At 35.0% G+C, this 122165-nt stretch overlaps 4 protein-coding genes across 10 annotated transcripts; 1 reads left to right on the plus strand and 3 right to left on the minus strand.

Moving 5' to 3' along the window:
• The first annotated feature begins 15843 nt into the window (after positions 1-15843).
• On the plus strand, positions 15844-30775 carry LOC106077502 (uncharacterized). Of its 5 annotated transcripts, none has more exons than XM_056035564.1 (13): positions 15844-15883; positions 18768-20095; positions 20721-21948; positions 23217-23292; positions 24142-24305; positions 24749-24821; positions 25330-25532; positions 25803-26338; positions 28044-28685; positions 28863-28961; positions 29493-29603; positions 30360-30509; positions 30629-30775. In XM_056035564.1, the coding sequence occupies exons 2-12, from the start codon at positions 18818-18820 to the stop codon at positions 30390-30392; spliced, it is 4443 nt and encodes a 1480-aa protein (XP_055891539.1). In that variant the 5' UTR covers positions 15844-15883; positions 18768-18817; the 3' UTR covers positions 30393-30509; positions 30629-30775. The 5 variants fall into 5 exon arrangements, with proteins under 5 accessions (XP_055891539.1, XP_055891537.1, XP_055891541.1 ...); XM_056035562.1 differs by lacking the exon at positions 15844-15883 and adding an exon at positions 15890-16065; XM_056035566.1 differs by lacking the exon at positions 15844-15883 and adding an exon at positions 15890-16065 and having other exon boundaries at positions 25803-26329.
• A 3940-nt stretch (positions 30776-34715) lies between these two features.
• LOC106077501 (targeting protein for Xklp2-like) lies at positions 34716-47320 on the minus strand. Of its 3 annotated transcripts, none has more exons than XM_056036178.1 (15): positions 47105-47320; positions 44862-44921; positions 44618-44678; positions 44193-44258; positions 43557-44103; positions 43216-43401; positions 42869-43037; positions 42119-42305; positions 40184-40412; positions 39494-39592; positions 39060-39236; positions 37862-38008; positions 37637-37748; positions 36464-36656; positions 34716-35592 (listed from the first exon to the last, which is right to left on the minus strand). In XM_056036178.1, the coding sequence occupies exons 1-15, from the start codon at positions 47199-47201 to the stop codon at positions 35478-35480; spliced, it is 2445 nt and encodes an 814-aa protein (XP_055892153.1). In that variant the 5' UTR covers positions 47202-47320; the 3' UTR covers positions 34716-35477. The 3 variants fall into 3 exon arrangements, with proteins under 3 accessions (XP_055892153.1, XP_055892152.1, XP_055892154.1); XM_056036177.1 differs by having other exon boundaries at positions 37637-37751; XM_056036179.1 differs by having other exon boundaries at positions 37637-37751; positions 47263-47281.
• A 5692-nt stretch (positions 47321-53012) lies between these two features.
• On the minus strand, positions 53013-85520 carry LOC106067804 (uncharacterized). Its single transcript, XM_056036901.1, has 29 exons — positions 85349-85520; positions 82575-82774; positions 79672-79794; positions 78641-78878; positions 77543-77584; positions 76254-76452; positions 74619-74767; positions 74375-74500; positions 73501-73584; positions 72901-72936; positions 72603-72743; positions 72311-72448; positions 72071-72097; positions 71528-71645; positions 69831-69973; positions 67685-67799; positions 66625-66770; positions 65420-65711; positions 63705-63955; positions 62143-62260; positions 61487-61616; positions 60594-60795; positions 59469-59583; positions 58997-59100; positions 58828-58854; positions 58331-58454; positions 55391-55482; positions 53910-54033; positions 53013-53291 (listed from the first exon to the last, which is right to left on the minus strand). Exons 1-29 carry the CDS (start codon positions 85410-85412, stop codon positions 53138-53140), a joined length of 3822 nt encoding a protein of 1273 aa, XP_055892876.1. The 5' UTR covers positions 85413-85520; the 3' UTR covers positions 53013-53137.
• A 6894-nt stretch (positions 85521-92414) lies between these two features.
• Positions 92415-121681, minus strand: LOC106062934 (uncharacterized). The gene is made up of 29 exons (XM_056036900.1): positions 121547-121681; positions 118170-118372; positions 117196-117318; positions 116313-116550; positions 115899-115937; positions 115533-115731; positions 114502-114650; positions 113613-113738; positions 113097-113180; positions 112878-112913; positions 112101-112241; positions 111138-111275; positions 110901-110927; positions 109844-109961; positions 108453-108595; positions 107866-107980; positions 106012-106157; positions 105233-105524; positions 103681-103928; positions 103478-103595; positions 102234-102363; positions 100109-100322; positions 98640-98760; positions 97124-97227; positions 96524-96550; positions 95863-95986; positions 94643-94734; positions 93602-93725; positions 92415-92802 (listed from the first exon to the last, which is right to left on the minus strand). Exons 1-29 carry the CDS (start codon positions 121656-121658, stop codon positions 92649-92651), a joined length of 3885 nt encoding a protein of 1294 aa, XP_055892875.1. The 5' UTR covers positions 121659-121681; the 3' UTR covers positions 92415-92648.
• Between the last annotated feature and the right edge of the window lie 484 nt (positions 121682-122165).

Consider the following 122165-nt stretch of genomic DNA (forward strand, 5'->3'; position numbering starts at 1 on the left):
ATATCGAGTATTCTAGTCTAGATTACTATCTTCTAATATTACCATGTCTGGATCTGTATCACCAAACTAAAATTGTATATTATACAGTGGCGTAGCTACCAATGTGCGGGTGGTGCGGGCCGCACAGGGCACCAAGTGTAGAGGGGCACCAAAATTCCCCCAGTGTGTATTAATTTCCTATTTCCCTGAGCGTTTCAGTAAAAGCGACTAATTGTATGGACACGAACAAACTTAAACTACTGTATTTAAACATGAACTAACGATTTATAAACTAGTCATGTTGCTATTTTGTTTGAACTCCTAGACTATTTCTTCCATACAATGTAAGCTATAGAACAGTTTGAATCTAATTTACTAGATTTATTTCGGACACACAGTACATGTTGTTACTGCACTGATCAATGCACAGTAATATAAAGAAGAAGATAGGCCAACCTTTTTTTACTTCATTGTTTAGTTCATTGGTTTAATCTATATATTGAGTTTACAAATATATTTCTAAACTCTAGCTCTAAACAATTGTAATAGTTTATTCATTTCTTTATGACTCTTTATAGTTTAATTTTGGAAATAATTATATTGTAATGTCAATATTTTTAAATAAGATAATCTATGTTTTCTACGAGTTTTATTTTAACTAAACTAGTTAATTGTAATACTGTAACGTAAAAAAATTATGAACAGTGCTCAATGCAGACTAGTCTAGCTGGCGCCTCGCAACTCTTTTAAGCTCAGCCAGAGAAATCGGCATCTCTGGTTCTGTCCGGTCTGGGTAGACTATAAGGGCCCCATACCCAGATCTATCGGGGTCCGTAATTACCGTTCCATCGGTATAGCAGAAAATGGCATCTGTTGGGTAGGACTTTAGTGTAGCTGATGCCAAGTTTTGGAGTATGGCAGGCGTTAATCGCCTCTTGGTGGCTCCCTCTTGCCCTATAAGGGACATGTTTATTTGTGGGGCCGACAATCTCCTCCACTGAGGGCAAGTACTAATTCTTCTAATAGGAATTCTATCAGTGGAGAGCCCAGCTGATTTAGACAAATTGGCCGCTATGTGGAGAAACGATCGCATTTTAATGCGATTCCTTTCTCTCCACTGTTGCACTAATATTGTAGTGAGTAGAATAGAGTCCCCCTTTTTGTAGCGCTCGTAGGCCGTAAGTACCGTCCTCTTCCTCCTTAGATTTAAAGGGGCCACGTTTGTTAAGATTTCAGCAGCGTTTGATTAGCTTGTCCGAAAGGTGCGACAAATGAACCTTAGTGCCTGTGATTGTACTCGGTCGAGTGATTCGAGAGCAGTTTTACTAGCATATACTTGAACTGTATAGCTGTACTCAATTTGTGATCTGACTGCCCCTAAGTACAATGTGCGTAGCATGTAAGCTTTGGCACCTCACTTTGTGCTGGCCAGCTTTCTTAGTAACGCTAACTTCTCCGAGGCTTTTCTTTCAACTTCCTGGACGTGATGGAACATTGACTACTTTCTATCCAGGGTCACCCCTAGATATTTTGGCGTGTTTTCACGTTGGAGTCGCAGCCCACCGAGTTGAACTCGAATGGAGCCTTAAGAATGTCGATCCCTAGGCTGAACAGGGACCAGGTCGTTTTGGCAACGTTTATCTGAATCTGTCATTTGTCGCAATACAAGGAGATGGTTTGGAGGTCTGCTTGTAATGCCGCCTGTATTTGGTCGGCTTTCTTCCCGGTTGACCAGAGTACAATGTCATCCGCATAAAGCAGTTTCTTTGACCACACTGAGGTGCGTTTCTTAAATTTCTTAAGTCTAAAGAAGCATAGAGACAATTTCAAGTCACATCATTGCCAGAGTCCACCGACTATAGGCAAGCTGTTATTGGGTATGAATTAACTGAACAATTAAAAGCAACAAAGCAAGATGAGACGGTTATCATTGAATCCGGAAAGAAATGATGAGGCCGACATCCTGAATGGTGAAAAAGAAGAAAATATTTCAATACCGCAGGTTCTAGAGACTAAAGGACAGCACACAAGCATGTCTTTAGCACACTCCTCAAAAATTCATACTGAAGAAGCTGAACCATCAGACAGTGTAAACAATTCAAAAAAATTGGAGATTGGCCAGATGTGATCACAGATAATATTCGCATACACCTTGTCACTGAAGGATCTGAAACAGTTCAGCGTATGGACAGTCAATTCAGAGAGACGTATAGAAATCAAGAATCAGCAAAAGGAAAGGCTAGAAAGCTTTCAAAGACTTGGTTTTTCCGGCAAATGTCAAACGGCGAGAAAGTTCTTAGAAAGTGGATGTGTTATTCGCCGAAAAAAAAAAGAATCCTTATTTTGCTGCCCCTGTATACTCTTCTTAACAAGATCAAGTACCAAATCTTCATTTAAATCCAAAGATAGATTCAATGAGTGGTGGAGGTTATCCCCGAAAATAGAAAAACATGAGACCAGCAGAGCTCACATTCAGTCATCGCTTGCTTGGAGGGAACTTGAAGCTCGCCTGAGAATAGGGAACAATATTGACAACAAGGCCCAAGATTTGATTATACAAGAGACGAAAACCTGGAGAGTTAGTAAAATTACTATCAAAGTACGATCCACTCTTGAGGGAGCATGTGCTTCGAACTAAGCTTTGTTCCAGACCGAATACATACATGTCTCCACAAATACAAAATGAATTTATTACAATATTGGGGGATCACGTTAAAAAACAAATCATACAGCAAGTAAAACAAGCCAAATATTCCTCTATTATTTTTGACAGTACTCCTGACATCTCAAAGCTGGATCAAACTTCCCAAAATTTACGGTACGTTGTCATGGGTAATGACGGGGTGCATGTTCGTGAGTCTTTTGTTGACTTCATCGACACAAAGGACAAGCATGCTGCTGGAATCGCTGAGATGATTCTAGAGAAACTGCGTTCGGATGGCTTAGACATAATGGACTGCAGGGGTCAAGGCTATGATAATGCTGCGGTCATGAAAGGTCAAAACTACGGTGTCCAAAAACGTATTCTAGAAGTCACTATTCATTGCCTGCTCAAACAATTCTCTTAATTTAGCAGAAATTCGAGCTGCTGAAGCTGAAGTCAATTCGGTAACATTTTTTGGTATACTGGACCGTTCACATTCGTTTTTCTCAACTCCAATACACCGCTGGGATATCCTCATGAAAATAACCGGAACGAGCCTTAAACGTTTAGTTTAGACCCGCTGGAGCGCCAGAGGAGAAGCCATCAAGTTGGTTAGGGATAAATTTTCTAAAATTATAGAAACTCTGGAGACATTAACAAGCAGAGATGAAAATTCATCGACTAGATCTGAAGCAGATGGATTATTAGTTGCTATTCAGTCTTTTAATTTTCTCACATATCTTGGATTTTGAGCTCCTGTATTAACTGAAATTAATGATGCGCAATTCTACCGTCAAAAACAAGGATTGTCTATACGAGACCGCTCACTCAAACTAAAAACATTAGAGACATTATAAAGTAGTAATCGAGAGGACATCGCTGAAGCCAACATTACCTTTGCCGAAGGCGTGTGTATAGATCTGAGAATCAGTACAGAACCTCAAAAAAATTGGCCATAAGAAAAAGATGCCTGGTGAGAAAAGTGACGACTCTGTACTTACACACAAAGAAGAGGTACGAAGGGAAATTTTTTCTACCTTGGACAGGATTGTTCAAGAAATAATCACCCGATTCGAGCAACTTCCCTTCATGATGTAGCAGATAGATATGAATTTTTGTCGCCTTCCCAGCTATTAAATCCTCGGGTCGAAATCAATCTCCATAGTGCTCCTAGTGACATTGATAAAAACGAATTTCTGCTGGAGCGAAAGAGGCTTCAACGGTTTGTCACAGTTTCATCAGAAGCCTCCGCACTTCCAAAACAAAGACCTGTTGAGCTCTTGAATTTCAAAAAAAAAAAAATATCAGCTAGATGATTCAGTCCCGAATATCGTCATCATGATTCGACTATTTTTTACTATTGCGGTAAGCGTCGCTACATGCGAGAGAAGTTTTTTCCAAACTTAAACTGATCAAGAATTACTTGCGATCAACGATGACAAATTTACGACTCACAAATTGGGCCATTTTGTCCATTGAAAAAGAGCCAATTGAAAAAAATTGATTTCGATAAAATTATTGATACTTTTGCCAGCAAGAAAGCGCGTAACTAAAATTCATTTGTAGTATGTTTATGTAAAAGTAATTTTTTTTATTGACAATATTTGATTAATGAATACATATTATTTTGAACAAAAAAGTAATGTTTTGCAATGTTATTGATAATTAGTTTTTTTTTTTTTTTTGGGGGGGGGGGCATCAAGATAAGGTAAAATAGTTTTTTTTATATATTACTTGTTAAAATACATAGCAATGAATACTTCTGAATGCCGTGCACTAGATACAACAGTAAAAGATACAAAGAACGTGTATATGTATCTACCATATTTCACATTGTGATGTCCTAACAGCAAACAGAAAACTTATAAGTCTCTATGTTTGTCTTATATAGACACAGAAATGTCTAGCAATCAATAGAGACCAATAATGAAGTTAACTCACGTATTGGTAGATTAGTCTCTCGTTCTATCTCTCTCACACACACAAGCCCTCTCCCTCTCTCTCTCTCTCTCTCTCCCACTCTCAAATTCTTTTTTTTTCTCTTTATGTCTCCATCTTTTTCTCTCTCCTATAATCCTTTAAGAGTCTCCTTCAGTTATCTTATATTGCTCTCTTTTCTCGTGGAGTTTAAATCTATCTCTATATATATATATCTCATTCTCATATTGTCTCTTTTTTTCCCCCTATTCTTTCTCTCCAATCATCACTTTCTCCTTTTCACATCACCCCTCTCTCTCTCACTTGTGTCCTCTCAGACTTTCTCTCTCTTTCTCTTTCTCACACTCTCTCTCTCTCTCTCTCTCTCTCATTGTGTCCTATCAGGCTCTCTTCTCTCTCACTTGTGTCCTATCAGGCTCTCTCTCTCTCTCACTTGTGTCCTATAAGGCTCTCTCTCTATCACTTGTGTCCTATCAGGCTCTCACTCTCTCTCACTTGTGTCCTATCAGGCTTTCTCTCTCTCTCTCACTTGTGTCCTATCAGGCTCTCTCTCTCTCACTTGTGTCCTATTAGGCTCTCTCTCTATCACTTGTGTCCTATCAGGCTCTCTCTCTCTCTCTCACTTGTGTCCTATCAGGCTCTCTCTCTCTCACCTGTGTCCTATTAGGCTCTCTCTCTATCACTTGTGTCCTATCAGGCTCTCTCTCTCTCTCTTACTTGTGTCCTATCAGGCTCTCTCTCTCTCTCACTTGTGTCCTATCAGTCTCTCTCTCTCTCATTGTGTCCTATCAGGCTCTCTTCTCTCTTACTTGTGTCCTATCAGGCTCTCTCTCTCTCTCACTTGTGTCCTATCAGGCTCTCTCTCTCTCATTGTGTCCTATCAAGCTCTCTCTTTCTCACTTGTGTCCTATCAATCTCTCTATCACTTGTGTCCTATCAGGCTTTCTCTCTCTCTCTCACTTGTGTCCTATCGGGCTCTCTCTCTCTTACTTGTGTCCTATTAGGCTCTCTCTCTATCACTTGTGTCCTATCAGGCTCTCTCTCTCTCTCACTTGTGTCCTATCAGGCTCTCTCTCTCTCTCACCTGTGTCCTATTAGGCTCTCTCTCTCTATCACGTGTGTCCTATCAGGCTCTCTCTCTCTCTCTCTCTTACTTGTGTCCTATCAGGCTCTCTCTCTCTCTCTCACTTGTGTCCTATCAGTCTCTCTCTCTCTCTATCACTTGTGTCCTATCAGGCTCTCCTCTCTCTCTCACTTGTGTCCTATTACGCTTTCTCTCTCTCTCTCTCTCACACACACTTGTGTCCTATCAGGCTCTCTCTCTCACTTGTGTCCTATCAGTCTCTCTCTCTCTCTTGTGTCCTATCAGGCTCTCTCTCTCTCTCTCTTACTTGTGTCCTACCAGGCTCACTCTCTCTCTCCCTTGTGTAATATCAGTCTCTCTCTCTCTCTCACTTGTGTCCTATCAGGCTCTCTCTCTCTCTCACTTGTGTCCTATCAGGCTCTCTCTCTCTCACTTGTGTCCTATCAGGCTCTCTCTCTCTCTTACTTGTGTCCTATCAGGCTCTCTCTCTCTCTCTCACTTGTGTCATATCAGGCTCTCTCTTTCTCTCACTTATGTTCTTGTAGGCTCTCTATCTCTCTTTCTCTCTCTCTCTCTCTCTTGTGTCCTCTCAGTCTCTCTCCAGTCTCTTAAGTCTTACATTATTTGAGACTAGTAAAAGTTGTTATTATTAAGACTTTTTTTTCTTTAACTCCTCTCTTCTCTCTTCTCCATATCCCATAATTTCTGTGTTGAAGTTGTTGTTTTTTGTGTGTTTTTGTTGTTATTATTGTTTTTTCTAAAAAATATTTTCCGCCAACTTGGAGCTACATTCTTTCTTCAATTTCTTTCCCCTCAAAGCACTCAGCCCAACCTCTCTCTCTCTCTCTCTCTCTCTCTCTCTCTCTCTCTCTCTCAGTTTAACTTAATGTTTCGTTTCGTTTCTTTTATTCCGTTTTTTTAAATATATATTTTTAAAGGTCGATATTATCAGTGAAAGAAACCGACCCGACAGCCACTACGAGGACAGATCCAGGCGACAAGTCAGAAGCGATTTGTTAAGTCTGTCCCCGGGGACCCGGCTGCATTTCACAGCCCAGAGGCAAGCGCTGACAAAATTGTTATTATTTTTTTCCCCCGCAATGCGAAAGTTAGTTAAGTTTGAAGCGATGGATTTTCATCTTCAATACTTCTTCTTTTTTAGGAAACACAAAAGCAGAGGGCATCGCACTTTTTGAAGACAGCTTCTATCATTTTGTTGATGTGTCAGAGGGCGGGGGTAGGGCCGAGGGTTTGAAGATATTGATTTTTTTACGAGAAGAATTTGATAAAATGAGAAAAACATAGTGAAGTTGATTTATTTAATTTCTAACTCTCTCCCTTCACCCCCTTCAAAGGGCGGGCACTCTAAGTGTACAGTCTTTTATTGATGAAACAAATTCTGTAATTTAATCTTTTTTTCTTCTTCTTCCTTAGAAATCACATTCAAACCTAATCAATTTAGATATTAGCTCCGTGACGAAGAATATCATTAGGGTGGAGGGCGGACAGGGCGCCTAGAAGGAGGGAGCTAGTGGCTGGGGTGGGGGTGGGGGGCTAAAGAAGAATGACATAAATATTGCGAGGAGGAGAGGGGGAAAACTGGAGAAGAAATGAGAGGGTGAGTGACAAATTCATTCGACTTGACTTATTGTGTTCATGCGTGAGCATTATGGGTAAAATAACTCAACGCCTGGGGGGATGAAGACGTGTAATTATGAACGTGTTGGGGAGATTTACGTCCCTTTCAAATCTTTCTTTTTTTTTTTTAGTTGATTCCCTTGCCACTTATGTGAAGGTAGAGAAGCACTATGAATTGATATAGTTTATGCAGGTGTAAAACAGTTTTATTTCACAACTTACCTTATAGAGCCGTCAAATGAGACGTATGTTGGTTTTTTTTTTTAGAAGTTGTATTTAAATAATGGCTACTAGAGATTGTTGTAGAGTGTTGTATATTGGTATATGCGTTGTATATTGGTATATGGCAGTATATGCGTTGTGTATTTCTACATGTGTTTCTACAGAAAGATTCTAAGTATCACATTAAAGACCGCATCACGAACGATGAGATAAGAAACAGGATTAATACAGCGACTTGGACCCCACAACGACCTGCTAACTACTCTTTAAAAAAAAAAAAAAGAAAACCAAAAAATTATGACCATATTAAAAGGTCCTCAGGGCTTGCAAAGACTTTCCTTCAGGGAACAGTATCAGGAAAAAAGAAGAAGATGCAGACTTAGAAAGCGATAGGAAGACAACATCACAAAGGACATTCTATCCAAGGCAAAAGATATAGAGGAATGGAGAAAGACGGTCAATAGATCTTGTTTGGTGGCCCAACGGTTCAAACGGTTCAACAGACTAAGAGATAGGTGAAGGTGAAAGATATACGTTGTCTATTGGTTAATGACAGTATATGCGTTGTTTATAGCTATATACGTTGTATATTGGTGTATGCCAGAATATGCGTTGTATATTGGTATATGCATTGAATATTGGTATATAGCAGTATGTGTCGTATATTGGTATATGCATTGTATATTGGTACATAGCAATTATATGTGCTTTATATTGGTATATATCATCATTATGCTGTATATAAATATAGGCATTGTATATTGGTATATAGCAGTACATGTGTTGTATATTGGTATAGCCTGTACATGTCTAAGAAAAATACTGAATGTCGAATGGCAAGACAAAATACCAGATACTGAAGTCCTTCGAAGAGCGGGTCTGCAAAGCATCCACGCAATCCTGATGCAGTCCCAACTGCGATAGGCAGGACACGTCTGCAGAATGGAAGACCACCGCATCCCTAAACGACTCTTGTATGGCCAACTAAGCGAAGGAAAGCGCTCGCAGGGTGGTCAAAGACCCTCAAGGCGTTCAGCATAGACCCAGCCACCTGGGAGACAAGAGGAAAATGACAGAGCATCATGGCGTCGCGCTGTGAAAACTAGCGCACAGGTTGCTGAGGAAAAGAGAACAACGCTGGCAGAAGAAAAACGCCAGAGAAGAGCTGGAATAACCTGCCCAGTGTGCAGCCGAACATTCCGGGCTCACATAGGTCTCACCAGCCACATGAGGAGGCAAAAAAAACCCACTGCAAAGCCCTCAGCCCCCTGGATGACAAAGTGGTCATCATCGAACCACGATGGACGAACTATATTGGTATCGCCTATAGAATATTTTCCATGTTTCGCATGTTCCTGGGGATGGGAGCGGAACCCGGCACCAGCGATAAGTCCGAACGACAGTCCAACGCGCAAACCGCACGACCAGGCAGCCGTTCTATATTGGTGGTTGTGTTTTATATTGTTACGTATTTCTGAATCTTCTGGCTAGAAGTATTAGTTGGCACACAAATAAAAACACAGCAAAGAACTTGACGACTAAACTTTCAGTTTCATATAACTTTAATGACTATTAACTCTAACAATTCGTCACTGTAACATGTAGTGTAGAAGAATGTACAATATCTGTCAGTTTACAGTTAGCTATACTTCGTTGCAATTCATCTCTTCACTTCGTTGCAATTCATCTCTTCTCAACTTGCACCGAGTCGTATTCCACAGAACAGACCAACGACACACTTCCCAGTGTCGCTCCAGGTCTCCAAAACTGAACCAAGTCGTAACAGACCAACGACACACTTCCCAGTGTCGCTCCAGGTCTCCCAAAGCTGAACCAAGTCGTATTCCAGTCTACCACATCAGAGCCGCACACGTCTTACATCGACTGTATCGACTGTAACGGCTGAAGTCCACTGTAGTTCGCTGTATAGACTTTAACGACAGTAGTCCACTCCAGTTAACTCTACCCTAGTTAACTTGCATCGAGTCGTACACATTTCTCTTCCACAGAGCCGCACACGTCTTACATAGTCTGTATCGACTGTAACGGCTCACTCACGACTCCATACGACTGACTTTCACATTAACTCTCTGGCTTATATAGAGTCCCTAATCGCTTGTCCAAAGTTGCACAAACACGGCTAGTATTCTCTGAAATAACACGTGAGGAAACGTCACATCCTGTCTCTATTTATACACGTAGATTCCAGAAAACACTCGATGCAGTGTCATCAAGTCGGGGTCACACGTAGTGACCTTTATCTGTCACTGTTCATTAGTAACTGTCCCTCTACTTAGATCTATTCGTCCCCTGGAACAACACGTGAGGACACGTCACATCCTGTCTTTGTTTGTACATGTAGATTCCAGGGAACACTAGCTGCTGTGTCATCTCGCCGGGGTCATACGTTGACCTCTACCTATCACTGTTCATTTGTAACAATATTGTTATTTGAGTTGTATATGTGTTGTGTGTTGGTGAATGTGTTGTATGTTGCAATACAAATTTTTAAAAATGCCTGATTCTGATTGGTGGTCAAAGGGTGGGTGGACGCGATTCTTGAAGACCGCTCTTACGATTTCCCTAGAAATTTGACAATTTATGTATATCGTTGGGAAAAGAATTACGAACTCGTTGGCTACAGTACAGTGTTGATTTTTTAAAAGTATAAATAGAAATTTGGGCTAGAGAACTAGAAAATATTTGATCTCGAAACAAACTTTACGTCATCGGGTATTTCCGAATGTAAGCCGTATTCATTGAAGCGTTTAATAAATTAATGATCAGGAACATGTTGAGCACCGTCTTCAAAGTCTAGGGTCTAGATCTAAAGGCCAATTATTGGACTATTAATTATTATTATTATATATATATATTATTATTAAGTCTAGTTGATTTTTACATTCGCCTAACCAGGACTTTTTCTCGGGGAAGGGGTAATGGGACGAGGTAAAATAATGTTCCTATTTAAATTTAAGCAGTAATTGTGCTTTATAAGGTATATAAAGGATGTATTGTCTTTAAAAAAAAGTTGTTGTTTTTTTTTTTTGTTTTTTTTAAGTCGCAGTTAATTCGTGTTTCTCTGACAGCTTCTCATTCTCTTAGCCTTGCAAGCTTCTCTTATATTTGTGTTTACTAGTGTAGCCTACACTGGAGTCTACCCTTTGTATATTAACTCTTCTTACTCACACTCACTGATAGAAAAAAAAATCGAATACTAGGTCAAAATTTGATGTTGTTGATGGTTTGATGTTGATCTTTGGACTGCGGACTTTCAGAGTTCTTCAAGCTCATTTGTTGGCGAAAAGTTTAGCATTTTTCTTCTGATGCTATTGGTCCTAGTATTTCACTTTTTGGGAAAGATTAGCCAAACGTAGAAATAAAGAAGATCAATAATCTTGATGTATAAGGGTACTTCAGAGAATCTTCTTCTTTGTAATTGCGTAAGAGTTGAGTCGAAGACTTTTGAAACTCTAGATCCATGGAACACAATGCCTACTTTAGGCCTTGGAAATCTAGGTCCATGGAACACAATGCCTACTTTAGGCCTTGGAAATCTAGGTCCATGGAACACAATGCCTACTTTAGGCCTTGGAAATCTAGGTCCATGGAACACAATGCCTACTTTAGGCCTTGGAAATCTAGGTCCATGGAACACAATGCCTACTTTAGGCCTTGGAAATCTAGATCCATGGAACACAATGCCTACTTTAGGCCTTGGAAATCTAGATCCATGGAACACAATGCCTACTTTAGGCCTTGGAAATCTAGGTCCATGGAACACAATGCCTACTTTAGGCCTTGGAAATCTACGTCCATGGAACACAATGCCTACTTTGGGCCTTGGAAATCTAGGTCCATGGAACACAATGCCTACTTTAGGCCTTGGAAATCTACGTCCATGGAACGCAATGCCTACTTTAGGCCTTGGAAATCTACGTCCATGGAACGCAATGCCTACTTTAGGCCTTGGAAATCTACGTCCATGGAACACAATGCCTACTTTAGGCCTTGGAAATCTACGTCCATGGAACACAATGCCTACTTTAGGCCTTGGAAATCTACGTCCATGGAACACAATGCCTACTTTGGGCCTTGGAAATCTACGTCCATGGAACACAATGCCTACTTTGGGCCTTGGAAATCTAGGTCCATGGAACACAATGCCTACTTTGGGCCTTGGAAATCTAGGTCCATGGAACACAATGCCTACTTTAGGCCTTGGAAATCTAGGTCCATGGAACACAATGCCTACTTTAGGCCTTGGAAATCTAGGTCCATGGAACACAATGCCTACTTTAGGCCTTGGAAATCTACGTCCATGGAACACAATGCCTACTTTGGGCCTTGGAAATCTACGTCCATGGAACACAATGCCTACTTTAGGCCTTGGAAATCTACGTCCATGGAACACAATGCCTACTTTGGGCCTTGGAAATCTAGGTCCATGGAACACAATGCCTACTTTAGGCCTTGGAAATCTACGTCCATGGAACACAATGCCTACTTTAGGCGTTGGAAATCTAGGTCCATGGAACTCGACAGTCTCGAAGTAAGTGGACATCTAGTTCAATGGAACTTTAGGCCTTGGAAATCTAGATAATAACAATTTAGAATATATCAGTTTAGATAATGGAGGCTCGGTGGCTGAAAGGTAAGGCGCTTGGCTTTCGAACCCGGGTCCCAGGTTAGAATCCTGGTAAAGACTGAGATTTTTAATTTGGGATCTTTGGGCGCCTCTGAGTCCACCCAGCTCTAATGGGTACCTGACATTAGTTAGGGAAAAGTAAAGGCGGTTGGTCTTTGTGCTGGCCATATGAAACCTTCTTTAACCGTGGGCTAAAGAAACAGATGACCTTTACATCATCTGCACTATAGATTGCAAGGTCTGAAAGGGAAACTTTATAAATTAGATAATATCAATTTAGCTGATATCAATTTAGCAAATATCAATTTACATAATATCAATTTACATAATATCAATTTACATAATATCAATTTACCAAATATCAATTTAGCTAATATCAATTTAGACAATATAAATTTAGCAAATATCAGTTTAGCTAATATCAATTTAGAGCTGCATCGGTTTAACTTCATGGGCGTGGTGGTCGAGTGACAGGGAGCTTGGCTTATGAACCGAGAGATTTAGAATTCGAATCCCAATGAAGGCTATTGTGATTGTCGGTTTCGGTGCAGGCAATAGAAATGAGTTCTACATCATGCGCCATATGAATCACACCATGAATGTTGAAATCCAAACATTGGGGACCTCGATCTATATCTATTATTAGATGTTTATATCTATAGTCTTCATTGGTCATATGAACTTTTATTTCTGCATTATATTGCGAAATACCGTTAAGCAAATTTTCTATCGTCTTCATATATAGATATGTAAATCGATTATTGTTATAGGTTTTATAAAATAATTCATTCATTCATATCCTGTTGTTGAGTTCGGGTATTGGTGTAAGGGAAATAACAACACAAATTCTCATAAGTTCATGCAGTTAGAGCCCAGAATTCAGTAAAGATAGCTTTGTAAAGGATATAGTTTTAATGAAGGAGTTCTACCCCTTACGATAAGCTTTGTTGTTTGTTTGTTTGTTTTTTAAAGGATTTTTTACATTTTGCTTGTTTTATCATGCGTCTTTTTTTTTCACTTCCAATGTATCGTCACCACATCTCTCCACATCGCTTTGTCAAAGTTGCTTTAAAAGTTGTTGTTTTTTGCTTTAAAGTTAGAAGCAAGCAATGCATAATTATAAAAATTATAAAACATTCTATATTCATAAGCGATTCGCTGATATAGTGGTCAATGGGTTGGCTTACGGGGGGGGGGGGGGAGAGGGGGGGGGTATGAGACGCTTTAGCCCTTGCTCGAATTCATGTCGTTCACCTTTTCTTTATATGCATTTAAAAAGTGATCACCCAGATACCAGATATCTCTCTCCAAATGGTCCAGATACGTGAAAGGACCATGGCGCATTAAGAAATATTTCCAATCACACATATTTCTTTATGTTTGTTTGTTTTTTAAAGAAATATTCCCTTACAGAGAATTGAATTCTGTACCTTTGGCTTGGAAAGCCGTTTCTAAAAAAGTGCCACGCGACACATACAGTCAATAAAATTTGAGGTTTTTTATGCATCAATTAAACTTCCTACTGAACGATAAATCTACATGTGTGTAATTCAGTTTTTTTTTCAAATATTTCTTAAATGAGGTGAATCAAGTTGGTTATCACAACGACATGGGAAGTGAGTTCCAAACCTTTAATGTATATAGGCTACACTGAAAAAGCCGTCAAAGTGAGTCTAATGAGAGAGAAGCGTGGCACAACTAAAGTCATTGAATCCATGGAGCGCTGGGCTTTCTGATGGACAGATCGAGTGATCCATTGACTAAGGGACAAGAACATTTATTTGTTGTAGATGCAGTGATGATAAAGTGTATCCACCTTGTACTGGGTTCTGGTATCTACGGGGAGCCAATGGAGCTTCTGAGATTGAATGCTAACTTTGCAAAGCTTATCATTATATATCAGGAGAGAGGGTTAGGCTAGTATATATCAGGAGAGAGAACAAACTTTTAGCTGGTTGGATCAAATTTTTAAACTTGTCTCGCTTTCAAAATCTTCTTTAATAAAGTACAAAAGAAATAAACTAAAAAGAAAAGCTAGATGTTTGACATCGAAAAATTGACTGATCGTTGTCTAGATGTCTGCTAAGGATTATTTATGTTTTTTGTTGTTGTTGTTGTTGTTTCTTGCAAATAATGCTTCAAAATGTTGACCTTTATATGAATACAAACTTTCTATAGGTTTTAAAACATTATTATTAGTAAAAGGAAAGAGTAGGCCTACGTTTTATACCGCGACTACATCTAGCGTTTAAAAATCTAAATCTAGTCAAACTTACACAACATTAAAATAGATGACATATTTTTTAACAGTTATCTACCTTTGAAGTGATGACCTTTCCGTTTTGTATTTTCGTAAAACATTGACAGAGAGAACTTTATATTATGGGTGTTTTAATAAGAAATTTTGCATTTTATTTCAGTATAAATCTTTTCTTTACAGTGAATAGTCCAAATTGCATAAAATACTAAATTGTTTTTTATACTCATCATTATAAAAATTTAAAAACAAGAAAATATAATTTTGTTTATTTCAATAAAATTTTAAATTTTTGAATGTATTACATTTTTGTTTTAAATCAAAATTACTTTTAATAGTTTTTTTTTTTAATATAAACAGAAAACTTGGAAGCCACTTTAATACACGGATATCATAGGTTTAAAAAAAAAAGACTCTGCCATATATTTGCAATGGGAATAAGATGTCATAACGTTCAAATAGATTAGGCTACGTCGCAGTTGTCTGTTTCCATCGCTCCTTAATTCTGTCTACTTCTTCTTCTTCGTTGTGATATGGCCATAGAGTTTTAGTATGCATTTTATGAAAGTATTTATTAGATCATCATTGGGTCCAATCGCTGTACTAATCATGTCTCTATATATATAATATCTTATTTTGTGATACTTAATATCTTTCTGTAGCATCTCAATTCAATTGCTAAGATTCTCCTCTCTAGTTCTGCCACATTCCTTGTTAAGACAAATTTGTAGGCCTACAAATTCTCCTTCTTCCCTAGTGCTATTAGAGCTGGAATGGGTTGCCTGAGTCAGACTTGACAGAATTTAAGTAATTGATTGACATGGATGACTAGATTGATCTAGGGACACGTGTAGGGCGTCATCATCATCTTTTTTTTTTTTTTTTTTTTTGAAATAACGTCTGTAAGGTAAGATAAGAAGTCAGATGTAAACACTGCATTTAAAATGGCAAACATTTTTGTTTTTTATCTTTTTTAGATAGGCCCAAATGAATTGAAACAAGTTGGTTAGGGTTAGCGAAATGGGAAAAGAGTTCCAAACATTTGATTTATATACACTGAAAAAGCCAGAAAATCGTATCTTGTGTGAGAGAAAATTGGATCATCATGGAGTCGTGGAGCGCAAAACAAAAAGGCTTCCTGATAAAAATAGTCCCATTTTTAGTTTAGCTTAGTTGTCTACATTTATTCATTTATTAAATAACATATTTTAAAATAAAAAAGTTTCTGTAAAAAATAATTCCGTACAGAGAAACGAACTCTGTTCCTTTGGTTTTGAACGCAAGTGTTCGTAAAAATATTAACTGTAGAAAATAGAATATATCTAGATCTAGATGTAATTGTTGTTTTGGTTTCTTGATGTAAATTTGTTTAGGTCTGTGATCTAAAATAATAGGCAGAAATATATAGGTCTGTGTTTAATAATTAATGTAATAAAAATATGGGAACGGAACAAGTTTTCTTTCTCGTTTGTGGTATGTTTCCGACGCCGATTCGAAGTGTTAAAATAAAAATTAAATCTGTCTAGTAGAGATAATCTATAGATCTATACTCTATGTAGATCTAGATATACATAATATAGATATATCAATTCTATCTAGAAATAGATTCCAGAACAAAAAAGTAATCCAGTGTGAGTGTCGCAGTGATGCAGCAGGTGAGGAACAGGTCTCTCACTGAGTCACTGAGTCACTCTGACTGTGACTGTGGTCTGTCACTGAAGCCGTGAAAAGGGTGGGGGACACATTTTAGTAAAGAAATTTGTATGTATTTAACTATTTATTAGCTATTTTAATATGTATATAATAATATACAAATTCTTTATATTTCAACCAATTTTTAGATTATTTTGCCCCCCCCCCCAGTCTTGTACTTGTATGTTCATAATGTTGGCCGATTTGGTGGGGTATGCACCGTATGGAGGTGGAAATAGGCTTTAATCACGGCTAATGGACCTAATCATATGGCATCTTTTTTTAACCGATCTTATAAGTTATATTTATATATTATGATTATGTTGTTCCCCTGCTAGTTGATTGGGGGGGGGGGGGAGGGGCGAATACATCTACTGTCCTTCCCATCTAAACCCTTTGAGGTTGAATTACTATATCATTTTTATATTATGTCGCTACCCTTCTGGTATCTTGGCCAATTCTGTGAGGTGGGGGGGGGGGGTGATTGCTTATACTGCCCTCCCCACTCTAGCCCTCTGAATAGGAGGGGCCGTCCTATTTTTATGAAGAAATCATAGTTTGTGAACAAAATTAGTTGAACATCTATATAATATAAGCTAGGTATTGATATTTGAACCCTTTTCTATATTATGTCGCAAACATACACTAATCTCAAATTTTATCATTAGTAAATTTAAATGAAAAAGGGTTGTACCAGGTGAGAGGGGCAATACATGCAATTGCCCTCCGTCATCGGACAAAGCAATACTTTTTACTTTTTCTATTTTAGTTAAGAAATTACAAAATAAAAAAAAAACTGTCACTTATATAATTAATATATATGCTATAAATTAAATTCTTATATCAAGTCGCCTCACCCCTATTCTTTAAGGCCAAATGCAATCATTAGCAGAAATTAGAAAAAAGGAGCGAGGATTAATCATTTTCACTTTACTGCCCCTCCCCTTTCCAGGTGAAAACATGATGTTTTAAAACAGAATAATTTTAATAGGCAAATATGGCAATGTAGTTTATGTAATTGCACATGATTTACATAATTATTTTAAGAAATATTTTATTTTGGAAAATTTAGAATTCATACGAAATTTTTAGTATAAGAGTAATAATTGTGATGAGTTCTGAACCCAAATTTGTAATTTTTCTTGTCACCTTTTTCCAATTTTTACTCATACTGATATTTTCTATTGTATAAATAAATTTGGGACTATAACTCACTATATATGCTTGAATCCTAAAAATGCAAAAAAAAATATGGCCCACTTAATTTCTCCTCCCACTTCTGAAATTTTTTGTTTCTAATTTAGAGCTGTGAATTATAGTTCTGTAACAAAAGAATTCTACAAACATGCCTATTGAACAAAATGTATCACTTACAAATGAGCTTTTTTAAAAATAAAAAATTTTTTGGCGGCAATCCCTAATGCCTTAATCTAAATATGTGGGGTATGTTATCTTTTCAAGGAACAAATCGGTTGTATTTAATAAGGGCCTGTAAATTCATATTAGAATATTTTTCAAGTAAAACATTATTCAAAAGGTTTTTTTTAAATAGGATGAAGAATGAGCTGTAGACATCAGGAGAATGCTTTACTGCAGTGAAGAATGCAAGAAAATGCTTTTGGCGTCTGGGCTTCACCCCAAACCCCACTGCAGAAGCTTACGGCGTTCCCCCAGACCCCCTAGCTATTAAGAGAAAGGCCTCAACTTGGCTTTTTTTTTTTTTCTCCAAAGGTTGAGAAACACTTTTTTTTTAATTCTCATATATATCATATATACATGTGTATTCTGTAAGCGCATTTATGCATAGGGTTAGGGTTTACTGGGTGTTAGGGTTGGGGTTTGGAAAAAAGTCGCCTTCCTACACACACACACACACACTCCAAAGTTCTGGATCCGCTAGTGGTTACTACTGTACTGTCAGTGAGTGTCACTCAAGTCAGTCACTGTCATTCTTATGATATGATGATTCTGTTTTAAATAAAATGTATCTTTCACTTTATGCCTATGGGCATGGGCTATGCCTATGGACATCAATATCAAGTACTTTAAGTAGATCTTGATCTAGCCTAGGTCTAGATTACTCTAGATCTATGATCAACTAGACATGTCTAAGACTAAGTCTAAGCCAGTCTTGAGTCTAAGCAGCTCTTCATTTAGGGGAAGCTTAGCTTTTACATTCTCCACTTCAGCATTAAAAATGTTTTAACACCATCAATGCATCATAGAAAAGGTTTAATTTTTCACCTCTGAGTGAGTACAAAGATTTTACAAGTTTGTGTAGTTTGCAGCAAGTGAATTTTCGGTTCCTCATTTTGAAAATCTGTGTTAAAATCATCTGATTCATCAAATGGTTGCAGTGCATCAATTTTAAAAAGGCAAATTAATTTATTAGTAAGAGAAGAAATGTTTTATTCTTAGTTTTGAAGCCCGTTCATTTAATGCAGAGGTAGTGGCAAATTTTTCATTTTTGAAAAAAAGCTCTTGAGAAGAGGCTCCCAACTCTGGCATTTTTGTATGCTTACAGCTTGTGCACTTGTTTCAATATTTTATTCTGTTTTACTTCATGCAAAATTTGCTTGAAATTTTGACTTAAGCCAAAGAAATATTTTCATATTTCCAATATGATTCCAGCATATTTATGAATTTATAACTTTTTTTTTTTCAGAACTATTGTGAGAGTATAAAGTTAACTATGAACTGTATTTAAAGTGACCAATGGCGGCTGTTCAAGATATTCACATCTGTGGAGGCTGTAGGTTGGAGTTTTCTGACATTTTAAAATTCATTGCCCACAAAGGGCAATGTCCTTCATCAAGTAGAACACCACGATTCAATGCCCAAAACTTGTTGAAGGGAACATCTCAGCATTTTTTAACACAGTTTTTGCAACAACATTCTACTCCAGTCGAAGTTTCTCAGGAATGTGAAGTGGGTAACAAACTTCAGCAGCAAACAGAGTGTGCAACTCCACAGTTCAATTACAACTCAACAATATCAGATGGTTTATTGTCCACCATGGTGGGCCCCGTGTTGCCACATTTATCAGTTCCATTCAGTTCGGTTGACCACAACCTCGTGAGCAACTCAAACCACAAAAACTTGATCACCTGGCAGGTGAAAGAAAGGACGAAAGAGGATATTCTCACCTTGCATTCTTCTGTAACAAGAAGTGAAAATCTCCAAGAATGTTCCGGAGAGAATAATGCCAGAATGAGTCCTAGACGAAGCGCTGAGAGTATTTCTTTTGAGGACATTGCCGTATATGTTGTAAGTCCCAAATCATTTAATGCCTCTGGCAAGGAGCGTTGCGATTTGGACTTTAAGAGCAATGCCCAAGAGAAAATAGGTAGTGGTATAACATTTACCATAGATCCTACTTTAGACCAAGCCACCAGTTTTAACTCCTTAGTCAGCTCAGATCAGAATTGTACAATGAGTCAGGTTATGGTTAAATCAGTGAATCACCCTTATGTAAACCAAACAGTCCAACAGGAAATATCTTGCGCTACTGACCCTATGGGTCTAACAGCCTTACCTATGTCTGCAATCAATTCAAAGTATTTTTTGGAGACAGACTTAACTACAGTCTCTGAGAGCTCTACACCTTGCCCAGAGGATTTAGAAGTAGGTCAGATCTCAGCAGCCATGCTTGTTGGTGGAAGCAGGCATGGCTCTCAGCGGGTAATATCTGATTCTAGCCAAATAAAAAATGTTTCAACAGATTCATCTTATATAGTAAGTGGTTCTGGTGGATCAGGCGATTCTGTGACCGTTATCAAGACTTCTCCGGGACTCGGCTTAACTGCACAAGAATACATTCGGGATAAAACAGCAAGTGCACCAATAATTAAAGATGTTTGTAAAACACGAAGGATATCCCTAGAGAAGAGGGAACGACTCCAAGGTGTCTCCGATGACCTCATGTCATGCTCTCCATACCTGAACACTGAAACGAGCAAAGCTAATAGTCACAACAAAATCATTTTTAACCAGGTAATTTGTTTCATTAAAAAGAAAAATGGTTGTGTTAACATTTTAAAGTTACATTTTTATCTTTGTACGCATATATTTGTAATGTAAGTAAAGCCGTTGGTTGTTATGCTGGTTTCATGACACCCTTTTAAACCAGCGACCATAGAAACAGATGACCTTTACATCATCTGCCCTTTAGATCTGAAAGGGGGTATTTTTTCTTTTACTTACCATGTATTTGTTTAAGCCCTACAATAATGTTTACGTCACCGTTAGACAAAAGCTAGTTAAATATTTTGTAGAAGTATATTTATGAATAGCATTTCCTAATAACTTAACTAGCTTGAACTAATACTCTGTTGATTTTTTTTTTTGCTTCTAGAATAGACCCAGGTTACAATATACTACTTCCTCTTAGAAGTCAATATCCAACTGTAAAAAGTATTCTGACAATTAGAATTGTTTAGAATTTTAAAGGCCAAAGCTAAATTGTGTTATCTATAAAAAAAAAAAATCACTTAAAGTGTTCTCTATAATTATAGAATCAATAGAAATATCTTCAGTCATTTTCTTCTGTATTCATGTCTCCATCTGATTCTCTGTTTCAATACTTTACTTTTAACTGTAATTATTTTTCATTGTTCAGGTAACATCAGATAAGACATCTACAAAGATAGAATTGAAGCAAACATCTTCCACACCAGTTAGCTGTGTGCCACAAATGACCAGTTATAAGGCTGTTTTCACCAGTCCATCATGTGCTGGCCACAGGTTGAACCCAGATATCTCTGGCCACATTCATCTGGCTAACAATGTTAAGCCTCTTGAAGCATCGGAGAGTGAGCCTAAAAAGTTGTCATCATCAGTAGTGTACACCAATATTTCTGCCAGCACTGGGCTGACCATCAGAGATGGGATTATGAAACCACATGGTGGAGTCTGCAAATCAGATTTAAAGAAAGTGGACAGAAAAATTACATTTGACATTAAAGATGAGCCTGCTGTCAGTAATATAAGCACTGATGGCCAGCAAGAGGAAAAGAAATCTGGACTAGAAAACTGCACATCGTACAGACTAGCCTCAACATCAGCTATTGGTGATGAGTTAGTCACATTCCATAGCAATGTTGCAGCTCCTGGCAATAACATTTCTGTTGGCAATCAAAGGGAGTATGATATGCCTGAACTTCATTTGGTCACAGACAGCAAACTGTTGGAAACATTTCATGAAACCAACTCCAAAATGTTTAAAAACTCTTGCAGTGATGATCCTAGTGTCATGTTTAGTCAAGAATTAATTGATTTACTGCCTGCTAGTTCGTTGCCTGCTGGGGATGATAGTCCAGTGGTTATGCTTTGTAGATCTGATGACGGCAGCTACATCTTGGTGCCAAAAGAAAACTTTAGCAGCTCTGCAGAGATGGTCAGCTTTCAGACATTCCCTGCTAACAACCTTTCGGATTCTACAGTTGCTCTGGGGCAACATGGCTTCCAACAGCAGGGTATGAATGATGTCTACATCAATGTTATTCCCAGTGGAAGCTCTGATTGTTCAGTCCCTCAGATGCTGGTCAAGAACTTGTGCTTTTCTGACACTGATCAGTCACAGTGGATCGCCATCTCTACTGGGAATTCGGAAGGTAGTTCCAGATCATATAGCATCAACCCGGATACTCAAATACCCATCAACATGGACACCCCAACACTTAAGCAGGCAACAGTAAAACAAGATGTTGCACACATCTCTACAGTTGAGAAAGAGAAATGTATAAGGAAGCCAAAGAAGCCCAAAAGTAACCAACAACAACCCATACCTAATTCAGCATTCATCAAAAAGAATATTGCTGCTAAGAAAGCAAAAACTACTCTAGAAGGTACGCCATTAAAAACACTAAAATTGCTGTAGCAAGACTTGTCAGTATATTTTTGTCTGGTTATGTAGTATGTGCTGTGGATTGTTTTTTCGATGGTCCTGGGTTCAAATCGTGTCTGCCATCTTGTGGGAGGTTTGGGCCAGAATGTAATACATCTAAAACACAAAATAAACAAAAATGTCTACACAGAGATTAGAGTTAGGAACATTTGTATTTCAAAATCTAATTCATCTAGATACAAGTATTTAATTAAGTAGAATATTTTTAAGTAGGGTAGTTATAGTAAGGTGTTTGATTCCTAAGATTAAGGAGGAGTGCAGTATTTCATGCGACCATGCCAGCCAATTTTGCCACATCAGATGCAGATAAAGCCATTGTCCATCTGGAGTCTAAGTTTTCTTTTCATCCACTGTGCCTGTCTTTGTGAGAGCTTTTCTTAGGATTTCAAATGTGATACCCATAATCCTTGTGAGAGCTCTCCAACTGTCTCTTTCAGCAGCTATTTTTCTTCACACCAGTAAGGGTAAAATAGTGCCTGCGTTTATCTTTTATTGTAGTGCTTATTAGGGGCACCTTTGTTACCTCATCCTCATTTAAGTTCATATAAAAAGATTGTGTTTGGCATGCTGTCATTCCCCATCTATAGGGAAAGGGCATCCGTCAAATAGGGCTTCTACACTTTTCACACTGGCCTCCAATAGAACATCATTATTGATAAAGTAGTTTATGCAATTATGGGGCAAAGGCAGCTTTTGAGCAAAGCATTAGCATTCCTCGTTACGATAGTACTATTCATATTGTTAATTTGTATTTCACTATCCACTTATGATTAAACTTCAATAACTTTTTATTTGTTATCAGAAAATGATATATTTGGTATCAAATTATAGGAGAATGCATGTTCTTTTTTTACACAACACGTTTATAAGACCAAAAATCCATTTAGTTTAATGGGTTTAAATCTACATTGACATCATTAATTAGGAGAGATAGAGTTAATAAAGTCTCTATGTTTGTTATCATTACATTGACTAGTTATAAAACCTGAAAACAAGGGATTCAATTTGCTTTCATTGAGGACATCAGAAGAATGCTGTGTGGGACCATCTGAATACCTGAAAAAGATACTACTAATAATAGACACAGTTCTTAATAATATTGACTGTTGGAAGAGGTTTTCAAGCTATCTCTAAACATTCTAATTTAGAATGTTGAACACTTGTTCTATAAAAATACATTTTTATAATTGTCTCTTTGCATTTCCATAGATCAAGAAGACATTGGCAATGATGGACCTGACAGTAGAAAAAGTAAATCATTTATATGCAAGTTTGATAATTGCAGGTATTATTTCTTTTTTGAATTTTAAGTCATTGAACAGGTGGTTAGGTGCTGAAAAAGTTAAAATTAAAAATATCTTATATATAACTGATAAAATGTGCAATGTAACGTTTTGTTTATGTCCAGTTGTTCCACTCTGATTATAAACCTAGATTGATGCCAAAAATGAAACACCAACTATAAACCAAATCCACAATTCTAGTGAATCAAACCAACTCAACAAAGATGTTTGGTACAATGAAGCCATTAAAAATGGGTCAACTGGCCTTCTCCTTGTGTAAACACTGGGTGTAAGTGTTCAAGAATGTTTGATGCAATGAAGCCATTTATTGTGGGGAATTCTCCTTGTGTAAAAAAAGAAAACTAGAAAAATCCATTGCCAGCTGCTGAACACAAAGGAAATCATTAAAACAGCCACCACATATTAAATCACAAGCAATAGACATTTTTAATTCTTTTTTTTTTTTTTTAATTAAATTTTAAGATAAAAAAATAATAATTCCAGTTCATTATTTCTGTGGTGCCTGCTTATTGGTCACATTATGACTCATATGTATATATATGTTTCAAACATTTTTATGTACCTACCACCTACAGGTGCAAATGGCAGCTTTCTGTCTAGAGGACTACTGGTTGCCTACATGTCTTTACAAGTTAGGATTTCATTTGATCAGAGATGGGTTTAATGAGTGCTTAACATTTACTAGATATTCTGTCCTCATCGGTGTCCATTGCACTGTGGACTAGAGCACATTATGTTGTGAATGTTATATTTGAAAAGGGTGTTCACGTTGTTTAAAGTCTTCATGGTAGATAGACTACTTGAATGTATTTGTATTGGTTTCTTTATAGATACACTACAACTATCTTTAAAGACTTCCAGCGACACTATAGAAGGCATACTGGAGAACGGCCATTCCAGTGTAAAGAATGTGGGAAAAAATTCAGCCGGTCAGACAAACTTAACATACATATGCGCTGGCATAGCGGTGTCAAGCTTTTCAAATGTAACATATGTAGGTATTTCTTTTATATGCAGCTCTTTCTCAGATCAGTACATAATCAGTTTAATGCATTGATCATAGAGACAATATCAAATCAAATTTTCAACTAACAACAAATTAAATATTTTATTTACATAAACTTTTGATTTAAAAGGACAACAGCGAACATTTTTCACATTCTATATTATCAATGACCTACTTGCTACATGACTTTTTAAAATATTAAGGTGACATTGCTGTTATCAATGACCTACTTACGACATGACTTTTTAAAATGTTATGGTGACATTGTTATTATCAATGACCTACTTATTTAGGTTACATTTGATGACTTAATTATCAAAGACCTTTTAAAAAATGTAGGCTACAGTGTTATCTGAATATCAATGGCCTACTTATTTTGTTAACATTATCATCAATAACCTATTTAAATATTTTGGTGACTATGTTACTAGGTGACTATGCCTGCATTGAAGGAGGAAGCTTGAAGAAACACATGCGAATACATAACGATGAAAGACCATTCAAGTGAGTTGTTTCATGTCTTATTGAGAAAAAAAAGGGACTTTAAATTATATTTGATACTTCTTCATACAAAATGGGATAATAAGTTTTGAACCATAGCTGTCAAATTGCTGACAGTGAATTATATTTGTCATCTGTTGTGTCAACCGCAGTGGTTTCCTTGGAGGACAAGAATCTAGTATAATGGTGTAACATTTTGAAATCAGCCAGAAGAATGTTGAAATGTCCCCATACTTTTGGCAATCTCTGACCCATGTGATCCACAAGAAAAATCCTTGTTCTCCTTTACTCATCTTTGATTAGTTTACTTTTTTTTTTTCCCTTGCTATTATATGGATATTCGTTTTTGATATAAGTTAAACAATAATGTACACAATGTGCAGAAGAGTTCCGTTGAGAAAACAGCTGATTAAATTTAAAGGATTCTGCTGAAAGTAAATCTAATTGTCTTGTACTATTTAGAAGAAAAAAGGGACTTTTTAGAATTCTATGATTAGAACTTCCTTCACAGGTGTCAGATCTGCTCCTATGCCAGTCGTAATTCCAGTCAACTTATAGTTCACCTCCGCACTCACACTGGAGACACACCATTCCATTGCTTACAGTGTAGTGCAAAGTTTAAGATCAACTCTGACCTGAAGCGGCACATCCGGACACACACGGGGGAGAAACCCTTCCAGTGTGACTTGTGTGAATACAAGTCTACAAACAAAGGTAAATGTCAATTAAGGGCAATTAAACCTTGATAGCATTTTTTTTTTTTATTGTTATTTTTCTCAGTTAAAAAAACTGACATACTTAATGAGATAATTTTTTATTAAGTAATGATTGCAAATTTGTTTACAAAATTGATTCAAGAAAACAAAGAACTTGTTATCTTTTTGTTACCACCTGTGTCTTATACCTATTAAAAGAGAGTTTTTCATCAATAGTCTACTTTGGATTTCTCATAATTTCTTATTTAATTTTTTTTTATGTTTTCAGGTAATCTAAAAACACACATCAGAATCAATCACTCTAAAGAGAATGAAATTTCTTGTCCCTCCTGTGACTTTGTTACCTCCTCAAAGAAACGGCTCAGAGAGCACATCAAAATTCACAATTCAAAACAGCTCGTCTCATGTGATCAGTGCGACTACTCTTGCACAAGCCTCAACGCCCTGCGCAACCACGCCAGCATCCACAACACTGTCAAGCAGTTCAGGTGCCACTACTGCCCCTTTATGTCCAAGCAAAGTGGCAACCTGAAGAAACACATCCAGAACTTACACCTGGACAAGGTCCGCAGCTCAAAGCGTGTAAAAAATGGGCTCTCCTCGTTGTCAGGCATCGTGACAGGGACTAAAAGAAATGCTGTTTTAAAAAATGTGGGGAAGTCAGAGAATAGTAAAACTAGAACTGTGTCCTCCATGTACAGAAAGTCTTACGTCTGTTCCAAGTGTGGCTCTTGCTTTGTTCGTGAAGACTCACTTCGATGTCACATGAAGCAACATACCACTGAACAGACGGAGGTAAGCCAGGTATTACAATGAAATTTTCCTTTTGGCATTATCCTAACAAGTGAAACTTTACTGATATTATAACAAGTGTAAATTTAAACAATATAGTTCTTTTATCATTACAAACAAATAGATATTGTATTACTTTAAAAATGACTGTAATATGTCTCTATGACATTGTAACAAATGAAATCTGACAAGTAAATATATTATTATGTTCTCTCCTAATCAGGCGTTCTGTAAACACTGCTAAACACACAACAGATCTAACACAAGAACTTGACAACAAGAGTTTCCAGTAACAATGTGGCGGTTTAATGACAAATACATAAAACACTTTTGCCTACACTAACTTCAAATGCTTTAACACAATAGAACTGCCTACTAAACACTACAAGTCTCTCTCTGTCTACTTCTAGACTCGTACAGCTACATTTTCAAGGACTCACTTTGTACCACACCGTCCTTACAGCCCTCCTGTCCTGGACTGTCCTTTCTTACACAGTCCTTTGTCCATGAAGGCTTTTGATCATATGAACCTAACATGGGTCATATTTGCGTGGAATAGCAGTACTGTCCCTTATCCATCGACAGCCATGTGTCAGCTGAAACTACAGTTAAACCCTATCGCTCCGCCAATAGGGTTATAACAATATTAAAGGTGGCAGAAGATGTAAATGAACAAGATCCAGAAAGAATGTATTGTGTTCCAATTTGACTTATCTTTAATTATCACTTGTCTCATTGTCTCACCATTACTACTATTTTTATTGTTTATATTGTAACACACAAGACTCTTCCAAATGATTGAATGACAAATAGAGTACTACATATACTCAATAATTTATAGATAAATAATTTTCTATAACAAACACTTATCAGTGAACAATTTTTTAAAAAAGTAAGTTTCCCCCTTTCTGACCTTACAATCTGTGGGGTAGATGATGATAAGGTCATCTGTTTCTTTGGCCAACAGTTAACGAGCAGGGTGTCATGTGGTCAACACAACGACTAACTGCCTTTACTTTCCCCAACTCAAGTCAGGTACCCATTAGAGTTGGGTGGACTCAGGGGCGCCCTAAAAATCCCATAATTCATAATCCCAGTCTTCAGCGAGATTCGAACCCATGACCCCCAGGTTTGAAAGCCAAGCACTTAACCACTCAGCCACCTTACCCCCAGCGAACAATACAACATTCAATAACTTCTAGACTGTCGTTCTGGATCTAACTATCACAATATGTATGCTCTTTGTAACTATAATCTGATGTCTGCCAGGGTTTACTAAAAAGTTTAATTCTCTCATTAAATAGTTTTGCTGAATACATTACAGAACTGTATATATTGTTTTCATTAGCAAATAAAAGATTGAAAGTAGAAATCTGTTAACAATTAATTATCTTTGCTTTTTCTATATAGTACTCTATATTTAAGAGTGAGGGAAAATCTTTCTTTAGATATTGTGATCTATTTCTTAAGTATAAACTCAAAATATGGGAGGTCCAAAAGTTTATGTTTTCTTTTTTTTTTTTTTTTTTGGCCCACTCTTCAATATTCTTCACTTAGAATTACTGTAGATTTTTTTGGTCTTTATACACTTTGTCTTTACTGTTTAGGATTTATTCTTCAGTGTTGAGACTGGATGATTTTATTTTGAGAGATAATTTTTTTGCTTTATTTCTGAATTCATCATTTTTTATTTTTTTTTTACTGTTTTTTTTTTCAGAGTGTAATGAAAGATTTGCTGAGTGGTCTACCACAGGGAAGCAGTTTGTCCAGAGAAACAGACAGTGAGAGAGACCACAATATTTATGGTTGTCAAGGCATTCAGCATATAGTGGCTGCGGCATCCAAACTAAATGAAGAAAACTGCAATTCTGAACTTACACCAAATAAAGTCAATAATGACATAACAGAACTAAAGAGTGTCAATCCTTCAGTGTTTCAGAAAAACAAATCTATTTCACAAAGCCTGAAAGAATCTAATCCTATTCAAATACATGATAGTCTTCAAATGTCAGAGGTTGCCACTAAAAAATCTTTACCCTGGGAGCACAGGTCTTATACACTGAGTGCCAACAACATTGTAAAGAGGCAACATCCTGATAAGATATATTCTAGTTCTGCAGGCATCTGCATCAACACTAAAAGCTCTATTCAACACAGTCTAGTCACTCCAATACACTCCAGCAAAAGGATAAAAACAGGACTCTCAACTTCAGCTGCTTCCACGGATAAGTCCTTGTGTGCTGTTGATAATAATACAGCTAAGAACAGTACAACGATAGATTCACCATTTCCCACATCTAATCAAATGATTACTATATCTGGCAACACTGGCCTGGAAACATTTGTTTTAACTCAAAAAGTAATTGTATTTTTTAATAATTTAAGTTGTACAGCAAATTGAAACCAGTTGTCTCTTTAAACAATTTAGATATTTTCATTGCATGTTGTGAATTTATTTTTTTTAGATTAATGATAATAATGTAGTAGTTTCCCTTTATAGAGCAAATGAATTGATATTCCAATGTATTCCTTTTAGGGTGAGATGGGGTCAAACATAGAGCCAACTTACAGCATTCAGCTACTACCCCAGTCATCTTTACAAACAAGTTCTACTGACATGTCTGTATTTGCTCAGGTGAGACCAGTCGTTAGGTTTTATAGTTAGTGCTTGCAAATTACTGTGGGACAGCATCTTGCTATTGCTAAATAAAAGCTTCATAAGATGCTCTGTTGAGCCTACTTAAAAGTTAAATTTTATAAGATTTAGGAAGTTTTTGTTGTGGATCTTGTACCTCAGTGAGTGATTGTTAAGGGTCAAGATTTCTCACTATTATGACCCTTGACCAGAGTGCCCCTTAGTATAAATATTCAGTGAATCATAATTATTCTGACATTATAAATATTCAGCTAATCATAAATATTCTGCACATAATAAATATTCTGTGAAAAATAAATATGAATCTATGAATCATAAATTTAAATATTCTGTGAGTCATAAGTATTCTGCACATCATAAATATTAAGTGAAATAGAAATATTCTTTGAATCATAAAAAAGTCAACAGTATATGTCCCTAATCACAGTAAGAATACACAGCTTATTTAAATCCATAACACAAATATCATTTTTAGATGATTCTATTTGAGCCTTGATCTGTCTATTCCAGGAACTCGTTGGTCAGTTGACAAGTGACTTTCAAGCAGCACAGTATCAGGCCGGTGCTACAAAGATCCAGATAGTTCTTCCACCTGGTACCACAATGTTTGAGTCTTCACAGGTATACATCACACATTTGCTATCTCATTTCTTTTTGTAGCATGCAAAAATACAGGCTTGTAAAGTACCCCTTACAGACCTTGCTATCTAAAGGGCAGATGATGTAAAGGTCATCTGTTTCTGTGGCCAACAGTTAACGAGGGTGCCATATGGCCAGCAAAATGACCACCCCTTTACTTTCCCCAACTAATGTCAGGTACTCATCAGAGTGGACTCAGGGTCTCTTAAGAACTCCGAAGTTGAAAATCCCAGTCTTCATCAAGTTTTCAACCTGAGATCCATCAGTTCGAAAAGCCAGGCACTTTACCACTCAGCCACTGCGCCCCAATAGGCTTATATTATAAATCACAGACATTCCTTAAAAACAGAAGATATTATGTCCTATGTGTATCCATGTTTCAGTCTAGTCATGCATGTTAGAGATTTTAACTCTGCTAGATAATGGTTTTTTTTTGTGGCTGATTCAGGCATGATGTAACTAGGAAAGAAAGGAATGATTAAAGCCTTTCAAGACCCCTCATGCACAGAGTTTGATCTATTAATTAGTTTTGATTTAAAAATAAAAAATCACACCTTTCAATGAAATTTAATATCTTGTGAAGCATCTTTATTTCATAGTGACTTGTCCAACAAAGACTTATGTCATTAGTTTAAACAAAAGGTTTCAATAAGTAGGTTCTGGCTGTTAGTATATTTAAGTTGAACTTAATTCTTTTTACCGCTCATGCCATTTTTCTGATTTATTACTAATATGTAGGCAGCCAGACTTGAGAGTTGCAGGCACCACTAATGACACCAGACTTCTAGTCTTTACTAATATCAGTACAGTGGGTCTTTGAGGGGACATCAGAACACGGGATAACTTTCTTCCTACGCATTGAAGATGAGAGATTACCTATTTCCTAGGGTAACATCATATTTAGTAAAGCTTTAAGAATATATTCTTGTTCAATTTTGGTGTTGCAGTATTGTACTTTCTCACACAAATTTAAAAAAATAAAAAATTACTTTTACTTACAATTTCAGAATGCAATGGGTTAGAGATTTACAGATATTTCAAGTTGTACACTCAACAAAGAAGAAACTTTGACAAGCCTATTTCTGTTTTAAAGAAAACTTGTTATAGAAATGTGATAGTTGAGTAAACAATAAAATCTCACCAAAGAAATTCCATTTCAGTGTTAGACTTTTGTTTACTATTTTTACATGAGCTCGGTAGTGATGGCTTCAGGATTATTCATTTTATTATTTGTTTTCACAAGATTCACCTCAAACTTAGAGTTATATCACTACTTTCTGAATTCTGAACAGAATGGAGTGACTAATTTCTCACAAGTTCAAATTCTTTTAAGAGAAAATAATACAAGTCCATTTCAAAATGGCATTGTGGTAAGACCCCAAAAAAAGTGATTAAGCAAACACTGTGTCAAAGATATGGAAAAACTAGGAGCAAACAGGGTTAAGACTTAATTAGCAAGCGAAATAATTTTGTATGACTTCTTGCCAAGTCTAATTAGTAAGCGAAATAATTTTGTATGACTTCTTGCCAAGTCTAATTAGTAAGCGAAATAATTTTGTATGACTTCTTGCTAAGTCGTTGACTTGTAGCTCCAAACTGCTAGTAGACAACTAAATTCTGTAGGCATAATATATTTTAACTTGTAAAACTTTAAATAACTAGAATAACTTCCTTGTGAACAATACTAAATACAACTTTTATTAAAATATAGACAAAATAAACTTGATTTGAAATAAAGTAAACGTAGTGGACTTAAGTAATAATATTAATTGATAATAAGGAACAGAATCTGACTTACAGTTACACTTTTATGTAGTATCATGTTCTAGAGTCCTGTGTCCTAAGAACACTGACAACAATGGCACTTATTTTGCATCCTTCACAACCAATGGCTAACCTCTTCCCACCATCACCATAGAAACAGACACTGTACTCCTCATTAATCTTTGGACTCCAAAAAAAAAAGCCTTGGTATGTAAAGTCATGAATGATAGATCCTTCATGTGGTGGGCTTATAAGATTTCAAAACAGTCTCCAGTGCTCAGGAATCAAATCTTCTGAAAATGGAAGTTGCAGCTTCTAACTGAATTAAGGACTTGCACAAATGGGAGGCTTAAAATTTTACACCACTCTGATACTTTTTTTTTCCTCAGATTTTCACTACCTTCAAACCTATTTTGAACACTAAGTCATATAAGGGAAAGAATTGCACAATTACTTCCACCTTTCTGAGCACTACGATTTATCTCCCTCCTCTCTATATTATTTTATCACCACTAAGAAACTAATTGGTTAATTTTTTTGTGTAATTGACAATAAATAATTTTGCAAAATTTTAACTTCATCTGAGAATGGAAAGTGTGAAAATAACATGTGCAGGTGTTGCACCATACAAAATAAACCAAAGTAAACATAGATAGCTAATAAAAATATATTTCATTTGGCTGCAGAGTTCCAGCTGCAGCCTACATATTTTGCCCCATCCAGTGCAGATATATAATCCTTGTCTGGGGAGGGGGGGGGGTCGATTAAGTTTCTCTTTTTGCTGTCACCTGCAGTGGATTTTCTTTTTGTCTCAAAGCTGTATTCGGCGACATAGAAATGCTGTAAACCAGTGGTGCTCAACCTTATTAATCTGGGGCCCTTTTACATGTGCCCATGTCTCATTACTCTTCAGATACACAGAAGAAGATAGTGTTTTATTACTGAAAGATTTGCTTGGCTTTTTTATATTAACGATGTGTCACTAGAAACTTCCATGTGTGAATTAGAAACTTCTGACGACAAACTATCAATAACCCCAATCCTATTGTCTTCCTTATAAAATGTAAGTCTACATTTCAAGCAGGATTGCTAGCTATCATTCACTGTATTCACATCTTTTACATGAATTCTTGCATTTTGCTGGTCTCATTTAGGCAGCGAGAAAATTTCTTAATTTCCTGCATATATGCAGAGATGGACTGCTGATGCTAGGAATGATTAAATAAGTACCACTTCCTATTAGTATTAAATGGTTTTAAAAAATGTGTACCATAAAAATATGTGCACTCTTAGGTTACATAAAAAGAGTTTGCTTTCAAAGACCAAAAAAGTAGCTGTTTAGTATGCTGCTAAGTAGGGTGCAATCAGTTTCAAAAGCATTTTAGTCTGAGATCAAAATGTGTCTGGCAGGTGGATAAACCACAACCAACTAATGGCTCTTAACAGAGTTAGTAGCAATTTTCCATGACAAAATTTTAAGAGATTAGTTTTTTTTAAGGATGAAATGTATGATATATATATGTATGTGTGTGTGTGTGTGTCTGTCTGTCTCCCACCCATTTGTGTGATACATTGTTAAACACACAAAAATATGCATTTATCAAATCAATTATTGTTACTTAATTTTGGAAATAATAAATATCTTGCCAACATCCCACAAAGAACAGTAACAATGTCATCAGCTGTGATAAGTCCAAAGAAAAGATAATGAAAGTTATCTTATAATCAAGTAACAACTTGAATGTCATCCCAAAAAGTCAATCATTTGTTTTCAAAGATTTATTTAAGAACATTACAAATGGTCGCTATTCCATTTTCTTTAAGAAAAATTTTTAGAGATGTCTTCATAATGTGTATTCTCTGTGATGTAAATGTACATTTTAGTTCCTGTGTGTATCTTATAGATACTAGAGTCATGGTAAGCATTTGAGGTAGGCCTAATGCTTTATTCATTTATTAATGAAACATAGGCTATCATCCCCATAAACAGAGCCTGTAATATACAGGACTATTTGTATGTTTAGTTGACATTTGCTTACTAAATAGTGGCTTTTGAATTTTTTTTTATTTTTTTTTTTTGGGGGGGGGGGGTGTATTAGACCTATTTTGTTTTTTTTAAGCACAATTTCTTTTTCAACTATGTAGTTTTTCTAAATTTTACGACCGAAATAACATTTACTGACTTTACACAGCTGTGTGCGAAATATTTTCGTTAAATCTACAGTACATCTAGACTCTTGATCTAAGTCACTAAACTTCGCTGACTTTTTACGGCTGTGAGAGTCAGAGAATTATCTTCACTAGATTCAAGTGATTTAGCATAAATCTAGAGTCTAGATCTAAGTCACTAAAATTCAAGGACTTTTCATGGGCTAAGGCGACCATAAGACTCACTGCTCGCTTCCTTTCACATGCTCTAAGGGAGTTATTCTCAGCATGGTTCGCTACCAATGGGGTTTCTGATTCGGCAGTTTTTAGGAGAATTTTATGAGCCTTTAAATTTTTTAGGGGATTTTAGGAGCGTAACGAAGCCTGTTTTAAGAGCTACTCAAAAACAATATTCAGTTAATAATAATTATAGCTTTTATAGCACTACTTTCATGCGTGTAGCATGCTCAGAGCGCTACGGTCCAATTCATTCATGGACTAGTTGGGGAGGGGGTGTTATCTGGGAGGTTTTCTGTGCTGTCTTTAGGCACTCAGTAAACACAACTCTGCTGAGTCGGATGTCGAACCTCAAGACCCCTTCATAGGTAGACAAGACAAGCGTAATTAGCCTCTTGACACGCTTCCCAGTTCAGTGACATAATGATAATTTGAATGCTGTTAATAATAATTATAGCTTTTCTATAGCACTACTTTCATGCGTATAGCATGCTCAGAGCGCTATGGACAAATCTCATTCGTGGACCAGTGGGGGGAAGGAGTATCTGGGAGAATGTTTTCCGTGCTGCCGAACCTCGAGCCCCCTTCATAGGTAGCCAAGTTCTGTACTTAGCCTCTCGACCACGCTTCCCAAAGTTGTCTTATTGTAAGAAAATTGATATTAATAACAGTATAGGAAGTAGGACTTAATGGATATGCCAGTCAGTTATTACTTGACTAGTCTAATGGTCTTGTATTTAAATTTATCAGGACCAGAAGGTGGATATCACTATTAATGATACAAATCTGTGCCTAACCTAACTAGGGAATAGGTAGTTGCCAGCTGCCCGACTTTTATCACAGATTGTTGGTCAAGCATATAACAATTTAACTGATATCTGAAGTTTTAATTCAAACAGTAACATCTCATCACTGCTCAACACTGAAAGATTACAACTCAATTCCTCCACAAAAAAAAAATATTTAATTTCTTCATCTGCTTATACAATGTACGCAAACAACAGGCATAAATGAAGTACTTTTTAAGGATATAGTGAACCAATAGGTTTAGCCTCCATGGGTTTACATTCACATCAGCCACGCAAAGAATCAAGTCAATGTAAAAACCAAGAACCAAGAAATGAGTGAACCACATTCTTTATTTACACAAACTCTCCCATCTCAAGTGTCATACATCTCTGTTAACAAGCTTACACTCACAAGCAGGTGAGGAGGGCCGGGCACATGTGGCAATACTTAGCAGTACATGAATAAGAACAAAGGGCTATAACAATAAGATATAACGTGCTGTGATGAGTGGCCAGTCTATGAACAAGTCTTCAGCAGTCATCTTCACATTAACATTGATAATATTAGCCAGAAGACTAAGAGCTTTCATTATTGTACTATGAAATAAAACCTAAGCCACTTTCTTTAAAATTATACTTACAAGGCAATTTTTTGCTTAACAGTTATGTACACTATATATATATTGTAGAATATATTAAACAATGTATAGAAAATAGATATTTAAAAAAAAACATAAAGAAAATAAAACATTATTTTCAATTTAAAAAAAAACAGCTTCTGAAATCAATGTTTTTCAAGGGAGAGTAGGACTTTTCAAATGAATGGGTGAATAAAATTAGGATTACAAAGACTTGTTTATTTACAGCATGTTCAACTAATTTATATTTGAGTTTCACATGTCCACCACCACCACAAAGTTTACACATCACTATTCTGTGTGTTTTCAAACCTGGACCTGAGGCGCTGAGAGAACTTTGGAGATTTGGCTTCAGTCAAAGGTTTATCACTTGGCTTTAGGACCACAGCTTTATACCTGTGGGAAAAACAATACAATATTTATACATTCTTACAGATTTAATAGGAAATCTTTCAAATGTTCTGAATATTAGCCTTCTACTTCCATTATACTACCACTCTACACTGTTTTCTTCTTTGAGGCTTCCTTTATCATACTAATACTATATTTAGGACTGTAATATAAAAATTTATTATTTTTTTTTGTAAATCAGAATTCCTACTTATGTTCAAATAAAAATTATTTTATTTATCATTGAAATAAAATAAACAAAAATTGGCCAGTATGGGGACTGAAGAACTATCAACTACACTATCCAGCCACACTAGTATGTGTAAAATTTCAGCTGGAATTCACTATTCACATCAATTCTATTTTCTATCTCTAAAGTCACATCCATTCAATACACCCATTCGCACTATTTTACATTTAAATGTTTCCAGTCACGAAAAGTGTAATCTAATAGTAGGCACTGTAAAGACATGGGTAAACACTGAATAATAGAAACATTTGCATTGCTGAGCTTTTTCACAGCTAAAATGGACTTCATACAAAAATTATGTTCCATTTTATTACACTGGCCTTTCATTTCAAAATGATTTTAATAGCATTGAAGATAAATGCTAAAGTAAATAAATATGAATCTAAATTAGCGTCACACAGAAATGTTATGTAAGCAGCTGCTGACAGTAATATTTTTGATGTAACCCCTCCATAGTTAGAAGTGCATGAAATCAAAGACATGATTCAAAAGGTAATGCATTTTTTTTTTTAATAAAAAGCTAACTATTGTATACAAGGCAGTTCATTTCTAGTTCAGAACCACATCCTTTAATTTGGGGCAACAACCAGTAAGATAAAGTCTTGATAGTGCAGAAGCAACAATTACTTTTTAATTCCAGTGGCTTTGTGGACTGCTTCTTGGCGCATTCTAGCAACAGCAGCTTTTTCTTCCCTCTCTCGCTCTTCTTCCTTCTGTCTCTTCACAGCCTCTAGGTAAGCTTCATGAGCTTTGGTGCGTTGATCAAACACCTCCCTTTGTGCAGCTCTCTGCTCTGTGTTCAAATCAAATTCACTGATTTCTGAAACATTTCAGCATTGTTTAGCACAGGCCAGAGAAATAACAAACACATCAAATTGAGATTATACTCCCACCCTGTTATTTTGATAATCAACTGGTTATAGAAAGAAAAAAAAAGGAAACAAAATGTTGAGTACTTTATGTAGTTTTATATAATCTACTGTCTGTGAAATGCATTACAGAATACAACTTGAAGTAATGTAGTAGCTCTTGTCAGTTCATTATATGACGAATATTTTAAAAAGATTTTTAGAAAAAGATAAGTTCCTTAGAATATATTGTAAAGATTCTTAGAAAAAGATAAGTTCCTTAGGCAACAGATGAGACTGAGTAGAACCTTGCCTAACATGGAGTGCCGTCTTTTTACAACATGCAAAACACACTGATTAATTATTTGATTCAATGCCAATCCCCAAGACTGACAGTCACAATGATGTACACTAAGGATGAATTAAGAAAACAGAACATCCCCTCACACATGTCCACGCCAGAAGGAAATAAAAAATCTATATATACATTTTATACGCACTATTTTCATTTCTCAAAATAAACCAAAGAATGAAAATAATGTTACTAAAATAATTTTTTTAAAGAATAGTCAGTGTCATTGCAGAAAAAAAAATAATTAGGATTTAGTTAAGTTCTGGATCAGTTCAGCACAATGCAGAATAGGTTTAATTTTATTTTTGGCCAGGGTAAAAAAATAAATGCAAGCTTTGATTTCTAGCCAATTTTTAAAAAAAATGACTAAACTGAAATTAGACTTTAGTACCCAAACACCAATTCCTAACAGAAGTTCAATAGCCATCTCTTAGATTCATCCAGATATTCAGTGTATGCACCTTAAGGCTAGAAGCTGTTTCCATTCCCAATAAATATAAAACAAGCAGACACTGTGAGGTGGTAGAAAAATGCTACCTGTAAATACTTATCTCTAACCTGTAAATACTTATCTCTAACCTGTAAATACTTATCTCTAACCTGTTAAAGGTTTGCTAGATTTCTGTGGTTGGAATGGTTCCTTATGTATGACTGCATTAGGCCCAGCCTTGAAATTAGCAGCCTCAACAGCAGCTTTTTCTTCTTCCTCCATCTGCTTATAAAGGCAAAAGAGACAAATAAAAACTGGTGTAAAAATCTGAACTATTGACAATGAACACTAAGCTAACACATTTGTAATAAAAATGCTAATGAAAATCAACCAACTTTGGCTTTAAACTGTTGCTTGTATTTCTCTCCCCGCTCATCAATGTGCAAGTGAAAAGGTTCTGGTTGCGTAGGAGGGCGTGGTTGTTTGGGAGGTAATGTATCCGGACTGTCACTGGGCAAATTGGTTGCATGAAACTCACGTGCCTGCAGGAAAATTTAAAGGAAAAAATAACACTTTATTCATGACTGTGAAAATTATAGGCTAACATTTTTATAAAGCTTTATACAACAGGCTGGTCATTGAAATTGAAAAAAAAAATCAAATAATGGGGTTCAAGCTAAGACAAAAAAAACCTTTAGAAACATAAACCCTAGACTAGTATAGCTAAATGGTAATGCAGGGTTGAAAATCAAGAGTTTCAAGACTATCAGGAAATAGAAATTCAGGTGTTGCTAAATAGTAAGGTAACTATGTCTCTTTGCTAAGTGAAACATAAACATACAACTGAAATAAGAGAATCTCCCATTGAAACAAATGATGAACTCTAGATACACCAGGCAAACTTAGTAGTAATAACCCTTTTTTTCTTTTTCTTCTTCTAGCCAGCTTTTTGCTGCTGAGCTGTCAGCTCTTTTACAGACTGCCAAGGAAAAATAGTGTGCTGTTTTCTTCAGTTGTTCAGCACTGCCGTACAGGGTGTTGGTTATGTTGGGCTGGAGTGGTAGCAGGGTCTGCCTAAGGTGGATTAGGAAGGGGCATTCAAAAAGGATATGGTTTACGGTTTCATAAGGGTGGCACAGTTTCTACAAAGGGGGAGTTGTGTGGGATTTATTTTATTGAGATGGTAATTTAACAGAGGTGTGTGTCCTGTCCTTAGTTGGAAGATTGTAGATTGCTCTTTGCGGGGGAGGAAGTTAATACTGTCCAGTTTGTTAGGCATGTTCATTTCTTTGTACATGGCTCTGCCTAAGTTTCCTGATCCCCATTGGTTGAGCCACTCCTCTTTAAGGTTGTTCATTAACATTGACCTAAGGGTGAGGTAGTAATAACCCTTAAATTTCAAGCAAAAAAAAAAGATCCACACTCCTGGTAAATACAAAAAAAAAAAAAAAAAAAAAAAACTGCCTGTAAGACAAATCAAGATGTAGTTTTAAAAGTACTACTTGCTTTTATATAGTATGATAACTAGATCCTGGAATGTCTACAAAAGCTACTACCCCAAGACCAAATTTTAACAACATCAAAACAAAATACCCTGCGTTCTTCCTCCAGGATCTGTTGTATCTTCTGTTCTCGCTTGGTTAACATCTCTCTGCTCCTTTCCTCCACTTGGAAGGGCTCTGGTATAGTCACACTGTGTGCCAGCTTTGGTCTAAAGGGCACACCATTAAATGGAACAGGATTGGCTTTAATGGTGCTCTGAGTTTCTTCCTACAAAAAGCAAAAAGTCCATCTATAAAAGGATACCACCAATGTTTCAATCATGAAACTTAATTGATTAAGCTACCACTGAACTTAAGTAAATACAGCAGATGAGGCATTAACCCAGAAAGAAGCAATTAGAAAATTTAATAACTACGAAGATATATATGAATGTATATATTGGCATGCAGAATGATCCAACTCATAGCACGCAAAATCATTTAAATGAATATAAATAATAATAATTTAAACATTGATGCTGGTACCTGTTTAGGAACTTCAACAGGTAATCTGATTCTACTCCTCAGAGCAAATGCTGGTGATTGAGGTATAGTGATTGGTTGGGGTTCTACTGGCTTTATGCCCTGAAAACAAATATTGTTTAAAACTTAATAAATACAAAATTTAACTTCTGTCTTTTAATTAAAATATCAATTTTTAAGATTGTATTTGAGAGAACTTTAGCTGTAATCCCCCTCCCCCTTTTTTAAAACAAACTTGGACAATTTATACTCATATTAAAAACACAGAGAATATAATAACATCAAATAAAGATATTAAAAGTGATTGGTGGATAAAAAAAAAGGTTCCAAAAAAAAAAAAATGCATTTTTCATCTAAAACTTATCCCTATTGAAATGTTTTAGAATAAAATAATTTGACTGGAAACTTATTACTGTACCTACATTTAAAGCAACTTAACTAGCTACTATGTCTAGTGAAAACTGTACATCTAGAGCTGATTTGCAGTGTAAATGTGTCTTATGAAGTACCAAAAACTTGAAACTAATAGAACTGCCTAAAATAGATCTTGATAAGGTGCTAAACCATGACAGTTCAACACCTAAATTTAGGTAATTTATCACTTAATACTAAGTTTCAAGAAAAATTCAATAGCAATAAAAAAAAAAAAAACAACTTTTGGACAGACATTGATGTACAGAAAAATGCACTTACTACAGGTCCCTGCAATATCTTAGGATTGACAGGCTTGGCATGAAATTCAAATTTCTCTTCTTCTTGGCTGAGTGTTGTTGTGTTCCTTAGGTCACCAACACTGACTGATTTCTTGTAATGGAAATTAAATTCTTCAGCCACAGTTGGTGGTTTAGGAGCCACCTTTGGCACTCCCAGTTGGGTTGCTTCTAAAATTTTGTGGTTGATAGGGTGGGCTTTAAAAAGCTGCCTGCAAATTAGATGAAATAGTACAATAGAAAAAAAACAACAATAACAAAACATATCAGTTTGCTGAAATAATTACAGTGATGGGAACAGACTTTGAACAAATTTAAGGACATTTTCTACACTCCCGTTTTTGAACTAGCCTATCGCGGCGACTTAAAAAAAAAAGATGTAGAATCATTTTATTTCAGATTTTCTTTACATTATGTTGTACTACATAATAATTACACTGCATAAGCTTTACTGCACACACAATGCATACAAGGCACTATTGTTTGTACATATAGATTACAGGAGAAAGCTTTTTGCAGATAGATGCTTTATATCTGGGTCCAGGCAGTCTGAGCATTCTATAATAGATAACTGCTTTACAGGTATTGTAACAACTTCTCTCTTTCTCTCTCTCAAACAACTATAAAAAATTAAAACATACTTGAGTTTTGGAAATAAATAAAAAATATGAGCTACACTTCTGTTTGTTTCAGTGATTATTAAATTTTATACAGGAGAAACTGTTTATTAAACTTTGTACATTAATTCTACCCATAAAATGCTTGAAAAGCAGTTGAGAGAAAGCTGCTGAATCTCTGCTGAGTTCTTAAGCAAAACAAGCAAGAACAACCAGATGAGGAACAATGCTTAGAGGAAGAGAATGTTTAGCAATAAAACTGCATTTTGAGGCTTCCTTATGTGACTCTTTTTCATGCTGACAAAAGTTGTTTACAAGAAGTGGATCTTCACCACACTGGGCTTTTAAAGCATTAGTAATGATTAGTTATTAGTAAGAAATAGAAAAAACTTAATATATATTTCTCACTAGTAAGATCTAGATCTACTTAAACCTAATAAATTGAATCTAGATCTCTAGTGACTCTAGATCCAATATATTATTATTATATTCTATCAGACTTATACTAAGTAACTCACGCCTCACTAGACTCTAGTCTATAGTCATGTAAAGTAGGCCTACATCTAGTTTTAGATTCTTATTCTACATAGATGGCTGGTAGGCCTACTAGATCTAAATCTAGAATATATCTATCTAGACAGATTCAAACCACTCTAGTCACTCTAGACCTCGATTTTTTTAAAAATAGAACTTTAACTGTGTCAAAAGACCGGATGTGCACATGTTCAAAACAAATCAATTCTTATTTCGCGTTTTTCCGAAAACGGAAAAATAATAAAATCTTATTTTTTTTAAATGTGGGGGAAATTTTCGGAATGTTTTGTTAGAAAATCAGATCAGAAGAAATTTTCAGAATTCCGAAAATTTTTGGGAAATTCCCATCACTGTAATTAGTCCAGAACAACCTAAAAAAGTAATGATAAAAATAGATCTCGAGAAACTATTTCAGACTTTCCCTATTACATTCTAAGACAATCACTTACCCACACAAATAATAACAAACAGGCCTACCCCATAAGTTTTCATCATGCCCTGGCTATAATTCAAAAAAACAGAAATGGAAAAGTGGTTTGAGAGCTGAGACAAGTCCCAACAAGCCTGTGGAGTCTGGGAACACATGAGGCGCCCTGATTGCACTTCCCCGTGGTGGAGGCTGTCCAGGCCTGGGCAAGCTATTATAGCACAGTGCAGGACAGGCCAATGACATCATTGTTAATACATAACAATAGAGGAAAATGTGGAATGCTAACTCATGGCTGGAAAGTAACAAAAAATTCAAAATATAACTTAGAATAAAATACTTTTTATGTTCCTCAAATTCCATGAGCTCTTTCTCTTCTGCAGTGGGAATATTGACAGGACGTGACCTTCCCCTTGTTGTAAGGTTTGGAGTCTTAGGAATAGTTAATTTTGGTGATTGTGAACGTATGCGCTTGTCAGCTGAGGATGGTTTTGATTTTGTGGCAGAACGGGATCTTTCTTTACTACCTATAAAAAAAAGAAACACAATTAACCAAAATGTTTAATTTCTTTTCATTCATATGTTTTCAAAAACAATTTTGAAATCGATTTAGTAAGAACCGAATATACCCAGATCTAACAGATACAAAGGAGGAGCAGTAAAGTGCTTTGCTTCTGAAACAGGGTCAGGGGTTTGAATCCTGGGATTTTTAATTTCGGAATCTTCGAGACCTTTACATCATATGCCCTATAGACCATAAAGGTCTAAAAGGGGAACTTTACTTTTAACAAATACAAAATACATTGATGCATACTGAAAACATAACATTTGCATATCATAGGCTACTAGGACTGGAAACAATGCATCATTCACCTCACATACCCACAGATCTAAAAGGAAATGCTTTTTAAATTTTTTTAAAAGTAACACCTTTATCATAAGCTTAGCTTCTAAACTAAAGGCTCTCAAGTTTGTATGCTGGCAAAGAATGGGACTTTTGAGATTCATGTTCTTAAGGACATAAATGAGACCACCCAACTTTACCTTTTTTTTCTATTAATAACATAAAAGGGAAAAAAACAACACTTACTGTTAGGTTTGGATCTGAATCTATCTGGAGTCTTATTATGAAAAGCAGCCACACGCTCAGCCACAGACTCATATTTAACAGCTGGCTGACAGGCATTATTGCTTTTTTGAGTATGAAGATGAAAGGGTTGAGGTCTGGTCAATCCTTGAATAGCTGGCTTTCCAGGAAGCTGAAAATGTTATAAATACAAAAATATTTTCCAAGAAGCTAAAAATCTCATATTTTTATAGTACTGATGCTAAAATCTTTTTTTTTTTCATTAACTACACATAATGTTTTAAATACAAATTTTCATCTAAATAGCATTTTTAGTTAAATAATAGGTTAAAATTTAAAAATAATATTACTGTTGCAATTGGTAAAGCTTCTCGTAAGGACTTTGTGAAATCCTTTACTTTATGCTCGCTCACTGGTCCATCAACATTCTTTATTCTTTCATCAGTTTTAAAATTAAAAAGTACAGGCATTGTTGCAGGTTGCTTGGATCGAAGGGGTATATAACCATCAGCATTCATTGCTTTTTTATAAGATTCCTAAAAAAAAATAATTTATTATTTGTACATGTATAAATGTATTCCATTTAAAAGTAAGATTTATGCTATTGTAAATTCAGACTTTTACTAGCACATTTAGTAAGTCTCAATACTTCGCTAATTATTTACTTTTTTCGACATATATCTCTTCTAACCTGTGCTAATTTACGTATCTTTGCCGCCTCCTTTTGCATTAAAGCTATTTTTTCCAGCTCTATTTCCTCTGAGGTTTTTACTTTGTTCAAATCTTGGACTGAATTTAGTCGACTGGGAGAACCAGATTTTAATCCAGCTGTCTTCATGTTGCCTGTGCTGCTCCATTTCGATAAACTTTTAACCCTCAAGCTCTGAGATCGAGTCAGAGGGCAGGCTTTAGTGGCTTTGGGGGACCTCACTTGCTTTTTAGGGCTCAGGCTTTTAGCATTGTTTGATTCATTAACAGACTCTTTGAGTTGAGTCTTTATCAAGGAGGAAGAACCCACTGAGCCGGACTCCAGAGAAGCTTGTAAGGTCTGTTGTGCTTTCAATCTTGTATTGGCTGCTGGGGAGTCTAAATTCTGTTCCTGATCATCATTGGTACTGACAAGATTGTCTTTGGGAAAGGCTTTTAGATGAGTCAGACTAGATCCTAAATGCTTTTCTGTATCCATAGGGATGTCATTTGATAATTTTAGACGCTTCTTAGGAGATGGACCAAGATTCCTTTAAAAAAAAAAAAAATCAAATAGATCTATTAAAAATTCTAAAAATGATACAGCAACAGGTGACATTAAATAATTTAGTGTACTTACTCAGCAATATTTTCAGGATTGTTTTTTCCATCTTTTTTAGCTGGTTGAGATTTCTTATTAGAATTTCTGATTTTGTAAAAAAAAGTTGAAAATATGTTAAGTTTCATCCAAGCATTTATAAGTCAGCTAGCATTTATTTTTTGGAAGAACAAAATATAAAACCTTTTAGAAGTAGCAAATAAAATTAAATAAGATTTTCAGGTATCAAAATACATCTGATTCATAGTTACTTTTCTCACAATATAACAGAAAAAAAAAATGGCAATTGACAACATAAAAAAAAATAATCTAGGACTCTGGAGCTAACTCGTAAAAATGTGATTACTCACTTAAAGCCATAATTTCATCTGTTTTATTTAACAAGTATATATATATATGTTAAAAACAATAATAATGTTACCGTTATGTTTAAAATAGGTACCAACCTTGAAGGCTTCTCATCTGTCTCCATTTCTACCCTGTTCTTATCAGTACTTCTGACAGGCGCTGTACAAAATAACACAGAAACACTCAAAGTAAACAGTGAGTTATGTATCAATATAATATGAAATAATTGTAATGTACATTTTTAATCTTGCTACTTATTCTGAAGATTACGTTAATTTTAATATCCTTACTGCACAAAATAGGTTGCATGTGTCTGCAGTAGCTACTTGTAAAGTCGCTTACCTGTTCCTTTGACAACTCTCTGTGGTTTTCCCTGAATTCTGAAGTCATCTGCTTCTGTGTCTGTAAAGAAATTTAAAATTAAATCATTCATATTAATATTATTCATATAGGTACCTGACTTTGTCTGGGGAAGTATTCTGTTATTCAGTTAAGGTGGTAGAATTTTAGAATTGTCTTGAACACATAAATGATAGATATAAATCTACTTCTAATTGTTAACCATGGAATGGGCCTTAGAAATAGATAAGATTTACATCATCACCCCCATGGCCCATATTACATATAATAAATATAATATTTGTATAGAATAGTATAGATTATAGATCCATATATATAAAAAAAAAATCTTTTCAGACCTTCACCTTGCGATCTATAGGGCCTATAGACAGTATTGAGTATAGGGCAGATAATGTAAAGATATGAAAATGAATCTGTTTCTAGTCTCTATTTATATACTATCCCTATAGCTAGTTAACTATCATGTGGCCAGTCATCTTACAAGTTACATTCTTAGACATCTAGTCTAGTCTATCTAAAGACTATACTATAGACATATTGATGTCACTTTGACTATACTATAGAGAGTAGAGAGAGTATATAGATAGATCTAGTATAAGTAGATCTATATATTTAAGACTTTAAGATAGATAGAATATCATAGAATTGTACATTTCTAGACTAGTCTAAGTATGTACTAATAATGGACTAATACTAGTAATACTGCCAATACTGGCAGTGATACTCTGTCTAAAATTGAATGATGAATAGTCTAGTAAAAAAATAGACTCTTATCTTATATAATACAGACGTTACTTCAAAAAAGAAGATGATTACGTCCTACGCGTCATGCATTTAGTCATGCATATTAACCAATGACTTAAATTCTGCCAAGTCACTGGTTTTCCTGGCTAGCTCAGGCAACCCATTCCATGCTCTATAAGTCTATAGCACTAGCACTAGGGAAGAAGGAGTATTTGTACAAATTTGTCCTAGCATATGGGACGAGTAATGTGCCTTTATCACTTTATCTTTGTGTCTTTCAGAGTATTTTATTAAATTTTGTTTTTGTATTTGAAGATTATGGTTCAGTGTTTTATGTATAATTGCTACTTTACTTTTGAGTCATCTGTCCTGAAGGCTTTCTAAATTTAGTGATTTTACTAAAGGTGTTACTCTAGTCAAATGTGAATATTCGTTTGTTATGAATCTCACTGCTCTATTTTGTGTTTGTTCCAGTTTCTTAATGTTTTCTTGAGTTGAGGGGTCCCATACGGAGGATGCATATTCTATTATTGGCCTAACCAAGGTTAAATAACATTTTAGTTTTATGTTCTTATTTGATTTATAGAAATTTCTTTTAATAAACCCTAATGCTTTGATTTTTTTATAGTTTCATCAATATGTGGATTATTATAACACCTAGGTCCTAGGTATTTAGCGTTTTTAGTCTGTGTTACTGGTTTGCCATGAATTAGATAAGTGGCATTAATTTGTTTTAGTTTTTTTTGTTACTCTTAACAACTGACATTTCCCATTTCTGTAATTCATCTTTAGAATTCTCTTTGTAAAATATCTGTGTCTTGTGTTGTTTTTATTGTTCTATATATTATGCAATCGTCTGCAAATAATCTGACTTTTGTTCCTGAACTAATGCAATTTGGTAAATCATTTAAATTTAGATCTATGTAAATTAAAAATAGTAGTGGACCCAAGACTGTTCCTTGAGGTACACCTGAGTTTACTGTTATCGGTGTTGATTTAGAGCCATTTATTATTACAGTTTGTTCTCTATCAGAAAATCTTTAATCCACTGATCATTCACTGATGCAGTGGACCATTAATGCCGAAATGTTTTAATTTTTTAAGCAAACTATGCCTATGCCGGTGAACTTTGTCAAAAGCCTTGGAAAAATCTAGATCTAGATTATTCTAGATCTAGTAAGATTAAAGATAGCATCTAAATGATCTAGATATCTAGATCTATTCTATTATTTCTATTTGTTCACTTAAGACCCGTGCGACTTGGCTAAGTTAGGAAGAGAAGATAGATCTATGTGACACTGTGACTAGACTCTAAAAGTTAGTAAAAGTCTTAGATCTAAAAAGAACTTAAACTGAAGTTGAAACTTAAACTTATTACTAGCTTCTAGATTTTTTTTTCTAGATCTAATTAATTAAACAACTTTTTTAGATCTAGATTAAAAGTAAAATTTAGTAAAATATAGACTAGTTTTAGTACATACGCCTATCGAACCAACTATCATCATAAAATGGCTCATAGGCATCTGGTTGAGTAAAATCGATGAATTGTGGAGCATCAAACTCCCATTTATTATCCATTTATCCAGAAGGAAATGTTAATGGTCAATAAATAAGCAGAATATTTATTGTTTTCACGTACAACACCATTACACACTGCAAATTTTCAATCTGCCCGCACATATGATTCGACCAATGGCAAGAGAAGGTGAGATTAAATCTTGTAAACTACTTATTTGATTGGTTAAAAATAGACGGCGATAAGACCATTGATTTAGAAATCTATAAAAAAAAAAATATCAATAAGACATTTTAGTAGCAGTAAAGACTAACTAGATCTATAATATTTCTATTTTTTTTTATTTTTTTTTTTGAGAATGGATCTTCGAAAGATGTATTTAGATAGATCAAGATTTAAATAAAGGCTGCATTAGGTATACATTGTGTACCGATATCCGGTATGCACTGACCAATGTATCCAGTCGTTACATTCATAAGATCTAGAGCAGTGGTCTTCAACCTTTTTTGGCCTACCGCCCCCTTTTCTTATTTTTTCTTTAAAAAAATCCGCCAGCGCCCCCCTCTAAGAAAAACACTTATAAAGAAGCGTGAGAAGACAAATTTGAACAAAATGTCGTTTATTTATTATTAACACTTATCCCGCATAGGAATCGACCGCAAGCCAAAGGCGATCTTTTTTAGTGAGCTTAGAGTAGGACGGAGTTACAGAGGTGCCCTCCGTAAGCGCTATAAAGATGACCTTACTGGCATAGAGGAAAGTATCTGGCAGCATTCTCTGGCAGCGGATGGCCTTTGAGAGAGACAGTTGGAGAGCTCTCACAAAAGCAGCGAAACAAACATTTCAGACTCAAAGGAACGCCCTTATTGAAGACAGGCGCAAAAGACGGAAAATTAAAATAGACCGCCAGAAGACAACGGCTTTGTCTGCACAAAATTCGGGAAAATATGCAGTTCGCAACTGGGCTTGCGTAGTTGTGTGAAACACTGCACTCTGTTTGTTTTGTTTGTAAAATGTTTTACATGTTTCGGATGTTCCTTCAGAGTTGAAGATAATTACTTCCTAGTCCAAACCTCCCGCAGGACGACGGGGGATGGGAGCGGGCAGTCCAGTCCAGCGTGCAAACCGCACGACCAGGCAGCCACTCAGTCGTATTCTTCGGAATCGAAGGCAATACCAATATTATCATTATACAAAAATTCTGTCCGATAATTACACACAAAAATTAATCTGATTGTCATGACTTTCTTTCAAATCCTAAGAATAGTTTTTAAAGTTTGGAATATTTGGGCCTACTGTTTTCAGATTTATTTGTAAATTTAGTTTTATTTTTAATGTAAACATTATTATTGCTGAATTCGCTACAAAATGAAATTAAGCTAATGGGAACCTTGTGCCTCCTGCAGTCTGACAATATTAGAAATTTTAAGCTTTAAATTAGCCAACGCAAGGCGAAGGTCTCCTCTAGTGGCTACATCCAGTCTATTTCTTTGCTTATTTATTTTGCTTATTAGTTTGTTAGCACTAAATCTAGGTATAACATGTATGTTCAAGGAAAAGCTAAAAAATAATCCCATTTTCGACCACAGTTTTGGAATTTTACTGAAACATTTAAGTGCAGCCACATCTCTGTTGTGCCTCATATGTTAACATTCTTTTTACTGAAGACATAATTTTGTAAATCTATTTTTTCTTGCAACTTTATTTGAACATTGGTAACAGATGGTTAATAATTGTCATTTATATTTAATTTTTTAAAATTTATTTACATCCTAGAGGCAAATCGTCATTTCTTCATAGACCATTGTTATGTGAATTGCATAGATATCGATGTCAACAAACAAGTTATGTGAGATTGTAAAACTCTTTAAAATAGATGTAATATCTCAATAAACGAAAAAATGATATAATCAATGAAAGTACATTACATTCCTTGCATTCGAAGGTTGGTTTCATTAATTTGCGTTAGGTGCCTACCATGTAACAAACAGCATGCTTTAAGTCACCGCCTTTCGAAATCCAGCGAACTTTACAACAAGAGTTTATCATCTTTTTTATTATTTTTTTTTCATAAAGATGTTGAAAGATGAGATTATTTTCGGCATGGGTTTCTATTTTATTTACAATTTTTATTATTAGATTCAAATAGAAATGAAATTGCGGGCTACACCTTTCTTAAGATGTTGCCTGTGTATCATAACTCACAAGGTGAATAGTGAATAGATCTGTTCTTTATTCTATAATAATTATGAAGCTATTGTAGCGTCCAACCACTGATGGTTCCCTATATGTCGTCATAAGCAACATAACTAGACAATTTTGAAATAAAATTTCATCACTAACAGAAAAAAACTCTTTTTGTGTAACATATGTTTTAAAAAAATTATTTTACTTTTAATCAATTTTCAAACAATATCATAAGACAAAACAAAATCTATGCATTTTTCTAAGAAGCCACTAAAAACATATCCTGCTTTGCCGTTTTGTTTTTAATATTGTTTTAATTTTAGATTTTTACAATTGATCATGAATATTCTTAAATTATTTTTGGATATTGCTATGTTCGTGAAGCCGACTTGGTTTCATAACCTCATCTGAAAATGCCGTCATTCAAAGTAGAACATTGGAATACTTTTTTATCTAGTGTCAATTCACTAAAACTCTTATTAATATCACATTACATACTGAGGGGATGACTTGCAGAACAGTGCATGGCAGACAACTGACAGAGACATTTGAAGTCCAAACAGGAGTGAGACAAGGCTGTTTACTCTCTCCCTTCTTGTTTCTACTAGCCACAGATTGGGTCTTGAAGACAGCAACAGACCAGAAGCGGAATGGTATACAGTGGACACTGTGGAAACAGCTAGACAACCTTGACTTTGCAGACGACTTGGCTCTTCTTTCTCACACACAGCAGATGCAGGAAAAGATAAGTGTTGTTGCAGACAATTCAGCTAGAATGGGTCTTACCATAAACAGAGGGAGTAGCAAGGTGTTCAAGATAAAGGCATCCAACAATACACCCATTACAGTCCAAGGTGAGGCGCTGGAAGAGGTGGAAAGCTTCACCTATCTCGGCAGTATCATAGACCACCATAGAGGAACAGATACAGATGTCAGAACCCACATTGGTAAAGCTCGAGCAGCCTTCCATCAGCTGAAGAACACCTGGGGATCTAGGGAAATAAGCACCACCACTAAGATCTGGCTCTTAAACACCACTGTTAAAGGGAAACTCCGATGGTTTTGACAATTTTTGATATAATATGTGTTTTGATTTACAGATAATGAATATATTATTGTTTTGTTTTTATTTGCAATAATAACTTAGTAATTGATATTTTTCTGACGTAATTTTCCTGCGCATCCTAAACGGTCAGACTTTCACCGGTTTTCTATGTGACGTCACGCATGCCTATTAAATCTATTGACTTAGGGCCTACTGTTTAAAGGAAACCATACACTAAAGTTTACATTCTCGTAAAAGAAATATATCTTCGTCTAAGCAGTTAGTACTAGATCTTGTAAGCAAGGAGATTTACATGCTTGACTAACCACGGCAGTGTGTATCTTCTCGCCTGACCACTCAACACACAACAAACACTATCGCTTGGTTGTCTTGTCATGACTGACTACACGTAATCTCGACTAGCCTTACACTGACCAGTTTGTTCAAATCAGTCAGACACACGATCTATTTAGGCCTACTTCTTGAGACAGGGAGGGGCTTAGATGAAAATATAACCTTTTTTCTCGAGTTGGTTGTCCTAATGCTTTTAAATCTATCTATCTATAACTGTACCATAGCGCTTGACTAGGCCTAACAGCCTAAAAGCTACTTTAAGAATGAAGCGATACGATTGATCAAATCTAGTTTCCCTTTTCAGTATTGTTGAGGGAAGTGATGTATGCCAAACCTAAAAACAAAATCTCAAAGAACCCCGTTTTTTTTTTTTTTGGAGATGACAAGAATTTACTGACTAATTTATTAAATATAAATGTTTCTAAGCATTTAATAAAAAAAAAAAGGTAAAATGTTTACTATTACAACTTTTTACGCAGAATTTAAATATGTCAATAACTCAAATTTGAAAAACCATCGGAGTTTCCCTTTAAGCCAATACTACTTTATGGATCAGAGACCTGGAGAACCACCATCACCACCATGAAAAAAAATCCAGGTATTCATCAATACCTGCCTGAGGAAGATACTTATTCGCTGGCCAGACAAGATCTCGAATGAGGAAATGTGGCAAAGAACAAGGCAGCAGCCAATAGAAGTAGATATCCTTCAGAGACGCTAGAGATGGGTAGGCCACACCCTCCGCAAGCCTGCATCCAACATAACAAGGCAAACCCTAACCTTGAACCCCCAAGGAAAGAGGAAGAGGGTACGGCCCAGGAATACAATGCGCCGCGATTTGGAAGCAGATGCCAAGCAGATGGGCAAGACATGGGGACAGTTGGAGAGACTCGCCCAGAACCGAGATGCATGGAGGAAGCTGGTTGATGGCCTATGTTCCAGAAGGGACCACAGGCAGAGATGAGATGAGATGATTTAGGTCTAATATCTCTAAAAAAAAAAAAAAGTAAGCAACTAATTAGCAAAGTGTCAGAATGTGCGAAAAGTAGGCATTTTACATCTTATAAAATCTTATAAAATACAGACGTTACTTCATAAAAGAAGATAAGATTACGTCCTACATTAAGGAAAAAAAAGTAAGGAAAACACTGTTGTACATATAAATCGACAAATATATCGCAATTTCCCTAGTAGAGACAGAGTTAGACTTGTTAACACTCAGTGTGCTCTATGATCTGATCCAAGTTTTGCATTTTTTCCCCTAATTTGTTTTTAACACTGTGCGAGGCCCCCCCCCCCCAAACCAACCTATTGGAGGGGCCTAATTTGCCTAAGCCTGTCCCATCTCGCACTTTCACGCCAGAAAGTTGGTATCTGATATGGGTGGACGTGAAAAAACAAACAAAATGAATATGCGAAGCCATGTGCTCCTTCCCAGTCTCAACCCATACATAGGATACATACCTGAACTCTCGCTAAGAAAATTGAAAGGATGGAGGTCACGTTATGTCAGTGAGAGCAGAGGCATTGTGGGGTTGGTGTCACCTAGTGGGGTCAGGAAGGGTAAGGAAGCATTCTAATTTCTAGATCTCAGGAAGAACTGTTCACAAAATTATTGTTAAAATAGTCAAAACCTTTATTGAAACTTTTATTTGGGGGGGGGGGGGGGGTGAGCCCGTTGTTTTAATAATTTTTGCTGATATGTATAGTTCCCCTTTCAGATCTTGTGATCTGTAGGGCAGATGATGTTAAGGTCATCTGTTTCTGTGGCCAGCACAACGACCAACCTCCTTTACTTTTCCCCAACTAATGTCAGGTACATATTTGAGCTAGGTGGACTGGGAGCAGTGAGAGGAGCCCACGGAGCCCAAAAATCGCAGTCTTCACCAGGATTCGAACCCAGGACCTTTTGTTCAAAAGCTATTAAGCGCTTAACCGCTAATGCCTAGATGTATATTAAAAATATTTATAATTATTTTTGTGCATTTTGAAGTTTCGTTGCAACCTCTTCGCTCCCTTTTTGTTTTTGGAAAAATAAATTGCATTTAAATTTTTCTTTTCATAATGTTTAATATAGAGTGAATATAAGCTCCTAATATCAAAGGAGCATGAAATGAAATATGGCAGCACGCGGAAGTCTTCACTTCATGGATGTTCAAAACACTTATTAATGATAGTACAGCTTGGCTTGATCTTTGGAGTTAATTTACAATTTGTCCTAACTGGTCAAGCAGAATTAAAAATATAATTTGGTTGGCCAAATTACACACTTAAAACAAGTCACAGAAATAAGCAGTAACCTTTATTGCTTGCAATAATCTTAAATGATTTGATTATATATATATGCATTTTAAATTAATTTTATAGCACAATATCCAAGAATATGACAAAATACAATATTGTCCTCCATAGTTAAAATTCATTCTTGAACTGATCCGCTATTTGGAAAGTAACCTTATTCTCACAGGCCTGGTCAACACAACATTGGGGCAGGGCACAGCATTTGCCAGGTGCTGGAGTGGGGAAGGTGCAGTGGTAGTTGGCCAGGCTGGGAAACTTTGGACAGCTAAATGAACAGAACAAAACAATAAATTTATTTAAAAATCTAAAATCATTATTCTTTAATAGCTATAGTTATCAGAATAAAAAGCAGTAAATTAAATACTATGATAATTTGACCAATTGTTATTGACAGCGTATAAAAAACACTATCAACACATTCTTTAACCTTTACTTCGAAAGTGTATGCTTTACTTCCAAATGTTTGATTCCTAATGGTTTGCCTGACTTGTCCTAATAGAAATTTTAGTTAGAACCATATATTTGTAGACCAAAATGTTTTGCTTGGATTTAAATGTAACATAATTACAATACCCTCCACCCCCAAAATTAATTTAGAGGACTGCTGAAGTAAACATGAGCTTTGATGTTCATACAACTAAGTGCAAACTTCACAACCATCAAACCAGATTTATAATGAAATAGAAACATTTCTAATCAATCTACATTCTCTAGAAGTCACTGGCACTTTATTCATTTTTTCTTCCAACATTCTCTTAGAAGCCATCTTGTATAAATTGACTGTATATCTGGACATTCTCTGTACAAACCAACATGAATAATATTCCTAACATAGTCTGACAAAAAACATTCCAGTACAAGAAGCAAGCTCCAAAGTACTTACATGCCACTGCATTCCCTGTAGAACCCGTCAGTTCTGGCAATGCATGTGCAGTCATAATCACAGCCCTCTCTCCATGTTGATCCTGGGAGGTGAGGTTTTCCAGTTGGGTCCAGGCAATACTGACCTGCAGAAATGAATATGTAAATGTGTTCATTTAGTTGACAATTTTTTCATGCAGCCTGGAGTGTTGATTGGAAGATGTTAAGAAAGTAAAAAAAAAAACAACTTTGTGTGAGAAAAATGCATAAATCATCATCTTTTCTTATGCATTCCTCTTAGAACATAGGGCTTCAGTAAAATCATGCGACTCTACATGGTCTCTTGCTAGTTTTTTTAATGACTTCCCAGCTGTTTCCTGTCCTCTCATCTAGTACACTGAACCACCTTTTTTTTGGTCTTCCTCTAAGACTAAGATTTAAAGAGGTAAAAATACTAGAAAGGCTGTATAGTTGGATGTGTTTAATGTTTGCAATAATGAGACTTTGAAAAAATAAATAACAGAATAGAGATTCTATTATTTTACATCTAAGAATGAGCAAGTTGCTTTGGAAGACTGCTTTATTGATCCTTATGGAAATTTGTTGTGATTACAAGGACTCTTTTCTCATATACAGACAACACAACATAAACATACACATAAAAAGAACAGACACAACTTGTCTGTGCACTGGGGGGTTCCACTCTAAAGGCCTGTCTAGCTCTGTTGTTGGTATCTTTTCTAAGGGTGTAACCAATCCATCTCCACTTTCTCTCTAAGATCTGCACCTCTATATTTCTCCGTCCACTCATGTCCCTCAGTTCAGTGTTTTTTATTTTGTCATACCAGTGTATTTTTAAGACATTTCTGAGACATCTGTTGATGAATGTCTGCTTTTTATGGTTGTTGCTGCAGTTGATCTCCATGTTTCAGATATAAAGATCCAAAAATCTATGAGTCAATTATAGTTTAGTATATTAGAAGGTCCACCCAACTCTAATGGGTACTTGATACAAGTTGGGGAAAGTAAAGGCGGTTGGCCATTATGCTGACCACATGACACCTTTGTTAACTGTTGACCAGACAACAGATGATCCTCTTGCATGGTCTGAAAAGGGGTACTTTATATCACGAGGCTATTGTGCAGATCCGTGGTTATTATTTATCCAACCAATGCCAGACTATTGTTGTATACATCTATTTACCACAAGAAACATGTTTTTGTGAGGTTAACAGCTTCTTTACTATTCTAATGTATTTGACTTCCTGTTTCATTTCAATGTCACAGCAGTGTTGCTAATTTAATAACTAATTGCAAACTTCTCCATTTTGCTATTGCCTGCTAATACATTTGAGAGGAATGATAATTAAAATATACATAGCTGACAAAGCTGATATGTAGCTAACATTAAGCTCAAATATAGATGGATTATTTCCCTTATGAAAAAAAGATGCAATAAAAAGAAGTAACAGTACTAACAAAAAATTAATTAAAAAGCTTTACCAGAACATGTTTCTCCAACTAGAGTAGGACAGCACTTGCCATCTTGTATTATTTGTGTACACCCTGGAGGAAGGTTAGCATACTTCGGGCACCTGAGATAAAAATGATCAGTTTCATTACTTAACATAATTAGAAAAGCTCAATTCTCTATCTCTCTCTCTCTCTCTCTATATATATATATATATATACCAGTAATGCTTAACCCTTTTCGACAAGGGAGTCACATGAATATACAATTTAGTCCTTTACTTTTCATTTTGTTTTTAATAGCTGATTTCTTGCACTGTAGCCAAAGTTGAGGGGCAAATAGCAATGTCATTGGCTATGTATGGCATCCGGCTATAGGTTGGACTATATAATGTCTATAAGGGATAAGGTGTAGGCCTACAGGTCTCGCAAAGATCTTACTGCTAAGTATGGAACTAGGACAAAAAAAACAAACAACTGATGCAGAATGAAAAAAAATCAATAAATATCAGGAATCACAATGGGTGAAATGACAGTAAGCATAATTGGTCAGCTTCCCATTGGGTAAAAACTCAAGAATGGGAGGAGCTTCTGGTGAAACAAAATGGAACATCAAGGTTTAAGCATTATACACGAAATAAGAAAACTAGTAAGGTTCATTATCTTCTTCATCAAAGGCAGTATTTTGTCTGGTGAGCTGAAAGGTTGTCAGAGTAACAGAGGTGCCCCACTAAAACACTCTAAAGACCAGTTTATGCACCCAATTTCTTCAAAGGACATAGAAGAGAGCACCTGGTTGCAGGGGGCTTCAAAACAAGACACTTGGAGATCACTTACAAAGAGCCACAGGATAACATTTGAGACCAAAAGAAAATCCTCTGCTGAGGACAATGGTTATCTTATCTTATCTTATATAATACAGACGTTACTTCAAAAAAGAAGATGATTACGTCCTACGCGTCATGCATTTAGTCATGCATATTATGGCAGCACTGGAGGTGGCAAAATATGTAGGCAGCTCAGGCTGCATAGCCACATAAAATATTGCACTCCTCATTAATCTTCAAACATAAAGACAAGCCTTAAATAAGAAAATAAATATTACTTTAGGTAATTTTTTAACATTTTGGTTCCATTTTATTGTGTATTTGCTACAAAGAATAAACCTTCACAGCTTTTTGGAAAAAAAAATATAATTGTCAGTTTTAAAATTTCCTTTTAGAAGATATCATTCTGATCATTTGAGAATTACCTTTGTCCACATTTTTTATAAATTAAAATTTATATGTGTACATTAGTTTTTAGAATTTGCTTATTAATATAAACAAATTACAGCACTAATAATTAGACCTACAATGATAAGATTTAAAGAGATAAAATACCGTACTAGAAAGGCTGAATAGTTGGATGTGTCTAATGTTTGAAATAATGAGACTTTGCAAAAATAAATAACAGAATAGAAATTCCATTATTTTAAATCTAAGAATGAGCAAGTTGCTTTAGGAAGAGGACTTAGCCGTTGTATGTACTGTACATTACTCTAAGAAGATGCTGATAATTGACAAAAGGATTTTAAAGCTTTCATCTTTTAATTGCTACATTTAGTGCTACATTCATGTGGTTTTTGTGTGTAGCAGTGTAGCAGATAACGGAAGCAATCCTGAACTACTTTGCACTTGCTAAACTTAAAACAATATGGAAAAAAAAGCCATAGCCCTTGATACTAAAATCAGACGTATGAGCTCCCTGGTCATGGCTACATTCTTATATGCTTGTGAATCTTGGATGCTGACTTCAGAACGAGAAGAAGGTCATAGCAAATGAATTGAGATGCTACAGAAAGATCTTAGGTATCACTTACAAAGATCGCATCACAAACAAAAAGGTTAGAAACAGGATTAATACAGCAATTGGATCTCACGATGACCTGCTAACAACTGTCAAAAAAAAAAAAATTAAATTCTTTGGCCATATAACAAGGTCCTCAGGGCTTACAAAGACCTTTCTTCAGGGAACACAACCAGGAAAAAGAAAAAGTGATGGGAAGACAACATGAAAGAACATAAAAGAATGGATGGTCCTGTCATTGAAAGAGATTCTATTTAAGGCAAAAAACAGAGAAGGATGGAGAAAGAGGGTCAACATATCTTGTGTGGTGCCACAAAAGTCTTACAAACTAAGGGATAGGTAAAAGTGAAGGTAAGATAGGCATACAAATTTAAAACAAAAGTCATTTTCATATTTTGCCTTGGATATTCTCAAGTCAACTTTATTTTTTTTACAAGTTGGTGGCATTTCTTAAGTATTGAAGATTATTACATCCTAGCCCAAACCTCATGCAGGGTAACAGGATAGAAACGGCAGGATTCAAACTCATACCATGATGTTAATAGTCTGAAGGGCTCACCATATGACCAGGCAAGTCTAAACTTACTAAGTAGTCTACATTCATTTGAACAAATAATAAAGAAAAAGATGAGGGCTGTGTTGTGATAGATTATTACTATGTTTGAATGTAGTCAGTTATCTGTTTCATGGATTCAGAATAACTAATACTTATATACTAAAGTAGTTCTAGATAAGCTCTTATGTATTGTTACAAATATTATTATAAAAATGAGATGTTCGACACAGCCTATAGGCCTATGACACATCATAAAAAAATCAAACTCTATTTCTCTGAAAACTGACTCTTATTAACAAAGAAATGAGGTCACAAATTATACAAATATGAGTAACACTTCATAAATTGATAATTATAGACGATCTTTGCCCTTTGTAACTTCGTGTTCGACTAAAGAGGTCAATCCTTAATAAACATTTATACCATGAAGCTTGAATAATTCTTTATAACTTAATATCTATAGGTCAATCCTTAATAAACATTTATACCATGAAGCTTGAATAATTCTTTATAACTTAATATCTATAGAGATATATTTACAATAATTAAATCAAATATATTTGACTTACAAATCTTTGCAGCCAATGGACATGTAGGTAGAATTAAGTGCCAGACAAGTACAATTTTTTTCACAACCTAGCTGCCAGGATTCCCCAATATGATAATCTTGGCCATTATAATGGCATACATTTCCTGAAGAAAAAGAGCAAATTGTTTTGTAAAATAATCTTTCGAATTCATTATCATTTGTTTCAATGGCTGACAGTTAACAAGGATATCATGTGACCAGCACAATGACCAACCACCATGACTTCCCCAGTCTATGTCAGGTACCCATTAGAGTTGGATGGGCTTCCTAAAACTCCTGATGTTCAAAATCCCAGTCTTCACTAAGATTTGAGTGACAGAAGCCAAGTTCTCTACCACTTACCCACCACATCCCTGAGACATTACAGTCATCAAAAGGTTAAAAAAAAAAATCAATCAAATTTCAATTTAATAAAATTACTAAAACAATTTTTTCTTACTATGTAGTATTTGAGAAAAAAAAAAAAGACAAAATTACCTATGGTCACTTGAGTAGGGTTTAAAACTGAAAAAAAAAATAGTTATGAAATAAACATAAAATACTGTTATATATTAAACAAAGGTTTTGGTTGAACATATAATAAGACTACTAATAAAAAGATTTGACTGGTTAATTTTGGAAAACAAATACCCAAAGCAATTGTTACCAGTATTTGTAGGAAGGTTTACTAAAACTAAATTGCAGCATGGGAACTCAGGGTCTGGGTAAGCAGTACAGTTGTAGCCTTGAGGACAGTTAAAGGTCAGGCACCTGAAGATATTGAATCAAAGTATTAAATATCTACCAGAAAATATATACAGTCAAAAGGTCTACTTCTATTGTAAATATTGCAAAAAAGAAAAACCTGTGGAGTTAGTTTTACAAGTAATGTTTATATTTTTTTCTGTCAATGTTTCTAAATGGATAATTTGAAATATACAATACATGACATATTTCTTCACAGTAATAAGGATTACATATGCCATGAATCAACAACAACTCAGTTTTGCCAATTGTCTATTGAGATATTGTCATACAGTGTATGTCTCTTTCAAATCATTTTTAGACAGAGGCTATTATATTAAAAAAAAATATTCTGCAAAATCATGACTAAAAATGAGACAGCCCTTCAAACTTACATGTGGTCACACACATACAAGTTGGTCATGGCATTAACACATAGGCAGTTCAGGTCACAACCAACTGTCCAGCGATCGCCTTCTCTGTAAGATTGACTGCCATAATGACAGCGCCCTAACATGAAATAGTTTATGATTAAATTGCTTGTATATAAAAAAAAAGGGTACATGTTTAAGTCTACAAAATAGGTTAGCAAAAAGAAATTCAAACTTAAGTAACAGAGCAGTTTGTAAATTATTGTATTATCATTCACTGATCATTTTTAAAAAAAGTAACATAATTTGTTTTATTGAGCTCTTTTAAGAAAAATCTGCACTATTAAACTGTAATTTCTATCAAACTCAATAATTAAAATATCTCTAAGATGAAAATGAAAGGAAACCAGCATTGTATTGAAATATAAGCAAGAAAAATATAAAAAATACTTTAAAAAAAAAACAACAAAGCTTATATTAAGAATAATTGTATCAATTAGTTTGGATCCGTCATTTAATTAAATTTGTACTAGATGTAGACTAACAATAAAATATCTTTGCATTTAGAAATATTTTTACCTATTGTTTTTGTTTAGTTCTGTTTCATGCTTTTAGCTTACTCAGTATGCTATGATCCTATCACCTATCTGGACCAGTTGGAATAATGGTGGGAGAGAAAGAAGTATCTGGGTGATTGCTTTTAAAATGTATTTATAAAAAAAAAAGGGAACAACCTAAATTAAAACTCAGGGCACAAGCCAACATACTAATCACTGTGCAAGTAAAGTGCTTATGAAAATAGGTTTTATGGCTATCAATTGTTAGTTTCAAACTATAAAGTGCGACCTATAAAGGGGACTAATTCAGTTAGTTAATCAACTATTGATAATTAATTATTTTGTTTGGTATCAAACAAAATAATTAATTATCAATAGTTGAATAACTAATTTTTTTATTTTTTTTTTAATGATTGTTGTTTTTCAGGTAAAAGTAATAATTGTGCAAAATTTCAGCATGATCTGAAATCAGGTGTTGGAGAAAAAACATGTTCAAACTTTTTACCAGACAGACAGACCAAGTGAGTGATATAAGCTTTGTAAAAAATAGCTTTATCTTTCACATCTGACTAATGGAAAATAGATTATAAACCTGATGAGTTGGGATTGGCCACTGTTCCGGGCGGCATGGTGGGAAGAAAGTTGGCACTCTGTGGCCTGTATGAGTGATGCGGATCATAGGTTGACATTGGCGTTGTTGTGACTGTTGTGGCTATAGTCGTGGTGACCCTTGTGGTTGAGTATGCTGCAACAAGATCCTCAAGACTTGGTCCCTTTACAATGCTATATAATAACTGAAACAAGAGTTAACATTAAGTTTCAATATCAGGACAACACAATGTTACTGCAGCTCTTCCATCTCTGATTACTCTAGAACTAATTTTAGTTGCTTTTTTTCTGAAATGCACTATACATGATAAGGAGTTAATATCTATACTCTATACATATATGGAAAATTGGTTTAGTTTGGTTTAATTCATGGCACTCAACTGTCAGGTTATTATATTAATAATTTGATTTAATTCTCACAATGTATTGAATTAATATATCTTAGTAAATCTTTTTTTTTAAAATAGTCACAGTTGGGACCTACATATTTTGCAAAACCCAGCACAGACATAACTGTTGTCTGCCTGTTATCAATTTATGTTCGATTTTCACCATCTACATCTGTCCTAAGCAGTGAATTTTCTTTTGGCCTCAAATGTGTATCCTGTAGCCTTTGTAAGAAATCTCCACCGGTCTTGTTTGGAAGCTGCCTGATACAAGGTGTTCTCTTATATGTCAGTTAAAGTAATTTGGCGCCTAAACTGGGGGGGGGGGGGGGGGGGGGGGGACGACGACACCCCTTTTACCCCCAACCACCTTGAAGACAAGCCTTATTATTATTATTATACATTAAACCTACATTTTAATAAAGTTGATAAAGGACAGTGATGAAAAAACAAGATTCAAATGAATTTCACACTTGTAAATTTCCTTTACCTTTGGTTCAAGATAAATAGAAGATGGTGGGTTAGTGACTGACAGTGGACAGCTAGGCACTTTACAACATGCATCAAATGGGTCAGTGACAATCGTACATAGCTTATTTTCAGGCACATAGTAGGGGCATCTATACGAAAAGATAAGGAAACAGCTTCCTGCATCAAACAATACAATTTTTTTCTTTTACTAAATAGTGAGAATAACACCAAAAAAATTAAAGCAGAACCTTTATGTACAAGCATATTTTAAATTGTTAACACTCATTTAGTTTGGTATATATTAATGAAAAAAATCACAAAAAGAAAAAATATTCTTTATGCAAGGACTAACAAGTTGGAAAAGTCTATTCAAGTTTGTTTTACTGTTTAAGATTAGGCTGAGACTTCTTACCTACAGTATTATTAGAATGAACTAATTATAAGGTCTAATATCCTCAAGGAAATTTCTTGTACAATTGTGTTGTTCAGAACAGTTCATTGATACGGTATTCAATTTAAAAAACGGCATGTTGAATACACAAATACTTACAATACCTTTTTCATAATTAAAGTGAAACATTTTTAATTAAACTCAACTCAAAAGACAGAAGGAGAACTTGATGAATGGAAAAGCATAAAGAGTTTAAACTTCAATATTATTAAAGTATAATGTACCTGTCAACACATGACATCAGGCCTGTACTTTGATTTAAACACTGACATGTGGGACCACAATTAGAATCTTTGGCAAATTCTCCTTGAACAAGTAGTCTACCATTGAACAGACATCCAACTGTATAGAAAATATTTAAAGTACAATAAATGTCCCTATAACAGGCAAGCAAGTTGTGAGTGTGAAACAGACCTTAAATTATTATAAAGATTGTTATCAAATAATTATAGTTAGTGGATGTGGCAAAATATGTAGGTCCAATCTGGGACTGCATAGTCATGGGAAATACTGCATTCCTCATTAAGCCTTGGCCTCAAAGATAAGCCTTATTATTATTAGTTAGTGAAACTTAGAGAGTGTATTGTGGAGTTTATTTTGGTGAAAAGGTTTTATATTATTAGAGACATCCTTTTTCAGTATGTCAATGTGACAGTAATTTTCGAAAAATGTTTTGGTGCCTATGAACTTAAAATTGCTAAGGAATGTATAGGCTGGGGTGTATGAGTGATAAAACTCTTGGTTTCATAACCAAAAGGTATTCAATTTGAACTTCAGGATTTTTAGAACTCTCCTGAGTCCGCCCAACTCTAATGGGTACCTAACATATATTGGGGAAGAATAGGTGGTGCTGTCCACATGACACGCTCATTAACCCTCAGCTTTACACCATTTGCCCCCATAGGTGAAAGGTCTGAAAGGGATACCTTTACTTTAAGAAATGAATTAGTGTATTTATTTAAAGTGATAAGAAAAGATGTAGTTATTTTGAATATGCCTCAAGATTTGTTGTTATCTAATATCATAAAAAATGTGCACTGTTTAGATAAAAGTTAAGTGAACTGTTATGGCATTTCACAACTAACAACTTTAAACTATATCAGTTGTGATTTAAAGCACCATCTAAATAGTCAGCAACAATTAGAGGAATTTTATTTTTTAAATCTCAAAAACTAATAACCATTTATATTACAAACTATTTTGAATAATGACTTCTATGTAGATTAGGCTGAACAAAATTAGGTTTATACTGGTTGGCATAACCAACATTTTTTACTTTACTTTTGACAATAGCAAATCTGTGAGATCAAACATTAGCATGTGCTAAAAGAAATTCTATTTAAGCTCAAGTTTTAAATTGAAAGACTTAAATCACTTTTCATAATAGTAATGTCTTCCATTCTGCAGATTAAGGTTGAGTGCAGTGTTTCACATGACTAAGAAAACCCAGTTATGACCTACATAGCTTTCTGCATCTATTTCAGTTATATTTTCATCTCCTGTGCCTGTCTTAACTTTCCATAATGTAAAAAGTAAAAATAAAAATGTGAACAAGAAGCAATTCCCCATTGCAACTTGTGTACAAACAGACTTTCAAACTTTAGGAAACATCACAATTGTGAGCCTAATTTCAAGAAAAAAAAACAACACCCAAGTAACATTTTCCAATAATCACTACATTTTGCAGTTAATATGTTTTAAGTGTAACTCTATAGGAAAGTGTATACAAGTTTTTTTAAAGAGAGATAACACACAAATGAGGTTGTATATTATTGAAGAATCTTACCTATTGTATATGTCTGATATCCAGAAGTAATATAATTAACTGTGCCATCTATATTCAATGTAGGTAACAAAGGCTTCTGTTGACCAGTGCTAGTGATTACATAGATGTTGCTGCCAGCTACAATGTGGGACAGTAGGTTAGTGGTAGATGGAACAATGCTGGTACTGCCTGGACAGATTATGCGTGGGCAGCAATCTCCTGCCAGTTTTTCTAGCTTACATCCATCTGGTATTTGAGAGTATGTAGTACATCTGTAGGGGAAAATAGACAATGAAAACTTAAGATTTAAATATGATACTAATAACTGCTGGCTAGTGCATCACCAAATAACAAGGTAAGCAGGCATTGAATTGAAATATCTCAAGGAAAAACAGCAGACTTAGAAAAAGAGCAAGATAAAATGAGGATGTCACTGCCTTTACTTTTTTACAACTAATGCCAGGTACCTATTAGAGCTGGGTGAACTCAAGAGATGCCTTAAAGATCGCAAAATGAAAAAATCCCAGTCTTCAATAGGATTTAAACCTGGGACCCCCGGTTTAGAAGTCAAGTGCTTTACAGACTCACAAAAGAGATCAAGACATAAAAAACTTAAGAAAAGACACCAATACATAGGCTAAAAGACACCAATACATAGGCTAAAAGACACCAAAACATAGGCTAAAAGACACCAATACATAGGCTAAAAGACACTGACTAAATCTAATAGAGAAGTGAGACTTATGAAAAGAAACCAATACATAGGCTAAAAGACAACAAAACATAGGCTAAAAGACACCAATACATAGGCTAAAAGACACTGACTAAATCTAATAGAGAAGTGAGACTTATGAAAAGACACCAATACATAGACTAAATCTAATAGAGAAAATGGAGTCAAAGTAAAGAAACTGTCCATAATGGAAGTGATTTTGTTGCAGCCCATTTTATCTAGGATAAACAGGAAATACCCAGACTTCCTTGTCAATTGTTTTGTTTTACATGTTTCAAATGTTCCTTTGAGTTGAAGATTATTTCATCCTAGCACAAAACTCCAGCAAGAAAGTGGGGGATTGTATCAGGGAGGATTCAAACCTAGGACCATCGAGAACATTGAACAACAGTGCAGAGCACATATCAGATGACCAGGCTGCACCATACTCTACTGTAATATAATTTAATCACTTGAAGATGTACATATTTTCTGCTACATTAATGCGTTATTTCTGTAATTAAAATATGCATGAAGAAAGCTGTTGTTAGCAAAGATTTTCCTCTTTCCTTTTAAACATTGGTTACTTTATTTTTTTTTCTATTTGAAGTTTAAATAAATGTAGAGGCAATGACTTTGTGCTGGATGTCATTTATAGCATCAGTTATTATTATTCTGTTTACATGTATTTATAGCGCAGTGACTGATTGGTAAATCACTTGGTTTCTGAACCAGGGGTCCCAGGTTCGAATCCTGGTGAAGACAGGGATTTTTATTTATTAAAGCCATGCATGATGGACATGGCTTTTGGTTTAACAGTTTAATTATGTGTAAAACAGATTGGTCAAGCATAATATTCACAAATCTCTAAAGCCAAGGAACACAAGAGAATTAAGTGACAAACACAACATTCAGAAATGAACCAAATTCAAGTTACAAGTTTGTTTAAATCTTTACATTCTAAACTAACAACCACTGGGTTGAGAAACCATGTACAGGTAAGAGTGAAAGTATACCAACTCACTTGCTGTAACATCTGTAGTAACCATAATACTGAGTGTCACACACACACTGGTGTTCACAATCAGGCTCCCAGGTGTCTCCTGCCTTGTAGTGGACACCATTGTAAGTGCACCAGTCGTTGGGTCCTGCAACAAAGCCTGGATATTTCTCATTGCAAAGGTTGCAGAAAACTGGACAGTTCTCTTTCATGAATGGCTTAAAGCTTCCCTCACATGCGTCCTTGCCATACAGAGGGCATTCAGGCTTTAGATCTGTACAAGCAGGCTGCTTGGATTCATCATAAATTACTTTGTCTACAAAACAATGAGAAAAAAACATGTACAAAGAGAGTTTTTATTTTGTTGTAAATAAATATCTAGTGTTCTACACATATTGTTCTACTATAGATTCAGAAAAAAAAAATGATTATTATAAAAACTTGATACCTTTTGTGCACTTTACAATAGTAAAGTTCCCCTTTCAGATGATGTAAAGGTCATCTGTTTCTGTGGCCCACGGTTAATGAGGGTGTCATGTGGCCAACACAATGACCAACCCCCTTTACTTTCCCCAACTAATGTCAGGTACTCTATAGAACTGGGTAGACCCAGAGGTGCCTGAAGATCCCAAAATAAAAAACCCAGTCTTCCCTAGGATTCAAACCTGGGACCTCGGTTAGGAAGTCCAGTGCTTTACTGCTCAGCCACTGTGCCTCCTATGCTTTACAGTACATGCTTAAATCAGAGCAAAAGTTGGGCTCAATTGTGACATTGAGATAATACATTTTAGACAACTCAACTCTTAAAGAAGCCCCATAAATCTATACATAAAAATAAGTGACTATATTAGGAATAAAATACTAAGTAAAGTTTCTTTCAAGAGCTAGCTGTCCCTAAGGCAAGTCAGGCCAAGTGACATATTTCTTTAATGTTTCATGAGGGCGCCAGTACTACAGGTTTCCCAAATGAAAGTAAAATATTCATTTCAGCTGAGCACACTCTGGATGTCATAAAATCCTTAATTAAAGAATTAATTTACACACTGCATTCAAACCTAAGAACTGTTCTGCATTTGCCAAGTAATTAGCCATTCAACTACCTAGACCCTGTTCTGATAGCTGATGACAGCTTGAAATATCATTCTAAAAAGCTTTAATTGAGGCATAATAAACTATATGTAAGTTGAAATACTGTAGAAACAAATCACTGAAGTGTAAACATTACTTACATCCAGCAATATCAGACACTGTGCCGAATCCACTGATAGTGGCAGTGGTTGTCAACAGTTCACACTTTGGAGTTTTGCAGCAAGAGCCAGGTACACTTTCCAGGTAGCAGTTTGAGGGGAAATTTGTTGTGTTGTATTCAGGACAACTAAAAGAGGAAAATTGTATAATAAAATAGGTTAACTCTAAATAGGCCCAACAATGAGGGTAACTTAAGTCATAACAAAGATGAACAAAAAATCTCTCTTCTAACTAGAACTATATTATTTCAAAATTGTAAGAAATGGAACTAAAAAAGGAGTTCAAAAATATTTTTTTTATCGGCCAAAATGTATTTATTTACTGTTTTTCTTTTCTCAATTTACATATACTTTCTTTTTAGTACTCGGTATGACTAGCATGAAGAAATTGGAGGTTTAACTGTTTACACAAACTATGGATTTCAGAAATTTAAAGTCAGGTGAACACAATAAGCAAATTAAATCTTGGCAAATGACAAAGTCACTTTCGAATACAGTAACTCATGATAATTTATGCCTTTATTTAATTTTATATACACATAGGCAAACCATGCAAGTGATGTTAAGTTTATTTATGCACCTTTTATTTCAGAATAAAGCAAGTAATATACAAATAATGTGCACAGATGCAAAGTCTACAAACTAGCCACACTTACTATGTGACATTTTAAACAGCATAAATAATAAAGTGCTGACTGTAAAAGTCAATATCTTAAGTGAAATGACATACAGGCCTTATTAAGGTTTAGTTACAATTACTACATAAACCACATACTTATTAGACTTGATGTCGATAACAATGACTATAACTAAACCAGATATACAACACCACTGTGACACAAATTGATTCTTTCAGCTTAATAACTTAACTACTAAGTCCCAAAGAACTTGTGAAACTGTTGACTTACATGGTTGTTCAATAGATATATAATTTTAACCATAAAGTCCTAAAGAACTTGGGAAACTGTTGACTTATGTGGCTGTACAATAGATATATAATTTTAATCATAAAGTCCCAAAGAACTTGGGAAATTTGACTTACGTGGCTGTACAATTGACTAAACCAGTAAAAGCGTTGACACAAAAACATTTGTTATTGCATCCATCGTCAATGAATTCATTCTGTTGGTACTGGCCACCAAGGTACTGGCAAACATCTGAGTCAATCAGCAAGAGAAAAAAATATAGATTTAATTATTCCAGTATTTAATATTTTATTGACTTTTCAAAACATATAAAGTTTTTTTAAATCTTCAGTTATTACAATGCTACTGATAAGAGAGAAAATGACAAATCAGTAACATGACAAGGCAAATGGCATGATAACAAAAGAAGATCAAGTTTACATAAACTCAAAAAAATATCTTAACAAATTGTTATGCTCGCTAATATTCCTATGTAAACCTAGATGACAAACTAAACATTTAAACATGTCATGTGTAACAAGATGATATATGTTGTCCATATTATATTAATGTAAGGCAAAATCAAGTTACTGTAGAACAATAAGTTATTTCTCTCATATATTTAATAGAAGATTATTGAGCATTAAAAGTTCAAGGAACAAACTAAATAAAGGTCACTGCTAAAGTCATAAAAATGGAAACAACCCAGTAAACATATTATTGATAGAGCAAAAAATCAAAAGATGCAAATGGGGCTGGATTGGGCATACAATGTGAACAGCAGCAGAAAACAGAAAAACAGGCTCTAAACTGGAACCCACAGGACAAGAGAACAGCTGACAGACCAAAGCAAACATGGGGGAGATTGGTAGACAAAGAAATAGAGATGTGGCAGGATGGACATGGGCCCAACAGAGGGGAATTTCACATAACAGAGTTCAATGGGATAACACTGTTGGAGACAAATGCTCAACTGGGAGTCAAAAGGACTAAGTCAAAGTAAGTCAAGTTAATGCCATAATAAGTGATGAGAAACATTTTCAATGATGTCTATGAAATTAAATAATTTGTCTACTATAGATGTAAAGTAATATCACAGATTTCATAAGTTCCAGCAGCAAGAGCCAGTCAAAGCTTGAGAAGTTCAAGTTCTCTTTTAAAAGCCCTGGATAGAACCTATGTGGTTGTACATACTTACTTTTTAACGGAAGCTAAAGAATTTTTTTAAACATAACCTTACTTAAAATATTAGTCAAATCTGTCACAAACAAATTAAGAAAAGTAGGCTAACTCATGTATTCCAGAAGTCCTACATTTTAATTTTTTATAATGTGTCAAAGTTTTTAGTGTCATAGCTGGCTTGCTCCCAGGGCAAATAAACTTTATTTTAGTACCCTAAATTAGATCTGTTTTTATGACAGGAGTAGAAGCTGTCATTTTCTGCACAAGACATCTATCCCCTTCTCCCATGCAGTAAGATCAAACTAGTTTTATTTATAAGTACTGCTTAGCTTTTCTTGGTAGTATCTCTTACAAAACCTGAATTGAGAAAACATTGTTTGAAGAGAATGAAGGAATCTGAGAATTACTATGCAATCATTGCTCAAGGATTAATTATTGATTAAATTTTGTAGGCAATTCTTCCACCTGAGCTTCTTAATTTTACTCTTCATACCTATGTAAATAACACAGTGCACTGCATATTAAACTTTTCTGTATATTGAATCTGGAATTTGTGAGATACTTGTAGCAACAAGAAAAGGAAACAATGTTTTAAAGGAGCTGTAGAAAGAAAGAGTAGAAAAGTCAGTCAGTTAATGTGAGGTTTTAAAGGAAGGATTTTCTGTTATTTCAATAAGAAATTCTAACATTAGAGAATGGAATGGGTTACCTGAATCAGCCAGGAAAACCAAAGACTTATCAGAGTTTAAGTCATTGAATAAGATGCATGACTAGATTGATACAAGAAATGGGTAGGGCGCAATAATCTTCTTTTTTGAAGTTATGTATTTAATATAAAGATAAAATTAGATAAGTTTCAACTAATTAAAGCAGCATTCAAGTGGGAACAAAAAAAAATTCATTGCTTAATTCTTAACAAATAAGACACTATGTAGCTGTTCCATTTATAAATAATGCATTTATTTATTTTATGTGGCTTAAAAAAGATGTTTCAAACTAAGCTACTCAGACTCAAGAATATTTTTCTTTGTAAATAAACTAACTTCTGCCTGTCATGTAGAATTGAAACTAAATGACAAGGATAATATCAACTTGACTTACTCATATTATCAGGGGTCACTCCAGGAGAAACTTCAGTAAAAGTATGAAGTGTGGATTCAAAATGGCAGACAGGTTGCAAACAGCATTCCCCTTCTTTCTTCACTAAGGTACAAAATGGTGGCAAATTGTGATACACATCACAGCTGATAGGATTTGGGGGTGGGGGGGTGGGGGGGGGAAATGAAAGTGTGATTAAACATAAAACTTACACTTTTAAACAGACTTCATTTATTTTTAATGTCTAAAAAATGTTTGTAAAATGTTTTATATGTTTCAGATGTTCCTTCAGAGTTGAAGATAATTTACTTCCTAGTCCAAATCTCCCACAGGACGATGGGGGCGGACATGGTTTGAGTAATATCACTAAATTTAGAAAGCCTTCAGTATAGAAGACTCAAAAGTCGCAATTATACATAAAACACTGAACCATAATCTTCAAATACAAAAACAAAATCTAATAAAATACTCAGAAAGACACAAAGGTAAAGGCACATTCCTTGTTCCCAATGCTAGGACAAATTTGTACAAATGCTCCTTCTTCCCTAGTACTATTAGAGCATGGAATGGGTTGCCTAAGCTAGCCAGGAAAACCAGAGACTTAGCAGAATTTCGGTCATTGATTAATATGCATGACTAAATGCATGACGCGTAGGGCATAATCATCTTTTTGAAGTAACGTCTTTATTATATAAGATAAGGACCATCGATAAATCTGAACAACAGTCCAGCGCACAAATCGCATGATCAGGCAGCCATCAACCCATACTTGAAAAGACAATGAAATTATAGTATCTACCACACTTTATATATTCTGATGTATAAATTCATCCCTAATTCCAACTGAGAATATTTCTATACAGAGCTCTTTAATCACCACCAAAACATCTAGATCAATTATCACTTTTCAACAATTCTCCTATAATGTCTAGCAAAATATCTGCATTTCATCTTAATCACAGATGGTCTTATAAGTCATTAGACATTACTTCAAACAAGAAGATTATGACGTCCTAAATGTATCCATGTGTTAATAATAAGACTTGTCTTCAAGTCCGAAGATTAATGACGAATGCATGTGTTAGCCAGGTTTTATTTGTGCATCATAATAAACAATGTTTAATTTTTGGTAGGCTAAGTCCTCAGTGGGTCAGTAATACATGCTTATGAAACTTTGTTGACTGTAGACAAAAAGAAAAAAAGGCCCTGGAAGCTGAGAATTTCTTTATTTCAGTCCTTTTTTTTTTTTTTTTTTTTGTAACCACTATAATAATTAAATTGCTTTCATTTACAGAGATGTCAGAGTTAAAACCTGTTTGACATTATTCAGGACAATGACAAGTGGAAGAGGCCTTATGTTCAAGGCAATTACATATGGATGAGGCCTTATGTTCAGGGCAATGACATGTGGATGAGGCCTTATGTTCAGGGCAATGACATGTGGATGAGGCCTTATGTTCAGGGCAATGACATGTGGATGAGGCATTATGTTCAGGGCAATGACATGTGGATGAGGCATTATGTTCAGGGCAATGACATGTGGATGAGGCATTATTTTCAGAATGACAAGTGGAAGAGGCTTTATGTTCAGGATTTTGACAAGTGGATGAGGCCTTAAGTTCAAAAAAATAACAAGTATACATAGTGTGGTGTTATGTTCTATGAAAATTAATCAGTGAAAGATCCACAGAAAAACTTACATGGATGAACATTCATATCTCCCATGAGCAGCATCAACACAAGTGCACTCGTAGTCACATCCATCTATCCATTTGTCTCCTTGCTCATAGATCTTAGACTTGTACATGCACTTACCATCTGCAAGATTAACATTTAAGTATTTTAAAATTAATCTATAGACACAAAATCAATACCATCTTTACTTAATTTTGATGTAAAATATGAGAACTATATGCATTACCATTTAATGAGGTTGTGACTGAGCATGGCATGAAGTTTGTGGACTTGTCTTCTCACAGAATGAATCTTACATCCAAAATGTATCAATGACTTGGAGGCTGATATGAAGAAAATGCAAACAGCAACATCCTTATAACTTGGGACCTCAGGGCATAAGAAACCAGTTGGAAAAAAGCTGCAGACATGGCTGGCGACCGATTTCTATGGAGACAGCTTGCTGCCCAATGCACCAATTGGTGCAAGAGGATCTAAGTAATAAGTAATGTATGTTTTTTTTATTTTTAAACTAATCGCGATCAAATTGAAAAAAACAAAAAACTTACGAAAACCAGGTGTATCTGCTTTGACATCTGCAACAAGAAAGTATTTTTTAATGTTAGACCTTTTTAAAAAGAGAATAAAGGTTTGACAAAAGAAAACAAAATAATAATGTGGGCGTCGAGAATACATGAATTTATTTTGAGAAAAATTTTTTTACAAATAATTTAACTGGTTTAAATAATTATTCTTATTATGATTCTTCATTGGTATTTAAGCTGAAATAAATAAGGTTACAAACTTACCACAGAGCCCACACATCTGAGCACATCTTTCACTGAAGAAAGAAGAGAAGGCAACACAGTCTGCAGTACTGTAGCTAGAACAGTTGCTCAATTTGTCAACACACGGAGGGGGTGTAGAGGTGACTGCTGGAATGACAGCTGCCAAATACAAAGCCATTTGATCAATGGAGCAACTATTTATCAACTTAAAAAGACAAAAATGTGCTCTAATAGAATAGCATGTTAAATTAATATACATAAAATCACGAAAAAAGTGCTCAATTAGCATGTGAAATGAATGACTAGCTCTTACTAGTGCAGTATGCACAAGATTTGGCACATGATTGCTTGGCCATGTCCACATAAGTAGCACAGAATCCACCATGGTCAGTGTTGTGTTGGATATACAGATCACAGGTTGTAATCTTATCAAAACAAGTCTCCAGCTCTGGGTCTGGATAGAGAAATAAGCAGACTCTACATTAACGTATTGATTACAATCTTTGAGTCTATTAACAACACTTTTGTAATAAGGTTACAGTTTTATTCTAAATTAAAATTGTTTACTTTTGACCAAACTGACAGCAGAGTTGCACAATGAGCTGAGTTACCTTGTGTTGTAGCAGGAGGGGGTGTAGCTACAGGGGCTGAGGAAAAGATGTTTGAAAATTAAACATCAACAAATCATTTTGCTTTACAGTGCATTAAACATGTAATGATGTCCTACAAAATGAAGCTGAGGTTAACACAATGCTTGTGGATCTTCTTAATAACTCTATTAAATACCTTATTTATAATACTTAGTAAATACATAGAAATCAGTTGTTTTACAAGTATCATTTTCCTTCAAAAATAAAGATTTTTTTTGTCCACAACTACTTATATGTAAGAAGTCCCAATAAAGAATAGTCAATTAAGGGAAACTATGTTGTTTTTTAAGTTAATGTAATATTTTTAGATCTATTGAATAGTTCTACTAAAAACCTTATTTATAATATTTTGAAATACCTAGAAATCAGTAGTTTTTGTTTTGATTGGAAAGTTTTGGATACCTTCAGAAATGATTATTATTTCATACTAACCCAAACTTCCTGTAGGATCACCGGGGATATATGACAGTGATCTGGGTTCTAACTCAAGACTATCAATCCAAAGTACATAATATCCTCTTTAAATCTAAAGATAGGCTACATATTGTAACATAGATTTACCTTGACAAGTGGCATTCAGTATAGGTGTAATTAAATGTGTCAGGTCATTAAAACTGGAGGCTTTATAAACAAATTTTGTATCACCTAAAATAGAAATATTGAAATGTAGTTTTATTTATTTAATAATTTGTTTTTGGTTACATTCAATATATCTCAAGTAAGACAACAACATGACATTAAAATGAAATATACTCAGAAAAAAATCTGTTTAAAAAAACAAGGCTAATTGAAGCAAAACTAAACTGTTCTATATATACTATTTATAATTCTTCTGTTGTTCACAATACACAGTTGCTGTGTATCATGGATTGGCCTCTTTAGTCACACAAGAGGTTGCCAATGGAAAAGATAGTCTCTCAAGACGTAAAATGCCACACAGGTTGTATGTTCACAATAAATACCAATTTTATCATCCAGGGGACTCTGAGACTACAATAATATGGTGGCACATGTTAATGCTTATTCATACACAAAAGTTCTGAATCTTCTCTGGAAAAACAGTAATGCAGATACTGAAGCAGGTTATTTTCTTCCACATGTCTTTTACTTAAGTCTTGTATCAAAGTGCATTACAAAGCACCATGTATCAATGTACAAGGAACTATGTATCAATATGCATTACAAGCCATCATGTATCAATGTGCACTACTACGTCACAGGCTGCAGTCTCCTAGGTAGGGCATTGGAGGAGTATACATTTTCAAGTCAGAATTTTCTCAGAATAAAAATCATGATCAGAATAACTTAATAACTAATATAATAACTAATATTCCATTTAAAGGTAATAAAAATATTACCTAAATCATCAGAAAAGAAAACCAAAAATTATAGCTTACAAATAAAATTTAAATGAAATTCATTAAAGAGATATTACCAGCAATATCCTCAAGTTCTTTTTGATTGATCTGACTTCCAATGCCAATAGTTATGATAGTGATGCCATTTTGTCTTGTTAACAGAGCTTCATTTATAGCTGCAGAGTGGTGTGTTGCAGCCCCATCTGTACAATCAAATAACTTAGTATAAAAAGGCAATCAACATAACAACACAACTTCAGATGGAAAAAGATAACTACATTTTATAACATGAGTAAAAAGAGAATCCTGTGCATTTATTACCTGTGAGGAGAAGGATAATTCTTGGAACATCGAGTCTGGCACCCATTGCATTAGTAAACACTTGATTTCTTATATAACTTAAAGCCTGCCCAGTCTCTGTAGTTCCATGCATATATTGAATCTTATCTATAGCTTGCAAGATGGTTAACCTAAATGGAAATATCATCCAAAAAAAAAATTAACACTGTCTCTTTAAAACAAAATTATCAATCAGCATATTAATAAACCACCCACATGAGCTGAACATACAAAGAGTCTCCCTGACCAATGTCACATGATCAAGCAGTCAAAATTACCTCTCTACTGAGAAAGAGATGAGGAAAATTATACAGAGTAGTATACACAGTAGTAGCCCAAGACTGGACAGCTTAGAGAAAGACTGTGTGTAATGGTACGAACTTCATTGAGAGCAAAAGAAATGAAGCCGCATTAGTCAAGAGAAAGCAAAAGAAAGCTGCCCTGTCAGCTAGCCCTAGGACAGATGCATATGCATACATGAACTGTGTCAAACTCTGCCGCTCAAGAATTGGCTTGATCAGCCACTCCAGATTCTGCCCTATCTCAAGACAAAACCAAAGCCAGTGACTCATCTGGGCGCATCCAATGTGTTCCGAGACAGAAGAAGCCATTTATATATATAGTATACACAAAAATGAACCAGTTCTCACCCTAGCTTTAAGAAAAATGATGCAAAGTAAAAATTATCTTTACATGACCAACACATATTTTTTTTTTTGCATTTGAACAGGACTAAACAGAATGACAGCACATGTTTTGGAAGCTGAAAATTGGATTCTAGCTCCAGAGAATGCTAACCACATCTATAATTTACTGAGAGGCCAGAGATGCTAAAAGCATGAAAGTAGCACTATTTAAAAGCTATAATCTCTATATATATATATAATGATTAAGAGTATCTTCTGCGATTCCATTAAGCTGGCAAGTGAAATTTTATATAAGATAAGATAAGATAAGATAATTTTTATTGATCCAATCAAATGGAAATTCAGTTTGACTACAATTGACAACCTCAGCGTAACTACTGTACAATAACAATATAGATGAAAAATTTGAACAACATTCACACACGAAACACATACACATTCACAACCAGAGCTGTATGAATTTGACTTCTATGTACTTCTTGATGACGACAGATGATCTTGTAACACTCTGACCAAAAGTGGGATAAAGGAGTTTTTAAATCTTTCTGTTTTAGTCCTAATGGAAAGGAGATGACTACTTTGTCCAGCTCTTATGTAACAGTGGTTTAATGGGTGCAGGTTGTCTTGTTTTGGAAAGGCATCTTTCAAGAAAAATCTCTTCAGGAGATGGTAGCTGTGTTCAAGTGATATACGATGCTTTTTTAATTAGTCTATTTAGTCTAAGTCTTTGTGCCGGTGAAGTATTATCATACCAGCAGGTGATGGCAAAGTTAATTAGACTGCTGATGGTTGCTGTATAGAAAAGTTTAATTATTGTTTGATATTATTGTATATATATATTAATTGTCAAAAAATCTATTTATCATTAGACCAATACTTGTAACCCCTTTCCCTGCTTGACATTTATTTTATATTATTTTGTTATCCATTGCAAGACTTTCAGACTCCTAATTAAAGTTTTGTTACTTGCCTGTCATAGAATTTGTTTAATGGAAACTCCAAAGATGTCTTGCCACTGAACTGTACAAAGCCCACATGAACTCCATTCTGACCAACAGGAAGATGTGAAACAAGAGTTTTCAAATTTTCTTTGGCTGTCACAAAGTTGTTTGATGTCACACTTGTAGACCCATCCAAACAGATGACAATGTCAGCTCTAGAGAGACAGTCTAGTTCAAAAAATGTTATGAGGTAAAAAAAGTTTTTGTTTTTTTTACACATTTCTAACCATATATTGAACATGATATACAAATACTACTTTAAAAAGGAAGATTATTTTATAATAATATATATAATAATATATAAGGTCAGTTCTGTGGGGATTTCACAATATGTTTCTATATACTATATGAATTGATTATTTTCAAACCTAAATGTAACTCTGAGTACTGTAATATATGCCTAATCTGGGTCTGTAGAGTTTGTGTTTGATCAGAAGATATAATGCTTCTGTACACTAGTATTACTCTGAGTTATTAACAGACTTACAGATCAAGACATTTACAATAAAAATAATAAATCAGCAGGTGTAGATCAAATATAAATGTTTAATTTAGAACAGGAAAAATCTAGTCTCAGTCACTTTAACAATGATGATGATCGTATGAAAACCTAGCCTCAACTGTCTATTTATAATGTTGTCACAATTGCGTGTTCACTAGCAGTCACCTAAAGTACACATAACCAATAGTCAAAATGTACTTGAGTGTGTTGATCTAAATTTTATATTGATTATACTTTACATAGTAGCTTTACATATTAAATAAAGAGTTAACTTGCCACCACGGACAGCTGGAAAACTGCTGAACTATGGTGGCATATATCTTTAAAATCTAACACAAAGCAAATATATAAAAAATAAAAAGATCTTAAATAGACCTAGCAGCTTCATCAAGGTCACAGGTTCAGTAAAATATTAAATATTAAGGTCACAGCTGCATCATGGGAAGCCATGTAAAATTCTACAATTTTCTATGATCTTTGGATTAACAATCACTTACTACTAGCAGGTCAAAAATGTATGTATTAAACAGTAACTTTACTGTAGGCCTAATTTAAATAACATTGAGCAGAGGATTTACAGGAGTGCGTGACATCTCTTTTTTTTTTTTTGATTCCTTAAAATATATATAAACCTTTTTTTTTCATTTTGAGAGCAACCTGGCAAGATTAAAGATTTTAATTAATAGCATTAGTCAATCACATATATTAAAATCCTATAAAATCATAGAATTAATGTCTTAATACAAAAAAACCTACTCAGTGTCACTTGCGGAAGTTCATTTACTGTCTTTGGAGCCTCTGAAAATGGTACAAAAATACAACATACAGGTTTTTATAATACACCCCTGTTACAAGACAATTTGAATAACTTTACCAGTTACTTTGTGTTACTAATCAAGGAATGAAGCCAATGTTCAATGATACTTTCATGTGTAGTCAAAGAGAATGAAGCCCATGGTTCCAGATAATTAAATTATAGCTTTTATATAGTGCTACTTTCATGCTTATAGCATGCTCAGAGCGCTATGGTCCAATCTCATTTATGGACCAGTGGGAGGGAGGGGGTATCTGGGAGAAGGTTTTCTGTGCTGGCTTTAGGCGCTCAGTTAATACAACTCTGCCCGAGTCAGGTGTCGAACCTCGAGCCCCCTTCATAGGTAGCCAAACCAAGCCAAAATCAAGCATACTTAGCCTCTCGACCACGCTTTCATGTATGGTCAAAATCATAAGAACAAAATCCTGTTCTAGTAACTATAAGTGCTAAACTAAAGCTTTGAATTCCATTTAGAATTCTTAATTTTTACTGCCTGGATTCTTATTCTTCTTTGTTCTCATTTTACGTGTCGGAGGGTTCAGATCAGTAATCCTATATCTGAGATAAACAGCGCACTGATTTCCAGATCAGGCAGTTCTGCCTGGATATTCTATTAAATGTATTAAGATAACGACTCTTTTTAAATGTGGAGAATTTACATTATCCATAAGCCCAAGAAAATGTGTGAAAAACTGACATTACTTTAATAAAATAATTTAAGTAATCCATATTTACTTTAAGAGCAAGTGGTTACTGCTTTAACTATTTAAATAATGCTGTTTTATTTATGGCATTGTTTTGTGTATCATTATTACTCGAATTAGATCTGACAGATGAAATATTAGAATTAAACTGAACATTGATTTCTATTTACCAAATTTATTAAAGAAATGAAAAATTATCAACATATAAAACCTTCCATAAGCATATACTAAAAAAAAAAACCTAAACTTGTTACTTTTAATGAAAAAGAACAGAAAAATGTATGAAACTGAATATTGATAAAAAAAAAAAATTGTATGAAATGAGAAAAAAATTACCATTTATTATTCGCTGTGCAAGAAGACTGGCCAGAGCATCATCCAACAAAAAGAAATATGCCACCGGCAGACTATAACGAGATGGGGGTATGTCAGCATACTGTGATAGAATGCTCTGTGTCCAGCCATCCCCCACTGCAACATTGTACACAATCAAACCCCTCTCTATGGCTATTTTAACCTGGCTTGCATGACTACTTGGATCCAAACCAGGGCCAGCACCAACGTGGACAATAATCTGGAACAATCAGACATTAAAAAGAAATCACAAGTTCATAAAATAATTAAATCTTTTGATTGAAAAACTATACAAATTAGCATATTAGGCCAATGTGTAACATTTTTTTCTCATAATATATTTTTTCTTAAATTATAATTAACAGTCCTTAGTGCGTAACACTGGCGTATATCAGTAGTGTATCAGTAAAGAGTTAATTTGGAGAAAATGAAGCAGGACAGCAGTTTTATAATAATTTTATATCCAAATGACAATAGAACATCTTTTCTACAGTATCTGCAAAAGTTGATTTATTAAGTTGTTAAGCGTACACTAATGTATATTTTTATGCCAAGACAACTTGGACTTTTGATATACGCAGGTCCCATAACCTAACTGCTAACTTAATCACTTACCAATCTAATGTTGATAAGCTATATTTTAAAAAAGCTATTTGATAATGTTTGTGCACTTTTTTAGTTCATCATAATAAAATTTTCTAGGGCTCCTTCCTTTTGTAGCTGAATTTTTTAAAATTTATTTATTGATAGCATCATTGAAGTTTAATTTAGAGACTTTTACATTGTTTAGTTAACAGTGAAGGTTCACAAATGAATTTCAATTTATTCTGTGTTAAATTAACCATTTCAATGCTGGTCATTTGTTTTCTAGAAACAACTTTATCATCAACACTACCAATAATTTGCAATGAAGTGTCACCCTATCGTCATGTTTATCAGTGTAACAAAACTATACTGTATCTTTGAAAAATTTGTGTTCAAAAGGAACCCAATTGAGTGTTTCAATACATCACCTGCCGTGTTCCTGGTCTTCCACCATTAGCTGGCAAGAATCCTTCCTGGGTGGCTAATTTTAAAGCTTCTGTAGCATCCCCAGGAGCATTGTAGTGCGTTATAGAACTGATGGCACTGTCCACCTGTAAAGTAAATGTTTAGAAACACCACATGATGCATATTGAGATTAGATCGCAAAAGGTCAAATTTGTTTTTTTATTTCAATCACCAGATATCATTTTGGAAATGAATTGCTATTTTCTCCAATATTAAGTTCTGAGTGCATTGATCTTCTGCAACAGAGCCTACATTACATTTTTAAAACTCTTGTACCTTATATCATTTTTAAAAATAATTTAAAAGTTCCCTTTTTAGACCTTGCAATCTACATGGCAGATGATGTAAAGGTCATCTGTTTCTATGGCCCATGGTTAATGACCACAATGACCAATTGCCTTTACTTTTCCCCAACTATCTTCAGGTACCTATTAGAGCTGGATGGACTCAGAGGTGCCATAAAGATCACAAAATTCAAAATCTGCGTCTTCACAGTAATTCAAACCCAGGACCCAGGCTCAGAAGCCAAGCACTTTACCACTCAGCCACCGTGCCTTCAAATTATTGTTTACTGAAATGTAAATATTTTTCCTTTTTTTACCAAAAATGTTTTTATGTGATATGCGGTATAGTTTTTTATTTTTATTTTACATAACTGTTTCAAAGTTGATTCTCAAGAAATAAAATATAAATACTGATGTGTTGCAATTATACTTTTAGAATAAATTGCAAAAGTAAAAGTAAGTCCATTACATTTTTGAAGAAGAATAGGTTATTGCCTTTTTAAAAAAATTTTAATGCAAAGAACTCATAGCACCAATGAAATGAGATGGTTGGTCGAAGGTTGTAAATGAGTTTGATGTGTTATATCTATCCACTCCATCCACAGATCTGAGGGATAGATGGCCTATACATGTAGTCTAAAATAATACTGGTATGTATTTAAACTAATTAAAAATGTTACTCTTATACAATGGAAGTGTGGTGGCTGTGTGGTTAAGCGCTTGGCTTCTGAACCTGAGGTCCTGAATTTGAATCTTTGTGAAGACTGGGATTTTGAATTTCTGGATTTTTAGGGTGCCCCTGAGTCCACCCAACTCTAACAGGTAGGCCTGCCCTACCTGACTTTAGTTGGGGAAAGTAAAGACATTTGGTCATTAGTTTACTTAACTCAATGAAATGAATTACAATGAAATTATGATCAAATTTTATTAAAAATGTCCTATATTACAAAAAAATACATCCTTCTAAATAATAATGTGCCTCATGGGCGTAGCCAGGGGGGGGGTTCTTGGGGTTCAAACCCCCCCCCGAAATGAAATCCCCCCCCCTGCCGGGGGGGGGGGAACGGAATTAAGTGACTGATTTTTGCTTTCATTTTGTTTATTTTAGGTGAGATTTTAATACTACATCATCACTTACCACGGCACAGCCGAGGCAGTTTTGAGTTAAAAACCCTCTACCAGGGGGTTTTGAGTTTAAATCCCCCTACCAGGGGGTTATGAGATACAAATCCCTCTACCGGGGGGCTTTGAGTTTAAAACCCCCTACAGGGGGTTTTGAATTTTAAACCCCCTACCAGAGGTTTTTGCAGTAAAATCCCCCTCTTCTATAAAACAAAACAAAAAAAAAGGAAACAACAATCCCCAAATTCCAACAGCACAGTTGAGGACGATTTTGATTTTAAAACCCCCTCCAAAATTTACGATAAACCCCATCTTCAAAATAAAAAAAAGCAAATTACACACTCAAAATTCTATGAGCGTAGCCAAAGGGGTTTTAAGTGTAAATCCCCCTCCTCCAGATGGCTTTTTCTTTAAAGTTTAAAACCCCTCCAGATGGTTTTGAGTTTAAAATTCCCCTACTGAGAGTTTAGAGTTGAAAACCTCTCTCTTCAATATTATTTTAAAGCAAACTATAGTCACCAAATTCTATGATCGTAGCTAAATGGGGTTTTGAATTAAAAACAAAACAAAAAAAAAAACTCCAGAGATTTCTTAGTTTAAAACCCCTCAACAGATGATTTGACGAAAAAACTTTCCTTTTCGATATAAAATCTAAAGCGAAATACAGGCATGTAATTCCAAGAGCGTAGTCAAGAAAGGTTACAAATTTCTACCAGTGGCTTGGGCTCCATTAATAAAGTGTGAATAGTCTTCTGCCAAAATTGAAAATCATTAAATGTATCTCAACAAAGATGGCCAAGACAGATTTTAGGAGTCAGTCATAGAGATCGGGTCTAAATCAAAGAAATCATATGCCGAACTGGGAGTCGAATCCTTAGTAAGGTTGTGACAGAGCGTCGCATGAGGTTTTGCGGGACATGTTCTCACACAAAATGAATTACGCAAAATAAGAGTTGCGGAAACAGCTTGCCGGAAAATGCGCCGAACGGCGCGAGAGGGTCTAAGTCAGTAAGAATAGCAGATTAGGTTTTTAAAATAAAACTTTTTAGTAGCAAGATAATGCACTGTAGATACCTCAGAATATGCATTTTGTTGGCTTTCAATACCAGAAATAGTGCCCGGCGGCGGGGCTTCGCCCCGCGCTGGGGGAGCGCTGCGAACTCCCCCAGACCCTCTTGCTAGCTAGGACGGGGAGTCTACAATGAACAATAAACGTCTTCCGAAAGGGTCAGATGTAATAAAGATTAATTATGTACACACACACACACTCATATATATATAATTTTTTCCGCGGGGGGGGGGGTCGGGGGGGGAATCCCCCCCCCAAAACCCTCCCCGAAAAAAAATCCTGGCTACGCCCATGATGTGCCTATATATATTATTATTATTTTAAGCTTTAAAGTTTCTACTTTAAATTAATTCATCAAGTTTATAATTAGGACAGAGGATCTATAACATACCTGAGCTAGGTTGACAGAATTGATAAGTTTAGACTCCACATGAACCCCATTACCGTAGGATATGACACCAATGCGAAAGTCTGTAAGACTGACATTCCAATGTGAAACCAAAGCTCGTACAAAACTTTTGATCTGGTGGAACTTAGCCAAGGCTACTCTGTCACTGCTGTCTATCACAAAAATAATGTCTGCTGTCCCATCTGGTAAAAACAAACAACATCATTTCTTATAGATCTATGATAGACTCTAGATAGCAGTGGTGTAGCTTGGGATTTGGGGGTCCGGGCGGATTGACCTCTTTTGGGGCCCCTGTAATTTGACATTCGACATCATGACATGAGATAATGAAGTAAAAACAAATTTCGGACACTCGTTTGGGGGACACCTTTAGTTTTCAAACCTGAACACCCCCATTCCGCACACCCTAGCGACACAACGGCTAGATTTAGATATATTATCTAGAATATCTAGATCTACTTAGAAATGGCTAAAAACAAACACTCCATGCTGGGTTTCGAGCCCATCATTGTAAAGTTCGATTCCGGTTCGGTTAGATTTAAGTTCGAGTTGAGTGCGATTTGATAACGATTATAATCTATTATAGTTAGGGTTCGGTTCGGTTTTATGAAATTAGACACGAGCAAAACTAAGTAACAATTAAATAAGGTTCAATTTAACGAATTAATCCTAATTAGTTTAAACAACTGAACTTAAAATTTACATAAATAAATATTAAATATAAAACACAAATATTTTGCAACATACTTGCTATTGCTACTTCAAATAACAAATGGCTGCAGTCGATGTACACAAAATATTCGAAGACTAATGAAATGACGTTAACACGGATAATTGCAGCTTAATTAGTCTAATGTAAGTCAAACAATCAGGGCTGCATGTCATTGTCACTCCATACGCTCAAAAATACCCATTTCACTAGCAGTAGGCCTACTTGTGGGGCAGGAAGCGCCAACAACTTTTTAGCGATAGATTTTAGCGTTTTAAAGGTTAAACAAGAATGTTCAGAATATGGTTGAGAATCACTTTTTCCAAAATTGAAATGTTTTTCGCAGTCAGTCAGGATCTCGAGCAGTGACAAGTTTTTACAAAGTTTATATCAACTCACTCTGTCTGTCCGTCTGTCTGTCTGGTAAAAGTTGAACATGTTTTTTCTCCCATTTTTAATTCTCGGATCAAGTTAAAACTTAGGAAAATTATTCATTAAACCTGACAAGACAGGAATCAATCAAAATATTAAGCGATTAGTTAATTAATTATTGGTGATTAATTATTTAATTAATGAGTCATAGATGCTTAAATTAAGTCATTATTGTAAAGAGTGTACAGTATTTGAGAAAAAATATAGAAGTGAAGCTAGGTGCTGAAACAAATGATGATACATACATATTAAACATAAATAAACAGCAGCACCAAGGACCAAGTTTTTAACTACTTTCTCTCATTTAAAAACTTGGTTCTTGGTGCTGCTGTTTATTTATGTTTAATATGTAAGTATTTGAGAAAGTACATAACCTTGTGGAGCACCCGTACATAGTACTCGAGTTGAAGATTTGGTGTTGTTGACTTTAACAAACTGGGGACGTTGGGTTAAAAAGTTTAGAACCCATGCTAGTACGTAAGCGCTGACATTTAAGTTACTCTGTTGATTATTAGATGTGGCTGTATGGTATTGAAAGCCGCGGAGAAATCTACGAAGAGCACTCTGCATACGATTTGGGTGTATCGAGATGCTTATAAAGCTGGTTCAAACGCATAAAATTACAACATCAGTTCCTCTAGCTGCTTTATGATCAAATTTGTGAGGGCAAAGGTTAATATTAACTTACGCCAAGCCGTTTAAGCACATATATTTCAATGCGTTTTATAACTATATCATAGGCGTTAGTGTTACTGGACGGAAACCATTTGATCTATTTTTGGTTTCTTTGGTAGCCTACTGGTACAATTTCTGAAGTTTTTCAGATATGTGGAATTAGTCAAGATTGTAGCGAGTAGTTAAAGATGCGAGAGAAGATATTTGTTCGGCACGTGGCTTGATCAGCCTGCTTAATCAGCCTGCCGCTTATTTTATCGGCTCCATAAGTCTTTCAGAATTTCATAAGCGCAGTACGTAGGAATTAAAACCCTTGGCGCACGGCTCTTCATCGGATCTCGCTGGGTCACCGCCCCTTGCTGACTGAAGGGGAAACGTTCCGTCTCATTGATAGGGCCTACTTGATATCTCAAGAAAGGAGAAAAATAACACTTTTCCGATTAAAATAATACTAATAATCATGTCATTAACTTCAAAAAACCTAGGTTTATGTTTTTACCAGTCATTAAATTAACTGCTGTTATGAAGGAACGTCTATGCAGTAGTCTACAATCAGTATACAACTCAGTATACGCAGTTTTCCCAAACTGTTTTCCGCGGAACCATAGCCTAGTGTTCCGCGAGAACGGAATAGGAGTTCCACGAACTGCTGGAATAATTAGCTAGCAAGCTACCACGTAAATTAATCTCTCTAATAAAAATTAAGCAAAGTGTTCCGTATACATAAAGTGTGCGAAGTATTCTGTTAAGGAAAACGTTTAGGAAACACTGATTTAATTTATCAACCCCGCTCATCCCTTCCGTTATTTGCAATTAATGAAAGAGCAAAATATTTATTACCCAGGCATTTTCCTTTGGTTTCCCTCCCTTCTTATCGTCGATAGAAACATGTAGGAAAATGATTATTTCATTAAATCTACACACGTTCAATGGTACTCACACGTATCCGACGCTGCAAAGGAAAAGCAACACAATCCTAAGCAAAACAAAAGCAATAAAGTCATTGTGTGAAGCTACTTAAAATGCATTTGTCTGAAAGACTATATTTTATTTGAGGTCGGACTATATCTGCAGACTTCTTCGTTTCTGACCTGCGCAGAAAATTTGGTTTAAAAAAAAAAGTGAATTGATTAAGCATCTATAACTCGATACTTAGCCTAGAATACCATTGTTTTAACATAATCTCAAATCTTTCATTTTGACCTTTCCTGGATATATTTGGAACAAGAACGTCTATCTCTGAGCTGTAAATACATGATGACCTGAGGTCATGTAAAAGGGGGCAATGCTAATTATGATAATAAAGGGCTATCACAGTAGCTATTTATAAACAGTTGTCTGCGGTAGACATCTATTTACCCAGAGTCCTCATATCTTCACCTATCCTTTGTTGGGACAGCACACACGATTTGTCGACCGTCATTCTCCCTTCCTCTCTGCCTTGAATAGAATCTCTTTCAATTGCAGGCCCGTCTATTCTTTTAGGCCTATGTTGTCTTCCTTCCCATCGCTTTCTCTGCCTCTTATTTTTTGTCCTGGTACTGTTCCCTGAAGGAACGTTTTTGCGAGCCACCGAAGACCTTGTAATATGACCAAAGAGTTTTACCCTGAGCACCCTTTTAGTTAAGGGCTAAAAAAGCCATCACTAAGATGCCAGGAATGGAAAAAACAAAACTATCTAGAACGCCAAGGATGTGTAAAATAGCTAGAGCGGAAAGTAGGGGCGACAATTGTTAATGAAGAGCAAAACATTATTGCCATGGTGTTTAAAATACTGGTTTGAATTGTGACACTTGAAGTTTCTTTATAAGAAATCCCATTTGGCAAATCATCGTATAGTCCAGAAATTGAACTTACTTGGAGAACACTGATTTCTTTTCATTTGTTTTCAACATTTCCTAATCATCATTGCTGATGATAGAATTAGATTTAAGAAAAAAAGCTTTTACACACCAAACAAGATTGAGTATCATTACTGACATTGTAATCTGTAAGATTTTCAGTCCTGGGTGTGAACTGTAAAGCATCTATATATATTATTCTCTTTTTCCCTCAACAGTTTGGACGAGAATTAAAGGAAAGATCACCCTCTTATTAATATATATGTAAATAGCAGGGCCGGACTTAACCATTGTGGGGCCATATGCGAAACGGATTTCGCGGGGCCAAGTTTGTGTAGGGAAGCCGACAATAGGTGAAATTTAAGAGTTTGTATTAGAAAATAAATTCGTCTTTGCATTTTATTCATTCTTTACTACGTTGAGAATTACTTTACGAGCCTTGCGTGTAGCGAAGTCATACAGTATATCATAAAAATTCTGTTTCCTACACAGATCACGCTCAATAGCAAGAATTACCAAATGATTCAATCTGTCTTTGAGAATTGTTGACCCCAAGTAATTCTTCATTAGTTTGAGGCGCGAGAAGCTTTTTTTTTTTTTTTTACCAGATTACACAATTACGGCTAATGCATAATGGCCGTTTTTATTTTCGCGCGTAGGATTGGCGTTTTCCATATTGAATGACACCCCAAAAAGACAATTTTTGTCTATATATTTCCGTATATTTTAAGGACTTTTTCGTATATTTTGCAATATCGGGAGATTTCCAGGAGATCCTGGTAAATCGACAGGAGGGCGCGGGAAATCTGTTTTAAGTTATAAAATGGTTTAATTTAATAATTTATGCATCTAGAATTAGCGCGGGTCCTATGAAAGTGCGGGGCCCACTGCGGTCACATAGGTTGCAATGGACTGAGGCCGGCCCTGCAAAATAGCGCCGGTCGACTAGTTATTAAAAATATTTGTTTTCTTGCTGTCTGCTACAGTCATAGAAGGATAATAACCCTTATCTATGATAACTTATTACCAAGGGAAAAAAATTGTGTGCAGGATTTGTAAATGTTTTTTTTAAAAACAACTTCGACTATTTTCAAAATCCCTTCATTAAAAATGTTAGGTCTAGATCCGCTTAATTTAAAATTAGAGACGTGAAATTGTTGAACAGGGCATAGTTGGATTGTGAATGGTATTTTGCTAAAAACAAAAAATCAAATCACAAACCATAACATAATCCATATATTGACATTTTTGACCTCACATGATCACACAACTTTTCTGACTCCGTCCTCACCCTTCCCCTATTTTAAGTAGATGGCTGGCACAGCCAATTTTGACGTCTCTGTCTAGGACTAAAAAATGTTTTATTTCTATATCTTAAATACATTTGTTATCGTTTGTTATGTATATAATTTGTCACAGGTGTTGAGAAACACACGACCAATTCTGATACATTCCTCTTAAGGTGAAAAACTAAGCGCAAATAGAAACTGTGTCACAATAAATAGCCTAATAGTGACGAGACGTCCAAAATTTTCATTTTTTGTAGTGTTAAAAAATCTCCATGTCCAGTCTAGATATAGTATAGGCCTATATAAGTCTATGGGTGGAACACTTCTCTTGTGAAAAGAAACGTGATTTCAAAGCAGGATATAATTTAAATAGTCTCTCCACCAAGGTCTTTAGAGCTAGCATCATGGTCTTTCCAGGGCCCGAATTCTGCTATATTATAAATCGCCGAATTTCCTTTTTTCTTTAAAAAAAAAAAAGATTTCCTGCGAATGGTGGCACAAAGAATTGCATGCGAAACATTTTCACTTTATAGTGGCCTCGAAGCATCCGTGAACGCTGTCAAATAACTGGGCATCACTTAACCTGCCTGTTTACTTTTGTTCATTCAGTGTTTGTTTTAATCCACATGTGAACAACATTTCTGACATCACACTCCACTGTGGTTGATCTCTTGCCCCTCTTTGTAAACGGAAACTCTGCCTGTAGGTCCCTATGAACTTCGCTGTTCGTTTTGTCTACGACATTTCTTACCCTGTCATCGACTTGAACAGATAAGGAAAGCCAAGCCTGGGAATACTGTATGCTGGAATTAATTAAGAGAATCAACGACAACACGTCAAAAGAAACCGTGCTGACGTCAGTTTCTAAAAATAAAAGCACTCTCCGTGCCTCTAACACAGGAGTCTGCTAGTCAGCGAAAAGGAAATCAAGATCAAGAAGAAACAACCCCAAGGCGATACTTTTAAGTTATTTGTCAAAAGATTAATCAAGTTTTTAAAATAAAAGCGTGATATTGATCGACTTTTTTTTTTATGAAAGCGGGACATTGGCCGTCCCGCCCGGACATTATATGAAAAGCATGACAGACTGTCCAAAGCGAGAGTGCCACGCCTAAATCGGGACGTCTCGTCACCTTACTTATATGCGCTCACTCTGTCTGGTAAAACGTTTGTACACGTCATTTTTCCCACACCCAATCTCAGATCAAGCTGAAATTTTAAACAATTACTTGTACCTGTACTTGTACAATTAGTAAATTAACTATGAGTAATTAAGTATTTTGTAAGGTATCAACCAAGGAAAATAAATTGTAGGCCTACTTGACAGAGGTGGTATAAGTTGAATTAGTCCCATTGAGCCCAGGTTTTAATTTTTAAATGCATTTAAAAAGCGATCACGGTAACATTGAAATTTAATAAATTTGGTATGTTTTTCTTGTGTACGGTATTATTTGTATCAACCAGTGTTGCCAATAGCCTATTGTCTGCAGATATTACTTCTTGTTAAAACGTAGGACAAACTTCATATTTCTTTGCCCCCTCACAACAGATCTCGTTTTATTTTTGGCTCCTTGTTCTTTTTCTTTGGTGCTCATACATCTGAATTTCAGTTTACATGATATATTATGTAGTATTGATTTGCGAATAATTGTACTTCCACTGCTCAGAAGAAACTCATAAATTACATATGTTCCTTCAAAAAATAAGATGAATTACGTCTTATGTGTATTTATATTGTTACGATTCTCTCCTAATCAGTCCTTCTGTAAACACTGCTAAACACAACACAACACATCAAGAACTTGACAACAAGGCTCCAAATAATCTGATACTTTAATAATGGTCAAATAGAACAGCCAATACGACACAATTGGCAACACAATCAACTGCTACAACGTTAGACCGTATATCACTGTACTAAACTCATAACTTTACTGTATCTTCCTGGACTCGTACGTTTCACTGGAGGACTGCACCAGGACCGACTTCATGGTCGACTAACAGTCCCGGTCTCAACGCTCTCCGGTCTTGAACTGCCCCTTTCCTACACACTGTGTCTGGTCTGCGCAGGCTTATGATCAGATGACCATAACACGGGCGCTATTCCCGTGCAAAGTTCATGCCAGTACTGTCCCTTGCCTTTCAATATAGCACGATAAACTGTATTACTGGCCTGTGTCACATATGTCACACACAGTTAACCCTTTTGCATCGCGAATAGGGTTATAACACTGCCCCCTTCTCAGATTTGTTCGTCCCGGACAAAATCTATCACACGACACGGTCAGTGGAGGTGAATCGATGCAGAGGGAGGTCTATCGCTGGGGGCGACAATTGGCTTATATTGCCATCTCGATGGAGCCATCTTTGTTGTATTCTGCGCATGTCTCTTTCTCCAACTCCAGTTGACCTTCACCTGGTTGCTCTGGCATCGTGTTCGCAGCGCCATCCACTTTGGATTCAGCTAACGTTGTCTTCTTCTGTCGTTCACTACTGAGGGCAGCCACTTAACACGTGGGGAGGGATAGGATGTCAGGGCCGAAGTCAACAAAATCTTTGGCCTATCAGGTTGTTTCATAGGGATTTCAAGAAAAGGACTTTGGGAATGGGTATCAGGTCCACAGGAGGGGAAATAGTGGCACATATCTTCAGGCTTGTCCAGAGGGCAAACTAGTGGAGCAAGTTGACAGCACTCCACTTGCGAAGGTCCCTTATCTTCAGCATCAGGCTCTAGTTGACTTCCCTGACCACCATCAGGGCTTCTCCTTCGAATCTCGTCAATAGACCAATCGTCTGTTGGGTTCAGACCGTGTCGATGACTTTCTGCTTGCAGAAGTCCACCAACTGCTGCATCAGGTTTCGTTGCATTCTTTAGAACACCAACAGGACACATCTCTCTGGTCTGGGCAGCTGGACAAACGTCTGTTAGGGTTTCTTGGAGTTTGCGTTCTCCCTGCGAAGCTCGACATGTAAAGTTCTTGCCAAACATCTGGGTGCAGCCATCAGGATTTGAGTTCCTCTCATCAGCATTGACAGATGTCTTTAATGTCCTCAGCTACAAGCTTGGGGTAAGACACAACGTTGTCTTGTTCTGTCTGGCTGACGGAGGCACTCACATCAGGGACGTCTGCAGCAAAAGCGTTAGTTGAGCTATTAGTCTCGGTCTCTTCTCTGGTTTCTTCATCTGTCTCTTTCTGCGAGTCAACCTTGATCACATTCTGAAAGCCAGCCAGAAATGTGATCAAGAGCTCTACCACATTAGGTTAGAGTTCAAAGAGGTACGTGTTCGGATCTTCCTCTTGTATATATTATATATACAAGTCCATGGTTCGGGCATTTGGAATAAGATATTTCTTTCACAAATATTTTATTCAGATGTGCTTTAGTATTTCAAAAAAATATTATCGCTATTTATTTTTTGTCTTCTGTCCTAAAGCGATTCTAAGTTTAGTGATTGTTTTAAATGTGAATATTCATTTTTATTGAACATCTGGTTCAGGGCACTATTTGATGGGTGGAAAACATTTTCTTTTAATACCGGTACATAATTTAAACAGCCAATTAGCTGCAGTACAACAAATTGAAATTTATAAACCCAAAACAAGCTTTATAAAAAATGTTGAAAATTTAGTTTTTGAAAAGGAATTTTGACAATATTTGTCCTTTTGTGAACAGACATGCATGCCTGTAATGAGTGGACCACATTATGACATAGACAAGACTTTCTAATATGTCTTAGACAAAACTTTCAAATACGATGTCTGTCATAGACAAGACTTGCCCGCTGCCATCTCCTTGGTGTCAAATGATGACACAAGTTATGTTGGTGTCAGGGAAGATTGTTGGTGCCAAATGATGACACAAGTTATGTTGGTGTCAGGGAAGATTGTTGGTGCCAAATGATGACAAGTTATGTTGGTGTCAGGGAAGATTGTTGGTGCCAAATGATGACACAAGTTATGTTGGTGTCAGGGAAGATTGTTGGTGCCAAATGATGACATCACAAGAAGTGTTGGTGTCAGGAATAATGGCCAAATGAAGATTGTTGGTGCCAAATGATGACATCAGTGAGGATTGTTAGTGCCAGGAATGATGACATCACAATAAGTGTTGGTGTCAGGAATAATGGCCAAATGAAGATTGTTGGTGCCAAATGATGACATCAGTGAGGATTTTTAGTGACAGGAATGATGACATCACAAGAAGTGTTAGTGTCAGGAATAATGGCCAAATGAAGATTGTTGGTGCCAGCAAAAAAAAAATCATAAGGAGGATTGTTGATGTTCAGAATGATAGCACAAGGATTCTTTTGGTGTCAGAAATGAGGGCATTAGGGTGAATGTAAAAGATAGAGCTATTTTTGGTCAACTCTTTATCAAAGCTAAGACAAAGTACAATCTCTATACCTTATCTAACTCAGAGATATAATCTAAAAAATAAAATTACCAGAAGGACAAAATGGTAAGTATGTATTAAGCTAATTAACATATTCCCAAAGAAATAGTCAACCTAAACCTTAAGTTATAAATTTCTTGAATTGAAAGTTCTAAGTGACTTATCTTCATTAATGACAGATGTTTTTGTTAAAATAGTCAAACATGTGTATGTATATGAACAGGTAAAATGTTTGTCCACTGTAAAACTTTATCACTTTTATTTATATCAGAAAAGAGACATCCCTTACGCAAAGATGCACTGGTTAGACAAATAGTATGCTACTAAATGAATCTTTCCCAGTGAAAGAAACTTGAATCAAATTTGTTCCATTGCTTAATTAAGACTTTAGTGTTAGCTCGACAAAATAATCTATCTTGTCAAGTATTTTTTTATTGATGAGGGGAAAAAAGTTATAAGCAAACAAAATTTAAGCAAACACTTAAATATATATTTTTAATTGACAGTCATCAAAAGCATTTAACACAGTGATTCACATAAAAAGAACATTATAAAATTAGCGAAGATTTCATAAATTAGAAAAAAAGATAAACCCATAAATTACTAATTGTTATTTTTATGTTGTGTGAATTGAAATTTTATGTTGTGTGAATTGAACACCTGTGATTCTTGTACAACAATATTGAGCACTGTAATATTCACACTGTTAAAAGAATTAAAATTCATCTCTAAATTGGTCCGTTATTTCAAATTTGATTTTGTCCTTGCAGTCAGCATCAGCACAGCAGTCTGGGAGAGCACAACATTTGCCAGGTGCTGGAGTTGGGTAGGTGCAAGTGAACCTATCCAAATCTTTGTAAACAGGACAACTGAAAGAGATCAGATAATTTTTTTTAGTTAATTTTAATCTAAACTCTGATGTAACTTATTTTAAGATCTTTTATTACTGACAAACTTTTATAGGGGATGCCTATTATATATATGGCCTTGTATTTAAAGAAAACCTTTGTATTCACTCATGCCACAACTTTTATTTATGTCAAATATCATTTGATTGGTGCTTGACTAGGTGTCTGCACCTAACTTTAAAGAAGACCAAGACTAATACAGGACTCATCCAAATCTACTAACACTACTGCTTTTGTTCTTTTATTCAGTCAGCATAGCTCTTGCCACCTGAATTTAGTGGGGTAGTATACTCCTTTTCCATGTCCTGTCTATGATTCTGATAACACAACTAAATTAGACACACTTGGAGGTTGACTCTGAATAGTGCAAAACATTCGAGTAAGTAGAACATGTTCTTGTGTTTAACACACATCCACACATACTGACTGCAAAACAAAATGGGGCAAAGGAGGGGGATGAGGGTATCTTGTGGCTACTGCTTAGGTAGGCAGGCTTGCACATAGTGGCAAAGACAAAAGAATTGACTTGTGCTAATGCGTCTATTTCCTGCATCCTTGTCCCTTAGATTTGCATCATCTGTTATTGTTTCACTTTGCTGTCTGTACCATATATATCAGAATAGCTGAGGCTTAAACTCAGGATGTAGCTGAGGTTCAGACAGGGTTAGATTAAAAAGCAAAGGGAAAAAACTCTATGAACATAATTAAAAGTAAAAAAAAAAAAAAAAAAAAAACAGCAGAAAATGTATTTGTGTCCTACATTCCTCGACACTCTCTGTAGAAGCCTTCTGGTTTCTGGGTGCATGTGCACTCGTACTGGCATCCTTCTCTCCAAGATTCTCCAGGGAGGTGTGGATTTTGATTCAGGTCCAAGCAGTATTGACCTGAAAAATAGTTTAGGTTGTCATAAGTAAGTCCACAGAGGATTTAGGCAGACTGCTAATGAAAGAGAAGTACAGGCAATCTTAGGGAGAAGTAAAAAAAATAAAATACAGATACCCTTCATTTCAATCCTTGTAAACTAAATAACATTCTGGTATGTCAGTTGAATTTTTAAAAGATATAAAAAAACAACAACTTTTTGTATCAACATTGCATTATAATAAGTAAAAAAAAAACATCTACAAATTTATGCAATAATTCAGTGGGTTGATCAAATTATTAAATGTTTAGAATGTTGAAGTATGTTGTATCAACATTGCACCATAGTAGGTAATAAAAAACATCTACAAATGAATGCAAAAAAAATCTTCTACCAAATAAAATAGGATGTAGCTGAGGTTCAGACAGGGTTAGATTAAATAGCAACATAATTAAAAGTAAATAAAAAAAAAAAAGAAAATGTATATGTATCTTACATTCCTTGACACTCATATTTAATGTTATGCATGTTGAAATAAATACAATTTTTAAAAAAAGTTATTACTACTTACTTTGTAAGTCAATATATTAGTATAGACCTACTCCGTCTTTAGGTTTGCATTTATGCTTTAAAGAGTAATATACAGCACATATCAAACCAAGGTAATATTCTAAGAGACTTGGTGATAGTGACTGGTGACTGAGAAATATCTCTCTATATAATTCTCTTAACAACCCAACCATGCGGTACACCACAATGAAAAAGTCATGGAAAGATAAATCTTTTATTTCTGCAAGTCGGACTAGAGTTACCCCACATAACTTTTACAGTGACAGAGAGCAAGGCTCAGAAAAAAAGAGGGGTGGGGGGTGGGAGCGTATGCTGCGCTAATTTTACATAAAGTGAGTCATAAGTAGATAAAAGCAATATCAAACATACCTGTACAGGTACTACCCACAAGTATTGGGCAACAAGATCCTTCAACTTTGACTTCTTGACATCCAGGTGGAAGACTAATGTACTTGGGACACCTGATTGAGGAATCAGTCATGGTAGTTTAGTTTTATCTAAGTCAACAGGTGCAATGTTTACATGACTTAGTAAGGTTATGCTCTTTCTAGATACTATAACCATAAATAACAAATACAATAAAACACAACTTTCATTATCCTCACAAAGACACAAAGATTAAAGGCACATTTGCTATTCTATCTGCAAGGACATATTTGTACAGGTGTTCATTCCTCCTTAGTACCAATAGAGCATGGTGCAGGCTCTCAGCCAGGAAAACTAAGGACTTAGCAGAGTTTAAGTCTCTAATTAACATGCATGGCTAGATTAACACATGGATAGGCATAGATATTTCATGTCTGTAATTTATATCAATAAATACAAATAATAATAATAATAATCTTAGAGGAAATTTGTTTTACAATTGTGCATTACACATAATACATCATAAGAACAAATATATATATATATTTATATATATATCATAGAAAACAAAAATTAATACCACAGTTTCTGTTAAATAGTACATGTGAAATTTACAACAGTAAGTTACATTTTGTTCAAAGATTTAATTGTCAAAAGAACAAAAGAGTTTTTGTGTCTTTTTGTCTTTGTGATTGTGACCTTGTCTTGTGATCTAATCATAAATACAAGGTCACAGTGATCAGTGTCTTATATCTCCTTTGTGATGGTAAAATGTTAAAGATAATATTAGACAAAATCAAAGTGATCCAGTATAATAGAGATTTTATACAAATGACATGTATAAAATAAAACAAGATTTAACCAATCAAGCAATTATGGTGCAGATACAGCACAATGACCATTAGTTGCAGGAAGGCCTTCTACCATATTAAGAGGATTGTTAACAGGCAATAAACCAAACTTAAAAACTTAGCATAACATAACATTTGTAAGCATTCCTAAAAAGGTCAGAGAGAGAGATTTCCGTGCTATCTTTGTGAGCTTTAATCTGGAATTCAAAATTAACACCCCATAGTTTGGAAGACAATACTTGTTTACCATTCAACTAGAGATCCCAGTAGATTCTTTAAATAATTTTGTTTTGGTCGCTTAAATTGTTCCACTTGTACATATTTACACATTTAAAACAAATAAGTCAGAAGTAAAAACTACCAGCCACTTACAAATCTTTACATTGGATTGAGACCATGGTGGCATTAACGGAATTGCAGCTGCAGTTTCTGTCACAACCTTCCTGCCAAGTCTGGCCAATATTGTGCTCCTTACCATTATACATACAGGTCTGACCTAGAGTGTAATAAAAAAAAAAACTTTAAAGAATTTTGTAATTTCTACTTGAAAGAATGTTTTATTATTAAATTCATTATTTAAGCCTGTTGAGAAGAGGTAAAATAGGGTTTAGATCCACTAATTCTTTGCATCACCAGACCCCCTTTTTTAACTAGTGTTTCATAGCTATATATAAAAGCCCCTATTCTTCATAGGCCTGGGCTCATTAAATTCCATAGTTGCTACACCACTGGGGAGAAGTCCACAGATCTAACAGATTATGTAAAGAAAAAAAAATGAATTTAAAGAAAAAAAAATAGACTTTAAGTTGAGAAACTATTCAGCCCCCTCTTGTTTACATATCTATGAAACTTGAACTAGCACTGTTCAGGCATGATGTCAAATCATGCTTTGTTAAACTTGGATCCACATCTTTCTGACCAATGAACTAGCTAGAACATATTCCAGATTAATTGCCAGATTATTGCTTTTATCAAACCACTCTTTTCAATACCCATAATCTACAGACTAGATAGTGCCTTAAATTGTACTCACCAGTTGATAAAGAGGTTGGGTGGATTTCTGAAAGAAACAACAAAATATGTCTACAAAAATACATTTTAACACCTGAACAATGTAAAGCGCAAACTTCAAATTTGATTTTTGTTCAACACTAAAACATGTTGGTTTACATTTTAAATGTTATAAAACATGTTTTAAATCAAATTATCAAGTAAAGATTCTTGGAAGAAATAGTGGTCAGTGGGAACGGTGAAGTCCATTAAAAAAGGAGGTTATCATTCCATCAGCATATTATCCACTTAGAATGTCCTTAATTTCAAATACCAATCAAAACACTAAAGCTTGGTGGACTATTTTAAACCTCAAGACTATCAGCATAACAGATAAGGCCTTCAGTGCTTGGCCACCACATCAACCCCATCCCCACCCCCCCTAACAAAAGTAGTATAACTTGGTACTAATCAAGATATCAGTAAACAGTGTAATAAACTTTATAGTTTGTATATATACATATAGTTTATACAACTAACAGATAGTGATACCCATGAAATCAGCATTTTCTAAAGAGAGGGAAGAGCTAGCCTAGAAATAGAGTCCATATTAACAAATCTTGATCATTACAACTTCATTCACCTATGTTTGAAGGTAAGTTGATCTGGAGTAAGTTACAGCAAGGGAAATCAGGGTCTGGATACTGAGTGCAGTTAGCACCAATCGGGCATTGGAGATCAACACACCTAAAGAAAATTAAAAACAAAAGTTTGTAAATATACTCTCTATTATGAAAAAACCTGGTCTGTGTGTGTGTGTGTGTGTTTATAATAAAAACTAGGTGTTTCTGTATTGGGTTGTAATAATAAAATGATTTCTTTATTATCCATGAAGATATTTGTCTTACAATTTGTGTGTGCATTTCGTACGTATCACAAAATAATAATTATAGCTAACTAAATAAATAAAAAATTATAGCTTTTATATAGCCTTACTTTCATGCTTATAGTATGCTTAGAGCGCTATGGTCCAAATGCATTTGTGGACCAGTGTTGGGGAGGGGCTATCTGGGAGAAGGTTTTGCGTCCTGCCTTAAGGCGCTCAGTAAACACAACTCTGCTCGAGTCAGGTGTCGAGCCTTGACCCCCCCCCCCTTCAAAGGTAGCCGAGCCAAGCCAAGTTCAAACATACTTAGCCTCTCGTCAAAATATACAAATGGACAAAAATAAAATATACATTCACACCTGCTTCACTCAAAACATTACTTGTGAAATGTTTATATAAGATCTTATCTTATCTTATATAATACAGACGTTACTTCAAAAAAGAAGATGATTACGTCAGATTGTATTTAGTCATTTGATTGCCAGGAAAATAAAGGAGTTCTTGTGTCTGTTTCTGTGATTATTGACTTGTATCTTATTAGTGATGGTAAAATGTTAAGACCCTGAAAATACTGCAGATGTAAGCATGGTAAAACATTGACAATCAATTTTAATAACACTGGAGAAAAACATTTTTCAAAGTAATCTTAATCTTTGTTGCCCCTTTTTGGGATATCTCAATGCTCTCTACAGATACAGAAACAATGTCCTTTTCTTTCTTTCCCTTACAAAAGCTTGAGGCCAGGTAAAATAAATGTTCTTTGTAAAAAAAAAAATGAAATCTAACATTCATTGGTTAAGAACAAATTAGTTATTAAGAGCAAAGTTATCGCTTTATAAGTTATATAAAATAGATATTGTCTTTTTTAAAAAAATGTTTTTCTAGTCTTTGAGTCCTATTCTTGTATGTTTTTTGAATGACTTTGCTCTCTTTTTGTGATGCCTCAGGAGCAGATGTATTACTTAATGGTTCAATGATCATAGAAGTTTTTAAATAGGTGTTAAGTATAGCATGATATTAACCCTTAGAGTGCTGAGATGTTATACAATGAGCACATTCATATGGAATTACCATTCTGATGTTTAGAGGCTAAACTACCACACGCGTTTTAAGGGTTAAACAATAATTTTCTCCTTTCTTATGCAGTGAACTGGCTCAATAAATATTATAGCAAATTAAATCAATCATTATCCAGAAATTAAAGAGAGATAATGCAAGTAGAAGAAAGAAGACAAGAAAATGCAAAATATTTGGGAACTGAACTGGGACTTACATGTTGGTACAGATGTAGCTTCCAGCAGAGGCATTCACACAGAGACAGTTGTACTTGCAGTCCACTGTCCATCTTTCTCCTTCCTTGTAGGTCAATCCAGTTTCAATGTGAGTGCAGTGCCCTAATACATAAACAATGGCATATACTTGATTTGATTTAAAGTCACAGACTTTATTAACAGACTTAACTTATCAGAACTAAAATGATCAGGATAGCAGGTGAAGGAAGGAATTAGTTAAAAAAAAGGAAAGGTTCAAGTCCAATCAAATGCTATATTTAAAAAGGAAAAATGTTTGTGGGATACAATCATCTCACTTCCTTGGTGAAAAGGGCACTTGTTGGGGGTTCATAAAGTCTATTACTACATGTTGGACTCAGTTGTAGAGCCCTTTTTCATGTGACTCTAGAGTCCTATTCTCTGGAGATATTCCCATCCACATGCAATACAGGTGAAGGTAGCATTAGTTTTTATGGTAGAGGAACCAGCCATTTTTCATTTGGCATGCTTTTCTTCCAGAGCTGAGGACAATACTTTTTTGCTGTCCATAGCTTTCTTGGTCACCATCTCTCTCCCCATAGTGTAGTCTAGGGCTATGTCTTCCCAGTAGTCAACATCAATGTCCAATGCTTTGAGGTCCAGTTTGATTACATCCATATATGACCAGTTTTTCTTGAGCCTGTCACAAAATTCAATGTTAAAGAATGTTGAGAAGAGGGGAAACAGTGTTAAGATCCACTAATTCTTTGCATCACCAGACTTCTTTTTTTTTTCTCTCATTGAATCCCTTCACGCTATGATTACTAGAACACTGGGAGATGCAATCATCCTCCATTTGGTGGTCAGCACAGGTGGCGTTGTCTAGGAATAGCAAAGATGCTGTGAAAACGTGTGTTTGAACAAATATCTCTTTCTTGCAGAGTGATTTTTAAGATCCTCCAGAGAGGGTACAGGTGAAATAAATTTAATTTTCCCTTTTGCTTCACATCAGTAGTTAATGAATCCCTGCCATAAAGGCTAGTATTAGTTGGTAGAAAACATAAGTGGCCCAAACAGTATACCACTGGTTAACTGGATTCTAATTGAGACCCCAAAAAATCAGTAACTGATCACATTATGAGTCAAGGGAAAAATTTGAAAATAAAAAGTTTGTAGTTTGATTATTAACTCATCTTTACGACACTGACAAAATTATAAAACTTTGTGAAAACCGATATTTAAATCAGTCTTTATTAATAAGTTTTGTAAATGAGGAAACTGTGTGATCAAAAATAGAGAATGTTATGGAAGAGTTATAAGTACCTATTGTCAGAAAATCATAAAACTGGAGAGTGATTAACAACTTTTGTTGAAGACACTCAAATGGAAAGAGAAGGTTCAATTTGTTTAAAAGGCTTAGAAATTGAATTAATATTTGATTTAAAAAAAAAAAAAAAAAGGTTCCACATTACTACCAAAAAAATATCATTACCAGGAGCGTTAGGGTTTGGTACTACTCCAGGCGGCATTGTGGGAAGAGGATTGGCACTCTGTGGTCTGTTGAAATGTAGTGGGTTGTAAGTGGTACGTGGTGTGGTGGCCAGTCCTGCTGTTGGTGTTCCACCAGTTGTGTATATTACTGTCTTGACCGTCGTCACAGCAAGTATTTGTTGTGGATCTGGATTCTTAACTACACTGTAAACATACTGAAAGAACAAAGAAATAAAGATGATTCAATTTGTTTTAGTCTTACTTCCTTAGCTGCATTCTTAATTATTCTATCAAACCTTTGAAACCAAAAGGAAAGTGATCATTTTATTGACTCTTATCTTTTTTAAGAATAACAACACAGAAGCATGACAAAATTTGAGAAAAACTTGACCAGGTGATCAAGCCAAAAACAACAAACCAACAAACAGACAGATGGAGCAGACATTTGGAGCTTGATGGTGTTGTATGTATAATGAAAAACATTATTAAATATGAGCCTGTTAAGATTAACAAAAAAATGATCTAGATTTTTTGAGGTACTCAAAAGGGTTGGCTAATAACTTCAGCATCATTCTATATTTGGAATCCCTCTTTCCAGAATTTGCATTATTCTATGAAAATAAAATCATAGAGAACTTACACTGACAAAAACTTCTACATGAATATGACTATTATCCTATTGTAGTCAGACACTTATTAGAGGTGGTTAAAAGTAGAGAGCTACTGTCCTTTGATTCTATGATACATAATGCAGATGATGTAAAAGGTAAAAATAAAGTTAGCTTGTTTTTGTGTCCAATGAAAAATGAGGGCTTTCATGCATGTGGTCAGCAAATGGCTAGCCGCATTTAGGGGCCTACTTATCCTCAACAAATATTAAATACCTATTATATATGTGTGGAGGTGTGTGGCTTGCAAACCAAGGAGTCCTGGGTTTCAATCTCAGTGAAGACTGGGATTTTAAGTTTCAGGATTTCTAGGTGCTCATGAGTCCACCCAACTCTAACAGGAACCTGACATTAGTTGGGAAAAGTAAAGACAATTGGTCATTGTGCTAACCGCATGACACCCTCATTAATGATTGACCATATAAAAGGAAACCTTTACATCGTCTGCCATATAGATCGAAAGGCCCGAAAGTGGTTTTCTTATATATAAAAAGATTAAAATAATCTGTAAGAGAAATCTCAGAGTCCTTTTTTATAAATTACTGCCATTACTTCAAAAGAGAAGATAATTACATGTTCTATGCACATCCATGTGTCAATCTAGTCATGCATGTTAATCAGAAACTTAAATTCTGCTAAGTCCTTGGTTTTCCTGACTGATTCAGGCAACCCATTCCAGGATCTAATTACACTAGTGAAGAAGGAGCACTTGTACAGCTTTGTCCTAGCATATGGAATAAGAGATGCACCTTTATCTTTGTGTCTTTATACGTTTTTATTAGTGTTTTATTTATTATTGCTTACTTTACTTTTTAGTCTTCTGTCTTGAAGCATCTTTAAATTTTGTGATTTAAAGAATTGTGTTTCTCTTCTTCTAAATATCTTTTATATAGCGCAACTTTCATGAGCACTATGGTCCAATCTCATTTGTGGACCAGTGGGGGGAGGGGATATCTGAAGGAAGGTTTTCCATGCTGCATATACATCTTTAATAAAATATGAATTATATTCATTTGTTATAAATTTCAAAGCTCCCTTTTGAGTCTGCTTTAGTGTCTTTATGTTTTCTTGAGTTGAGGGTTCCAAACAGAGTGCACATATTCTAATATAGGCCAAGCAAAGGTTAAATAGCATTTTAGTTTTATGTTATTGTTTGATTTGTGAAAAATTTCTTGGAATGAACCTTAATGCTTTGTTTGATTTTTTAAATAATTTTAACAATAACAATTTTAATTATAACAACTAGATATTTTGAGTTTTTAGTCTGTGTAACTGGTTTATCATGAACGAGATAAGTAGTTTTTATTTAATTTCAATTTGTGTTACTTTAAATAATTGTCATTTGTGGGTGGAAAGACATGCTCCATTCTGATTCCCATTTCTGTAACTCTTCTAATTCTATTAAAGGATTCTGACAACAACATGAAAATGAAAATACAAATACATAAGCAATTTTACCGTTGGTGGGAGATAACTTGGCTTTGGTGGATTAGTGACTGACAATGGACAACTTGGAACAGTGCAGCAGGCATCAAATGGATCAGTGACTGATGTACATAAAGCATTGGCGGGGGAGTAGGTTGGGCACCTGAAGAAGAAAAAATATTACATATTATTTAGCATGGGAACCCAATATATACTAAAAATTTAAATAAGGCATACAAATAGAATTATTTTTTTTTTTAGAAAAATAAGAACATGAAACTAAAATAATCATTTGACATTTGACCTTATATGAGAAGATGAATTAAATGCTTAATTATTTTTCAACTTAAAAAATTATGATTAGAATAAAATAAAAGGACATTATGAGATTTATTATAATTGAACCACCTGTTAACAAAAACTACACAATTAATAGATTAATTATCTAAAAGACACTCTACAACTGAAAATGAATAAAAAAGCAACAATAAAGGAACAATATAACAGCAAACCAAATCTTGAGACTTGTCCAATGAAATAATTTAACTACCCATTCAATACGGTATGCAAGAACGAATGCAAATGCCTTTTCAGTTTTGAATATGTTGCCTGATTTAGCTTGAGAATACAGATAGACAGAAAATAATAATTTTTTATATCCAAAGAAACAGATATGAATTACAAGATAAAATATTTCTGTGCATTTGAAGAGTATAAAGTTAGTTTTTGTACATTCAAAAACATTAACCTTTTTATTTTTTTGTGTGTTTTTTTACTTAATGATTAATATTATTGATTTTTTTGTCTCAGTGAAATTTAAATTCATACACATGACAATTAATGAAGACAACTATATCATTCACAAGAACAAGAAAATAATAGAACTAGTAATAGATCTTGGGCAAAAAAAACCCAACTTTATGTCAAGGAGAAAAACAATGACACATGTTTAATACTAAATGAAATACACACACAAAATTTAACAATCTTCTTTCATTGTACACAGCTTCCTTCTCAGCTGGCATAACAAGTTGGAAGTAAAGTGCATCAAATAGCACACTGGTGCACACCTTAAGCACTAATACAGAGGCAGAGTTATTACAAAATACATAGAAAATTGAAATACATGTATTTCTCAAAGTTAACATTCATCATTACCTGAATTTCAAATTTCCTTCAACACAAATACATTTTTTCTTCATATTTACCAATTAACTTAATAAGGAAAACCTAAATATAATATTTTCTTCAATTTGATAGCACACAAACTGACTTACCTGGATACACAAGACATAAGTCCAGTATTTTCATTCACACATTGACAAGTTTGGCCACAGCTGTAATCTTTGGCTATTTCTCCTTCAACTAGGACTCTTCCATTGAATAGGCAACCCTCTGGAGAGAACAATAAGACCATTCAAACTTTTTCTGATAAAAATCTTCTAGTTAGACTAATAAGACGTTATCAGCATAGACTTACTGACTGCTGTTGTCTGGTAGGCAGATGTCCCTGTGTTCACAGAGCCATCTGGGTTAAGAGTGGGCAGAAGAGGTTTCTGCTGACCAGTGCTGGTCACAATGTAGATGTTGGAACCAGCCTGCGGCCCCTTCACATTCATGGTGGAGGGCAGGAGGACAGTGCTAACTGGACAACTGATGTGTGGGCAGCAATCACTGGCTAGCTTCTCTAGCTTACAGCCTGTAGGTACTTGAGTGTATGTTGGGCACCTAGGATCAGAAGTAGATTTACAGATCAGTGTTTTAACAGCCATTCCTGATGCCCATTAGTGACAAGTCTCAATATGCATTCTGCCTAGACGTAATAACTTTAAAGAATAAGCCCTGAAACTATTGTACATAGCAGCAGCAAGTGGAAGAAAGAAAAGAAGACTAAAGAAAAATTTAGTGAACTAGTGTGGTCATCTCAAGACTCAATGAAAACAGAAAAGGACCATGATACATATATAGATGGTAAGTAGTTGTGAAACAGTCAACACTCAGCAACTTTCCACACTGAGTAGAGGGGAGAATAAGTAAATAAACTACCTTCAATGAACATGCTAATTTACCTTTTTTTTTTTTTTGTATTTTTAAAATGATTGATTGTGAATCCTATTTGTTTTATATATATTTCTTTACACAAAGAGTCACAAATGAGGGAAGTACTGGCCAAAGGGTATCAATGTCTCAGGTTTAAATTCATAATTTTAAACTGTAACTAGATTTACCAAGTACTATCTAACATGTTTGATGAACAAAATGCCATTAGCATTAGTCCCAGTAACAGACAAACTTTTCATTATTTTTGTTGGATAAAAGAAGAAGAAAAAGAGGCAGACAGAGAAAGCGATCGGAGGACAACATAAAAGAATGGACAGGCCTACCATTGATAAAGGTTTTAAACAAGGCAAAAGACAGGGAGGAATGGAGAAAGACAGTCAACAAATCTTGCTTGGTGCCCAAACGGTCCAACAGACTAAGGGATAGGTAAAGGTAAAAAGAATGGCTGGCTGCCTAGTCATCTTGTATGCACTCTGGACTGTCATATTGATGGTCCATGTTCAAACTCTGTTTCCCTCAACATCTGAAACATCTAAAACAAAGAAGAGAACCCCAGTCCCTTCCTCTATAAAAGGGTCAAATAAAACTCAATAAATTCTCAATAAACTCAATAAACAATGTTAAAAGATAAAATGCCATCTATTTCAGAAGGGTTAAGCTTATTTACTTGTGACATTTTGATTCTTAAAATAAGTAAGTTTACATTAATAACTAGCTGATATTAACCAAGCCTTGCTATTTTGGAAGCTATTTTATTGGGAAGAGGGGAAATGTTTTTTTGATGGATACGCATAGCTCTCTTTTTTTTGAACATACAGTAGGCCTGGATATTAGAGCTTAGTGCCATTGAAATCCAAAACCTTATTTTCAATGTCATAAGTAAATAAGCTTGACCCTTCTGAAAAGATGTCACTTTATCTTTATAAAAATGTTTATTACATTTATTGGAGAAACCTACGAGATCTACTTACTTGCTCCAGCACCTGTAGAAACCATAATATTCAGTATCACAAGTACACTGATGTTCGCAATCAGGCTCCCAGACCTCTCCAGCAGAATGCTGCACACCATTGTAGATACACTTATCTTCTGGGCCAGCCACAAACCCGGGATACTTTTCATGGCAGAGTCCACAGTAGACAGGGCAGTTCTCTGTCATGAATGGCTTATAGTTTCCTTGGCAAGTGTCCTTGCCATACAATGGACACTCTGGTTTCAAATCTATGCATGGAGGTTGCTTTGACTCATCATAAACTTCTTTATCTGAAGGAAAAAAAGAATGATACGATCACATCAAAGCCAAACCAGCATGCGACATTGCTCCACAAAAACTACATTACCGTAGATGCTTTTTGATGTGCTTAAAATTAACTAATTTGGGTAAGAAAATTTAGAACAAAGTTGAATAAAACAATATTCAATAAGAAAATGTAAATTATCTACATTTAAACTTTACTTTTCAATACATCTAGTATCTAAGCCCAACAAGGGGCTTGCAAAGACCTTCCTTCAGGGAACAGTACCAGCAAAAAGAAGAAAAGGCATAGGAAGAGAGCGATGGGAGGACAACATAAAAGAATAGACGGCCTGCCATTGAAAGATGTTCTAACTAAGGCAAAAGACAGAGAGGAATGGAGAAAGATGGTCGACGAGTCTTGCATGGTGCCCCAACAGTCCAATGGACTAAGGGATAGGTAAAGGATCTAAGCCCAACAAGGGTAAGGTAACTGTAAATATAAAAGATACTTACATCCTGCCTTCTCTGAGACTGTACCAAACCCTGTAAAGATTGCAGAGGTGGTTGGCAGTTCACATCTCGGCTGTTGGCAACAAGTACCTGGCACTGTCTCTAAGTAGCAGTACGATGGGAAGGTCATCATGTCATACACTGGGCATCTAAAGTGCAATGAAGGAAAATGAAATGTAAATAAAGTTAAACATCCCAGGTAATGACATCATTGGAATCAGAATTTACATAGCTAAAAAAATTAGATATTGACTGCAGGACCAGATTTTGGGGAGGGAATGAGGGGCTGCTGCCCTGAAGCATCTACAAGAATGGGGTCCTTTAAAACCCTCTATCAAAGTCAACCCTACTTAGCATTAATATAATTTACTTTGAGAACTAGATTTTAGTAAAATCATCAATGACTTTCATTAAAATATTTGCAAAGTTCCATTCTTTAACATTAATTTTAGTTTTTAATCAATTGTATTTGGCTTTAACAAATGACTACATTCTTAACTGAAATAATTGTATTTATTGACTTGAAAGGCTTGACAGAAAAACAATCTTGTTGTTTTTTTTTGGAAAATTACTAGGGACCTCCAACTCCTTTGTTGCCCCAGGGCCAACAGACCTCCTAATCTGGCCCTGAGTGTGAAGAGTGTGTGATCTTACTAAGATGGGTGAAAAAAAAGATAGACTTCAGTATCATCTTAGTATTAAAGTAATGCAGCATTTAAAAAAAAATATATTAACCCAGTCAAAAAAAAAGAAAGTTGCCCTTTCAGCCAGCCCTAGGACAGATGCATATATATATGCATGAACTGTGGCAAATTCTGCCATTCCAGGATTGGCTTGATCAGTCACTCCAGATTCTGCCATGTCTCAAGATGAAACCAAAGCCAGTGACTCATCTGGGCACATCCATTGTCTTCCGAGTCAGAAGGAGCCATATTATAATAGCCCGTTAACAAAAATAAAATCAAAAGTTAAAAAATAGCCCGATGAGAAAAGAAGCTAAAAAACTATATACAAAATTATTTTAAGTTATAGTTAAGTTATAGCTTGATTGATTGTTATAACTTCGGGTCAACCCTTTAATTGAATATCAAGAAGCTCTTTGAGGATGAAGTTATGTTCACCTGTTTCCCTAGTCATCAACAGCTTAATCTTTATGAAACCAATGTTAAATTAATGGTGGGAACATCTAAAAACAATCTCAACCCAAAGTTAGGAACAGATTAGCTGTTGGTGTACTCAGAGATGCAATACAATTTAGAAAAACTCCTAGCCTCAACTGTAATGTAGACAACCAGATTCTATCCCACCCAACTACTGCCCTTCCAGCTTATAGCCATTACCTGAAGCACTTTGGGCATAAGCTTGTCAATCAACAATGAAACAATGTCATGTCAGCAGATTATTCAATAATAGCTGATTTATTATTAAACTGAGAGTAAGTTTTAATCAGATACTTTGTAGAACAATAGGATAGATCTTTAGGAGTGCAAGGTGGTTAGCAGTCCAATCACACATGAAAGTGCAGTTAATGGGAGATAACTGGCTAGATGAATATATTAAACAGAGTCAACATCCTGGTATGGAAATAAAATTGATCAGAACTTACCAGCAAAACTGATTGGGGATTGAAGTGAAGTGGAAAGGATGTGTGGTGGATTGGTAAAATACACTAAGCTATCTACCAAATGGGTTTGCGCTTGAATCCTGACTTGAGCCGAATTAAGTTAGCTGAGTGCCCAAAAGAAAACTTTTCTCAGACATTGCCTCCCCTAGGTCATGTTCACAAAAAGAGATTGGACCATAGTGCACTGGGAATGCTATGAGCATGAAAACTGCTATGAAAAGGAAGTAACTTACTTGGCAGTACAGTTGACAGTACCCAGAGTGGCGTTGAGACACACACACTGACTGCTGCATCCAATTTCAATCAGCTGATCCTGTGCCATCTGGCGACCAAGGTAGTTACACACATCTGTTAGACAAATAGCTCATTTACTGGTATTACAAAAAGTGTACTGGGAAATGAATGTGGAAAAACAAAACAAAACAGAAAATCACAATATCAACCAACCAGGACTTTTAATTTCACAGCAAACCACTTTGTCATTCAGCCATTTAGATGATTCACTGTTGTTTTGTCTCTCAGACACAAGGATAATGAAGTTAAGATGCAGTGTCTCTCAAAGACACAAAGAGGATAAACTTAAGATAGTGTCTCATAAAGATGATGAGCTTACGACACAGTGTCTCTAAAAAAAAAAATATGAACGTAAGACACAGTGTCTCTCAAAAGATGATGAATTTAAGACAGTGTCTCTCAAAGATGAATTTAGATGTTCAGATGTTGAAAAGTATGCAGGTCGCAACTGGGTTAGCTTAGTCATATGAAACACTGCACTCATCCTTAAGATATTGCCAGTATTATTATTATAAATGCTAGTCACCATGACCGTCAGTTGTTGTTCCATGAGCTGTAACAGAGAACGTGCTTGTGGTTGATTGAAAATGGCAAACAGGCTGGAGACAGCATTCCCCTTCCTTTTGAACCAGTGTACAGTAGGATGGCAGATCATGGTAAACATCACATCTGTTTAACAATCAAATACAGTTTGTACAGTTGATACGTCTACTACAATTTTATTTCTGAATATTTTAAACATAAGCTTTAAGTAGTGAATTAATGTGTAGATCAATCAGTATATTCTTTTTCAAGTATTTTTAAAATAAATTTAATAAACTGAACAAAAGATATCAATAACGAATACAAGAAAATAATTTTTTTAACTATATAAAAGTGTAGGCATATCTTTAATGATAATGATAATAATAATAATAATGCCTCTATAAGGGGTAAGTACAAACACAGCCTAATAAAATACTAAAACACAAAGATAAAAGCAAAGTTCTTGTTCCATATGCTAGGACAAATTCATACAAGTGCTCCTTATTCCCTAGTGCCATTAGAGTATGGAATGAGTTGCCTAAATCAGCCAGGAAAACCAATGACTAAGCAGAGTTTATGTCTTTAATTAGCATACACCACATAATTGACACATGGATAATTATCTTCCTTTGAAGGAATGTCTGAATTTATAAGATAGAATTTAAATGTGTAGAAAAGTTATATTCAAAGATTAAGGACAACCTGTACCCATTAAATCACTGTTACATAAGATCTGAACGAAGTGGTCGTCTTCTTTCCATTAGGATTAAACAGAAAAATTTAAAAACTCCTTTATCCCACTTTTGATCAGAGTGTTACAAGATCAGCTGTCTTCATCGAGAAGTACATAGAAGTCAAATTCATAAAGCCCTGGTTGCGAATGTGTATGTGTTTCCTGTGTGAATGTTGTTCGAATTTTTCATCTATACTGTTATTGTACAGTAGTTATGCTGATGTTGTAAATTGCAGTCAAACTGAATTTCCATTTGATTGGATCAATAAAATTATCTTAACTTATCTTAAGGAGTGCATCATACTTGCAAGATGCAGGCCAATAAGAATAGGTCACAAAACACAATCCCAGATTGAAACTTGAAAAATTTAATAGGATTAACTTATTGTAAAAAATGAACACAATATTTTTAAAAATGAAAGCAATAAATCCACATTGAGACTACAGGAATAAACCCCAACTGACGGCCTTGGTCTTCCCCCCTCTGTTTTTATCTATCTTGATCTAACTTAATCATGTTGATGATTTACAAGGACAAAAAACTGAAAAAGAAATTGACACCTTTCTCTTTTGTAAGGTCTTGAAGATACAAGTCCAGTTGAATACCAGACTTGTATTAACAAGACTGGCTTGTGACAATAACTATTAAATCTACCTACCTGGAGACACACTCAAACTTGCCATGAGCAGCGTCAATACAAGTGCACTCATAGTCACAGCCATCATACCATTTCTCTCCTTGACCATAGATCTTGGACTTGTACATGCACATGCCATCTAAACCATGAACAGACATGTTTGAAAATTATATAATGGTAAACTTCAAAGCTTAATAACTGTATAGAAATGTGCTGGAGAAGCAAAGATCTGTAAAAAGATTTAGAAAAATAAGGTACTGATCTATAATTAGCGCTTAAAGCAATTTTAGTTTATTTTTAATTTTGTAAAAATATCTTACGTTAAGCAGAAATGTCTTAAGTTTTGCAAGACTACATTTCTTTAGGGTCAAGGCAGTATTTTGATTAAAACAATTAAATAAAAATAATTATTTGTTAAAAAAAGAAAATAGCTTAAAACATTTTTCAAATAGTTCCCAATAAATATTTTTCTAAACTCTAGAGACTTAAGCAAAGCTCTCATGTGTTATAATTAATATAAAAACTATTAATTTCTATATTGCAATATAAAAAAATAAAATAATCATGATTTACATAACGAAAAAAATTCTGTTTCAATTATAATATAAGAGCGGTTTAGTTTATAGGCTAATGTCCTATATTATCATTACTAACCCCTGAAGAAACAAAATATCTTGTATTTAGCTACAAATTACAATTCCATTACCTTACTTGAAAAAAACAAAAAAACATTACAAAAATATTAAGGACAACTGAATGCACTGTATAACAAAAAAAAAACACATAATAAGTCTGAACTTAAAACTATAAATTAACTCAAAAATATAACTTAAAAGGTATAATATAAAGGTCTTCTGTTTCTATTGCTGACAACACAGCAAACATCCACCTTTTCATTCCCCAACAAGGTCCTATTAGAGATGGGTGGACTCAGAAGCATCCTAACAATCTTGCAGCTCAAACTTCCAGTCTTCACCCACTTAGAAAGTTAGAAAGCCAAGTGCTTTATCACTCAACCATCACACCATAATTATATATACATATATAAATACACAACTTAAAAAACAAAACAACTTACGGAAGCCTGAAGTTTCTGCTTTAATATCTGTGAATAAAATATGAAATATACCTTTCATCAAACATCCTACATTTTTTTTTCCTTTCTGGTAAATAACATGACTGAAGTACATTTTATTAAACAAATTTCAAAAAATCCTACAGGAGGTTTGAATTAGGATGTAATAATCTTTATTTCAGAAGGAATGGTAGAAACTGAAAAATGAAACAAGACACACAAAAAGATGTACAAACTTACCACAGAGCCCACACATTTGAGCACATCTTTCACTGAAGAATGAAGCAAAGGCCACACAGTCAGCAGTACTGTAACTGGTACAGTTACTTATGGTGTCTCTACAGGGAGGTGGTGTAACAGGTATAGTTGGGATCACAGCTGACAAAAAAGTTTACTTTCAATTAGCTTTTCAGAATGAAAAAAAAAACACCACAAATATGTAACAGGAAATATTATTTTATTTAAGTATTTCTTCTTACTTGGAGTGAAAAAAATTCCTAAAGCTTCAATGATAACATCATAATAGTTCTATTTTATTACTTTTTTTTTTCACATGGTCACATTTTAAATAAAAAAAAGTGTACTCAAATATTAAAAATTTATATGTCCCTGATGCTGTCACATAGTAAATAACGGTTTATTGCTAGTAGGCTTATTAATTAATGATCATGTAAATTCGTTGGCTTATCATACTTAGGAACAACCCATTACATAGCCACATGCATATATGCAGAGCTCAGTTATGGATTAACATGCACTGCCACTGTATCTCTCTTTAATCATGCTTAAAATATTTTTATAGGTAGGTGCATGCAATACAGTGTATTTTTATAAGAAAATGAATGCTTTCAAAAGACTGTCACTAACCATTATATTTGATATTTTAAATACACAACACACATAACAAGAGCCTGCAGCAATTTAAAGGTTATATTCTATAAAAAAAAAAACAACAAAAAAACTCCTAAGCAAGGATATGAATTTATTTATGTAAGTATATTAAAATTACATGAAGCCTTTAGGTTTTTCTTATTTATTCACATCTTAAGAAAAAAAACTAGTCTGTGTTAATTTCAAAAACATCTAAATAACAAATTTTGTTGCTATATTTTTTTTTTTAAAGTTATTGTTTAGTTTTGCTTTCTGATGCATGGTAAAGTTTCCATTTAATTTATATACATGAATAAAAATCAGTTTCCTTACTTGTACAGTAGCCACAAGACTTGGTACAATTTTCTTTGGCCATAGTTACATAGTGGGCACAGAAACCTCCATTGTCTGTGTTTTGTTGTATGTACAAATCACAGGTGGGGATGTTATCTTTACAAGTCTCTTTACTGGGATCTGAAAGAACATCATTGTGCAAAGAAATGTATCACCAGTTACAGTGTTAAATGTTTTAAAACTTGTAACCCCAAAAAATAACTCATATAAACTTATATTATCGTGCATTTAAATTGAAACCTTCAAAACATTAACTCCAACCCTAACATAATTATCAGCCATCATTAAACCTTTAACCTTTGTAGAAACTTGCTAAATCTAACATTCTATTTATCTACATTATGAGGATTTAATTATTAAAATTTTTTTTTCCCCTGAAATTTATCTCTTAAGTTTAAAAAATCATAGAATGAAGAATTAAAACCATGTCTTAACACTAGATAAAGGGTGTGGTGAACAAGTAAAGTGCATAGCTTCTGGACTGATGGATCATAGGTTTAAATCCTGATGATGACTGTGATTTTAAACTTTTGGAAATTTAAGATGCTCCTCTGTCCTCCCAACTCTAACGTGTACTTGACTTTCATTGTGGAAAGCAAATGTGATTGGTTGTTGAGTTGGTCACAAGACATCGTTATTAACCAAGGAAACATGAGATATATCATCTTCCCCAGCAACCGCAAGGTAATTAAAGGGAAAATCTATCTTTTAATAAAACTAATAAGGTGCAATAAAGTTAAGAATGGGTAAATTTACCTGGTGTTGTAGTTGGTGGTGGTGTGGATACACGTGCTGAAAGTAAAAAGAAAAACATTTTAAAACTTTTACAACCATACACACACGCACATGGTTTAAAAAAAAAACCTAAAAAAATAACTCGACTACAAATTGGCTGCAATAAATTTCTTTTTTCAGGTGACTGAAGATTTGAAAACAAATTGCTATTAGTAATTAAAAGGCTATTTAAAAATCTACCTTGACATACTGCATTCAAAATTGGAGTAACTAATGTTTCCAGATCATTATATGATACAGCTGTGAACACATGACTTGAGTCTCCTACACAAAGAACAGAACAAAATTGTAAATTAAACATCAGCAGATGTTAGCTTTATGTTACCAATACTATGAACCATTAAAAAAAAATAGAAACCTTGGTAATTTGACCCACATAATAATTATTTTTAATGGACAACTTTAATTAGTTTGATCAAGTACTACTATCAACACCAGATTTGAAATGTTTAAAATGGTTAAAGGCTTAATTAGAGTTAGCTTTGTAATATATGAATGTTTGGGCTAGGATATAATAATCTTTGATTTTGAAGGAATATCCCAAATATGTGCAAAAAAAAATAAATAATATTTGAATTGATAAAAACTAATGGATTCGATATTGTATTGGAATTGATAAGCACTAAAACATAACAAAAGAAAATTAGTTATAACTTAGGTTTATGATTTTCAGAGTAAAGAAACAAAAATTAAAACCTGCAATCTGTTGCAATTCTAATCTATCAATTTTGTTCCCTATTCCCACAGCATAGATGGTAATGCCATTTGCTCTAGTCAAGCCTGCTTCAGTCACTGCTTGTGCATGATTTGTAGCAGCGCCATCTATCAAACAAGAAAGTTATATAATAAATATTACAAAAAAAAAAAAAAAGAACTAAAAAAAAGTTTAGGAGACACTGTGGAAATTAGAGAAATTAATTCTGATTTTTTTAAAACTAATTTTTTGCTATTATTGTAAACAAATTGATCAAAGTTGGGGCGCAAAAGGAGAAGCTCTTCAGTCTAAGGGAGACAACTAAGTAGAACTGTTCATAGTCATTCAATGTTTAGCTAAGGGAGACAAAAATGTAACATAACATAAACACAGTAGTGCATAGCATATGAAAAATACTAAATTCTTTTATAAGTTAATTATAAGCTGACAATAAAATATGAAAACTTTTCTTTCCAAGAAAAATAAATAAAAATGAGTTTGTACAATTTTTTTTAACAATCTGAAGAATGTTAAAATTGCAAGTTGTGTATGTGGCTAAATGCCTTTGACTAGAATGAGAATTGTTATAGTTCAAATCTAAGGCTGTACATACCTACTAATACCTTGCCTTTTCATGGGAATGAAAATGTTGTTCGCAATTGTGTTGGCCACACAAAACATTTATAAGCAGTCCTTCCAATTAAGTCAAACTCAATATACCTAGATCTACATTAAGAATATTTCCTCTGGTTATCTTTTTTTTTTTTTTTTAAAGTTGTGTACTTTTATCATTGTTGAGGTAGCAACCATATCCATGGATAAATACTGAACAAAAAGTTTGTGAAAGTGGGAAGAGGGTTAAAGTTATGTGTCCATAACTAGCCTACTTACTAGTCAACAGAATAATGATACGTGGTACGTCCAGTCTGGCTCCCATTGAACTGCTAAAGACTTCATTCCTGGCATATTTTAAAGCCAGCCCAGTTTCTGTATTACCATGCATGTATGTGGCTCTGTCTATTGCTCTTAGCACCGACAATCTTAAATTGGGGAGCATAATAAAAGTATTAAAGGATGGATAAAAATGAAGTCACATTTAAGTGTATTGAGATGGCTCTTTTATAAACTCTGTGGTATAAACTAATGCCTATTAAACAAGAGGGAAAGACTAAAGACAACTGTTACAAAACATGGCTACTAAAAGGATTGTGCTAACATCTATCTGGATTGTGCTAACATCTATCTGGATTGAGCTAACATCTATCTGGATGTTCTAGCATCTATATGAATTGTGCTAACATCTATCTGGATTGTGCTATTCGAATTCTGTAAACATTTATCTCAAGTTACAGGGAAAGCTCAAAAAGAGTCTTGCAGTATATGCCTGATGAAGCAGACATGAAATGGTAATGATTGAATCCAGGAAAAGGAAATAATACAATTCTAAAGGGAATTCAAACATACAATGTATTTTGCTAAGCCAGTGCATAAAAGGACGCCAACCAATGCTTTAGTAGACACAAACTAGTGGACACCAACCAATAGCAAGTTAGTCGAACACTTCAGTCATTGTTTCTATCTACCTATCTAGTACTAATTATATTTTTTAAATGAAAAGACAAGTTTGACGTCGTTAAGTTACAAATTTAAATTCACTCATTGGGAAGCCTTTAAGCTAATATTACACAGTAACTACTGTCAACAGATCAAGTGTGGTGCCATAACAGTTCAACAGACTAAGGGATAGTTGTGGTCAGTGAGTGAGAATCAATAGGGAGAATAGGGAAAATTTAAATCTAAAAGAGTAGGGACCAATTTGAAATTTTGAGCACTAATTTAAGTTATGATCAATAAATACAAAAAGTAGGTGATGCAGACCTAAAAAAATATTCAGCTAGGAGGTCAATGAATATTTTATTTACCTGTCAGTATATTTAGTCAAAGGGAACTCTAAAGAAGTTTTCCCACTAAATTGAACCAAAGCAACATGAACTCTATTCTGTCCAATCTGGAGTTGTGAGGCTAGGTACTTCACATTTTCTTTGGCTGTCAAAAAGTTGTTGGATGTCACACTTGTAGACCCATCCAACAGAATGACAATGTCAGCTCTGGGCAAACAGCCTGATGAATAAAAAGTCTATGCTATCATTTTGAACAATAGCAAAGTGAAGTAGCTAGAGATTGGTCTATCTGAAAACATTGGAGAATTTGCAAGTTGGCATATTATTCAGTCTAAATAAATAACCCAGAAAAAAGGTTAAAAAAACAACCCAGAAACAACATCTTACTTCTTGCAACTGGTAATCCATCTTCAGTGTAAGGAACCTCTGTATCATAAAATAAAAGTGTTCATTTAGTGAAAGTTCTCATTTAAAAATCTATTCTTATTGTTTTATTAAATGTAAATTATGTGAAAATAAAAAACAAATAGAGATATTCCGTTATTTGGTATTAGTAATTGCAATAAGAATGAAAACAAACAAAAAATAATCAACAAATACATTTCTGAAGCATTTGTACAACTTCTATTAATCGTTAAATATTAAATAAAGTTTTGAATTTTTATTTTAATGTAGATCTATCATAGCTGATAATAAAAAGTTTTATTAGCACAATCCTGCAATTAAAAAAATAAATTCCATTGGATCTTTGTAAATAAATAATACCAAAAAAACTTTATTTAAAATTTTTTTTTAACAAACCATTTTCAACACGATATGCCAGGGTGTTTGAGACTGGGGCATTCAAGAGTGGAAAATTAGCCACAGGTAAACTATATCGTGTTTCTGGTTGGCCAGCAAACTCTGACAGTTTGTTGACAATCCAACCATCCCCAACTGCAACATTGTATACGATAATGCCCTTCTCTAATGCTATCTTTACATTGTCTGCATAGTTCCGAGAGTCTGCACCTGTACCAGCACCAATGTGGATGATGACCTAAAATAAGTTCACAGTGGGTCTATTAGCTTTCTTAATTTAAAGAAGTCTTAAGTAAGCTTAAGTCTGTTCTTTAAGTTATGTTAGGCATAACCAAATAAATGAGCAGTGGATTCTAAAGTTCAAGAGGGTCTGGGGTGAATGGTTCAGTGATTAACTAACTCTACTTTCTTATAATTTAGTTCTAGAGTTTACTTGATCTATTTTCTCGACTCTAGAGTAAAGCAAGATCTAAAACAATATAGGATTTTAGCTCTAAAAAATCCCAAATCTAATTATCTATTTAAAAAGATGTAGTAATCTATTTATCTAAAATTAAACATCTTTAATAATAAAAATAAATATCATTATATCTATTATTTTTAATACATTATATAAAACTTTACTTTAATAAGAACAAATATCATTATACGCATCATTTTTAATACATTATGTAATTAATAAATTTAATAATATTGGCCTAGGCCTACTTTTAAATTTAAGAGTGTAATAGAAATCTGTATTTAATTAAATATTTTAAAATTAGATTAATGCTAATATTCATTTTTATCAGAAAGTAAATCTAGATCTATAGAGTAGACTCTACATCTAGAGACTAGCTTTTAATTTGAATTTGAATAAGAACAGATGTAGTCTAGTTTTTACCTGTCTCTCTCCTGGTCTGCCTCCATTGACTGCTTGAAATCCCTGATTTATAGCCACCTTCAGAGCATCTGTGGCATCAGCAGGTGCATTGTAGAATCTCAAAGATTGTATGTCAGAGATAACCTGAAAGAAATTGACCAATCTTAAAGCATTTTAGGATAATCATTAAGCCTAGTCTGCATCAATCTAACTATCTTGATTTATCAGACTAAATAAATTATCTTGATTTATCAGACTAAATAAATTATCTTGATTTATCAGACTAAACAAGTCAATTTGTTAAGGCTTTAACTAATTATCTAGGTTTCGCTTAAGGTTGTAGTCATGGTTGGAAGTAATAATGGATATTATAAACACTCCACTTCCTATAAAATGCTTCTAAATGGCATGCATCTCAAAAAGCCTCTGACAATCAGTCCACCCCTGACCTTCACATGTTGCTTAAAAAATGAGTCTGGCTAAACTGTTGTCACTAACAGAAGAAGGGGTGAAGGCGAGTAACTGGCGCCTAAACAGTAATCTTCAGACACGAGTGGTTCATTAACCATTATTGGCTACCCACTTAGGAGAAGAAACTTTATCGGCACTTGCTGTTCCTTTGAATAGGCCTACATCAGCTGTGTGAAGAGAGGGGAACTGCTGTGTGGGTAACATCGTTCCTACCATAGTTTATGCAAAAGAGCTGATAGCTCAGCAGCAAAAAGCTGGCTAGAAGAAGAAGAATGCCAAAGGGGTTCATCTCATTTCCACGAGACGACTCATACTATGATACTACTCGTCTACTGTCTACTTTGTCATACCCATACAGTACTCGTTTCATGATCGATAGATGATAGATCTAAATCATCTAGATCTAACCTAAATCTAGTCTTTTAGAACTTTGAAAAGAACCTTAGTTACATTGTACAATTAATTTACTAAACATTATTTAACTTTAAAATTGAAAGAATTCTAGTTTATTTTAGATTTCTTACATCAGCAGAGGTGAATCCGGAGTCCTGCAGCAATCGCTCTATGTGAACTCCATCGCCGTAAGAGATGATGCCAACTCGAACCTGGTTACGCCCAATATTCCACTGAGAGACAACATTTTTCAAAAAGGTTTTAATATAATCAAAGTTACCAAGGCCAACCCTGTCACTACTGTCTATCACAAAAATTACATCTTCGCCTGCATCTGGAAAAAATAGAACCATTTTATGATAGATTTAAAAAAATGTCTATTTAAAGCCCTAAACTATAAAGTTTTATATACTTAAAAGAACTTAACAAGTAGCTCACTGAGTCCAATGTATATAGCCTAGTAACCAATGCAGGGACGGAAAGGCTAAACAAAATGGGCATATGGTCAAATGCCCAGTGGGCTGATAACCAAATGAACCATTCAGATCATTGCGATGCATTGACGTCATAAACTGATATATATAGGCGTCATGGCATTGCAGTAAGTCTAACTGTAAGATATGTACCACGCTATAAGATTTTATATTATTCTCATATAAATGGAGCCCACTGACTGTCGTGACAGGCCTGGAATACAGAGGAATTACAATTCAAAGCCTATAAAAGATCTGACAGTGAAATAGGCCTACTGCTAGCCTAACATATTTTCCGCAATAATGTAAATAATCGTAATGTTACATGTAGCAATATCGTGCTCAATCTCTTATTGGCCTACTTTTTTTGTATCCTTGTATCTACATACTAGAGTCTATACTTATGTTTTACGGTCTCTATTCCCTAAAAATTCGCGTTAGTGTGAAGAGAGTTGGATGATGATAAATATTTTAAAGTAGCCTAATTCAAAATAATTAAGGTTATAGGCCTACTTCCATTCATAAAGATTACGACATAGACCATAGTCTACCAGTCTAGATCTTTAATCATACCGTACGTAAACTCAAGTAAACTTTATTTTGAAGACGGGTACAAAAGGATGCAAATCATTATCAAATCATTGTATGGCAAAGTTTGGGCCTATTTTGATAGCAGGTCCGCCCCTGGTCCAGAAGCAGATTTTAATTTAGAGTAGAAATAGTGCCTTTATCTTTGTGTTTTTCTGAGTAATTTATTAGGTTATGTGTTGTGTGTTTTAGAAGTTTTACATGTCTCGCACGCTCATTCAAAATTATTATTTATAGCCCAAACCTCATGCAAGACGCGGAAAATGGCGGTGGACATCATGGAAATGGTTCAGATTTGACCCTGGACCAACAGTCCATTATCCATACCATACGCAGGAGACAGTTATGGCTCATTATTTTATGAATTTATTGCTTGAGTTTTTAGTTTGGAATGCCTCTAAGTTTAGTAATTTGATTAACGGTGTTACAATAGACAAATGTGAATATTCATTTACTATAAAACTTTTTAAAAAACTTTTTGTGTTTTAGTTTCTTATATTTTTTCTTGAGTCGAAGCGTCTTAAGTGAAGAGCACACATTCTAATATTGGTCTAGGTCTAAAGTTATGTAGCGTCCCAAACAGAGGACGCATATTCTAATATTGGCCTAAGTCTAAAGTTATGTAGCGTCCCAAACAGAGGGCGCATATTCTAATACTGGTCTAGGTCTAAAGTTATGTAGCGTCCCAAACAGAGGGGCATTATTCTAATACTGGTCTAGGTCTAAGGTTATGTAGCAGAAGAAGAATGTGACATCTATTTTTAGCATGCATTATTAAATGCGCTAAGTTTTAAAGATGTAAACCTGACAAGTACTAATACAAGTTTTAGTCTGTTTGGTGGGAAAAAGTGTGAATGACAACAAACGGGAGATAGATGGAAGACATCAGGATGTATCTTGAAGTATCTTCCCGATATTAAATTAATTGGAAACAATTTATATCGGCGGTAAGTGTCCATCTAAACAAAACGCTATAATGCCGGAATAATCATAAAAAAAAGCCACGAAGCCCAAAACAGAGGCGTAAGCAACCCCCCTCCCCATCCCCAAAAAAAAAATCCACCTGGATGTAGTCCGCCTCCCATTTACAGACTCATTTAGGACATATGAACTGAGGCTGAGAGCTTGATATTGAGAAATAATAACATCGGTACAAAAACGACCCTTCATAAGGGGTTTCTGGCAAAAACATTTGGTTGGGTGAGACTGACTATGTCTGAAAACGCTACACCTGAAACCGCCAGTGCTTCTGTCATAATCAAGAGAGAGAGAGAATGGTGATCGATTGTTAACCCTTTGAACAGATAACGCCCCAGCTCATAATATACTAAATTCTAAGATAACTTTATTTCTTTAAAGTATGAGTATGGATTAAAAATAAATCATAATGCAAATAGAATAGGCCTATTTAGTTAGTTTTTTTTTTTTTGCATTTTCGCTTATCAACTTATTGTTGGATTTCGCCTGTGTTCTACTTGTATTTTAAATTGTTTTTGAAATTACCTCCAAGTTAGCCTAGCCACCACTCAACATAACCTACTCGAACATGCTAGAGCAGCGGTTCTCAACCTTTTAAGCTCGGCGACCTCTTTTTACAATCCCCCACTCTGCAGCGACCCCCCCCCCGCACACATACATAGCAATAGAGGAATAGACAAAAACAATAAACTTTTTCGATGGTCTTTGGCGACCCCTGGCAAATCGTCAATCGACCCCCAAAGGGGTCGCGACCCACAGGTTAAGAACCCCTGTGCTAGAGAGTACTCATTATTATGTTGAGGTTTCAGAGACTAGACCAATATCTGAGATAAACTGCGCAGTTGTTTCCAAATCAAGCAGATCTCCATACAGGGCCTAGTTTTTCTTCTATAGGGGTGTTTTAGGGCCAATGTCTTGCTCGGGCCTCTTGATGAAGAATACAGTATTGAAAGACACTGGTGACACTCCACAACGGCAAATTCAACTTGTCCTTTAATTTTACGGACTCGCTTGTTTTTCTGGCTGATTTCGGCAACCCATTCATTCATTTCTTCTTCGTTTGCACTAAATTTAAAGATAACTTACTCGAATGGGTCCAATGGAATAACAAAAATGCTTTCATATGTTTTTCTGAGTATTTTACAAGATTATGATGTGCAATCTATGGCAAAGTGTTTTATGTATTATTGATACTTTACTTTTTAGTCTTATGGCCCGTAATGTCTTTCAGTTTAGTGATTTTACCAATTTTATTACACTAATCAAATGTGAATACTCAATTGTTACAAACGTCATGGCTCAATTTTATATTTTATTGTCTAGATATCGTGGTCCTTAAAAACTGAACTCAACAAGTTCATTCAACGTAAGTAAAATAATTACTTTAAATATTCGTGGTCTTTCCCTTTTAGAGTTTTTTTTTCTCTTGTGTTTGGCCAAGGAGAGGAATAGGAGACTTGGCTACTTACCTATGTATGCGAACACACACGACAACAAACAAACTGCTATCCCCGTAAAAAGTGCCCCTCTCATTATGGCTGGCTTCTCCCAAATGATAAGAGAAATGAAATAGTCACGCATTTATGTATGTCAGATCTAATTGTTGCTTTAAGATTTGATTAGGATTCTTTGTGCACCAGAGGTTCTCAAATGATAGACTGGTGAATCTCAGAAAAGTAAAAATAAAGTACCCCCTTTCAGACCTTGCGATCTATAGGGCAGATGATGTAAAGGTAATATGTTTCTTTGGCCGAAGGTTAACCAGGGTGTCATGTGTCCAGCACAACGCCTTCACTTTCCCCAAATAATGTCAGGTACCCATTAGAGATGGATGGACTCAGGAGCGTCCTAAAAATCCAGATCAAGATTCGAACCCGTGACCCCTCGGTTCGGAAGCCAAGCGCTTTACCACTAACCTATCCACGAAAACATGCTCAAAAAGCCCCGCCCCCTCCCCAATAAAGAATACAAATAATGAGCTGATTCAAATATCAGTAGAAAAGAACGCAATATGATGTGACTTATGTGACAAAACAAAATGTGTCAAGGTTGCCAAAGAACGTAAACAAAACATTTTGTTCTAGATGC

The sequence above is a fragment of the Biomphalaria glabrata genome, chromosome 7, assembly GCF_947242115.1.
Source record: "Biomphalaria glabrata chromosome 7, xgBioGlab47.1, whole genome shotgun sequence".
In the NCBI taxonomy this organism is placed as follows: domain Eukaryota; kingdom Metazoa; phylum Mollusca; class Gastropoda; family Planorbidae; genus Biomphalaria; species Biomphalaria glabrata.

Bases quoted from the DNA above. Each gene is read 5' to 3' on its own strand.
- LOC106077502 (XM_056035564.1), top strand. From the start codon at position 18,818: ATGGCGGCTGTTCAAGATATTCACATCTGTGGAGGCTGTAGGTTGGAG. The intron at 20,096-20,720 runs GTAATTTGTTTC...TTCATTGTTCAG, and splicing joins ACAAAATCATTTTTAACCAG to GTAACATCAGATAAGACATC. The intron at 24,306-24,748 runs GTAGGTATTTCT...CTATGTTACTAG, and splicing joins GCTTTTCAAATGTAACATAT to GTGACTATGCCTGCATTGAA.
- LOC106077501 (XM_056036177.1), bottom strand. From the start codon at position 47,201: ATGGATAATAAATGGGAGTTTGATGCTCCACAATTCATCGATTTTACT. The intron at 44,259-44,617 runs GTTGGTACCTAT...TTACAAAATCAG, and splicing joins ACAGATGAGAAGCCTTCAAG to AAATTCTAATAAGAAATCTC. The intron at 37,752-37,861 runs GTTGGTTGATTT...TGCCTTTATAAG, and splicing joins AGCAACAGTTTAAAGCCAAA to CAGATGGAGGAAGAAGAAAA.
- LOC106067804 (XM_056036901.1), bottom strand. From the start codon at position 85,412: ATGACTTTATTGCTTTTGTTTTGCTTAGGATTGTGTTGCTTTTCCTTT. The intron at 78,879-79,671 runs GTGATGTATTGA...TGATTGTTCCAG, and splicing joins GAAGACCAGGAACACGGCAG to ATTATTGTCCACGTTGGTGC. The intron at 73,585-74,374 runs GTAATATCTCTT...TTTCTATTTTAG, and splicing joins AGAACTTGAGGATATTGCTG to GTGATACAAAATTTGTTTAT.
- LOC106062934 (XM_056036900.1), bottom strand. From the start codon at position 121,658: ATGCGTGACTATTTCATTTCTCTTATCATTTGGGAGAAGCCAGCCATA. The intron at 109,962-110,900 runs GTAAGTTGTTTT...TTCATGGTTTAG, and splicing joins AGCAGAAACTTCAGGCTTCC to ATGGCATGTGCATGTACAAG. The intron at 92,803-93,601 runs GTAGGACACAAA...GATCTCTTTCAG, and splicing joins TACAGAGAGTGTCGAGGAAT to TTGTCCTGTTTACAAAGATT.